The sequence below is a fragment of the Taudactylus pleione genome, unplaced genomic scaffold (assembly GCF_031769625.1).
Source record: "Taudactylus pleione unplaced genomic scaffold, aTauple2 ptg000032l, whole genome shotgun sequence".
Lineage (NCBI taxonomy): Eukaryota > Metazoa > Chordata > Amphibia > Anura > Myobatrachidae > Taudactylus > Taudactylus pleione.
In genome coordinates this window covers 47867563-48008573 of record NW_028284434.1, presented here as the reverse complement: position 1 = coordinate 48008573, position 141011 = coordinate 47867563, and the positions used below count along the sequence as shown (strand labels likewise).

Here is a 141011-nt window from a genome sequence, read left to right as displayed (position 1 = left end):
TGTTCCTATTAATGCAACCTGACATTACACAGCTGTTATTCTCCTTTTTGCACCCTAGCTGTCCTAGTAGCCATCCGCTCCTTCATGGTATCCATTCATATCAATTGGCTCTACACTTGAGAGCTTTTCTGACGTGTGGATTCATAGTTCTAACAGAGATTCGTAATACGAATAGAATATAGAATCGGTTTCGGTTCTGGACTGAGGTGCATCTAAGGACTAATGACGGTCACTATGTTCCATACAGAAGGCCTAGTTGATTTTCCTGTTCAGTATCTGTTGATACTTTAATTACACTGTCATGTAACCGACGGGTATTTTCAGGGTTGTCCTAGTGCTCTAGCCTTGCTTTTGGGAGGCTTCCCTATAGTGGTAGCTCGCTCACCCTGGCTGGCTGTGACATCCGTGATTTTTACTGCTAGGGTATCCCGATTGTTTTCATGCTGTGTTCGGGCCTACAGCGGGTTCTGACTACGTACTTCCATCATGTTGGAAGTTATCGTTCTTGGGGTTTGTTGCTGTGGGTTTTTCTTTTCAGTTGCAGGGTGGAAACCCTGTGATTAGTTGAACCTCGAAGTGTCTGGGGAAACTGTTCGGTCTTTGCTTTAACTCCTGGTGTTCTCTTTGTTCGAGAAGTCAGTAGTCAGGCTCAGCTCTGTTCTGTAGATTGGTATCTTTATACGTACATCTATATGATTTGCTTATTTCTGGAAGTGCTGGTGTTCTGCTGTCGGGAGCCGTTGCATTTTCCTGTGTTACCCTCTGGTACAGGTTTCTTGAGTTTTTTTTTTTTTTCTCATGTTACCACCTCTCCTATGGAATCTTTTTGAAACTCACTGTGAACAGGGGTCCTGTTGCTCTGTTTTCAGCTGGGATTATGGTGTTCTGAGGATCTCGTCTGCTGTTGTCCACTGAATGGTGGTTTTTCCTGTTCCATTCGACTTACTCTGTACTTTGTGGAATTTGTGTGGCGGTTTAGCGAGGAGTTTTGATTGACTCCTGTGCTCTACATCACTTGTCCTTAGCCCTTGTTTTTCACTTGGGCTTATGGTTCCTGTTTCGGTTTTCCGCAGGTTTAGCAAGTTCTCAGCGCTTCCCACCCGGGAGGTTAGCTTTGGGACGTCCCCACTGTCTTGAACTCCAGTGTCCCCTAGTGGATGAAGGAGAAAACAGGATTTTGGTACTTACCGATAAATCCCTTTCTCCGATTCCATAGGGGACACTGGACGCCCGTCCAGCGCTACGTATCTGCCGTTTTGTTAGGTCCTTATATGGTTGTGTGACTGCAGGGTTCCCTGCAATGGGTTCCTCTGTTCTCCTTCAGTCGGTCTTGTTCCGTTCTGTGGTCTTCTTCTCGTTTTTCTGTTGTCCTCCGTCTCCTCTCGGGCTCAGTTCTTAAACTGGGGCTGATGGGGCATAGAGGGGGAGGAGCCAGTCACACTTCTAAATTATTTAAAGTGCCAGGCTCTACTCTACCACCGTCTCTATACCCCACTGTCTTGAACTCCAGTGTCCCCTGTGGAATCGGAGAAAGGGATTTATCAGTAAGTACCAAAATCCTGTTTTTTTTTTTCTCGTTTTGGCCTCCTGGCTGCTCGCTAAGGTGTGGGTGACCACCCACAGCTTTTGCGAGCGGCCAGGTGATGGTTGCGACGAAATCCTTGTGGTAGGGTCTCGTCCGTTGCAAGCCCCAGACAGCTTCCTGCTCTAACAGAGCAGGGAGCTCTCCACTGACATCACTGGTGATGTCAGTGGTGCCTCCCACTAATGGGAGGCGTTCCTTCGGGAACGCCTTTGTGTAGCCACCCCCCTCCCCACCTACAAAACGGGGTGAGCTGTCGATCAACATCGACAGCCGCCCCGTTAGTAGTGAGTCCCAGAGCGAGAGAATTTCTCTCTCGCTCCGGGGCATGCGCCCGCCGTGCAATACCTCACCATCGACCCGCTTGCGAACGCTATGCGCTCGCGAGCAGGTTTGAATCAGGCACACTGTTTCTCCTGCACTTTGCGCCCATTGCTTCCAGTTGAATTGCCCCCTTACATTGTACGCTCTCACAAACCTGGCCCCTTTGTACTATTTGTGTCCATTTGTATAGGATAGTTGTTGTTTATATAATAAAGGTGTTTTTGGAAATAGATTATAATTAAAATAACATCCTTATTATATAGTTTGTTATTACTTGTCTTATAGTAGTGGAGTTGGATCTGGGTGGACTCCTGTTCTCGAAGGTGCGGTACTTCTCAAGTACTTCAACCCAAGGCCTGACAGGGTGATTCTCCGATGGGCCCCATTGCTTTAAAGCTTCACCCCTTTCAGTGGGTGGGACTTAGTGGGCCGCAGTCAGGGGGTTTGTGGCGGGAGGGGGGGGGGTGGAGGGCGGGTGCATACATATTCTCTTAACATGACAGTCCCAGTCATGGTTGGTTGCTCTGGGCAACTTCTCCACTCTTTATAAAGTTTGCTCCCTTTGCTCCTCACCTACTAATTTACTCCATCTACCTGTGTCCTTGTCAGTGGCTTCATCTCAGAAGCTTTTGATATTTGTACTGCAGGTATTCCCTATTAGTTCCTACAAGCTGTAAGGAATAATCTAAGCCGACACGTTTTGCCTGTTGATTTGACACATGAAAACATTGTGACTTTTACTGATATTTTTTTTCTCTTTTTAATTGTGGCAAGGACAGGGAAATGTATATACTAGTCATGTTCCTATATCCTGTGTGCAGACTGTGAGTAGACTTTCTGATCTGGACCTTCTAAAGCTTCGTCTGCTTTTTTTTTTTTTAGTATTTTCGTACATTTCTTGACTTTTCATGTCCCAATTCCCTGCTCAAATAGTAATTTCCTAGGCCTCATTCAAAGCTATTGTGGAAGGACGATCACATGCCATTGTAGATTGATAGGAGAGCTCTTGGAGAAGATAAAAAGATTCTAGGTAATAGAAAGCTAATAATGATACTTACACAGCGATCTCTGACTATAGCGGAATTATTGCTTTCTGTCGTTCTTTGAAGTGGAAAAAAAGCCCTACTGATTTATCAACGGGTTTTAAGCTCTATCAGCCCTTTAGCATATGTATGATGTTCAAGCAAGGAACCCTGACCAGCGTGGTGTTAAAATCCCATTAGCACTAATACAGGTTTGAGCAGGATGAATAGTTTACTGTTGAGAAGCTTGGCCAAAAATTATTAAAAATCAGAGAATTGTTTATACCGGCCATCTTTAGTTTATCTTCTGTTGGACACGGTTGTGCCTGTTTCCCAAAACCTGGTCGGCCAACACCAGGACTGGTCCTGTATACCACATTGTAAGCTTCAACAGAGGGAGAAGACATTTTATGAATATAGAAGGGGAATATGACGGGGAGATTAAAGGGTGCAATTAGACAGGGGGTTGTGAGGATAGATGGGAGAAAAGGGAGGGGGGATAGTTGGGAAGGAAGGTGAAGGGGACACACACAAAAGGGGGAGATAAAAAGAGATATGCCACCCATAATGTGGAGTCAGAGATAGACAAGCAATTGGGTGTAGGCAAAGAGAAACATAGATGATGAAACACATATAAAAGTGGAGAGAGAGACACATGGCGAGAGGGAATAAAATTGAGGAGGAAATTGAGGTTGTGCATTTGCAAAGGAATAGGCAGTGCTAAGTAAATAGCCATGCGCTGCTTCTCTAAGGCAGTGTTTCCCAAACTCATTCCTCAGGGAGCACTAACAGTTCATGTTTTCCAGGTATCCCCACAAAATCACAAGTGAAATAATTATCTCCACCTGCGGATCTTTTAAAATGTGTTGGTCAGTAACGAATACACCTGTGCACCAACTAGGAAAATTGGAATTCATGCACTGTTAAGGTGCATACACACACAACGATTTTTTGAATGATTATCGTTTAACGATATCGTTTAACGATAATCGTTTGAAAAAATCGTTCACTTTCTGAGTCAAACGATGAACGATTATTGTTCATGCGCGTTCACGTTTGTAGTTTGTAGTTCAGTCAGACTTGTCAACTCAACGATTTTCATTAAGTTAATATGCAAAAATCGTTTGTAGTTCATAAAAATCGTTCATTACATTTAGTAAATGAACAACTTTAGTAAACGATTTTAGTTAATTTTTTCAAGGGAAAAACTCATTTACTAAAATCGTTCATTAACTAAATCGTTGTGTGTGTATGCAGCTTTAGTGATCCCTGAGGAATGAGTTTGGGAAACACTGCTGTAAGACATTGTACAGACTGTGGCCCCGGGTATAGATACCAACTATATTAACTGACCAGCTGCAAACGGCCCCATGATGTCATGGACTTACCTTGAGAACCCATGCTAAGGTCTGGGGCCAATTCTAGCCTCCATTCTGGTGTTCTTAACACTTTGGTAAGATTACGCATGGGGAGGTGAGGTACAGGGATTGAGGCTAGGGCAGTGCTTCTCAAACTCTGTCCTCAGGGCTCCAAACAGTTCACGTTTTCCAGGTCACCCAGCAGGAGCACAGGTGTATTCATTACTCACTGACTCATTTTAAAAGATCCACAGGTGGAGCTAATTATCTCACTTGTGATTCTGTGAGGAGACCTGGAAAACATGCACTGTGTGGGGTCCTGCGGACCGAGTTGAGAACCTGTGGGTTAGGGCATAAGGTGTGTAGTCATCCCTCCAGTCTGTGTCAAGCCCCTTCAATTCATGTAATATCTAGATACCCTTTACGGAGTGGACCCTGACGTCCTCAACGTCATTCCTTAAGCTGCATACACACAACGATTTTTTGAATGATTATCGTTAAACGATATCGTTTAACGATAATCGTTAGAAAGTGAACAATAATTTCAGAGTCATACGAACGATTATCGTTCATGCGCGTTCACGTTTGTAGTTCAGTCAGACTTATCAACGATTTTCATTAAGGGAATATGCAAAAATCATTTGTAGTTCAAAAAAATCGTTCATTACACTTTAAAAAATCTGACAGAAAATCGTTCATAAAATCGTTGGTAACAAAATCCTTATGTGTGTACAGTGGCGTAAGTTCATCCCAGACGCCCTGAGGCAAGTTATCATTTAGTGCCCCTTTATCCCCCATATTAACAACCCTAAGTAGGGTGAATATATTGTGGATGATGGAGGAGGTGCCCCTTCAGTGCTGGCGCCCGGCGGCAGGCGCCTCCATTATCTCCCATACTTCTGCCCCTGTGTGTGTATGCAGCTGTACTATCCACATGGACATTTAGGGGGAATATAAACCTGTGGCGAGGGAACAAGTTTCTTTGTTTGGTGGCCTTTATGGGCATGGGACTGCACTTCCGCCCTCACCTAGGTCCTTACAATGAAGGTAAAATTAGCTCAACCCTTCAATCAACTGCTTTATTTGCTTGTAATGCAGCTGCCTGTGCAAGGAATGGCTATGAGGACACTTCCACAACTTCAGGTGTTGCTGGCATCTTCCTGGAGCTGCATTCCTTAATAATCCAAAAATAATTCTGCGTTTTATTATTTTCCCCCCATACAGGGGATTGAAACTGGAGTAATCTTTCCATAGTGTGCTAGAGAAAGAAACTGTCCGGACTAAGGGTTCACAAAGTTTTAATAATCTGCTGGGTGTTTCTATTTCATATATGCTAATGAGCTAACCCAGATATTTGTTTTCACAAGAGTTGGAAAATGTATGCAAGGGTTAACCTTTAACGGTCTGTGATTTACCTAAGCAAATAGTGTGACAAGCGAGTTGGTTATAAAGACACCGTTAAACATACCTCTCGCTTTACAAGCTTGTGAGAATCTGCCATTAAAACTAACAGTTGGAAGTCTGAAAACCTTTCCACACTGTGCTTGTGCAGCAGTAGAGATAGAACCTGTGTAATTCATATGTGTTCCGGCTTAATGGGAAAGTATGGTAAGCAGTGGCGTAACTAGGGTATTTGGAGCGCGGGGCAATTAAAAAAAAAAAAGGATCCCACCCCCCCAAAGTATGTGCACGTGCTGAAAAGTAGGTGTGATCACATACCACAAGGGGCGTGGTCACTGGAAAATGGAGGCGTGTCAACATGACGCACCACCGTTTCTCGTCACTCTGGGAACATTCCTTTCCATTCCATATGCACCTTAATGCCCCCAGTAGAGGTGCCCCTCTTGCAATGCCCACTGTGGTAGTGCCCCTTATACAGTGCCCCCAGTAGTAGTCCCCCCTATGCAGTTCCCCTTATATAGTGCCCCCAGTAGTAGTCCCTCATATGCAGTGCTCCCAGTAGTAGTCCACCCCAGTAGTAGTCCCCCACTATGCAGTGCCCCTTATATAGTGCCCCCAGTAGTAGTCTCCCCTATGCAGTGCCCTCTGTAGTAGTCTCCCTTATGCAGTGCCCCCAGTAGTAGTCCCCCCTATGCAGTGCCCCCCCTTTGCAGTTCCAGTGCCCCTTACACATATAGGACAATGACACCCCCCCAAAAAACCACTAACCCGAATCCCCTTTCCTCTGTCCTCTTGGCCCGCTCTGCGCTATGGGTCAAACATCATAACGTCTCTCCCATCACCCACTGCGGGAGCCGGTAGGTGGAGCTCATGAGTGAACTCCTGCCCGGCTCCTGTCGTGGGTGCAGCAGCCAATGACAGTTTTGCTCTCATTGGCTGCCAAAACAAACACACTGCCGCCGGGAAGTACAAGTGTACTACCCGGCGTGCAGTCCGCACTACACTGACTTGAAACCAGTGTTCCGGACCACGGCAGGCGACGCGGTCTGACGGAGCCCATGGCGTGTGCCCTGTTCGACCCCCCCCTAGATACGCCACTGCCTATCGGTGGTACTTGAGGATAGTGGGTGAGAACCTCTGCATTAGATGACACACAACTACCCTTCTAGCGAAGTAGTGGGCCCCCCTATGCAGTGTCCCCAGTAGCAGTCCCCCTTATATAGTGCCCCCAGTAGCAGTCCCTCCTATGCAGTGCTCCCAGTAGTAGTCCCCCCTATGCAGTGCCCCCAGCAGTTGTCCCCCCCCTATGCAGTGCCCCCAGTAGTACCACCTATGCAGTGCCCCTTGTATAGTGCCCCCAGTAATAGTCTCCCCTATGCAGTACCTCCAGTAGTAGTCTCCCCTATGCAGTGCCTCCAGTAGTAGTCTCCCCTATGCAGTGCCCCCAGTAGTAGTTCCCCCTATGCAGTGCCCCCAGTAGTGCCTCCCCCCCCCTTTGCAGTTCCAGTGCCCCTTACACCTATAGGACAATGACACACCCAAAAAACCCACTAACCCTAATCCCCTTTCCTCTGTCCTCCTGGCCTGCTCTGCGCTATGGGTCAAACATCATAACGTCTCTCCCATCACCCCCTGCGGGAGCTGGAAGGTGGAGCTCATGAGTGAACTCCTGCCCGGCTCCTGTCGTGGGTGCAGCAGCCAATGAGAGTCTCGCTCTCATTGGCTGCCAAAACAAACACACTGCCGCCAGGAAGTACAAGTGTACTACCCAGCGTGCAGTCCACACTACACTGACTTGAAACCAGTGTTCCGGACCATGGCAGGCTGTGCGGTCTGGCTGAGCCCAGGGCGTGTGCCCTGTTCGACCCCCCCCCTAGATACGCCACTGCCTATTAGTGGTACTTGAGGATAGTGGGTGGGAACCTCTGCATTAGATGACACACAACTCCCTTCTAGCAAAGCCATGACGCAGATGACAGGCCCAGGATCTGTCCACAGGTAACCAATCAGAGCGATTTGCGCTTACAGGTTTGGAGAAAATTCCAGACTGTACAAAACCACACTAGAGGAATAAATGGGATTTGCATAAGACTGTCAGAGGAATTGAGCAGCAATAACAATTATTTAAGATATTACTAAATACTGGAATATTTCTGTGGAGTAGTGAAATTTCAAAAATGCTTTTTCCACATTTTGTTATGCTACAGCCTTATTCCAAAATGGAATAAATTAATTTTTGGCCTCAAAATTCTACACACAATACTCCATAATGACCGTGTGTAAAAAGATTTTTTGAGATTTTTGCAAATTTAATAAAAAAACACTTAAGGTGCATAGACATGTAGCGATTTTTTGAACGATTTAACTATAACGACGTCGTTATCGTGCCATCGTTGAAAAAATCGTTCAGTTTCTGAGTTATAACGATGAATGATTCGGGGAGAAGGGCCCTAGTTAGGGAGGTGACCAAGAACCGATGGTCACTCTGTCAGAGCTACAGCATTCCTCTGTGGAGAGAGAACCTTCCAGAAGGACAACCATTTCTGCAGCAATCCACCAATCAGGCCAATCTGGTAGAGTGGCCAGACGGAAGCCACTCCTTAGTAAAAAGCACATGGCAGCCCATCTGGAGTTTACCAAAATGCACCTGAAGGACTCTTTGGCATCAATGCCAGGCGTTTTGTTTGGAGGAAACCAGGCACTGCTCATCTCCAGGCCAATACCATCCCTACAGTGAAGCATGGTGGTGGCAGCATTATGCTGTGGGGATGTTTTTCATCGGCAGGAACTGGGAGAATAGTCAGGATAGAGGGAAAGATGAATGCAGCAATGTACAGAGACATCCTGGATAAAAACCTGCTCCAGAGCGCTCTTGACCTCAGACTGGGGTGACTGTTCATCTTTCAGTAGGACAACGACCCTAAGCACACAGCCAAGATAACAAAGGAGTGGCTTCAGGATAACTCTGTGAATGTCCTTGAGTGGCCCAGCCAGAGCCCAGACTTGAATCCGATTGAACATCTCTGGAGAGATCTGAAAATGACTGTGCACCGACTCTTCCCATCCAACCTGATGGAGCTTGAGAGGTGCTGCAAAGAGCAATGGGCGAAACTGCCCAAAGATAGGTGTGCCAAGCTTGTGTCATCATATTCAAAAAGACTTCAGGCTGTAATTTCTGCCAAAGGTGCATGAACAAAGTATTGAGCAAAGGCTGTGAATACTTATGTACATGTGATTTCTTAGTTGGTTTTTATTTATTTATTAAATTTGCAAAAATCTCAAGAAAAACTTTTTACACGTTGTCATTATGGGGTATTGTGTGTAGAATTTTGAGGACAAAAATGAATTTATTCCATTTTGGAATACGGCTGTAACATAACAAAATGTGGCAAAAGTGAAGCGTTGTGAATACTTTCCGGATGCACTGCATGTGCCGATCCTGGAACTCGGCTGGAATTACAGGATAACTTTCCAATTTGGCCATATACATACATAGATTGGCACAATTAATAAAAGCTGCAGTTTATAAGGTGGTAGGACGAGCACACAAACTGGCAGAGAGAGCAGGCACCTTGTATACAAATTAACTGGTCTGCCCAATAATGATTCATATACCCTCAGGCCAGCTTCAGAGGTTACTGTGTATTGTATATTCAGGATAGAAACGGGTTATTCATGGTAAGTACTGTACGACAAGATTGTTGGATGCTGATGACAGAAGAGATTGTATCAGTAATTACAGTAGTACGTAACTTGCAAAATGGTTGTGATTTATGAATTAAACTGTCATGGTGAGGTCAGAAACTATTATTATTATCTCTATAAATTAAATTAGCATTTTACTTTTCTCTATAACATTTTAAATATGAATCCAAGCCTGTCACGTGCAGTACAGCCTAGATCAGGCATGTCAAACTTGTGGCCCCAGAGTGTGGGCTCACATGTATATAATATGCGGCCCACACTCCTACCACGATCAGAACACAGCTCCGATCTGGCAGTACAGGCTGGCAACGCTGGGTCTCTGAAGCGATCATAAGGCTCTGACCGCTTCAGAGGCCAGCGTTCCCAGTGATGCAGCGCGTGGGTGACGTCACCAGCGTCGCCCGTGACTGCCGCTCTGGATCTAATTAGATCCAGTCAGCGGCAGCGTCTATGCGGGACGGCGAGGACTGGAGCTGTGCCCAGCGGCCATCATGAAGAAAGGTAAGTACTGCACAGACAGGTGAGTGGGATCGTGTTCTATACTGTGAGGGGGCACAGCATAAGGAGTATTACTGGGGGCTCTACATAAAGGGCCAATACTGGGGGCATAACATAAGGGGCATTACTGGGGGCTTTGCATAAGGGGCATTAATGGGGGCACTACTAAGGACATTACTGGGGGCTCTGCATAAAGGGCACTACTAAGAACATTACTGGGGGCTCTACATAAGGGGAACTACTAGGGGCATTACTGGGGGCTCTGCATAAAGGGGCATTACTGGGGGCTCTGCATAAGGGGCACTACTAAGGACATTTCTCAGGGCACAACATAAGGGGCATTACTGGGGCACTGCATAAGGGGCACAAATTCAGGGGGCATTGCAAAAGGGGCTGTATTACAAGGTAGAATTGCATAAGGGGCACTACTGCAGGGGGCATTGCATTGGTTTTTATTAATAATAAAACTTTCAAAATTGCATATAAGACTTTTTTTTTTGCGGCCCATACACACGTAGACCTTGAATATTCGGCCGGTTGGTATTTTGAGTTTGACATGCCTGGTCTAGATGGAGAATTGTGCAACGTTTACAAATCATTGTTACAATGTAATAAATTGGCATATAAAATACTTCACTCAATATTAACTCTAAAGCAAAGGAAATGAGTCAGCAATGCCTCCAACATGCAGTGTAAAGCTGCATACACACGGTACGATCTGAACTTTCTGTAGTGCAGGACAAACGATATTGGGTGTACACACTGATAGATATCTTTCAGTGAAGTCATCCTGCCCCATCTCTGAACATGCAAATCGTGATGAAATCACCCAAGTTGGCCTGTATGTACGGACGACCATAGATATCGCAATCGTCGATGCGGGAATGCGCATCATTGGTCGTTCACTGCATAAAAAAAGAATTATCGTTCATAGATATCGTACCGTGTGTACGCACCTTAAGAGGGACTGTGCTGTACATATCTATGCTAAAATCTAGGAACATTTCCAGGAAGAGTAAAACCTGGGACTGCCCCTAGAAAATTTTGCCAATTAGCAATAATGTGTAACTTTTTCATCTTAATAGTGTAACTAAGTTGGGTACGCGATCCTGGCTGATTATGCCAGCGGTCAGAATCCCGGCAGCGTAATCCAGATGGTGGAATCCAGACGCTTATAGGTAAGTATTTTAACACCTTCCACCAAACCCACCTTTCCTGCAGCCTAAAGGTGCATACACACTGGACCATTCGCTCCATGAACGAAATCGTCCCGTGTCCCGTCAGGGGTGTGCTCAGTGTCGTTAATGACACTGAGCAGAAACAGTGAACGAAATCAAGAACGATATGTCGTTCAGTGCCGGCCACCCTCCCTCATCCCCGAACATGTTGAACCTGACATTATCGTCAGGTTGGACGGGAGGTTCGGGCGATGAACAATAACTACCAACTACAAATGGGAGCGTGCATTGGTAGTTATCGTTCATCGTTTTGGGACAGAAACTGAACGATTTTTTAGATGACTGAACAATATCGTTATCGTTCAGTTGTCCAAAAAATCGCTGCGTGTGTGCGCACCTTTATTCTAACCTCCCCTGACCCTAACCTTTCCTAGTGCCTAACCCTTACCCTAAACCTAACACTAACACACCGTAGGGATCGATTTTGATTACTGTCGAGATTCTGGCACCGGGATTCTGCCCACCGGCATTGTGTGTGTGAATTTTACTACTTTTTCTTTGTATAAGGTGCTTGTATTTTAGGTGAGGTCATCAGATCAGCTATATAAATCCAGACTGACGTGAATTACACATGGTGCATTGCAATCAGTCAGGGACGTATTATTCATAAGGCTGACTGGGCTGCAGCCTGGGTTCCCCGCAGAGAGAAGTCACAAGGCACACTCGTATTCAGCTGAGGTTTGTTTTCAGACAATGACAGGATGAGGGAGGGGAGACAGCGGACCAATAGCGTTTTCGTGGGTATAACCGCAAACAATTAGTATAACTCCGCTGTATTATGGTGGGACTGCAGCAGATGCTGCAAATGGTTAATGATAAATGGGCCCCTTTGTGTGATTGACAGATAAAGGGGTATTCCTCACTAGCTAAACCCCTATGCACCTGCCGGGAGGAATGTACATTCTCTACTAGAAGGAGTGAAGAGCAGTGACCACTTATTAAACAAGTCCCAATAGACTAAATTCTTATATATATATGATTGAGGCACCAGGATAAGGCTTTCCCATTGTTTTCATCATTTATGTGTTTTAGGGACACCCAAGCCCCTAGTCCCTACTGCTTTAGGTGCACCAGTTGGGTTTTGCTCTATTGTCCAGTACATTCAACTCCACATCAGCCGCCCCCCCACATTGTGTAAATGTGGTCTTGTTGTGAAGGGTTAAAAATTGTTTTTTAAAATTCATATTGAACTTTAACTTCACAATAATTTTAATTTTGCTTAAACAATTTTGATAGCTAATGTCAAAAGTCAGTCATGAGTGCATTGGGGTGACAGATCTAGAATAGTTAAATATATTTGTTTATTACTGTAGACCTCTTGATATTCATAATTGTATAGCATCATAAGAGTCGGGAGGGGATTACATATTATAGTTTGCATCCTGTAATCACATAGATATAGGCAACAGGTGTTTAATGGGGTCCCTGATTAAACAAAACACATTCATTGGCACTGACCACAGGGGTCTAGGAGGGTCCTTTATTACACATAATCACATAGATATTGACTACAATGTGTGTTCAATGTGGTACTTTATTACATACATTCCATAATCACACGGACATTAACTTCTAGCGCTGATTTCTATGACAGTGATGATGTTACTCATCTAAAGTTATAGAATGATACAAGATGTACAACAGCTTTGGAAATTAGGTGCTGGTACGGAATCGGTATGAGATGCCGGTTCAAATATCAACAGTGAAAGGCTGAATGGTGCAGATCCAGAAAAGAGGTGGTAAGTAGCCTAACCCTCCCCTCTCCCCTCCCCCAAACCCTAACCCTCCCTTAGTGGTGCCTAACCCTAACCTCACCAGGGTGGGGTGCCTAACCTTAACCTCTCCTGGTTGTGCCTAACCCTAACCCCCCCTTCCCGCACCGTAAACTTAACCCTCCTGGGGGGGTGCCTAACCTTAACCTCCCCCTTGGGGGTGCATAACCCTAACCCCCCTTTCCCTAGCCTAACCCTCGCCGGGGGTGCCTAATCCTAACCCCCCAATCCCTGGCTGAGCGCACATACTTACCACCGTTCGGTCCTCCAATTGTCGGGATGCCGACGCCGGTATCCTGATGTCCATCGGGCTATTGGCGTCGACATTATGCTGAGCGGCGGGATATCAACGTCGGTATTTCAACTGCTGGCATATCAACTGCTTACCGCTGGTACCACTATGAAAAAAGCCCTTTGGACTGCAGATGTTCATTGGGGTTACTTATTACACATATTCCATAATCACATAAATACTGACTACAGGCACTCAGTGGGGTCACTATTACACATAGTACCTGTAGTCAGTATTTATGTGATTATGGAATAAGTAAGGTCCCTTATTACATACATTTGATAATAGCATAGCATAATAACAAAGACTAACTACAGGTGATCAGTGGGATCTCTTATTACATAAATCCAATAATCACACTAATTCTGACTACATGTGTCCAGTGTGGTCCTTTATTAAACACATTCCATGAACACAGTAATTACTGACAACATGTTTTCAGTAGCCTGATAGCTAGTTTATAAAGCAGTGGTTCCCAAACTTATTTGAGTAACGGCGCCCTAGTTTATCAGCATTTTATTCACGGCACCCCTAGGCCAAGAGTTTCTTATTTAGAAATTCATTAAAAATATTAACTTAAGTAAATTTTGCATTACCTGTCATTCTTAGGTACAGTCATATGGTGGTGGACAGGGTTGAGCTTCTGCTTGTCCACATATTTCATGATTGGCAACCAACAGCATTGGTTCTGCCTATTACATGGACCATGAATAATTTAATTTTGTCCAGGACTATCAACCCGTTGCACCCCTGCAAATGACCCACGGCACCCAGTTTGGGAACTACTGCTATAAAGAATAAACATAATCTTGTCACTAGTATATACAGCAGACGTCCAATCTGATGGCTAGTTTATAAAAAAATACCTACAATTGGTTGTCCAGTATATGGAGTAGACCTTCAATCTGCTGCCTAGTATATAAAGCAGACCTTTAATCTACTGCCTAGTGTAAAAGCAGGCCTCCAATCTGCTGCCTAGTGTATAAAGCAGGACTCCAATCTGCTGCCTAGTGTATAAAGCAGGCCTCCAATCTGCTGCCTAGTGTATAAAGCAGGACTCCAATCTGCTGCCTAGTGTATAAAGCAGGCCTCCAATCTGCTGCCTAGTGTATAAAGCAGGCCTCCAATCTGCTGCCTAGTGTATAAAGCAGGCCTCCAATCTGCTGCCGAGTGTATAAAGCAGGCCCCCAATCTGCTGCTTAGTGTATAAAGCAGGCCTCCAATCTGCGAACTAGTGTACAGATGTGTCCTCTTGCAATTTTGCCGCTTGCGTGGCAAACGTGCGCACGCATCACGCCATGCGATTTGCCACTGCTACAAGTGCCACAGTACGCTAATGCCGCGGCTGCGTTCGCACCATGCAATCCTATGGATCACAGGTGCGAATGCAGCATGACTTGCGCCATACATGACGCAATTTGCTGCACTAGCAGCAAAGATGCAAGTGGATATATCTGTATAAAGCAGACGTCCGATCTGCCTAGTATATAAAGCAGACCTCCGATCTGCCTAGTATATAAAGCAGGCCTCCAATCTGCTTAGTACATAAAGCAGGCCTCCAATCTGCCTAGTATTATAAAGCAGACCTTTAATCTACTGCCTAGTGTAAAAGCAGGCCTCCAATCTGCTGCCTACTGTATAAAGCAGGACTCCAATCTGCTGCCTAGTGTATAAAGCAGGCCTCCAATCTGCTGCCTAGTGTATAAAGCAGACCTTTAATCTACTGCCTAGTGTAAAAGCAGGCCTCCAATTTGCTGCCGAGTGTACAAAGCAGGCCTCCAATCTGCTGCCTAGTGTATAAAGCAGACCTTTAATCTACTGCCTAGTGTAAAAGCAGGCCTCCAATCTGCTGCCTAGTGTATAAAGCAGGACTCCAATCTGCTGCCTAGTGTATAAAGCAGGACTCCAATCTGCTGCCTAGTGTATAAAGCAGGCCTCCAATCTGCTGCTTAGTGTATAAAGCAGGCCTCCAATCTGCTGCCTAGTGTATAAAGCAGGCCTCCAATCTGCGAACTAGTGTACAGATGTGTCCTCTTGCAATTTTGCCGCTTGCGTGGCAAACGTGCGCACGCATCACGCCATGCGATTTGCCACTGCTACAAGTGCCACAGTACGCTAATGCCGCGGCTGCGTTCGCACCATGCAATCCTATGGATCACAGGTGCGAATGCAGCATGACTTGCGCCATACTAGACGCAATTTGCTGCACTAGCAGCAAAGATGCAAGTGGATATATCTGTATAAAGCAGACGTCCGATCTGCCTAGTATATAAAGCAGACCTCCGATCTGCCTAGTATATAAAGCAGGCCTCCAATCTGCCTAGTATATAAAGCAGGCCTCCAATCTGCCTAGTATTATAAAGCAGACCTAGGTTCTGCCTAGTATATAAAGCAGACCTTTAATCTACTGCCTAGTGTAAAAGCAGGCCTCCAATCTGCTGCCTAGTGTATAAAGCAGGACTCCAATCTGCTGCCTAGTGTATAAAGCAGGACTCCAATCTGCTGCCTAGTGTATAAAGCAGGCCTCCAATCTGCTGCTTAGTGTATAAAGCAGGCCTCCAATCTGCTGCCGAGTGTATAAAGCAGGCCCCCAATCTGCTGCTTAGTGTATAAAGCAGGCCTCCAATCTGCTGCCTAGTGTATAAAGCAGGCCTCCAATCTGCGAACTAGTGTACAGATGTGTCCTCTTGCAATTTTGCCGCTTGTGTGGCAAACGTGCGCACGCATCACGCCATGCGATTTGCCACTGCTACAAGTGCCACAGTACGCTAATGCCGCGGCTGCGTTCGCACCATGCAATCCTATGGATCACAGGTGCGAATGCAGCATGACTTGCGCCATACATGACGCAATTTGCTGCACTAGCAGCAAATATGCAAGTGGATATATCTGTATAAAGCAGACCTCCGATCTGCCTAGTATATAAAGTAGACCTCCGATCTGCCTACTATATAAAGCAGGCCTCTGATCTGCCTAGTATATAAAGCAGGCCTCCAATCTGCCTAGTATATAAAGCAGGCCTCCAATCTGCCTAGTACATAAAGCAGGCCTCCAATCTGCCTAGTATTATAAAGCAGACCTAGGTTCTGCCTAGTATATAAAGCAGACCTCCGATCTGCCTAGTATATAAAGCAGACCTCCGATCTGCCTAGTATATAAAGCAGACCTCCGATCTGCCTAGTATATAGAGCAGGCCTCCAGTCTGCCTAGTATATAAAGCAGGCCTCCAATCCGCTGCTTTGTATATAAAGAATGGGTAATTTTTGCGGATTTTTACTTCACAAAACATGAAGGGGACATGCATATTAAGTGCTTAAAAAAAGGACACATGCTGATCACTGTTAGATCCTAACAATATAAGGCACAGAATGATCGTGATATGATAAATATTGTTTTAGGAACTCTGGGGAGCAAATGTATTAAGCTCTGAAAAGTGATACATTGGAGAGTGATAAACTACCAACCAATCAGCTCCTAACTGTCATATTACAGGCTATGTTTGAAAAATGACAGTTAGGAGCTGAGTGGTTGGTAGTTTATCATTCCAATTTATCACTTTTCAGAGCTTAGTACATTTCCCCCGTGAGTGTGTAATCTTGCCAAACAGCAACAAAGTTGCTACAAAGCGAGAAAACCCGACCATTTAAGATACTACCTGCTAGACCAGGGATGGTGAACCTCCACCCCGGGGGCCCTATAAGGCCCTCGGAATCATTTGGTCTGGCTTTCAGAGCTTTTTTTTGCTAACCTCATCTGGCTAGCAGGGTGCCTAGAATGGCACACTGCAGCCAGAATCTGAGCAGCAGTTTCTGCCTGGAACGTCCTTAGGGCACTTCAGACGGTCACATTGCTGCTCTTACAGCTCCCCAGATCATCCTGCGGTTGCTCTGGGCATTGCTGTAATCCCTGGCCGATTGTGGCCCCGCCCCATGTGACGTCATGTGGAGGGGGCGTGGTCTGCATTGGGCCTGCGAATAATGTTATATATATCAAAATGGCCCTCGGCAGAAAAAAGGTCCCCCACCCCTGTGCTAGACTAATGCGGGCCATACATATACACAGTGGTGTAACTAGGGTATTTGGAGCCCAGGGCAAATTTGAAAAGGGAGCCCCCCCGCCCCCCCGATGTGCGCGTGCCTAAGGCGCGCGCGGCGAAAAAATGGGCGTGGTCACTTAAAAATGGGGCGTGTCAACATGACACACCCCTTTATTTTCACACTGAACATTCCTATCCATATGCACCTTAACCCCAGTAGTACCCCTTATACAGTACCCCCAGTATGGAGTTGTGGTCCCTCTTATGCAGGCCCATAGTAGTGCCCCTTATACAGTATCCCCAGTAGTGGTCCCCCCAAATGCAGTGCCCCATGTAGTGTTCCCCCTTATGCAGTGCCCCCAGTAGCAGTCCCCACAATGCAGTGTGCCCAGTAGCGGTATCCCCTTATGCAGTGCCCTTTATATGGTGCCCCCAGTAGTAGTCCCCCCCCATGCAGTTTTCCCAGTAGTGGTCCCCTTATGCAGGCGCCCAGTAGTGATCCCCCCTATCCAGTGCCCCCAGTAGTGGTCCCCCGAGTGCAGTGCCTCTACTAGTAGGCCCCTTTTATAATGCCCCCAGTGGTAGTTCCCCCCCAAGTAGTAGTCCCCAGTAGAGGTTCCCACTCCCGATTAAGTGCCCCCAGTAGTAGCCCCCCCCCAGTAGAGGTCCTCCCAATAATGGTGCCCCCACCCCCAGTAGAGGTCCTCCCAGTAGTAGCCACCCCCCTCCCCCGTTCTGCAGATAGGTTAAAAAATATATATATGTATATATATATATATATATATATATAAAAACATACTTACCTGAATCCACGCTGCTGCTGCTCCGGTCCGCGACGCCGCTCCCGCTGCCGCCCGCTAGTCCTCCCGGGCTGGCGCGCTCAGCATTATGGGACAGACGTCATGACGTCAGTCCTATTACCCACTGCAGGAGCCGGACGGAAGTCCGGCTCTTGCAGTGGGTGCTACTGCAGTCAATGAGAGTCTATCTGACTCTCATTGGCTGCTGTTTAACACACGCATCGCCGCCAGCGCTGGCGGCGATGCGTGTGTTATGCACAGCCTGAGCCCGCCTCCTGGCGCCATTGGGCAAACGCTCAGGGGGAGGGAACGGGCTCAGGTGTGCAGCACAGGACCGGCGCTGGAAGCCTAGTGCCGGTCCTGCGTAAATGTGTAGCGCCGACCGCTACACTTGTGGCTAACTAGGGCGGGCCGGACCGTGGCCGGCGGTGCCCCCCCGCGCCACCGGTCCCACGGCGCCCAGGGCACGCACCCTGCCCGACCCCCCATAGTTATGCCACTGCATATACGGCCTGATTACACATTCTGCCGATGCCGATCGGCAATCAACAAGCAAATCGGCAGACATTGGTGATCTGTCAGGAAATCAGTGAAATCCAACATGTTAAAACTCTGCTCACTGATTCCGACCATTTTCGGGTTGGAATTGGGGAATTGAGATTGTCCAACATGTTGGACTTCACTTATCCCCAGATCCCAGCAGAACGGGGAGTTGCCCTGATAGCAGCTAGATGTACAGGCCCCTTAACAGAAATGAATAGGACACTCACACCCTGGATGGAATTCAAACCACAGCAATTTTCCTGTTAATATTGGGTAAGTAAAACATGTCTAGTAATATATGAAACTGTATATACACATATGAAATAATATTGATGTCTTCCAATCAAAATTAACTTGTATCGTGACTGTGTGTTGAGGCACCATAATGCCATAGAGGACCTGTTCCAGCTTGGATAGCAATTGCAAACATCAACACAGCCGAGCGATTTTTATCCCAATTTTTATACGCAGCATAGCGCATGTGTGCGATTGCACGGCGATCGAATTGCGATGACACTCGCGAGCCAGTGAATACGCAGAAATGATTGACAGCTAGCAAGTGATTGGGGGAGGTGACGGGGGGGTGGTCATAAGAATGCAGGTGTGTCTTGCCGTTTGGACACAGTTTAATGGGTGTCCATAATTTAGCCAGTGCAATCACCTCCGCAGCATAAGGGGGAAATTTACTAAAGTGAGAGTTTTTAGAAGTGGACATGTTGCCCATAGCAACCAATCAGATTCTACTTAGTAAAAACTGAAACAAAGAAAATCTAGGCGCAATAGAATATCAAGTTGTCCACTATATATACAAATAAACCCAAAGCAGCCACCCACTAACCCTTTGAAAAAACAGTCACATGACGGAGAAACTAGTTGGAGACTTTTTATTATTACCTATCTACTGCTTGACTACAACACTGTTTCCATCTGGAGGGATTGTGTTCCTGCTTTGAATATCACAGCACAGTGGACCTCACTACAAGGTGTGTGGCACTATCCTTTATGGCTCCTGTGATTTATATCTGCAGCTGGACCAGGAGCCGGATTGCTGATTGTTGCCTGGTTAGGAGACGCTAAACAGCGGACGGCTGTTACCGGACCAGTCTTACCCCCCAGGCTTCGTGTGGGAATTGTGAGCTGGGAAATTATACCAGGACTATGATCTCCATATAAGAACTGGCATGTTTTATTAGCCTACTTTGCCACACCTTGATCCTGCTGTTATAAGCTATTCACAAACAAGCTTTCTGCTATAGCTGTTTTTGGACCACAGAGGCACTATATCAAGTTCTAACCTGATTGCTGCTACAGGCTTTACGTACCATTGCTACAATTTTTTGAAGTTTAAAGTTTATTGCCGCTATAAGCCATATGCAATATTGCTATTATTCTTCACAAAATATAGAGACGTTTCATCAAGTCTTATGCATGGCCTAATGGGGCTAAGGACACTAATTACCTGCAGCTCATATCCTGTATTTAACCACTTATCTGACGAATTCTTTCTCCAAAAGACGGCTCCGAAATTGTTGCTTTATTTTATGATTGAATTAGGTCAGGAACAGCTTATTAAAAGTTATCTAACACAATTTTGTAAAAAAAAAAAAAATGCTGTATACCATAAAAATGGCAATTTTTATGGTATATACTAGTACTGATGGCCATCGATATAAACATCGATTGTGACCACAGCTACCGATGTTTCCTTAACATCGGTTGGGGGCTGCCATCTATATACGTGTATGTATATATATATATATATATATATATATATGTGTGTGTATATATATATATATACACACACATATACATATATAGATATACGCATATATATTTATATACACACACCTGTCAGCAGCCGCTGGGCTGCTGTTCTCTGGAGTAGGGAGAGAAGGACAGCGCTGTCAGCACTGCCTTCTCTGCCCTGTCAGCAGCTGACTGGTCGTATCTGATACGACCATGCCAGGCAAGTGGTTAAAAGTGGACACAATCATCTAGAACAGTGGAAGTACAATTTTTATTACCAGTGATTGGGTAGTTTTTTTAAACATTTATGCTTCATTATATGTGAGGATTGCAATAATGTTTGTATCCGTTTTATGTCTAATGTTATGCCTTGTTTTGTCTTTTTAATAAATGTATTATTTATGATTTTACGAAGCGCACCCTTAAGTGACTGAAATTGAGTTCACTTATTCTGTACAGATTCTACTTAACATTTAACTAGCACCTTCTATAAGATAATAGCTACAATCTGATTTGTTGCTATGGGCAAAATCTCCACTTCTAAAAACTCTCACTTTAATAAATGTACCTCAAGAGCTCTCTGCTTGTGCAGACTCGCAGAAATAGAGACAGATCAGACTAGCCGCAAGGGGTCGATGGTGGCCGATGTTCCCAATGTGTACGCTGGTCTGCGCGTTCGCTCACAGAAGAGAAGGCAGCAGAGGGCGTCTCTATGCACAGGTAAGGTTGTGGCTGCATCTGCATATATTAGCAGCTGTGTTCCGTCAGGATTCGCAGATGCAATTGGGATCCAAGCTGAATCAGGCCCTTTTTTATAATCATTTATTTACACTATTAAAAACACTATTCTCTTTCTATTCACTAGGGTATACATTTTAATCCCAAATTTTGTTTTAACACACAAAAAAAATAATAAGAAGGATTATTATGATAAACGACAATAAAGACATTTTATAATAGTATCAGTGTAGACCTTAAAAGTGCATCAAAATCAAAATAGTTTCTCTTTTGTTCAGCTTCATTTTAGGTTGTATTCTAACCTGTCCAAGTAGATTAATACTGACAAAATGTCCAGTACTCAGTGTTTTTTTCTCTCTCCAAAAATACGTAAATTGCTTTATTATTTAAGCTTATAACCCATGGTTAATAGTTCATGTAGGTGTCGATTAGAATAGAAATTGATTGATAGATTAATAATGGATGTTAGTTGTAATTATGAACAATCTTAAAGTTGTATTAGTCCTCGTCACTGGATATGACTTCAATGGCATCAATCTCTTGTACCCGCAGAGAGTCGTACTTGGGAGGTGGGGTGCCTGGTATCGGCATATTGATATGGTCTATATCTTCATGATGGAAGCCAGGATTGGAATATGCCTCTACCAGCTCAGATATTGTCGGTGGTGGATCCGCATAGTCAGGGCGTCGTCTCTTCTCTTTTCTCGCTTTTCTCCAGGCGAGCACTTTGAGTATGGTGATCCATATGCAGTCTATGATGATCTCTCCAAACTCAATGATGCACAGGACCGAACCGCCCATCCAAAACCCAAACTGACCTCCCAAATTTGATAGCAGCCACACCACCTGTAGAATAAGAGATAGATTTGGAGTTTGGTGTTGCAATAAACTGAAGTAGAGGACTCTCTTAGGTACTGTAGAGGAGTATGTAGCTTGGTGTATTATCCCTTGGAAATCCGTTGACAATATAATATACAGGGGCCGTATTTATGCAACAAAAAATTGCAACAATCCCTCCAAAACAGCTTTGTTCGGAGCATTGCTGCAATTTAGAGTATTGGGGCTATTTAAGGAGGAGGTACTGTGGATCCCGGGGGTCAGAATGCCGGCAGTCAGAATACCGACAGCGTCATCCTGACGGATTTTGGTAAGAATTTGACCCCAAATCTTAACCCTTACCCTAACCCACCCCTCCTGCAGCCTAACCGTAACCTTCCGCAGCCTAACCCTAGCCCTCCCTCTAGTGCCTAACCCTAGCCCTCCCTCTAGTGCCTAACCCTAACCGTCGGAGTCTGTCAGATTTGTGACTGTCGGGATGCCACTGTCGGTACTGTGACCATCTGCATTCTGACAGTCGGGATCCTGACTACATCCCGGTACTTCAACAGATATCGGATTAACGTCCGCAGCAGCAATCCTCATAGCCCTCATGTGGGGGCTGCAATAATGCCCCATTTCCCAAGCTCTGAAAAGCTTAGCTTTTTGGAGCTTGGCTCAGTTAGTGGTTAGCCACTGTTACATATAGGCCATAAAAGAGGGATCAGAAGGGCAGCGCAGGCGTAATAAGCCAGCTGAGTATGAACCGGTAAGTAAAGTTATAATAAATATACTCCATAGTAAGGGTTTTAGTAAACATTCCTTTTTTTCCTTACAGTAATATACTTTGAATACTTGGGTTTGTGAGCGTCTTCTGTATTTTAGCTAATTTATCATGTGCAAATCCACCTTTTTACCTGCCTTATTTATACATAAGTACAAGTCTACAGTCCGGCACCCTCTTCCATCAGAAGTTACTACATTTATCACCTACCGCATAAAAATAAGCACATTGGAATCAAATACAGGTGCATGATGTTTATTCGTTGGCGTTGTGTATTTTTCCTTGTTTGTACAATACCCTTAGTGGATTCAGGAATCATGGTCGTCTTAAGTATTAATAGTCTTAATATTCCAATGAGACTGACCCTTATAGTAAAACTACAAAGAAGACTGAAACCTGAATGGGTTATGTAGAGGGATGCACTATGGCAGTGTTTTGTTAGGGAGCACTAACAGTGCATGGTTTCCATTTCTCCTAGTTAGTGCATAGGTGTATTCATTCCTGGCTGACACACACAGGTGGAGCATATCCTTCCCACACTGGGTTAATACTCACATTGGTGGTGGCCGACTCTGAAATACTACGGTAATTAAATTCTTGGAAGTAGATGTTCAGCAAGATGATGCTGTTCCTGCAGATAAAGACCATCAAAAGTTATAATGTATACAAATTCCCATTTTGTTTTGTTTTTCTTATTTACAGATGTGTCCTCATACCCTATTGCCGCAGTCGCGCCAAAAACAGCCCTTCGCGGAGCACCAGGTCCCGTGCGACCCAGCTTGCGCAGAGCGTCTTTTTCGCTCAAAGGTGCGTCTTAGTCACAACGCGATGCGGCAAAACCGCTTCACGAGACTGCTCTGATTAAATCGATATGCAAAATTTGCCTGTCTGTGAGCGAGTCTGAATCTGTATACAAAATGCTACGCTGCAGCGGGCATGGCTTTTTTTCACGCCAACTTCCGTACAGATTCAGACTCAATCGCACACAGATATACATGTCTATATAAGATGCTACATTGCTCGGTGGAGCTTACTCGCGCCAGGCAATGGGCAATCACTGCTGTCCAATCAGATATAACGACACCATTTCACTGAGCGGTGAATGCACTCAAATTTTACACCCTGTAGATGTGACTGAAGCCGGAGAGGACAAGGTTAGGTTTATTAAGAAATGCTGGGGCAAAGTAAGCCACACTTTATCCTTCCAGACCACGCCCAATTCCTCTGTAGCCATATCCTCATTGGTCAAGTTCCTACCTTTTAACAGTGATGTCTGGGCTTAAGTCTCTCTCATAAGACAGAACGTGAAAGATCCAGTCCTAAAGTAAAGCAGAATTTAAAGAATATCAAAGAGTGTACACGGAAATAAACATCTGCCACGTGGAATGTATCATATGCTAGAAGACTGTTGCATGAACTTGGCTGCAAGAGGCCTTTTGCAATCACTATGAGTGGTTTTAGGCTCTTCTCCCTGTGATAAACTAAGGCCCATATTTATCAACCAGTGCTATTTTTTGTTATCACTAGTTATTAATCTTAAATGGTGCCCTAAACAATCAGCTTCTAACTGTCAAGTGTTTGAAAAACGACAGTTAGGAGCTGATTGGTTGGGGCACCATTTAAAATTCGTAACGAGTGGTAAAAAGATTATCACTCGTTGAAAAATCTGGACCTGAAAGTGCCCGACAACTTGGACATTATTCTAATCTACACAGTAGGCGGAAGATTTAATAAAGCTTGGAGAGAGATAAAATTGTAGATAAATAGCACCAACCAATCAGCTCCTAACTTTCATTTTTCAAACACAGCCTGTAAAGTGACAGTTAAGAGCTGATTGGTTGGTGCTGTTTATCTCCAATTTTATCTCTCTCCAAGCTTTAATAAATCTCCCCCTAGGTTTTTATTATAAAAAAACCTTAAAATATCAGACTTGAGATTACATAGCATATTTATTGTACTTTGTACAGCAATGCGAGCTGACCATGTAGATCAGGCCTGGCCAATCCCTGGCTCTCCAGCTGTTGTGAAACTACATGCCCTGTCACAGTTTTGCTATTATGGAATGCTCAAACTGTGGTAGGGCATGCTGGAACTTCTAGTTTCACAACAACTGGTGAGTCACAGGCTGGCCAGGACTGATGTACGGTAGATGGACCGTGCTCCAAGCATTGCTTTGTAGATACTACAGAGGCACAGCAGACCATGCAGAACACAAGCTGCAAGGTAGGTGGCTCCCACAAAATGCCACTTTATGTTTATCATTGCCTCTGCCTATTCAATGTTGTGGAAAAATAAAAGCATAGCATGCCCTAGCAGAGGTCAAGCTAGAACTTGTAGTTCCAAAATAGTCGGAAAGCCATAGGTTATACTGGTTAAAAGACTGCCACATAATACACTGAAAACTACCGGCATAAAAATGGTACCTAAATTAAATTTACAAGCTGGGAACCTGCTCGTACACTATGAGTGTCACAAACTCTCGGGCAGATAGTGGACGCAACCCGTATTCAGGGAATTGGTTAGACCTATTCCTGAGCCGCGGAGTCTAATGTGCCGGCGGTATTCACCAGGGACCCTCGCAAGAAGGTATGGACTTGGCTGCGTCCGACACACAGGTCGCGGCCCTCAGGTTAGGTTTCCCTATACAGGTGCTGGTGAGTTAGTAGGAGTGCAGGAGACTTTTAGCATAGTCGACAAGCCGGGTCAGAACCAAACAGACGAAACGGTACCAGGGAGGAGGCGTAAACGGGTCACAGGGAATAGCCGGGGTCAGAACCAGATAATCAACGCAGAAACGGGGATCAGGCAGATTCAGAGTCACGAACAAGCCGAGGTCAGAACCAATAATCAGGATATGCACAGGAACGCTGGAGTATGGTAATGGAACCTATACTTTGGCACTGAGGTGCTCCCAGGAACTTCTTTCTATAGGTCAGGGTTCAACCCAGCCCCAATCAGCAAGTCCCTAATCCTGACCTGTCTCTAATTTCTACTTGCAGTATGACGCACGCGCCCCTAGGGGCGCCGCGACTGTCTGCACACAATCAACAGAGGAAGCCCGCAGCAGGTGATGGGATCTCCCTGCCTGCCACTCACCGTAGGACACGACAGGAAGCCTGAGGGGACATCATCAGCAGCGGGCGCGGTGATCTCCCTGCCCGCTGCCCGTCAGGGAACCAGTGCTGCCGGACCCGGTAAGTGATGACCGGTGTCCGGCACACTGTGACAATGGGTTAGTACTGTGTGTTTGTGTCCTGCAGGCTAAAACTTGCCAACCAGCCCCTGTAAAATCCCTTTTACTGTGATTCTTATAGACTCATTGACAATGAACATCAAATCATTAACTAAGGACCTGCCACTTGGAGTTGTTGGCTAAGGACCTGCCGCAGGTTGTTATTGGCTAAAGACCTGCCACTAGCAGTTGTTCATTAAGGATCTGCCACTGGGAATTGTTGGCTAAGGATCTGCCACTGGGAGTTGTTAGTTAAGGACCTGCCACTGTGAGTTGTTGGCTAAGGACCTGCCACTGGGAGTTGTTAGCTAAGGACCTGCCACTGGGAGTTGTTAGTTAAGGATCTGCCACTGGGAGTTGTTAGTTAAGGACCTGCCACTGGGAGTTGTTAGCTAAAGACCTGCCACTAGCAGTTGTTCATTAAGGATCTGCCACTGGGAATTGTTGGCTAAGGACCTGCCACTGGGAGTTGTTAGCTAAGGACCTGCCACTGGGAGTTGTTGGCTAAGGACCTGCCACTGTGAGTTGTTGGCTAAGGACCTGCCACTGCGAGTTGTTGGCTAAGGACCTACCACTGCGAGTTGTTGGCTAAGGACCTGCCACTGCGAGTTGTTGGCTAAGGACCTGCCACTGTGAGTTGTTGGCTAAGGACCTGCCACTGTGAGTTGTTGGCTAAGGACCTGGCACTGGGAGTTGTTGGCTAATGACTTGGCTGGTCGATTGAAGACAACATGCTCACATTGTTGAATTGTTGCCCTTACCTCTGCTGCAACAGACGGCCAGTCAGCCATGGAGATCGTCATTCTATAGTAACTATCACTGTAATAAAATTGGAAGAAAGCTGTATGTTACTTATCCGCTCAAACTGTAACAACACACAGACCTCTTTCATGAAAGGCACAAAAACAGATATACACGTGAAATTGTGCTCTGTAAAAATTCATGCAGAACCTTCAAATTTGTTTTAAAGAACTTTTATTGATTTTTATTAAAAGATTTAAAGAATAGAAGGGGGAGGGGTGTGTGTATGTGTATGGGGCGGTACAGCATATCGCATGTCAGCAAGCGTCACAGAGTGATTAATACATTTAACACACAATGGGCCTGATGCACAGATGAACGTATGCCTGTGTGTGTGTGCCGTGAATTCTGCACATATGCGCTATACACAAGTAGGCAGAGTGCAGTAAGTGGCAGGTTTGCATGATAGGGGCATTGCCACGCACCACAGAGGTGTTGCCTGTGTTTCCAATGCGCTAATACCCCTCCCCATAACATGACCCTCTGAAGAAGAGTTCCAGAGCGTGAAACATGTTAAGGGCTACAGGCCATCATTACAGCAGGACACCCACAACTGGTCACGATGCTGCTTGTTAGACAATGTGGGCAAATCCAGACTGTCCACATTGCACTCCAATGCTGAACTTACATGTGGGATCTGGTACGCAGGCCTCTGGGTTTTTATTGCTGCATTGTTTTTTTATGTATTTATAGGCAAATTCTATATGTGTTTTATTGGCTTGTTGGAGGCTCATTATCTGTTGGCTAGTCTGAGCCTAATTAAATTAATTGTATACATCTTATCCATCTACAGTATTACGCTATAATTTTGTCCTCTTTTCTCTCCATATATATGAAACATTACAAGAGAAGTAATTTGTTGTTATTCTTTCTATTTATGGTTCACTGGCACTGGGTTTTTACACACTTCTGTTCCTATATTCCCTTACAGTTCATTACTGCTCTGCTATGCACTAATCTGGTGAGCAGAGAAATGACATGTCCAGCAGTTGAGCACACTTACTTGCATGGCTGCCTACACAGATCAATGCAGTTTTCTCTCACAGTTACAGAGTCCTTTATCTGGTAGTAGCAGGACACTTTGAATAGAGGCACAGGGAAATGGTTAGCCACTCTTCACACACATAATAAACAATATATAGGAAGCTAGTGGATACTGGCTGGTCATTGGCATGTATTGTACACATGCCTAGTTGTTCCGGGAATGTACAGGAGGCTATACAATTTGACTAGGCCAGCTTCCAGATCCTACTTCTCTTTCTTATGAAGTGATATCATGGTTACTCCTCTGCTGCTCAAGGACAGAGATCGCATCTTTGTGCAGCAGTTGCCAGGGCGTGATGACGCGTTTCGTGCCATCATGACAACCCGTATTTGCCCCTTGGACCTGCCCTGGTTGATATCCCAGAGTGAAGGTAGAAAAAGTAGGTAAGTATAATGTACTGTACTCATTTTCTGTGTGTGTGTATGAAATAGAAGTTTACCCCAGCAACAGTGGCATACTCGAGTTTTTTTTATCTTTAACAGACAGCCAAAACTTTATGTGCGTCCAACCCAACAAACATTTGATCAGTGTCAAAAAAAAAAAAATCAGTATGCGAACATCAACAGATTGCACTGACTGGGCCTCATTCACTCTGCCTATTCCCTATTAACAATGTATGGCACATTGACCTACCCCAGTCCGGGTTATCCTGGTTATTACAGTAACTGGCCCCATCCGGCAGTGGGTACAGGGACTGGGCACAATTACACAGTTTCACCATTGTTTCTTGGAAACAGGATCGCAGACAGGACTGGGAAATAGAAACATAGGTCATCTATATATAAGGTTTTACAAGCAGCATTAATAGAAACATAAGATCCTGCAAATAAAATCTGTCAATCATTCTTAGCGCTTACAGATGACTTCACAAGAGTATGTATCAGGAAGGAACATATGCCTTTCATAATGATTACTAATGCAATCCCCTTGTAGAAGTCAGTCAGCCACAGCACCTACACATTTACTGATGGCAACTAACAATTAACTATTTTGTGACTGATCTCTCACTAATGTAGCTGTGAAAACATCAGGATACTTCAAACAAAGTACTATTCCTGCAAAAATCTCTACTCCATCTGGATGGGCTAGGCTTCATAATGGAACACCAAAAACCACACTGTGGCACAGGCCACAGAAGCTGACACATACTTCCTTTTTCTGAAAATATGTGGCATAACTCTACATCTGATTATCAGGAATATATCTTTTATAAACATAAGAGTTTCTAGTAATAGATTTTATGTGGTAAAGACATAACTGTCTATAGAAACTAAACGGAAACTACAGAAATGCTAGCTAGGCTACATTTCTGTAGCTGTGTGTCTTCTAGAATGATCAGGCAGGTACTGTAGCCTGACAGCTGTTTTGGCTCACACCCTTGAGAAAGGTGGAGTTCACCAAAAAGAATGAGATGCTGTTATCCAGAGATGACTTGTGGGAGGTTATTACTACAGACAGACCAGAGGTTAACAACCAAGAATGGGATGTGAAAAATATAAGGCTATTAAATGAAAATGACTAGCTAATTCACCCAAGATATGGCACTATGGCAAAAGGCATGTGGCATGCATTACAGAAGTTGCATGAAAGATCCTGCTTAAAGAATATGCTGTTTCTACTAAGGAAACTATACCAAATTAGAGTTGGCCAATTAGAAATTGTGCAGGAGCATATAAATGGAATGCTAGAGACTGTATCACAACTCTGGTTAAATGGACAAAGACATAGGGGCAGATTCAATTAGCCACGGGATTCACCCCGCGACTAATTGCTGGCCTAAATTTCCACGGAAAAGCTATTCAATTAAATAGTATTTTTCCTGTGCCGTAAAATCGGGACTCGCACGCAGAAACACACTCCGCGTAAACTGCGGAATCAATGTGTTTTTTCATCACGCACGAGGCTGATTTGGTCGTTTTGGCACGGATTTTACCTAGCACCTACATGAGGTGCGAGGTAAAGTCTCACTGCGAGGATACACGCGCGGGGTCTCGGGGACTCCCGCACAAGGGATCCCCGCTAACTGAATAGGTCCACGCGGCAATGAGCCACGGGGTAAATCCCGTGGCTAATTTAATCTGCCCCATAGTGTAACAATGTGTTATCATATACTTGTCTGTAAGCCCCATGGCAGCTAAAGGACTCACCATCAAATTACAAATGTATTATCCTGAATGGATGAAAGGTGGTAGCAAGAGCCAAAGCTGATGAACACTTGTACCATCTCAACACCTCAAAGGAACATGGAAAACTAAGAACTCACAGACAAGGTAGTGGATTTGAGGCCTTTCTGGGGGCCTAGATCTGCCAGAGTTGCACACACACTGCTCCTTCGCAGTAGAACAGTATTAGCAGAGACTGCCTGGTGATCACAATAAATAAAACTTGATTGACAAATGGACAAAAAAACAAGGAGGATGTCTATCTAGAATTCAGCTCTTCTCTCTGCTGGAAGCAGATATCAGAAGATGAAGGTGAGGAAGCCAGACCTGGAGAAGACAGCTGACGATAAGTGACCTCTTTTCTTAGTAGTACTGTAGCTGGGTCACTTAGCGCTGCCATAGATACCTATGGCAGCTCTGATATTCTAGCCTGCTATTAGCGCTCTTTGTCGTTTGGCCCTCTTATCTCCCCTTAGTACATGGACTCCTTGGGCCCTGTTGGTTTCTACTATATTTTCGCTCTGAACCTGCATCTCTATGTAAGTCATCATCATGTCTGTCTGAAACTCTGAATCACCTGCGTTGCTGCAATCAATCACCTGCATCTCTATGATCATCACACTTGGCTGACAGATTGGCGGACCCGCCGACCGATTTGGTAAGTATGTGCCTATGCATACACACTTACCAATCAGCTGACCGATATGTCTGCCCAGAGGAACCAGTGTTGATGTCATTGTCGGCGGTTTCTGCGGGCAGCATATGGGTCGGTTGGTCATCCATACACACAGGCAGATGCGCACGATAGAATCTGATTTCACGCATCTGTCGTGCTGCACAGCCGACGTGCTATATCTGTGAATGACATCGTCCATAGATATATCGTATGTACACACTAGCTGATGGACTGAGTGATATATCACTTGTCATGCTGTACATACGATATATATCGTACAGTGCGTACCTAGCATTAGATTACCTTAGCTAGTGCCAGTTATAATGTTGATTGGCAAAATGCTGACTTTACATTCTTTGATTTCCTCTATTTTTCAGACCTCATGAAAATGCCTAAATTGTCATTGTCCCACCAGATTTTCAATCCTGCCTGGTCACATATTCAACGACAGTTGTGGAGCAACTAATAAATTCAATAAATTCATAATAATAATTATTAGGAATAAATACTGTATATAAAAGTTAGATTATAAAGAAAATATTTTTCCTTGTGATGTAGTCCTACTGATTTAACATTGTAAGCGATTGCTAGGTATAGGAAAGGCCCAGAGCGCTACAATTGTCAACAACACACGGTAGCAGAATCTGAGTTCAGCGGTAGCGTCTTAGAAGATGCAAATAGTAATAATAAAGCTAGAAAAAGACATAGAAAGAGTCTTTGTTGGGCTTTAGAAACAAGCACAAGAAATACAATTGTAGCCCCATGCCCAAGTAGTCTCAGCCTATATTACCTAGTCAAATACAAACATGATTTAATCAGACAGATCCAATCGGAGAGGCTGATTCTTAGTCGGACATCTGTGCGCTCACTTTTCCGCAAGCCCACGCCATTCTATTAACTTTCATATACAAATGCAAGAATCCGCCAAAGTGTGCAGAAAATGCGTGCGACTGAAAGCGGAAGCCTATCCCGCCCACTGAGTCTCATTCTGCAGATGCAGCCGTCATCTTAGCTGGACGCTGCACCAGCCCCGTGCTAGGTGCAAAATATCCAGAAAACAGACGTCCTATCTCCGTCCGAATGCAATGATCACGCATGGAAGTTGGATTACCCGTCCATGCACGGTTGCCTCCCCTGAAAATGCCCATAGAAAGTGTGGTCCGTCAATAGATCAATCCGTTGGCAGGAGTGGTCTCCGCCATTAGTGTAAGTCTGAGCAGTCGCCGACTTCTTTGATTACACCGAAATCCGGGTGATCCAACCATGTCTGCGGACCCATCCAGTTCAGAATCAGGGAAATTGTGTGAAGTCCATATCTTAAACTTTTCATCCAGTATGGAAAATATAAAGTGAATGAACTGGGCATGTATAAAACATGATTAAAAAAAGTAGATCTTACAGGGAGAAATAAAATAAATACATAAAATACATATATTAGATCTCATTTCCACCTTTTTACTTACGAATCACAATGAGCCTCCAGTCTAACAATGCCTTTAGTTTAGTTTATTTGATTAAATAGAAAATTATAGTGATTGCTTTTTAAATGATGGTTTTTGGAACTTATTTAGGTTTAAGACTTCTATACAGAAGGTTACCTGAGAACATATTTATTAGCCCCTTATTTATTAACATTGACTTACATAGCACTAGCATATTCTGTTGCTCTTTACAATTGGTTTAACTGTTTCATAGTCTCTAGTGACTCTCGTTGGCTAAGAATGTTTAAATTACAGGTTTTGCTTATTAAAGGTTTTGCAATATACAAATATTGGCATTAGGTGACCTTTCATGGTTAAAGTTTGGTGGCCCTTTAACATAGATTGTTCGTTGCTAGTGTTACGGCTCTTGCAGCACTATAATTTGGCTGGAATGGAAGACCGATCACAGAGTCAAATGGGCATCATCACAAATATTTGTCTGCGTGGTTTGCCAGGTCTGAACACATCATGTAACTGTTTTGGATTGCGTTAGCTTGCACCAGGATTAATGTACATTGTGTTCTTATGCAGATCCTCTGTGGCTTGACAAGAGCTTCTATGTCTTATTATTTTAATTAAGTCTTTTCAACAGATGAACGTCTATTAATCAGTTTCAATGATCTTGCTTTTTACACAGCGGAGTATTAGCCTCAATAGTTGGCAATCACAGCAACATAAAGTATTGGCATTCCTCATTAACCAGACATACAGCGTCATGTGTAAGAGGTGGGCCAGCAAAGGGGATAAATACAAAACATTGAAGCAGTTTTACAATAGCTACACATAAGATCATTTCAGCATTTAGTTTAAAAGAACCAAGCTTGGAAGTTTTCAAAGTTAATTTAAGCTGCTATAACAAATACACCGCCGCCGCCTGTGCGTTTGTTACTGTGTAGTGCAGACCGCTCTCACTATGGTCTGTCCTACACTAGCGGTGAGGGCAGCAGCGGCGGCTTTGGGCCCCTGCACCACAGCGGGCCCCTGTGCAAGCCACCGGCTCCACCGCCACTAGTTCCGCCCCTGCCTGATCGTTCCACCCGCTGCAGCTGTCGCTATCGACAGCTAGAGCCTGGCGATGCCCTTTCCCCATAGCAAGGACAGCGCTGGCCCTGCTGCGGCGGCTGCCGGCTCCAGGGCTGCACGCGGAATCTCGTGATACTTCCGAGATCCCGCTCATGCTCAGTGGAGCCAGCCGGGTCTGACACACAGTGCATCAGCACTAGGCTGATCCTCTGTGTACTCAGGCAGGGATCGCCAGAGGGGGGAGCTAACACTCCCCCGCTCCGGCCAATGAGATGTTCATATATCTCATAGGTAGTGCTTCATGCTTCGCCTCGGTAAAGAGTTAAGTGCCGCTACAATACATCCCCCCAAGATGTTTAGAACAGGTGATTTAAGATCCAGGAGATCAAGCAATGTGCTAGGATTTTTAATGAGAATAAGGTGAGCCACTTTAAAATGTAAGACCCTGCTGTTACAGATACTGCAGACCAATATAGGTTACTAGAGAAATTACTTATTAGAGAAACTAAAACATAGTGGGATATAATGGGGCTAGATAACTATCTTAAATGTGGAAGAATTCCATGAGCCTCAGGTTATCAAAAAACCCCACCATGGAACATGATAATCTCAAATTTATGAGGGAGTGGATGAATGTTCTATGGCCCTCATGAAATTATTGGTGTTTGAAAAATGAAAATTTTGAAGGAGACAGAGAAAGAGTTAGACATTCTAGATGGTCAATTTGAGACAATTATAAGAGACAGAGGATTTTTTGAAAATCAAAGGGGAAATAGAAAACTATGTGACTATAATAGAAGATAAAGTCAATGATACAAAATTAAGAAAATATACTAGGGATAAAATAGACTAATCAGAATAATCACGTTCGGACATGGCACCTTATACGAAATAAAAATAGAAATGATAATAGATCCAGATCTAATTATTTGTCCAACACTCCACAAAAAAGAGATATAAGTGAGATAAGGCAGAAGGTAACCCCAATATATAGGATGTTGGGATGAGTATACTTAAAGATGTGAGATCCCAAATAAAAGGGGCAGTATCCCCCAATATACAGCCAATAAAAACAACAAAAAACTTTTTTTTAATAAGAACAAGCATGAACGTTTAAAGCAGGTTGGGAGAGACATCAAATCCCCTAGGGAATTTTTTTTAAATAAAAGGTAGTCCATGGAATAGAGCCTCAAGGGAAACCCAAATCTAACGCCAGTAGGGGTAAAAAGAAGATGGGGAGACCACGAGGTAAATGAGCTGCCAAAAAGGGCACCAAAAATCCTGAGTCTAAAATAGTCAATGATAATACTGGTATATTTAATATTTCCAAGTTATAACTCACACCTTTGGAAAACCAAGTATTAAAAAAAAGAGTTTATCATCTTTTGCTCCACCTTGTAAGGCTAATACATTTAACTTATATATTGATTTAAATCTCTATATAAGAAAATTAACACTAAAAAGACACTTCTTAAGAGAACCTGATGCAATTATAATAATTGGGAGAATAGGACAGAAAAACAACTGAATGTTTTGGGTTTAAAACCAAAAAGTACTCTCTTTCCTTTAGAATCCAGGAGGTCCCTACATTGAGCTATTCTTACAAATGGTAAAGAAAGATCTGGAAGCTATGGATACATCTCAAGTTAATAGGCACATGAATTTATCCAAAAAAAGAGTTTGAAGCATTAAAAAAATGTAGCTTCTAACAAAAATTTGGTAGTAAAGAGTGTGGATGAGTGGGGGGGGGGTCATCGTTGTGATGGATAGGGAGTACTATATACAGGAGGCCAGAAAATTACTTAACGATACCAACTCCTATCAGAAACTTGAAAAAGATCCCACACAAATATTTTTGGGGGACCTTAATCAGTTATTACAAAAGGGTCTTGATAATAAATGCATTATAAAAGAGGAATATAACTATCTCTATAATGAACATCCTAAAACTGCCACGTTCTACCACATACCAAAATTCCATAAAGATGTATCTCCCCCCCGGCCGTCCCATAATTGCTGGAATAGGTTCTTTAACATCCAGAATTTCAGAATATGTGGACACATTGTTAAAGAAATATGTGTTACAACTAGATTCATATATACGAGATTCTACACATGTGTTGCAAATAAATAAGAATCTTGAGTGGAAAGAATATTACAAGTGGTGTATGATTGATGTACAGTCTTTATATACATCAATACTACATGAAAAAGGAATAGAGGTGATAAGGAGCACCTTAGATAAATCCCCCAGATGAATGGTGCCATGATAAATTTTATTTGTGATTGTCTAAAATTTGTGTTAAAATTTAAATATTTCACTCTTCTTGATGGATGGTTTATTCAAACGTGTGGACCTGTGATGGGCACGATTTGTGCGGCAAGGGTAGCAAATATCATGGTAGAATGGGAACAGAATACCCTTAGTATAGATATGAAGGAATATATAGTACTTTTCAAATGATTTATTGATGACATCTTGATTGTATGGAGTGGGGAGGAAGTACAGTTTGAAAAATTTATGGAAACTATTAATGTTTTTCCATTCACACAATTCAATAGTTCTGAAGGACAGATGAGGAATATTATGAAAAAGAACTGGCATATCTTGAAATTATATCCTATATTATCTTCTCATCTCGCAGATAAACCTAATATAGTATATACAAAAGCTAAAAGTATAAAATCCATGATAGCTAAGAGTTATTGGAACCTGAAATTGTGATAAAAAAAAGTCGAGTGTCACATGTATACCGGATGTTAAAGGATTTTTTCCATGTGGAGAATGCAAAATGTGTGGATATGGAGAAAAAGGAGCAAAAAGCTTTTCAGGTCCAATATCCGGCAACTCTTTTAGTATCAAGGATTATATTTATTGTAACTCCACCTTCATTGTATACATGATCACTTGTCCGTGTGGTCTTAAATACATTGGCAAGACCAAAATAACATTGAAGATCAGGATAATGGAACATGTCTGAAATATTAAAAATAATATACTGAATCATAGTATACTGTACCTCACCGTTTTGAAAATTATCATAAGAGCAATCCTGATGGCTTGAAATTCAAGGGAATTGAATGTGTGCCCAAACCGAAAAGGGGGGCTGATAGGGAAAAAGAATTGACCAAAAGAGAGACATATGGGATTACAACCCTTGATACCCAGGTCCCCAAAGGTTTTAATGAGGGATATGACATCACGACATTCATAAAATAAATAATTCCTTAAGTCATAAGTGACATCATGTCTAAATTTTCTGGGGGATATTAACATTTTATATTCTAAAAGATAAAGCTCTAAGTCCATTTAGTTTGGGTAAGAAAAATCAAATTCGGATGTATTTACATGGTCAATACATTATTTCCTTTTTCTATATTCACCCTGGTTGGATTACATATTTATAGTTAGCATTAGCTAGGAAACGTGTTGATAACAGAAGTATTGAGAGTAAAAACTGTTCTATGATGTGGTATCTCTGACTGTGTATAAAAATGGTGCCTATATATAAAAACAAAATTTTTTTCAGTAGAAGCTTCCATGTTAAGAGTTTTTTGGTCATTTTATTGTTGTATGACGGTCAAATATTCCTACCTGGATTGGGAATAAGAATAGTCCAGTTATAGAATAATGTAAATACTGTATATGCTATTGTGGACAATTGAAGCTGCCTGGTTATGTACTTGTTTTTAATTGATTTATGTATGTGAAAAAATGTTTATGCCAATACTGGATATGATATATTGACTTTGGTCCATCTAAAAATGACCTTTTGTGAATCTTGAAAGTAGGAGCTGCCATGTTCCTGTGATGTATTTATTTTTGTCAATAAGAGCTGCCATGTCTATTGTTGTTAGATTGGGCTCAGCATGGCCACATTTAGGTAGGTTACTACTAATAATGAAAATTGCTCTGTAATAAGCTTGGCTGCCCCAAGAATTGTGAACATTTTTGTGAATGTCATTGTTGGATACACAAAAAATTATGGATAATACATTATAGTATAATCTGAATAATATCATCCATTATATCCACTTGAAGGATGATAAAGTTTTTTGCATGTCATATAACCCGTGGTTAGTTCAGAACATGATATTTTCTGACTAAGTAACTAGATTATTAAATAAGGGGGAGCCATTTATGTATGGGCCTATCATTATTACTAGTAGTAACAACCCTGCTTTCAACTGCATCCAGCGATGACATAATGGTTTATGTATGGTAATTAGATATGATACACTGTGCAGCGATTGGTTACCAGTTTCTCTAAAGCCTGTTCAGAGTGTCAGTCAAGGCAGCCCTCTGACGAAGTGTGCAATGAAACGCGTTAGGGCGGGGCTTGACTGACACTGTTCCTGTGACCTAGTGGTGCTCCTGTCTGTGACGTGGACTTCTGGTGTCCCAGCATGCCGCGTCCTGTTGAGGCTGGTCAGCGGTGCGTGGAGAAGGTACCGGTATTGGCTACAGCTGGAGTTTTGCCACAGAGGTTCAGTATTAATACCATGTTGTACCCAGTCCACAGAGTTTTTATATTAGGTACAAATACTACATGCGAATACCTGGAATATATATATATACTTTTTAAGCTTTTAAAATAAAACAATTCATGCACGATATTGCGCCCCCTGCTTTGTTGTTTTTTGTGTGTGTGTGTGTATATATATATATATATATATTTTATATATATATATATATATATATATATATATATAGTTCATGCAAAGAACCAGCACATCCCTTTATAAATGCAAAATCAATCATATATATTTGGGAAGAAAATTCAGCAGCATCATGTAATTAGCAGCAACATGAAATGTATCAGAGTATAGTGAGATCCAATATAAAGGTGAGGCATAACATTGGAACAGAATACTCAGCCAAGCCAGGGTGGTCACCACAACTGTCTATACATCAACAGCTCACAGGTCTCCCATGCCCGGCAGCCCAGAAACCAGGACGCACGGACGGAAGCCCTAGCAGACCCCGGGGAGAATACTCAGACACCACTCACCTCCACTCCCAGCGACTGAACCCCTAAGCCCAAAGACACCAGCGCGGAGGTGAGTAGCGGCCGATCCCAGGCTGCATCCTGACAAGAGGGTTAGAAGGAGAAGGGGGGGGGGTTACCATATGTACCGGACCCCTGTCGGGATACTGAGCATCGGGATGCCGTTGTCGGTACATTGACATCTGGCATTTTATACCCAAGCCCTTAAAAGGTGTCAAATAGCTGATTTCTACAATTCATAATAACAATGAAAAAATGCTAGAAAGCAGGTGTGTTTTTTTTAGCAAACTAAATGCTCTAGATGAAATTTCTAAATGCTCTAGATGAAATTTCTAAATGCTCTAGATGAAATTTGGGTGCATAAAAATGCATGTAAGTAGATTTTTTTTTGTAAATTTTTTAAGCCACTTTTAAAAAGCCTAAAACACCTGTCCCATCTATAGAACACCCCCATATACCTGTCCCACATCAATTAATCCATTGTTTTGATATTAGCAGAATATCACCCCAAAAATGACATGTCATTATTGACCAAATTAGGCTAATTAAAAACGTCTAAGTGCCTAATTAGTCATTAGGGGGTTAGTCACAGGGGTTCTGAACCAAGGGCCTGATTCAGACCCATTCGCAAACAGGGTGGGCGAGCGAGAATATGCTAATCAATGCCTTCGCACGGGAGTTCGGCCGCAACAAAACTGATGCCCCCAATATTCTGCAATGCTCCTCCTATAGCTAGCAAGCGACGGAAGTTAGCGAACAAACCACTGTTTTTTTCTGGGGGTTTTTTACCCCCCTTTTTTTTATCATTTTTAAAATTTGTTAAACGACAAAAACCAAAAGAAAAAGGTAATTGCTAAAAAACATTTCCGCAAAAGTAGCAAAAAGAGTACTAGCTTCAGGATACTTTTATATACTAACAATGTTTCCATAAGCACCAACAGTTATTTGGTTAATTAAGTCAATTCGCACATCCAAACGCACCTGAGCAATTGCCCATTCAATTAGCCCTGTTATTATAACGAAGTTTGCAGACTATTAGGTGATTGCATTGTGGGCTCCGAAATAGTAACATCACTAGTTACATCGGTTACATTAGGTAATACTTCCCTATTTTTTAATAGTGAATATAGAAGCAGCTATACAACTTCAGGTGCGCTATCATATTATTAATTTAAACCAATTAACGAAAAGACTATCGGTCTTGCGGGAGACCATATCCTACCACAAGCTGGACGAGCATCCCGACCTGAGGCCTGCTCGCAGAGTGACTTATTACTACTTCCGCTCTTCGTTTTCTCTTGCAGCAGTTAATTTATGTACGCCTCGAAAACAGTGTGCGAACGCTGTGGCACGCCTGCATTTTTAGACCACCCCCCCGTCACCTCCCACAAACGGCCCATTCTGTCAATCAACTCTCGGAAGTCACTTCCTGCTTGAAGTCCGTACGAGCGAACGAATATCTGTTCGCAGAGACTCAGTCGCACATGTGCATAATGATGCATGCACAATTGCATAACATCGGCCAGGAACGAGCGAGCGGCTGCTTGCGAACGGGTCTGAATCAGGCCCCAAGTCCCGCCATTTTCCCCATAAAAATCGTGATTGTCCCAAAGCTCAGGGGCTGCGAGAAAAAAAGCTGCATTAAATCCTCTGAAAAGTTAACATGACTACATTTGTGCAGCTATTCGGATAACAAATAACTTGCGGACGGTCGCGTTATGTTGCATTTAGCCACGTTAATCACCGGAAAAATCGTGTAAACGCGGCAAACTGAATTCCCCCCTAGGTATTGACATTTTTTATGTTACTTCCATCTCAGAAGGTGTTTTGCACTTTTAGAAAACATTATGTCTTTGGTGTTTGCATGCCTTTCTGCAGCTTTTACTTTTTCATTTCCAGTTTCCTTTTGTCATTTATAAGACAGTGGGTATGTGGTCTCTGTATTAGATTAGACAATAACATCCAGGGTCCAGATTTCGGGGCAATTGAAACAAATTATTCTGCAGAAAGCCCCTTTAAAACTTTCTTTGTAGAACTGTGCGAGTTTGGGCTCACATTATCTGGCATGAAGTATGTTTAATGGATATAAAAGCCGGTGTAACCCAAGAGATTAAACGTGATTTGCTGGATGGGTACAAAAAGACAGAAAAAGACTTTCAGCAGCTGTTTAGGGACATAAAAAAAAAAAATTGGGCCGCCCAGGATGTTCTTTACTGGTTTAGCTTTGTACTATCCAACCAGCCGTGAATGCCAGGTGCACTGAGCGCTGAACTGTTTGTGTATTCCTCATGTAACATTACAGTATTGCTCTAATGTAGAACAGATTACGTAACAAGATAATATGTTCCTCTAATTAAAGGGAATCTACTATATAAAAGCGAAAATTTGTCCTTCTGTCTTTCTATACAAATCCACAGTTTACAAGCCAAGATCGTGAAATTTTAAATACGAGCGTATTAAAACATGGCGGAGGCAACTAAAAACATTTTTAAATCAAAATTACTGTTCATTTTTAATTAATTAAAAAAAAACACAATTTTTGCATAGCATTCGCTCTCTACAGGTCAGGTACGGAATTAGAAAAGGATTTAGCTTATCTCTACTATCTACATGCCACAGTTTACAAGCCAAGATCTCTCATGGTTCTACACCTAAAACACCAAAGAAGTATAAAAGCATTGTCCTGTTTGGTTTATTGTTATATGCAGATTTGGACACCATTCTTCTTGGGCCATCTGCAAGGTTAATAATAAAAATATTAAAATGTTATTTTTGTTTCATTTCATAATTTGATTTTATAACATGCATTTTGCTACATACTAAGGAATTATGGAATTGTATTCTGTAGCATATAATCTAAGTCTCTGAGCATCATTTATTATGGCTCACGTGTGGAGTTTACAGTACCTTTTAAATGCTGTATGAATTTATAACCACTATTGATATTAAGCCAGCCAGTGGTGTAACTACTGCCCCCGTAGACCCCGCGGTGGCTTGGGGGCGCAGAGGCTTGTGGGGCAAAGTGGCTTGGGGGCTGCAGATGCCATGCGGACTAGCCATACGTATTGGAATCTGCTGAAAACGGGCCTCCAAAAATGGCCGCCTAGGAGGAGACAGATGCTAGAGGTCCTACTGAACCTCTAGCATCTGTTAGGCAAGTGCATAGCGCCGGGAACGCTGGCGCTGCCGGGAGATGATGCAGATAGCTGCATCTTCTCCCGTAAAATCCCTGGCAATGAGCATAGAATCCCTGGCAACGAGCATAGAACCCCTGGCAATGAGTGTGAAACCCCTGGCAATGAGCATAGATCCCCTGGCAATGAGCGTGAAACCCCTTGCAACGAGTGTGAAACCCCTGGCAACGAGCGTAAAACCCCTGGCAACGAGCGTAAAACCCCTTGTAACGAGTGTGAAACCCCTGGCAACGAGCGTGAAACCCCTGGCAACAAGCATGAATCTCCTGGCAATGAGCAGGAATCCCCTGGCAACGAGCATAAAACCCCTGACAACGAGCATGAGACCCCTGACAACGGGCAGGGAATTTTAAAGTATTTAGAAGCCTTACTGTGGGGCAAATATGTAAGTGGCACTTTGGTAATGGTTAGGTCTAGACTACACAGCTCCAAGGGACCAGTGACGTCACACCCACGTGACCGGTCATCAAAAGGGGGGGGGGGGGCAAGGATGATAATGGGGGTCCAAAACTGTTCCCTCGCGGGCTCGCTATGCTTGCCGTGTTTCGGGCACAGTTGCTCGCTGCGCTCGCCACAAAAATGTATTCCCGCTCCATGCCCACATGGATGGTAACACAGGAGCGATCTGGCCCTCCTGCAGCAGTCACATGACTGCAACGTCACAGAGGTCCTTTCTCCACATAGGATCTAGCAGCAACCCTTTGTGGGGGTAATAGGCATTACAGTGTGTGGCATAATGTGTAAGGGGCATTACGGTGTGTGGCATAATGTGTAAGGGGCTTTACTATAACGAGGAAAAATGGCAAATACTGTAAACTGTCTATGGGGGTGGGGGCACATTTTTTACTTTTGCACTGGGAGCCAAATTGCGCATCAACGGCCCTGTATTCATTTTACCAAAATGCCATGGGGGCGGAGGGAGGCATCAGAAACTATTTGGCAGGGGGGAGCAAAATGTATAGTTACGCCACTGAAGCCAGGGTTATTAGGAGTCTGAATATGGTAAAATTGTTATCTGCAATCATGAGGAGAGATCCATCTGATTTAGAATCATGCCCATAAAGATGGCAACTATACTGGGATGCAAAAACGCAGCTCTGCAGCACAAATTTTTAATTATACTTGCTCATGCATGAGCTTACACAACTAGATGGTGTCAACAGTGGCGACCAAACTTTTTGTTCCACCTCCTTGGTTGCCGGACCGCACTATGGAATGCACAGAGGCTACTTCTGGTTCATTCTTTTGTCAGCCCCTGAAGGGTAAAACCGATTGGATGAATCTTATACACCGTGGAGACCCTGAATGCCGGAAACAGCTGCACAAGGAACTGGAAGTAGTTGCTGTGCATTTCATAGTGCGATCCAGCAACCAGGAAGTACACAGTCATCCTGGTATCAGAGCAACAGAAGCTCTTGGCCGTGTTTACACTGTACATCCGACAAATTTTGAATGCTTCTATCTCCGAAGTTTGCTTTACACCGTTAAAGGTCCTACTTCCTTCAAAGATCTTAGGACTGTGGATGGGGAAGTTTGTCACACTTTTCGTGAGGCCTGCCTAAGGAGAGACTTGTTGGAGGATGATGTGTAAACAAACATTCCTAAAATCCCATAAATAATACTGCGCTTTAAAAGAAAATACAATTTGTGTGACAATAAACACATTTAAAATGAAATATAATAAAGGTATCTTAAAACTTGTGTCGGTACCTGGATTGAATACGAACTGTTATATTCTGCATATAGATTTGCCACAGGAATATCAGAGCCATCTAATGTGCAGGTGGAGTATGGTTCATTTAAGTGCTGGGTTTGGTCCTGTAAACATGATGGCAATAGGTAAGCAGTGACATGATTGAGCCGTCATATTTATAAGTTAAGGAACTGGAGAGTTGAGAATAGCTCCCAATCTTGTCATAGAAACTAACTAAAATATTTTGACTGCATATAGGATATATATATAATATAATTGGCATTAGATATTAAAATCCGTATAAACTAAGATACCGTATGTTCACAAAATGTTAGGAAATTTTACATCATATTCTATGATACATTCCTCAAACTTAATGGGTGCAACATTAAAGTGCTGTCAGATTTCTTGGGACTTTTGTGTTATTTGATAACTAATTTTTCTTTTTTGGGTTTTACTTAACTGGTCTAGCTTGTGTAAAAGTTAAACCGCGCTGTACTAAAGCAACTTCATTACAGTTTAATAATCTGGGAATTAAAATACATGGAATAGTTATTGGATAAATCAATGTTCAAGCCGAATAATAATAATGTAAGTATTATAAATAACAATAAATTAAATAATGGGCAGGAAGTGGGGCATAACTACAGTACTAGAGTGAATATTCTTTTTGCCAGGGTTATAAAATTGTAACCTTACCCCTTATAACCCTTAAACTCTGGCTGGTGAACTAGCTCAATGGGAAACTTCTTGACATACGCCTTCATATGCTTGTAAATAAATGCAAAATCACACGAACCACACCCCCCCTTCACTCCCCAGGAGGTTGAGAACTTAACAGTGAAAACATAAGATAACATCCACTTTTAAGTACGGGACATTCTTAAAATAACAGCCATAAACATGTTTTAAAAACTATTATGAGGCTGTCTCATTGTGGATTCACCCAGTTTTAACCAAACCAGGAGCTGGCTGGCATCCCATCAGATAGCATTGTTCTCTGTGTACTTTCTCACCGACATACCACAAGAACAGCGACAGAGGTCTCGGTGCCAGGCATGGCATAAATCCCCAGATCCTTCAGGAATGGAAAGCTTCTCTGTTGGTGCAAAAGAAGTCTGGCAGCACCTGTAGTCTGGAGAAAGGGAATGTACTCCTCCTGATCGATGTCAAGAACCATTCTCAGCCCTATGGAGAAACACAGGAGACATTCACCTTATATCTACAAAGCACATACAGCTTCTATAGGGTGAAGGTCACAGTACAGCTAGGACAGATCACTTATCCTTTTGTAGCTAAAGTTGTAAGGCTGATAAACTTGATGGTCACCTGAATTCTATAGTAAGTTGTCTAAGAGTCAGTGGAACCTTTTAGGAAGGCAGAGAACATTTCCAACTACTGACTATGACTATAACTATGTTTAACTAAATATCCATGAAATAAAGGCAGCAATTATTATTTTATTTTTTTTATGCAATGGTCATCTGGCTACTGATGTCTTCCAAAGGGCAGCTTCCATGGGGAATTGACCAATTCTCCTCAAGACTTAAGGTGGGTACACATTAGACGATATGTCGCCCGATCCAGAGGATCAGGCCGATATATCGTCCACATCGGCAAGTGCGTACCCACTATGGGCCTGATTCAGAGCCGGACGCTCTGACCAGAGCGCTCGCTCTGAATCAGGGCCCTCCTACCTAAACTTGGAGCGGCCTCTTGGACGCTCGCATAGCTGTGGGTTACCACCCACAGCTTATGCGAGCGTCCATGATGATGGTCGCGATGGTCAAGACCATCGCGAACATCGGGCTTGCGACGAGACCCTGCGGTAGGGTCTCGCTGCCGAGAGCCCTGGAGTGATTTTGGCTCTATCAGAGCCAAAATCACTCCCACTGACATCACTAGTGATGTCAGTGGGGCCAGACCCAGACGGTAGGCGTTCCCATGGGAACGCCTCTGTCTGGCAGCCACGCCCCCGGCACGCCCACCAAAGGGGGCGTGCTGTCACTCACCATCGACAGCACGCCCCCTTTGGTGCGAGACCCCAAGCAACAGCTACCCCGTCGCTCGCCGGGCCTCGCGCATGCGCATGACGGAGCTCCCTCCGTCGTGCGCATGCGCATTTGGGTACCATCGACCCGCTTGCGAGCGACCTGCGCTCGCGAGCGGGTCTGAATGAGACCCTATGTGCGCTCCCGCAGGGTCGTTCATCGCATCGACAGATCGAGCCTACATGCTGCTTAATCTGTCAATTTGATGAACGACCCCATTCTTGTGGATGCGCTGGTGAACGACATATCGTGCGGTCGTTCACCAGCTCGTGCAATGTCAAACGACTGCACAATATGCCGTTCATCGCACCGTGCATCGACCAGATACACACGGTGTAACGTGTACCCAGCTTTTGTAGATTGCCGATAGTGCCTTCCCTAGAACCTCTCCCAGGAGCGAGATTAAGTTAGCCCTTAGGATCTTATTCTAACGAACTTGCAGCTCCCATCCACTATAACCAATCCATGGTTAGGAGACACTTCTAAAGGAGAGACGAGACTTGAGTCAATGACATATAGATTAGGGTACAGAGAGGGGGCAGATGAACCTTACTTTATTCTGGGGTTTCTCCCCTGATGCGTTCTATGGTCTATGATATGTATATTGGCTAATAGGCTCGATCTGTCGATGCAATGAGGACATCACATTATAGGGACTTTAGTGTTGGGAGCAAAACAAAAAGTAAAAAATTTGCAAATTTGTATCTTGGCAAAAACATGTTGTACTGCAAATGGGGCAGATTCACATAAGCAGAGAGGTGAGAGGAGCATGTACTAGCTAACCTGTAAATTGCTGTTCTCCATTTGTGGGCTACATGCAAAAGCAGCCAGTATTTAACCTGCATGCAAAAAAATAAATAAAATTAAATAATATATTTACCCCCCCCCTCTGCATTGCAGTATGCTTTGTCCAGGTGCAAATTGCTCTTTTTTTATTGCTTTGCTCCCAATGCTGAATCAGCCCCAATAGTATTTAGAGACAAAGTAAAACATATACCGTACTGTATAACAGTCTTAGATAGATTGTAAGCTTGCAAGCAGGGCCCTCTGACCTCTATGTCTGTCTGTTATTACCCTGTTTTGTTCTATAAATGTTTTCAATTGGAAAGCGCAACGGAATATGCTGCGCTATAATATGAGATATGGTAAGAACTTACCCTTGTTATCTCTATTTCTACGAAGTCCATAGGGTTCCACAGGATACCTTGGGGGGTATAGGTGTGACGTCAGTCGCAGGGCACCAAAGAGTTAAGCTTTCAGCCTCCCAGGATGCACTAGGTCCCCCTCCTATACCCCGCCCCCGGGCCAAGGCACCTCAGTTAGTTACCAAGCCATAGGCCGGAGGAGGAGAAGGAAGAGAGAGAACAAAGATCTGGACACATACAAGAATCACATTCTCACCAGAGGGAGATGGAAAACCGGTGACCAGAGCAAAGCCCATCTGCAGCACAGGTGCGACAGGGCGGGAGTCCTGTGGAACCCTATGGACTTCGTAGAAATAGAGATAACAAGGGTAAGTTCTTACCATATCTCATATTTTCTACTTCAGGGTCCATAGGGTATCCACAGGATACCTTGGGGATGTCCCAAAGCAGTATCCTTTAAGGGTGGGGATGCTCCTGTGCAGAAAGGAGAATCCGCCGCCCGAAGGAAGCATCCTGAGAGGCGAAGGTGTCAAACCTGTAATACCTCACGAAGGTATGGACAGAAGACCACGTAGCAGCCTTGCAGATCTGAACTGCCGAGGCACCACGTCGAGCTGCCCACGAAGGACCCACAGACCTAGTGGAATGAGCCTTCAGAGAAGGAGGGACTGGTAGGCCTTCATGAAGATAAGCTTCAGAAATAGCCATACGGATCCAGGCTGCCAAAGTTTGCTTTGAAGCAGGCCAACCCTTTTTACGGAAGCCATAGAGGACAAACAAAGCGTCCGACTTCCTAAACGAAGAAGTGCGGTCAACATAAGTCCTTAAGGCCCGCACAACATCCAAAGAGGCCTCACCCACGGAAAGACCCGGTGAGTTAAAGGCCGGAACAACTATTTCCTCGTTAACATGAAACTGGGAAACAACTTTGGGAAGAAACTCGGGCCGAGTGCGGAGCACTGCCCTGTTCCCATGAAAAACCAAGAAAGGGGGTCTACAAGAAAGAGCCCCTAACTCAGAAACACGTCTGGCCGAAGCAATGGCCAGAAGGAAAACAGTCTTAGCTGTTAGCCATTTAATATCCACTGAGCCCAGTGGTTCAAACGGCGGTCCTTGGAGAGCCCTCAGGACCACAGCCAAATCCCAAGGTGCCACAGGTGGAACAAAGGGCGGCTGAATACGGAGAACACCTTGCATAAAGGTGCGCACATCCGGGATTGTAGCAATCCTACGGTGAAACCAGACAGATAGGGCCGAAACCTGTACCTTCAAAGAAGCAAGGCGAAGCCCATGATCTAGTCCCGCTTGCAGGAAGGCGAGAATCCGAGACAGACGAAACTCCCGCGGTGCATAACCTCTGGGTCGACACCACCGGAAGAACGTATGCCACACGCGATGGTATATCCTCGCGGAAGACGGTTTCCGAGCTCGTAACATGGTACGTACCACAGAGCTGGAAAACCCCCGGGACCTCAGCATGGCCGTCTCAATAGCCACGCCGTCAAAGACAGCCGAGTCAGGTCCGGGTGAAGGCAAGGACCCTGAGACAGAAGGTCCGGTCGTAGCGGCAACCGCAGAGGACTGTCCACGGACAGACCCTGAAGGTCTGAGAACCAGTGCCGTCTGGGCTACACGGGAGCTATCAACAGGAGCGTCCCTCCTTCCTGTTTGAATTTCCGGATTACCCGTGGAAGAAGGGAGACCGGAGGGAACAGGTATGCGAACCGGAACGTCCACCGGACGGACAGAGCATCCACCAGAGACGCCCCTTCGTCTCTTGTGCGAGACCCGTACACCGGCAACTTGTTGTTGTGCCGGGACGCCATGAGGTCGATTTCTGGAAGACCCCACCTGTCCACCAGTAGTTGAAAAACGTCCGGGTGCAGGGACCATTCCTCTGGATGAACGTCCTGGCGACTTAGAAAGTCCGCCTCCCAATTTAGCACTCCCGGGATGAAGACCGCTGATATGGGCGGAAGATTGCGCTCCGCCCAAACCAGGATCCGAGAGACCTCTACGAGAGCCGCCCGACTGCGAGTTCCTCCTTGCCTGTTTATGTAGGCCACGGTGGTAGCGTTGTCCGACTGGACCTGCACCGGGTGACCCTGGAGAAACCGCTGTGCCTGCAGGAGAGCATTGAAGACCGCACGGAGTTCCAAGATATTTATTGGAAGCTCCGCTTCTGTCGGCGTCAACCTGCCCTGGAACAAGTGTGGACCCGAAACTGCTCCCCAGCCCCAAAGACTGGCGTCCGTTGTCAACAGGACCCAATTTGGAACCCAGAACGGACGTCCCTTGTTGAGGTGGGTCGTCTTTAACCACCACGCAAGGGACAGGCGAACCTCCGGGGTGAGCACAATCGTCTGGAACTTCAGAGACTGAGGCAGCCCGTTCCACTTGGACAGGATCAGGTGCTGCAGAGGTCTGGAGTGAAACTGGGCGTATTCCACCATGTCGAACACCGACACCATGGAGCCCAGTAACCTCATCGCCGAGTGTAAGGACACCCGGCGGCTGTACAGACAACTGCGCACCCTTGACTGTAAAGCAGAGATCTTGTCCTCCGTCACGAAGATCCTTTGCTGTCCCGAGTCCAATAAGGCTCCAAGATGCAGAATCCTCCGAGACGGGATTAGAGTGGACTTCTGCCAGTTGATTAGCCAGCCGTGCCCTTGCAGCAGTGGAATGGTCAGGTCCAAGTGGTGTAACAGGAGCTCTGGAGATCCTGCCACCAATAACAGGTCATCCAAGTACGGCAACATGCGGACTCCTTGCAGCCGCAGAGAAGCCGCCATGACCGCCATCACCTTGGTGAAAACACGTGGTGCTGTCGCCAGGCCAAAAGGTAACGCCCGAAACTGGAAGTGGTCGCTGCGGATTGCAAACCGAAGGAACTCTTGATGGCGCAAAAGAATAGGGACATGCAGGTAAGCGTCCTGTATGTCCAATGACACCATGTAGTCCCCAGGTTCCAGCGCCAGAATGATGGACCGTAGGGTCTCCATCCGAAACTTCGGGACCCGCAAAGACTTGTTGAGTGCTTTGAGGTTGAGAATCGGACGATATGACCCATTGGGTTTCTGTACCAAAAATAGATTTGAATAGAAACCCTGGCCCCTCTGGGAGAATGGAACAGGCACTATAACTCCAGCCTGGAGCATAGTGTGCAATACCTTCCGCAGCTCCGTAGCCTTGTTCCGGTCTGATGGTAGACCCGTGGTGAAGAATCGAGCCGGGGGTCTGTGCCGGAAGGAGAGGGCGTACCCGTGGGAGACCACCTCCAGAACCCAAGTGTCTGTCGTAGTGAACGACCAACACCGGGAGAACTGCAGCAGGCGGCCTCCCACCCCCAAGGGGAGACCCGGACCGTCAGGCCGCAGGCTTGTCATCTGGCTTGGGGGCCGGACGTCTGGTACTCCATGCCTGTTTCCGGGGCTTGACCGATTTCTTAGGGCCAGCCTGTCGAGGAAACGACTGTGGTTTGGGCCTGCCCTGGGCCCTAGATGACCGAAAGGACAATGGTCCAGAACCAGAAGGAGCAGCGGCCGACGGGAGACAAGCAGATTTGGCTGCCGCCAGCGTGGCCACAATCTTATCCAGATCCGGACCGAAGAGAACTTCTCCAGTAAACGGCAACGCTTCCAGACCTTTCTTGGAATCTGCGTCCGCCTTCCAGGATCGCAGCCACAAGGTGCGACGAGCAGCTACCGCTGCTGAAGAAATTCTAGACACCAGAGTACTAATGTCTAGAGCCGCCTCGTTGATGTAGGTGGCCGAATCACGGAGATTGCCAATCAACTCCGCCTGTTCGGCCGGACAGTCGGATTCAAAAGAAGCCTCTAATGAATCCGCCCAGCGCTCCATCGCTCTGGCAACCCAGCAAATGGCCATAGCCGGCCGTGCTGCCCCCCCTGCAAGGGAATAAGCGGACTTCAGGCAGATTTCTACCTTGCGGTCCGTAGCATCCTTAAGGGAGGACATGGATGGCATCGGCAATGTGGCACTACGGACAAGACGGGTCACGTGAGAATCCACCTGTGGAGGGGATTCCCACTTAGCAAAATAATTATCCGCGAACGGATAAGCCACCGCCAGGCGTCTCTGCGGCTGGTATCTTTTGCCAGGTTGTTTCCACGCCTCCTCTAAATGGTCCACCAACTGACCCGAAAGAGGAAAGACTGTGGCATCGCCCTTCACATCTTTGAAAAAGGCATACTTAGATTTAGCCGCTGGGGGAACTTCGTCCTCAATCACCAAGGCTGTGCGGACCGCCCGAATAAGTCCAGGAAGATATACTTTGGACTTAGCATCAGCGTCCTTAGTATGGAGAGGTTCCTGATCGTAAGGATCCAGAATCTCCCCATCATCAGACGTCCCTTCGTCATCCTCATAAGGAGCGGACAGAGACGCCACCGGCCTTTTATGAGGCCGCATCACAGACTCCCCTTGCAACACATCCGACAAGTGCTGTACAGAACTCGTCAGGGAGTTAACCCACGCTGGCTCCTGAGAACCCGGGAGCGGGGAAATAGGGAGACTGTGGGGTACCACCAATTGTCGTGGGAACCCCTGCATGGGTGACGACACCACAGACTGCTGGGACAAACCCATCGGAGTAAACGCGGGCTGCGGAGCTAACTGGCCCACTAAAGCTGTTAACGCCTGAGCGAAACAAGCCCAGGGCGGCTCCTGTACCGGTGCTGTAACCGTAATAGGCCGCGCCATGGACAAACACTGACGGCAAAGGCCCTCCGCGCTACCCTCCCCCTCCGCTAACGGTACTTTGCACGTGGTACACTGTAGCCGGAGGGGAAAATCACTTTCAGACATGATGGCACCACGTATGTGACCTCTCTCACCAATTAAGTATTAATAGGCGAGAGACCACCCTGCAGCACCGCACCGCAAGGGCTTTAGCAGACAGAACAGGGACAGTAATAAAGCTGACAGTTTAGAGAAGAAAAGTTACAGGCAGCGCTAGCACAGTCACATACAATGCAGAGAAATAACAATTCCTGCACTAACAGCGCTGATCACTCAACTACACAGACACAGGGCCTGGTAGGACACAGCGCTGCATACACAGACCTGAGCCACAGCGGAGGAGAGGTATGCGGGGGGACCCAGACCACGATGCTTCCTTCCAGACTTCCAGCAGCGTTCACCATGCGTTGCAGAGAAGATGGCCGCCGAGGAGCAGAGAGAAGCTGGCCTGGGGGAGGAGCGCTGACACAGGACCAGTCAGCACAGTGCAAAGAGGGCTGTGTGCAGCGGGGGAGGCGCCGGCTGTGAGACAGGGAAGGCGCGCTCCCCTGGCATGCATTTAACCCCTGGGACGCCGCAGCGCTACCGCTCTGCTGCGGTCCGCTGTCCCAGGGGGTAGTGGAAGCGCAGGATGGTCGCCTGGCTCCACGCTGCAGCCAGTCCCCAGGGAGCCCCCTGCCTGGGGACTTAGGAGCATGTGATCAGCGGGGACCCACCGCGGGACCCCGCTGCTTACCTCTGTCCCCCTTGAATCCGGCCATGGTCCGGAGCATCTGGGGTCACCGCTAGCTGTGACCCCAGACGCCCACCAGCATCCCCGGATCAGTACCGGCGTTCTGGTACCGGTGGGGTGTAGGGAAGACAGCATGGACGTCAGGACTGACTGTCCATGCTGTTCATCCAGATGTGCAGCCACAGCTGCATGAAGAAAAAGCTTCAGGGGCTCTTCTAGCCCCCACTCCAACAGGTGCACCCGACTCCGGCCGGGCACCAAACTAAACTGGGGTGCCTTGGCCCGGGGGCGGGGTATAGGAGGGGGACCTAGTGCATCCTGGGAGGCTGAAAGCTTAACTCTTTGGTGCCCTGCGACTGACGTCACACCTATACCCCCCAAGGTATCCTGTGGATACCCTATGGACCCTGAAGTAGAAATAAGAGACTTAATAAATAAATAAATAGATCAGAATAGATTTGGCTATGACAGGTAAACACATTTAAACACAAGAACCACGTTTACTAGACATCTGGGTGCTTCTGGACAACAAAGCAGGCAAGCATGTAATTCTAATTATTTTCCACTTTTGGTCTGCGAGGCCTCAGCGGAAGAGAAAAACAGGCTAACTGTGGCTTTTCAGCTGTTGTGGAACTAGAAGATCTAGCATTCCCTGAGTGCCTATATCTTATACAGAACCTGCATTGCCACAATCTCCATTATATCCTATGTACATACAAAACAAAAAAAAAAATCTGCACCATGGGGCTCACATCACTGATCTTGCTGTTGCGTGTGAAGGATCAACATTCCTGAGTCAAAGGTGCAAGTTGGAACCTTGTTTCGGCTGCATTACATAAGCAGCTCCCCTTCTGGCATGGCTCATTTCTGCAGAGGAACGGAAGCGGGCTTGCTGGACATTTTAAGCTAAGCATAATCACTGCAGTTATTTCATTATATATTAGTCAGCTCAGTGATACAGACTGACATAAATTCTATAGATATCATCCCTCCCAAACCTTGCGGATCCTGTGGGAATGTCATGCCGTAAGCGTACATGGATTCAGAGGAGAGAGGGGGTAAGGGTCACATCATCCTCTCTCAGTGACCAAAATCCAAAATGTTAAGAGGTATATTATAGTGGGTATGTAGTATCAATCTTGCATTAGTGTTGTAATTTTGAGTCTGGAAAGCTGCTACTACAATCTCATTGGTTGCTATGGACAACACCTTCTCTTTTCCCTTTTAGAATTTAATCTTCCCCACAGAGAAATCTGCTTATGTATAACATGAGTTACCATCTGGCTTCCCCACAAATGCTAGTTGTGCAAGAGATTAGAATTTTTATATCCTCATCCTTGCTCCCTAAACTTTTCCACCAACTTCTTGGGAAACTTATAAAGGTTCCAGCACCAATTTCATTCATGTGACCTTATATTGAACTTTAGCAACGTTCCCCCACAACACCCTGAAGTTCCTTGTTATGTGCAGTCGTTGTCCTCTCGAACGAGACACCTGCTTGAACATGATGAATAAAAAGATATCAGCTAGCAATACGCAGAATTATCGGCTGAGCACAGTCTGTGTGCGCTATATTTTTTCTCTATAGTCATTAGGGGTGCCGCCTGTCCCAGATTTTACTTCTCTGGCTGCTAATAATAGGACCCGGTGCTAATGTTATTGATAGGGTGGAGCCCAGACAGAGAACAGAAGACCAATTTATTTTCCTAGAAACGTTGGTAATCTCGAGAGCCAACAATGCACAAAAGACCCTGATCACACTGCAGCGAGACACTACAAGGGGAGAAGGGGGAGCCTCTTATTTATTATCTGACCCCGATTCTGGTTCTGACCCTTGCCTTGAACTCTGGTTACTCTCTGCTCCCAGCACTAATTCTTGATTTGATCTCTAGTTACTCTTTGGATCTCTGCCTGCCCTGACCTCTTTGAATCTAGACTACTCTGCACCGCTACCGGCCCATACCCTGAAATTAGACACTGAACTCCCTTGAGGCAGCCAGACTACAGCGCTGATGCTGGGCTTGGCCTCTGTGAGCACCTGCGTTTCCTGCTCTCATCTCTGCATCACTTTATTAGTGTCTCCTATATACCTAGTGCCAGGGTAGATTCTGCAATAATCCATTATTACTACGTGCCTAAGATTGTGGGGAACCCAAGTTGCAGTGGGGACCTACTGCTCTAAGGTAATGAGGGCTGATAAAGGCGACGACCACAGAAGGCCTGGTCCTAAGGGGTTCATCCACTCTAAAATGATTGTAAAAGATGCACTTGTGTAAAACGTGGAGAAAAAATGTTTTTGAATATTTTTACATATTATAACATTAAATAATCTTTGCACAAACCAATGTGCACCTGAATCAGATTCATGTTTCGTTTGCCAAACAAACTCAATATTTAGAGCAAGAAAACAGTTTGGTTTCTTGCCCTAGAAGATGCATCAGATATATACTTAAGGGTAATTAATTTATAATTATAATAACAATAAGAGACTTCTCACTGTGTAAACTACAAATAAAAACAGCACGCTCCAAAATGGGTATAAACCTGCTTTAATCCATTATCTGGGGTGGTACCAAAATGTTTATCTTTTCCATTTTTGAAATTTTTGGAGGGGTAATTGTTGAGGTTCTGATATCGCAACTGGAGAAAAATAAACTCTAAAAGCACTTTATAAAGATCTAGCCTTCTGTGTATGTCATATGAGATGCTGTTTGTTAAGTTACAAAACAGTGAGGACATTGATATTGTTCTGGGCACTGGTTCTGGATGCAGGCAGCGGGAGAGAGATAAAACTTTGTTTTATGGACAGCTATTTCTGGATCCCGTTCAGTCAACATATTCTATTTCCAAATCTTAATAAATTTAGAAAGTCCTGATAGTAACATATCAGATACAGAAACATCAAGCTGAAAAAAGGTAAAATAAAATATTGGTTGTTGTACAGGCACTGAATTAGAGCATAGACCATAGACAGAACACTTAGGATGGAGACCAGTGCTCTCATGCCCCCCTATGACAGTCTACGTAACTTTATCATTATTATCTATATTGTGTGAATATGTATCCTCAGCACTGGACATTTCAATGGAAACTATTTACAACTAACGCCATTGCACACTGCAAACCATTTCATAACCTATGTATTATATTATTGTCAGGACAAACTAACAACTTAAAGTTAAGTTTGCCCACATCACATGGTCATTGCACAAACCGGGAATTGGTAACCTCTATGTACTGCACAGCGCTGCCTCATCTAAGGTCAATACTGCTGGACCCAGAATAAAATAGGTACTAGGTCATCATTTTATTACTCCAGAACACAAAAGATAAAATATGTACTAGTACAATCTGTAATAAGCACTACAAAATAACCCACAGGTGACTGTGACTCAATGGAAGACTGGAATAGTTTATAGTCTATATTTGTTTTTCAGCAGAAAAGGATTTTACAGATGACTGTTAGGGCTATTGAGGAACTATAAAGTGGTTAATTAAAATTAATCATACAGTTATACACCTAGCAGAATAAGCAATGCAATCTTAATCTTTACTTTTTACATGGCTTTGATGCTGAGCGCACTACGCTTTAGATTTCATAATGTCGTCTCTACAGCAGAGACTAGCAGTATGTGTGGTTCTCCAGCTTTTACTGGAGCAAATCCCAATGGCAGCAAATGCTGCCACTTGTGGTTCCATAAGAGAGCCACAGGTTAACTAAAGTTTGGTCTAAAACATATAGGAACTAGTGATATGTAGAACAACATCATCAGTTGTATTGAGTAAGACAAGTTAATTTTCATTTAGATTAGCACTTGGGGCTTCCATTACCCAAAACATAAAAATTGGGTCCCCTCTTTGGGGACCACAAGCAGTAGAGTTACATGATCGTATTAACTAAAAACATGAATAATCTAACCAATGAATGCATTACGTGTCCTCAAATTATATTACTTTTTAATTAAAGGTTTCTTGTGGCAAAAAAGAAAACTGAAAAAAACAGGTCACACAGAAGCACTTGATGCGTTAGACACAAATAGTATTAGAATGAACACAAACAATCACAAATAAATTAGCGCCAATGAAGATAATATAGTATTTGTAACACAGTAAAAGGTCAACTTAAACACAGGATGGTCTACGTTTCACTACCAGCAATGTAACCACACGGGTTCCTCATAGCCAACACATCCCTCCCAACTGGCTCAAATTGACGGAACTGTTCTGCTGGTTGGTACTTTTGTCACAGGAAGCTAGGTGTGCATCCATTTAAAGCTATTTTACAGGAGGGGAGTAGGGCTGTGGGCGGCCAAGTACTTTGGAAGTTCTGGGTATATGAATGCAGTGCTAGAAATAAAAAAGCAAACAAAAAATAAATAAAATTCTTCTCTTATTGCATAAAATCAAAATTCAGGGTTCCAAAAGGGGTATTTTTATGGTTGTCCACAGGTCTACCCCCTATCCAACAGCAAGTTTAAACAGAGGGCCTGATTCTGAGTTGTAAGCACCTACAGACGATTTTACGTATAGCCGTGGGCGTCTGCTTACTACCTTATGCAAATGCTAGAATTTGCCCGTCTATGCCGATTATCCATGCATGCGGAAGACTGGCCTGCCCCCTGTATTTCCAACTGCAGTCATCATTAGTCTCAGGACTTGCTGGGTGCAAAAGATCCATCAGAAGCAGGAGGAGTCCCATCTCCATCTGCACGCTACGAATGAGCACAGAGGTTGGTTGACACGCCCACGACACTCCCGTGAGACGAATCAGTAACATCCATTCGCATTGGTCGCCGCCCATTTCACAGAAACAGTGGGCCTGATTCAGAGCCGGACGCTATTTGCGGACGCTCGTTCTTAAAAAAGGGGCCGGATATTTAAATTGAGCGCTTGTTCTTTGTGGTGTGTTGATGCCTCTATGTCTGAGCGAACGTCCGAAAAATGCGCTCGCTATTTTGTAAAGACGCCCCTTTGCCGTTCGCATCACACTTCATCTCCGTTATTTATCAGATTAATCGGGAACATCGAAAGGCATCTGAAATGCTCGCAGTGCTTGTGGTAGGATTTACTTCCCACTATCACTGCGAGCAGTTCAGGCTAAAAGACAACCAAGTGACGTGGTCGATGACGCTCCTTTACTAATTATGCACTCCCATTAAATGCCCTTTTGACTGTTTGGCGCGCCTGCGTTCGGATCTCCACTCCCCCGTTTTCAAGCACCTTCCCCTGTTACCACCCACAAACGGTACATTCTGTCAATCAAATTAGCAGCCCCTCGCTGTTTTATGAGCGCACGATTTCCGACCGCAATGACTGGTTTGCGCATGCGCATTGCAAACCATACGCATGCGCAGTTGTGCGAACATCACTCAGAGCGAACGAGCGTCCGCTTACGAGCGGCTCTGAATCAGGTCCAGTGTCTGTCAACCTATGGATCAATCCGCCCACGTGTGTATGTATGGTGCTTTGCACGTACAGTAGGCACGGGGACTACAAATTGGGTGCATCCTGTTAGAAAGCTGCCCTTGTTTACATTTTGCCACCAGAGCATGCATTATCTGCAGGTACGCCACCATAGAGCATAGACCTAGGGTCTGCAAATTCTTTATGCATCTTCTAAAAAGTCTTCAAACAGCTTCTGTCATATTATTGTCCCAAACTAGACACCTCGTATTTTAGCTATGGGGCTTTTCCCCTCAACTGATATCAATTCCCTTAGGCTCTGGTGCGCCCATATAGGTCACCCAGGGATATAAATACATAAATGTTAAGGATTTTTCTTTATGAATCCAGAACCGTAAGTATGACCTATATTTCCAACAGGTTGAAAATATTAAAAATAATTAATTTTTTTGTTATATCAAAAATTACATTGTTGAAAAAGAAAACTTGAAACACATACAGCAAACGTATACCGCAAATTTTAAACCAAAAATTACAATAAATGTCATTTGGCCTCTGGCCCTGATTCAGAGCCGGACACTCTGACAGAGCACTCACTCTGAATCAGGGCCGTCCCTCTTAATTTTTAGAGCGGCCTCCTGGCCGCTCGTATAGCTGTGGGTGACCACCCACAGCTATAGCGAGCGGCCAAAAAGATGGTCGTAATGGTCAAGACCATCGCGACCATCGGGCTTGCGACGAGACCCTTGTGGTAGGGTCTCGTTGCCGCAAGCCCTGGGGTGCTTTCGGCTCTATCAGAGCCGAAGGCACTCCCACTGACATCACTTGTGATGTCAGTGGGGCTGGCCCCAGACGGTAGGCATTCCCATAGGAACGCCTCCGTCTGGGCAGCCACGCCCCCTAAAATGTATAAAACATAAACAAACACTCCCTCAACTTTCATCTGTAAACCCCTTTTTCCTTCTGCCGCTTCTTTTCTTCTGCATCCGTCTTCTAGGCCACCCAGTGGCACTCGGCCCAGTGTCTCTAACATAGATCCTGCTCCTGTCTATGACTAGTTGGCACCAGGGGCAGAACTATGGGAGACTATGAAGGCGCCTGCTGCCGTGCTCCAGCTCTGAAGGGGCACCTCCTTCATTGTCCACAATATATTCACCCCACTTAGGGCTGTAACTATGTACCCGGAGTATACCATCACGGCCGCCCCCAATACATGGCACCCCTTCCCGGCACCTGAGAAGCCACCATACACTAGTGGAGAGCTCCATGTCAGACCATCAGCTGCCGCCTTCATCTATCTATAGCCTGTCCACAAATTTCTACATTACAGTATCAGCGGCTGTGATGGGGGCACCAAATTATAACTTGCCTCCGGGCGTCTGGGATGAACTTACGGCACTGGTTGGCACTGTCAGTAAGTTGGAGGAAAACAGTGGCTAATTTATGCGTGCCCCTGTAACGGCGTTGAAATGCACTGGCACGCCTGTGTTTCTCCAACCACCCCTTGTCACCACCCCCAAACGGTACTTCCTGTCAATCAGTCTGCGATGGGTCTGGGAAATCACTGCGATCACAGTCCCGATTGCAGTAACTGGTTTGCGCACTGCAAGGCATGCGCAGAAGGCGAGTGGGTGCGTGCATTTTTGCACTTGCGATTCTTGCTGAATCAGACCCGGAGTCATTGGTTACACAGTTAAGTTTATATTTCCTATAGCAAACTCTGATTGGCAGTAAAAGCCGCTTCTGCTTCGCCTGTTATTGTTGGAAAGCTAACGCAATGTTTACCAAGAATTGTCCTTTTTGAAGAGGGTGAACGAAAAGTCAACCCCTTCAGCAGTGCCAGCAGAGACACATTCTGCATCTTGAAGGAGCGCCGCGGGGGTGGGGTTGCGGGTGGTGGTGGAGGGAGGGTGGGGTGTTGTGGTTTTCTGAAAAATACAGGGAGAAGTGTGCGGACATGTCAGTACATCCATGTGATATTTCCTAAATTCGCAATGCGAATTTAGTCGGAAATATCACAATACAACTGCATTTTAATGTGGAGTGTAGTAAATAGGGACCTAAGTCTCGCGTGAACATGCACTGCAGCTTATTCACAAACTACCAAAACTACATAGAGGATGAGAAGAAATCAACTCTTTTCTCTGCTGGAGGCAGATAACGGTACCTTCTAGTGACAATATCAGTGCTGGAGAAGACAGGTGACAGTAAGGGGTCTATTTACTAAGCAGTGTTAGGAGACAAAGTGAAATGATATAAATTACCAGCTCCTAACTGCCATGTCACAGGCCGTGTTTGAAAAATGACAGTTGGGAGCTGATTGGCTGGTACTTTATCTCTTTCACTTTGTCTCCTAGAACTGCTTAATAAATAGACCCCTCAGTGTCTACTCTCCTTAGTTACATCTGGGTCACTTAGCACTGCCATAGGTGCTTGCTATTATCGTTAGCAGGCAGAGACAGAAATCCCTTTAGTACATATCTAGAAGCGATATGTACAGGGATTTTATCTGTGTTTTCCGTTTTGCCAACTTGTCACCCCTTAGTATATGGACCCGATAATCCTGTGTCATCATACATCCAGTATATAGCCCTAACTCCTGCATGTAGCCCTTCACTCCAGCTGTGCTCTAATAACCAAGCCCCTATAGGGCACTGTTATGGCACATAACATTGTCAAATTAGATGCTACCTTCAGTTTCTTTTATATGTGAAGATAACTATTAACTGATATTATCTTACAAGTAGTGTTGCACCCTGCACCATTGTTTTGCTGATAGGCTAAAGGTGCGTGTCCACCAGCCGAGAAAAATGAGCGATTGAACAATTATGACATCATTATCGTTCAATCGTACAGTAAAATTCCGGCAATAACCAGCAATGCGCATTCCCGCTGGTCGTTGTCGGCATTTGTCATCGCCTGAACATATAGGCCAAGCTGCCGATAGCGACAGGTTGTGCATGTACGGGGATGGGGGAGGGTGCCTGCACTGAACGCCATATTGTTCAGTGTGGGCACAATATTCACTGCACAGGATGGAGAACGATTGCACCAGTGGCATATCTATAATGGGTGCAGTGTGTGCGGGGCAGGGGGGCCCCCGGGTCCAGGGGGGCCCCGCACGGCACACCCTGCAACCATATTATTTTAAACTCCCCTTTCCGTGGTCCCGCGTCGGGTGTTAGCGCTGCTCAGAACACTGGAAAATGGCTGCCGCTACCATTCTTCCGACGTTCTGTGCATGCACAGTAGACTCCGAGCACACTCTAATGTCCGGAGTCTACTAATGCTCCGGTGGCTGGCCAGCCGCTTCAGTCGGCTGCCGGCCACCTGGGAGAGAGGATGGGGCCCCGCACGGGGAGTGCACACGGGCCCTCTCTACTCTTAAGACGCCCCTGGATTGCACGATTACAATATTGTAATCGTACAGCCGTTCCATTCTCGTGTAGTGGATACACACCTTAACCTTGCCAAGCAATGAGATCCACAAACCAGCTGACCAGGTCACATGGTCCCAAACCAAGGGGGAGATGGAGAAGTGAACCAGTAAAGAAGTTGCCCGTAGCAACTAATCAGCAGCCATCTATCTATCATTTTATAGACTGTACTTGATGATTGCTATCTTAAAGCTGATTTGTTGCTATGGTCAAATTCTCCACTCTTTCAATTGCTTAATACATCCCTCCCAAATGTAACACATCTTTATACTTTATCTGTTTTTAGCTCAGCGGACCCGATTCAAAGTGGTACGCAGGCTGGCATTACAGCCACTTAGTTGTAAGTAGAGATGAGATTGTGACGTGTACTCCGAACCGTCCGTCACTGCTCACAGCGCAGTATCCTCCCCATTCAGGCAAGAGGAAGTCATCTAATATAAATGTACCTGTGAGTCCAGGCTCACAGCAGGATTACTAACAAGTATACGCTGTGTCTTTTGATTATTGTTCAATCATTCATCCGTCTGATACATGCCAATTCTTTCATGTCAGAAGCACTCGCCTACCAAAATCAGCTCCAGGATTAGCAGACTCCATCAGCTCCTGATGTTCCTGGCCCCAGTTGAAGATGTAACAGTTTCCATAGTCCTGGTCATAAATGTGGGTGAAATTCCTGCAATAAACAAAGTTCTCAATTACTCGACGGGGCTGAGAATATTTTTGCCACCAGCTAGATGTTGATCTAGTACAGTGGTTCTCAAACTCGGGTCTCAGGACCCCACACGGGTCACTTTTTGCAGCTCACCCAGCAGGTTCACAGGTGTATTCATTACTCACTGACACATTTTAAAAGATCTACAGGTGCAGCTAACTATTTCACTAGTTATTAGGTGAGGACACCTGCAAAACATGCACTGTTTGGGGTCCTGACGACCGAGTTTGAGAACCTGTGATCTAGTAAATATTCACCCCCATCGGAGCTGAACCTGGCGTTTCCCTTGGCTAACAGCCATGTAAGGTTGAAATGAAGCCATTTGGACCAGCTATAGCAACAATCTTATATGATTGATGTACTGTGCTAGAATATAACCAGGTTATTTTTAAACTACTCCCTGTTACAAGACTGATCAATACGCCAGGTGCAGCACTGGCCAGGTTGAATGTCTCCCCCTACACATAACACTGTGGTGCTAAAACTTGGGGTGTACGTCCCCCCATGTCATTGATATTAGAAGTATAGAGAGATCAGGAGAAAGATCATGCTGGTATTCTAGGGGCCTATTTACTAAGCAGTGTTAGGAGACAGAATGAAAAGTGATAAGAAAGTGATAAGGTACCACCCAATCAGCGCCCAACTGTCATCTCACAGGCTGTGTTTGAAAAATGACAGTTGGGAGCTGATTGGCTGGCACCTTATCACTTTTCACTCTGTCTCCTAACACTGCTTAGTAAATAGACCCCTAAAAATGGTCCTGACTGCTGTTAGTATAACATTGAATATTTTCATTAATGAAAAAGTTTTAATTGGGATGGAACTCCCCCCGACTGCATTGTAATTTGTATTGAGATTGGCCAAGGGACTCAAGAACAGGGCGTTCCCTATTTGAAGAGGGTACTCTTTGTACAAGCTCCCCAGCTAGGTACGCCCCACCAATACAATGCCCCCCTGTCTATAAATATCACAGTGTGGCCTGGAGCTTCTTCATCCTTTAGTATATCCATGTGATTTTATGTGTGTACATAAAAAATGCTCTAGAACATGCGACCATAACCAGCGCTACTCTCCGTCCCAGGGCTTCAGACCAATGGGGAGCTCTGAGAGTGGAGACGAAGTACAGGGCAGGTAGTTCTTCATGAGATAACATTGGGTTTTTGCATTATGATCTGGGCTCGATGCAGATCTGCGCGTCATCTCCCGCAACAGCGTTTGCGTCTTTGTGCTAGTGCTGCAACCTAGTGTCAGCCTACTGAGATGCCCACTAGCTGCAGCGCTATTCTGTCACGGCGGGTACAAAGACGTACCCGCCATCGGTCGGCAGGTGCAATTTTGCCACCTGTACATGGCGTCCTGTGTCAGTGCAACTACATCTTTAGGAGCAGTCGCTGACCGTGACACGCCCACGTCTGGCTAGCCGCCCCTGTTACCTCCCAGGAACGCCTACTGAAATCCTGGCCTCGTGTGTCCAGAACTGTCTGCGTCTACCGGCAGTAAGTATTGGGACGCATGCGGAGATTGAAAACATTGTCTGCTTGCGCCTGACACTGCCTCTGAGTCAGGCTCTCCATGTGCCTCTTACTGGCCTGGAGTTCAAAGGACAACTTATGTAGTTGTTGGGTGTACATGACCCATAGAGTTTACATTACATTTCTGTACTTGTATTCTACCCTGTATTTATATTTTTACGACAGATTCCCTTTATTCAGGGAATACAAGTCTGGCTATAGCCAGTCTCAGCAGGTAGGGCTGCTTCTGTATACTCATGTGCTATTGGGAGAGCTTTACATTTTGTTTCCTGAAAGTTTTCTATCCAGACGAAGCCACAATTATGCTCATACAGTGACAGCAGTTTAAAACAAAAATAGATGAAGGGATCTTCCTAAGGAACAAATGTTACACAACGCCTACATGCAGTGCTGACAACTATTCTCAGGGTTAAAGTAACATATAGAATTGTGCTGCCTATCAATTCACTTGGAACCAGTGACGTCACTCCCTGCCGCATAACTTAGTGATAGCCGCAGTTCCGTGATAATTGGTTGCCACAAGCAAAACCTTACTTGGCAACCCTTTCCCATCATCCTTCCTCATTTTGTGCTAACTGTCTTTTAATATTATTTATTTATCCTGGACATGGATTTGGAGTTGTACATAAGTGAAATTGTGTGAACTAAAGTTGCATCTCCGTGTAAAATGTAAGGACTGCACATGTGCACAACATGTGTCTGTAATTAGACCCACGCCTATCTTTCGCTTCCAGCACCCTGCACTTGTGGCGGAACATCGACCAAGTGTAGTTATTTGTAAGAAACGGTTCTTATTTTGAGTTACACAAATATGAAAGCTTTGAGATGTGAACGCTGGACCTTAATAAACTCGGCGCCAGTTTTGGAGTCGATCATGTTGATTGTCGCTTTACTGCTCCCATGTAGCTTGGATATCATCTCATTAAGCTCTAAATTAGGCCCCATTACATAGACTATTGGAATACACAGTTGGTCTGTGTTGGGTACCAGGTACTGTATGTAAAGGGAGTCAGCAAAGCAAGCAATACGGTTTTGGGAGAAGTATGCTACACCGATTGACCCTTAGGGGTAAATGTGCTAAGATGGGAGCTCTATTTAAGAAGTGATGTTGCCCATAGCAACCAATCAGATTCTACTTCTCACTTATCTAACACCTTCTAGAAGGTAATACCTGGAATCTGATTGGTTGCTATGGGCAACATCACTTCTTAATAGAACTCCCATCTTAGTAAATGTACTCCTTAGAGTTAGCTTTTGCTATAATTTCTAATGAAAAGTTGGAGGGGTTGCCCATAGCAACCAGAATGTAGCTCTCATTTCTCTATTGCATTCTAGAAAATGATAGACAGAATCTGATTGGTTGCTATGTGCAACATCACCACTTGTCTGTTTTAAAAGCCTTAGTATGTGCAACACTGACTATAACCATATTTCACCCATTAGTGAGTGGAGTGAGTAGTCCATTCATGTCACATCCTTGTTTTTCCTGCATACCATTACCAGGACCAAAACAAGAGGTGTGCGACAAGTGCTGTCGCTCAGGGCACAAGGCCACTGCCCCAATTGCAGTAGTTTACAGCTTACAGAGCGCCTTTGGGAGGTCCCTTGTGACATAAAAAGGTGCCTGTTCTAAGGACATGACCATCTTTGTGCTCCCCCAATGCTTGTTGTGTGGTGTCATGACATCACGTGCATTAGGGGTGAGGACAGGGTGACTCTGAGCCACATTAATATTCTATAAAAATTTCCATTTGAGGCATGCATTGAAAACATTTTGAACCTCATTTATAAAGCCCATTGGAAGCCCTGCACCAAATGCTTAGATTTTACAAACGGTGCATAGTATCAACATGTCTACTCTACGCTCAGGAGGAGCCTTGGCAAACTAGAAGCGTGCCTAGGTTTGCAGAAAGGCAGAAAAATCCATACAGGATCACTATGCAAAAGTGTCTAGCGCACTACTGTCCTCTTCCACCAAAACTAAACTAAAGCTCAATTATTCTCAAAGCATCTAAAGAAAGGGAAAGGTTATGCTGGCTCCTCTTGCTGCTGTATCAGGTAATCACCAGGATATCAAAGTATGCTAGGCACCAAAGCAAGCCGGGTTCCTGAAAAGAATCGGTCTGAAATCAATAAAGTTGCTATAGGGAACGATGGTAATGGTGTACATGAGATGACCGCAATAGGCCTTTTATACTGTATGTCAAGTATCAGAATCAGCAGGTAAAGTTAATTTATGGAATTGTACCATATGCAATTTGCCCCTATATGTTTGGATTTGCAGACCAAGATGGAGGGGAAACTTTTGCATCTTCTGATTGGTGGAACTGAGCTTTGCAAATCTTAGGTAACTTTGGGGCTAATTCAGCTTAGGACGGAAATGCAAAGCTGCCCACAGGCAGCTTTGCAATTCCATCTTGCTAATAGGCAATGCAGCAGTAGGTGTATGGAGGTTGTGATGGTGGACAGGGCCACAAGGACAGGGTGGACAGCTGAGTAAGCTTCAACTTACACAGGCTGACCGGCAGGGGCGGACTGGGCCGCCGGGAGACCGGGCCACTTCCCGCTGGGGGCCTCCTCTCTGGTCAGCATCCACTGTCACCAGACTGACAGCGGGCCGGAGCTGTCAGTCTCATAGCCTCAGTCTGGTGTCTGGGCCGGCCTGTACAGTGCAGCGCCGCTGCCTCTATGACCAAAGTGCATGGCCCCGCCCCCTACCTTTCCTCCCTGGGCCTGGGGCTTATCATTCACAGAGTTTAGCAGAAGTGCTCAGGGACCCGCTGGCCGCTCCTCCTCCATGCGGGTAGACGGCTGTGAGCATGTGCCTTCACTGACTTAAGCAAATGCCAGCACAGAGCAGCACACATATATCAGGGCTGGCTGCCTGACATTGCTTCACATTGGCTGGCCTCTCCCAAGAGACCAGCCAGCCTAGTACTGGGCTCAACGTGGGCTGCACATATCAGCCTTCAACTTCCGGCTGACCTGCTCCTCGTCTGAGTCACTGCATGTGCCGTACCCCCTCACAACACTGCCCTGGCTCACTGCTCCCTTTGTACAGGAGGGAAAAAAAAGCAGGTACTATGGGGCAGTGGCACTGTGTATACTGGGGGCTAATATGGGGGCACTTTATGTACTGGGGGTTAATATATAGGAGCTGTGTGTACTGGAGGGTGTAATATGGTTGTGCTGTGTGTACTGGGGGTTAATATATGGGTGCTGTGTGTACTGGGGGGTAATATAGATGTGCTGTGTTCACTGTGGGTTAATGTGGGGGTACTGTGGGTTAATATATAGGTGCTGTGAGTACTGGGGGTTAATATATAGGTGCTGTGAGTACTGGGGGTTAATATATCGGTGCTGTGTGTACTGGGGGGGTAACATATAGGTGCTGTGTTCACTGTGGGTTAATATGGGGTGCTGTGTGTACTGGAGGTAATATATAGGTGCTGTGAGTACTGGGGGTTAATATATGGGTTCTGTGTGTACTGGGGGGGTAATATGTATGTACTTTGAGTACTGGGGGTTAATATGGGGTGCTGTGTGTACTGGGGGGGTAATATGGATGTGCTGTGAGTACTGGGGGTTAATATGGGGGTGCTATTGGGCAGTGGCACTGTGTATACTGGGGGCTAATATGGGGGCATTTTATGTACTGGGGGTTACTATATAGGTGCTGTGTGTACTGGGGGGGTAATATGGTTGTGCTGTGTGTACTGGGGGCAGGTAATATGGAGGTGTTCTGTGTACTGTGGCCTAATATGGAGGTGCTCTGTGTACTTGGGGCTAATATTGGGGCACTGTGTACTGGGGGTTAACATATAGGTGCTGTGTGTACTGGGGGGGGTAATATGGTTGTGCTGTGTGTACTGGGGGGTAATATGGATGTGCTCTGTCTACTGAGGGATAATATGGAGGTGTTCTGTGTACTGGGGGGTACTATGGGCCACTATGTACTGGGGGGGGTAATATGAGGGCACTGTGTGTACTGAGGGCTATTATGGAGGTGCTCTGTGTACTGGGGGTAATATGGGGCACTGTGTGTAGTGAGGGATATTATGGTGGAGGTCACTGTGTATACTGAAAGGTATATCATGGGGTTGTTGTGTATACTGAGTGGTATTATGGAGGTGCTGTGTGTCATACTAAGGGGTAATATGGAAGCACTGTGTACACTGCAGCGTAATTAGAGGGTGATGTGTATAATTAAAAGATGAGGCTATAAGAGGGCAAAATTAGAGGGTTTTAGGCAACCCTATTATTCACAGTCCGGGGTACTGATCTGATCAGGGACGTAACCATAATGGGGCCCGGGGGCATAAAATGAATAACTGCTGAGGAAATTAGGGCATGATTCAGAGGTGGATACAATGCTGATGTTTTGTGCGGCTGAGTAAATAGTTTTGGACTGAGCATGCGTCAGTCGTAGTGCAGAGAAGCCAACTTACCGGCCGAGGCTGCAGTAAGGACATGGACATAGAGTGATTGACAGGGAGCGTAGGTTATAGGGGGTAGCAAGTAAAAGAAAATGCGGGCATGTTGTGAACATTTATGATAGTATATACTTGTCTGCTCATATGTCTGACTTGCACTGCCCATGCATCGTAATGGTGTTCGTACAGAGTTGCAGCGCATATTCAGATGCATGTACGAAGAAGTGTATTACAGATGTGGGGGACGTTCCTGGGCGGTTACCGCGCTTGGCTAATCGGACACAGATGTAGGGTAGTATGGGAGTGTTATTGGAGTGACACAGGCTTGTTGATGATTGTGGTTGTGTATAGAGACGCTGAGTGTATAGAGACACTGAGGCCGTACATAGACGGATGATCTGCACCCAGCATAGGGCTCGTGAAAGTTTCAATGGTGTGACCTATGGAGGCATGTAAAGATGCACAAAGCACGATTGTAGCGTCTGTACACACTGACAGTGAGCGTCTTAGTACTTCAAATTCAGACACATGGACACTAGGGAAGAGCTTTGGAGCAGCATTAGCATAAAGTCTCAGACGCAACTGCAGCAAAAGATGTGAGGAAAGCTGCAACTGCCACTGACTTATGCTGCCCATCCACTACACGATGCGCGGACGACGGCACGATTACAACGCCATCGTCTCCCGCGGGGTGAAGTGCATACACTGAACGTTCAGATGTTCAGTGTATGCAGATCAATCATCCCCGAACATGGCAACCTGACGCCGGTCGTCAGGTTGCCCATCATGTCCGGGCGATGACTGATGTTAAAAATGACCAGCGGGCGCACGCAACACTGGTTGTTTTTAACATTTTACTGCCCGATCTGCGGGCGATTACCAAGTGATGGAGCGATAACGACCGTCGCTAGGTTTAATCGCCTAGTGGATGGGCAGCATAAGAGTTGGGTCCCATGAGGAAAGATCCCGTCCCCTACACAGACCCTCCCCCATTAGGGCTGCTTCAAGAAATTTCCCAGGCTGGTTTCCCATCCCAATCCGTCCCTGCTGACCGGCAATCTGCAATCAGCATTGAACATACGTGCAATGCTCAATCATCCCCTTTGTTAGAAGCGTACAGTACGTGTGCACTCTGTTTAAAATGTCTCTCCTCTTATCTCTAGTATCTATACCTGTAGCTGCAGGCCTCTCCTCCAAACATGCAAGTGAGGATCATGTCTTCTGCCCTGTATCCCATTTCAATCTTCTCATTTAAAGATATTTTGGAGAAGATGCTTGAGAACTGCAGGAGGTACCATTCACGTATGGCTTGTATCCCACTGGTAAAATTGCGGTAGACACATTCTGTCAGGTTATTGGTACACTGTGGAGTAGACAAGGTCAAGACAATACTTAATATTACATATTTAATATAGAGTTGCACTTTTCAGAGACCAAAGAACAAACGTCACCCATCCCCCCAACACTTATGTTGTATGTGTACATGTATACATTACCTATTGCAATCATGCTGGGTATACACAGCGGACAATGACGCGACTGGGGATAGATCAAACTTTAGACAAGCAGCGCATCAAAATTTTAAAAGCAAAACAGAGTATTTAAGCTCAACCAACTCCTGCATGTCCATTCAGAAATGCAAATAAATATCAGCCCAGTATAGAGAGGTCAGGCTCCTGTGTTTGTGTGATGCTGCGGCAGTGTAGGGTACTATATGATGCTAATGGACGATTAAGCAGGGCTAATGCCAAGATTTATGCGGCTTCAAGTTCGAAGACTGATCTTCTGTCCCTGGCTGCAACGATCATCATTTATTTTGGCACGTGCACCAGCCCCATGCTTGGTGCCAGAAATCCCTCAGAAACAGGCTTCCCTTCTATGTACGCCCGGCCCAGAATAGCACAAAACTCTGGTTACAAACCCAGAAAACTGACATGACACTCTTGCAAGACAGTTCCGTGCAATCACATTGTCGCTACCCAGTTCCCGCCCCAAAGCGCCTGTATTTCACGCAAAACGAGATCCGGTCTACTCAGAGATACACAAAAATAGGTAAATGTGCTTCTTCGTGTGCAATAAAAGACATGTCCGACTCATGCCCCATAGTGCAGAAGGAGTGTGGTGTAAAACATATAAAACAAAGGTGGGATTGGCAAGACCACATTGAGAGGCCTGCTGGCACATCCGGGGAAAGTCTGTATGACCTGGGTAACCTGCTCTGTAATGTGTTTTACTCTATGACACAGTAACGCTCTATAAAAATAGCTGGCTTAATAACTGGCTGGAACCTGCCGGAGATGTGGTCTGATTGCTAGAGAATGGATACACTGTATCATTATGCTCAGTGTCCCAATGTTTGCTTCATTGGCTGCTTTTAAAAGTACAAAGACGGGATTTTACAAGGTTTGTGCTGCACTGATGACACTGGCACGCAGTGGCATGCACCCGTGCCACGTGTAATAAAACTGTGGATTGTAACATGGATGTGGTATATAGGGACCGTGAGAAAGAATACCTGGTGCAGTCATATTGTGTAAGGGGAAGGTACATTGATCAATCTACCTGTGACTACCTACCTCATAAAGTTTATAGATCTGTTTAGTAAACACTGTTTCATGCATTCTTGGTGATACAAAATGTTACACATATAGTAGACACACACTATTTATATATTCTATAGACAGAAAACCTTACGGTTTCACATGTCCCATTAAGGCTTCTTAGACATGATCTGGAATTTCACAAAACCTTCTGAATTTCTGCCACTAAAACTTCAAAAAGCAATGAAATTACGATCATTAATGGACGTGTTCCTTGCGTAATACAGATATGGTATGCCATGAAACCATGTGGTTAACTGCAGATTCAGCACTCTCACAGAGTAAGATTGCCATCATCCACAAAATGGTGGAGCTGCTAATTCACAGAATTGTGTGCTCATTGGAATACACACATGCAGTCTATGCAACTGAGGTCTTCACCTAGTGGGCGGCAGCCTGGGCAGCCAGGGCTTTGTCGTCTTCACCTGGCGGTTGCCAACCCGCCAGGGCTTCGGCGTCTTTGTCTAGCGGGCAACAGCCTGTGTCAGTTTTTTTTCTTGACCTCCACCCACTAGGACTTCTGGCGTCTTCGCCTGGTGGGCACCAACCCGACAGGGCTTTGGTGTCTTTGTCTGGCGGGCACCAACCCGCCAGGGCTTCTGGTGTCTTCGCCTGGGGAGTGCCAGCCAATTAGCTCTTTTGCACAGCTGCCACCTCCCCCGGACTTCTGTTGTCCTCTTCACCTAGTGGGCGGCAACCTGTGTCAGCTCTTTTGCATAGCCGTCGCCCACTAGGACTTCCAGCGTCTTCTTTCTTCAGGAGGTCTTCTTTGCTCCCTCCCGGCTGTCGGACTACCACACCGCCTCCTCACGCTGGCTTATATAAGCCACCCGAGGAGGCAAAGCGATGTCGTGAGCTGTGATTGGCTCGCGGCGGCCATCTTTGAAATGGGCACCACTGCCGTACTCTGCAGAATGACTGGCAGGGACTGGATCCTCTCGGATCCAGGCCTGCTGTCGACACCCGCACAGACGCCGTGTCCCGCCGCGCTCCCGCCACCGCCGATAACAGCTCATGGTGGCCATCTTTGAATTTGCCAGGTCCCGCCGCTGCCGGGTCCCGCAGGTCGCACCATCACTGCCGCAGCTGTAGCCCGCACAGATGTCGCCGCTGCCTGCTCCACCACGCCCGCTGATGCCCGCTTGACCCCTGCCATTGCCGTTGCCATTGTTGGTCCACTGCTAAAGGTCGCAAAAGGCAGCCATCTTGGTGCACCCAGGTGAAGCCACAGTGAGTATACCTGCTGAAGGCTCCTACTGAGACTGCGCAACAAATTGAAACTGCCTATCTATATAATGGTGGATTTGTGAGGTGGTAGTTTAAAAACTGTAACTTTCTCAATTACCTAAACCCCAAAAGGCCCTATTCTGGAACAATAGCTAACTAATAAAACAAACCCCAAGTCTAAATTCACCCCCTACCTTGAGTTATGCCTTCCCAAATATTCCCCATAGAGAACAGCAGAAAAGTGGTCCTAACTTAGAGTGTCAGAAAAAAACTGATAGTTGGAACTTTAGATTACTCCCAAATCCTAGTTTTTTATGTTTTTGCCCTGAAATTTAGCATGCAGCACCATGCGACAGTTCTACCCGCCTCCTCAGCTGACTGTCTTTCCAAGGGCATCATTACAGGTGCTCCACAAATTAGTCCCGCTACAGCCTTAAGGGCTGGAATACTTGGCTAGCTGCGGCCGTATAGCAGCCTTGAGGGCTGGTAAGCCTCGACTAGTTGTGACCCGTGGGCTGTAGAACAAGATACGGCCTTTGGGCTGTGATGCAGCCTTGTGGGGTGTTAAGCCTTGGCAAGTTGTGGCCTGTGGGCCATAGAACATGATGCAGCCTTTGGGCCTTGAAGCAGCCTTGTAGGCTGGTTGTCACTGATGTGTGACTTGTGCCGCCGGGTTGACATAAGCGGCAGTACGCTTGATTGCATACTCTGGATGCTGGAGTGCGGCCTGTGCCGCCGGGTTGACACAAGCGGAAGCACTCTGGATTGCGTACTATGGATGCTGGAGTGTGGTCTGTGTCGCCGGGTTGATACAAGTGGCAGTACAGCTCCTGCTGGACTCCGGATGCCGGATCAATGCCTTTTGTTCCTGATGTCCCATGTCCCTGTGTCATGCAGTGCACCGTCCGTGTGTTGCTGGGAGATCACTCCACGCTGCTAATCGCTAACAGCCAATCTTGCACAATATGTAGATTCCTATCTTCAGGACATAGTTAAGAGTCAACCAGCTTACATAAGGGATACCATGTACATTATCCGACAGCTACAGTCGATTACATGGCAACCCGATTTCTTGCTCATAACATGCGACGTTAACTCGCTATACACCATAATAGAACACAAACAAGGACTATCCTGTACAGAATACTTTTTACAGAAAGACAATAACCAACCAGCAGAACAGATTAACTTTCTAGTATCATCCATTAGATTCATTTTACATCACAACTGCATCTGTTTTGGAGACACATTCTTCCGACAGACAACAGGGACCGCCATGGGATCGAGGGTGGCTCAGAGTTATGCCAACCTATTCATGTGCAAATGGGAGGAGGACTGCATATGGAGTGGGCATGACTCGGGGCCTAACTTGATCCCATGGCGGAGGTACATAGATGATATACTATGCATATGGAAGGGGACATCAGAATCATCACTAGAGTATTTGAGATACATATCAATAAATGATAAGAATCTAGAATTCAGCTCCAACATTAGTCAACAAAAGGTAAACTTCTTAGGTTTAGAAATTTATATTGAGAACGAATCCATACAGACCAGGACATACAGGAAAGATGTAGACGTGAACAGCTACATTCTGGCCACAAGTGCACATCACATAATATGGTTAGACAACATTCCAAAAGGGCAATTTAAACGAATCAATAGGAATTGTTCCAAACAAGAAGAATACGTAGAACAAGGTGAAATCACGAAACAGCAATTTTCTGACAAATTGTATAACAGAAAACTTATCCATTCAGCGTTTAAAGAAATTGAAAATCTTGACAGAACCACCCTATTAAGACAGCAGAAAGACCAAACAAAAATAGGGGTTCAAGAGACATACTTTATCACACAATTCAATAACCATTCTTCTGACATCAAAAAAGTTATATCCAGACACTGGAATATTGTACTTCAAGACAATGACTTACAAGCCATACTCCCAAAAAAACCTAACAGTGATTTTTAGGAAGGCCCCAGATATTAAACAAAAATTAGTCAAAAACCACATTGAGCCTTCACCCCAGCCCCAGACCTTACTACCCTGTAAGACACATCAGAAAGGTTTTCACTATTGTGGCAGATGTACCGGCTACAGGACAACACATAGATCATCCAGAAAACTCACGATTTTGACATCAACCACAACCAATGAAACATATAGACTGAAACAAGACCTGACTTGTGACTCAAAAGGAGTCATTTACTTACTGAGATGTAGTTGAGGAAAGGAATATGTAGGGAGGACCACAAGGGCTCTCAAAACAGGGATTTATGAACACATCCGTAATATAAAAATAGGATACACAAATCACAGTGTTTCAAACCATTTTAAGGAATATCACAACTCTGACCCCACCACCCTGGAATTTATGGCACTCAAACAACCAAAGCTAATTGGAGAGGAAGGGATCACATTTGTACAATAAACAGAGCAGAAATTATATGGAGTTTTTGGCTTAAAACCATGACTCCCTCTGGATTGAATATAGACTTCAATCAAGGTGTCCTGTGTCGATGCTGGATTAGTGGCTGAGACGGAATCAGCGTAGAAATTGGCGTGCGTGACGTCATCTTACGAATGGAAGCTAGACTCCATCTTAGAAACAAGAATCTGCAAGACGCCATTTTGCGACCAGTGCCATTTTAAGTTACAACTCACGAGCTAAGTACAGATAGCAATGTTTTTGATAATCTACCAAAAACAACTAGAAATGCAGCCCCTGAGAAAAGTAAATAGAATAGACAATGCACCAGGATACTGTGAGTGTTTTACATACAAATTGGGAATCCCTGTATGTAGGCAAGTATAGTTGTGGCAATTGTAATATAACCCAGGCATTGATCTACACAATTGAATTTGTCTGAATCCTAAACAGGTTTTAGTCCCACACCCAGACAGAATGGCCCCCGGCTTCACAGCTGGGGGTAACACATTTGCATTACAGTTTAAAACTGTAAATAAAGAATGAGATGTGTGTGTGTGTATATATATATATATATATATGTGTGTGTATAAATATATGTATACACATATATATATGTGTATGGAATCTCATGCATGAACACCGCACATTACGCACAGTTGCGCTGCCAACATGACGCTCAGTAGCGAATGCATAATATCCTGCATGCGAACGCTGTTTATTAGCTGCATGCATGCACATCTGCCCCAAATCAGATAAACCTAACTAGCGTCTTTACATCAAACCCCACATACTCACACATTACACATTACATATTCACATACAAGGTTCCATAAGCTTTAAGGTATAAGATTCAAGTATTTACATTTACTATAATTGCTATGAAATAAAGATTATTTTGTAACTAAGGTTTTATACGTGATAAGTAAGTCATGTTTGGTATTGTACTGAAGCGTACTCTCTCAACAGTATTCCGGTAACATCGATGTAGAGATCGCAACAGGCATTCTCAACTTATGGACCGCAGAGATTTCAAGCAACAAAATGTACATTATATGACCAACTGTTATGATTTGCATGAGGTGGGAAACCAGAGACCACCAGTTGTTAGAGGCTGGACTGTGTCTATTTGAACCAACCTGTTAGATGCCTTGTAACATATGCCCTCTCCTTTGTGTTGTCTATTTCTGGAGGGTATAAATATGTGTGCTCTGACCCTGGCTTTCGAGTCTTCGTGCTGAATGCTGATTGATGAGGGGTTTCTTGCTGATGCCTACATCTGGTCCAGAGCGCAGCGTATGTATAACTGTACTTGGGTCTGTATAATTCCTTTGTGCTAAATTGTACTTATAACTAGCGTGTAACTGACTGTACTTTTGCTTGAATAATACTTTGTGCTTTGGAACCACAGGTTCTAGGTCTGGAGTCTTTATTTACTGTATAATTGCATACGCAAAATAGCCTCATCCTTAGAGGTTTACAGGCAGGATATCAGAAGGTATAGGCAGGGGTGTATAGAGGTTCAAAGGCAGTATCCTTACCTGACATAACTCCACTTAACACCATCCTTTTCCCCGTAAAGTCTGTAAAATCAGGGATTTAATCTGAGAGTTATGCTATCACTCCCTAAACAGGTTATCAGGTCAAACAACGCACATACATCCTTCTTACTTCACCTGCACACATACTACAAGAACACCACTTAGTAGAATAAGACTTCCAGATTCTGACCAATCAAATGTTAATAGGGGACACACCCATCCCCCTCCCCCCCACCTGGATGGTTCTTTTTCCACATAAAACACCGGAACCTTCAGTACCACTGTATCCTTGACAAAGGCCTCCGAGAGGGCTGAAACGCGTTGGTCATCCTGAGCATATCCAATCCAACATCTTCCATCACCACGCAACATCTAATCTCCAGAAGTCTCCTCCGTAACCTGACCGAGTGGAGCCACTGCCGAGGACGCTGAGCCTTGAGACCGCGGGACCCGGAAGTCTCGCATCCTAACAGCGTATAGCAATCTCCCAGCAGCGCACGGACGGTGCACTGCATCACACAGGGACATAGGACATTGGGAATAAAAGGCACTGATTCGGCATCCGGAGTCCACCAGGAGGTGGACGAAAGGGACACTGAGGGCGAGTCTAGTGCACCTGGGGGATACGGGACGCCGCCCCACCAGACATGACCCACACACCTCGCGTATCACCATACAGTATTGACTGAGCCACATAAACTACACCTATTTTACTTTTTTTCATCCCACATTCATTATTTTATCCCATGCGCATACAGAACGATTTTTGATCACCTCAAGTTTATATTATATATACTACCTTTAATGTGCGCCTGTGCACATGAAACCGGAGCACTGTGACTCCATTCTAAGAAGTTTAATAAAGGACACATTATTCTTCATAACACCCATCCACGTCTATTATTGCTAATATAAGCTTATCTGCATCAGTATCATAGCCAACAACTATATATTAAGAACAAGAAAAGCCTTTACTTGAAGTAAGGTGCCAACATTTAGGTGAACTGGGCTAGCAAGAACAAGAAAAGCCTTTACTTGTGGTAAGATGCAGAAGCTTTCTTAAAACAGAACGCAATGAAAAATGTATTCAACTTTATATAGCAGCTGGAAAGCTAAAAGAAAAGAAAAACTATATAAACATCATCAACTAGCAGCTTCAGCTGACAGACACTCTAGTAAAAAACTGAATGTAGCACAGAACTTACAGCACAGAATATGAAAAATCTCTGACAGATCTCCGCTGTAATGTCCTGTTGGAAAGTTTAGCCATTATCATAGTAAATCTCCACAGTACAAGCTGATTAAATAACCATGATTGTATGACAAAGGTGGGAAACTTTCCAACATCCTCATTGCAATGGATCTCACCAAATAAGCAAAAGAAAACCCTGATAAAACAAATATTTTTTTGGGATTGAAGTACTTCGGACTGAATGATATACATTTAAAGGAAATAGAGGCATCTGAATAAATGAACAACTTGCTAATACACTATGTAGATAAAACTGATTGGACAGTGATAACAAATAGATCAACAAGATTTTATTGACGTCAGTACTTTGTAGGTCCACCACGTGCAGCAATTACTGCAGACACCCTTCTTGGCAAACTGTCCACAAGTTACAGGACAACAGCAGGCGGTATGTTTTGCCGTTCCGCCTTACTGTAAGTACAGTGACCAACTGTGACACTGAAGAAGGTCGTGTCAGCCTAGAACACACCCGTCACTCCAATTCATCCCAGAGGTTCTCAGTGGGGTTCAGATCTGGACTCTGAGCTGGCCAGTCCCTCCGGGTTACCAAGTTTTCTGTATACCAGTCGATCATCGCCCTGGGAACATGACAGGTGGCATTGTAGTCCTGATAAAAACATTAGTTGTTTCCATAGAAATACAAGTGCTGGGTCCGTCCCTAACGAGGTCGGTACATCGTCTAGTGTGAACCGGCCTTCACAGCAGCTACTTACAGGAAATATTTAGGGCTCTATTTATTACAATCCGCATTTGTAATGCAGATTGTAGTGTGATATTACCGACTGAATTACCATTGCGAATTCAGACAATATCACAGGGATTTACTACAAATCCCTTGCAGGGACAGAGATTGCGATAAAGCTCTGTCCCTGCGAATCCCATCCACACTAGTCACGGTATTTTAAAAAAAAAATACAGTGAGTAGTGCCCCGCGCATGCGCCGACCGGCCGCCGCTGCTACCCCCCTCTCGCTAAGCCCCTGTCATTAAGCCCCGCCCCCGCAATCATGGACCCCCCGTGACCCCCCCTCTCCCTTAATTACACTTACCTGCATGATCCGGGCTCCGGTGATGTCTTCCATGTCCTCCGGTCAGGTGATATCCCATACTGCACTGGGACCCGATCACCTGATGACCGGGCCGCAGTGCATCATGGGAGACCAGCTGACCGGAGGGGAGACATCACCGGAGCCCCAACCACCGGTCGCTGGAGTCAGGTAAGTTAATTATTGTTTTACACTGTATCAGCGTGTGGTCTGTTTAGACCACACAGCTGATCACTGGGTCCGGGCTCTGCTCTCCCCGTTAGAGCACGGCAGGAGTCCGGTAACCATGGGAGACCCTGGATAATGCCACCTCCAGGTGGCGTTATTATCACAGGGCTTACCCCGGTATTTTTTTACAATTTATTTTTAGTAACTTCGGTCGGATCACATTTCCCATTACAATTATGGGAAATGCGATCTGCTTACTAAAAATAAGTGATACTTAGTGGTTGGAGTAGAATTTTACGAATAGTACGAATAGTTTTACGAATAGTAACTTTAGGTGAAACGGGTGTGAAAACACCCTTTTTCACTTTATTTTAGTAAAAATAATGTTAATAAATAGAGCCCTTAGAATCTCTTACTGACTAAAAATGCACAGTTTACGGCAAGTGTATTGTGTTAAGAAAAAGAAGTTTTAGGTTATTGCCCCGTTAGTGAAAATTTCAGCCGTACACTTGTGCTTCCCATCCGGACCAAATGTTGCCAGCCCTCTGCTGATACTCATTAATGCTATGGGAACAGATACATTAAATGATTGAATAATGAAACTTACCAGTTGAATAGCTACTTTGTACCTCTCAGCATAAGTTGTATGGTTGCCCGAGGTGGCATTTGTCGAAGTATAATCTGTGCTGCTATCAAAGATGTTATAGACGATTGGATTGTCAGGGTCGTTTTCATCAATGAGAACTAGGGGCATATTGTTCCACAGCCTGGGGTCATAGGTCACATTCAGGAAGGTATTATTCCAAGGTGATTCAATGGAGTCCGCTTGGCTATATACCTGAATCTGATCCAAGGCTCTGTCAACTAGCTCATCCAAATCCTTCAAGAGAGGCTTCACACGGGAGTATCTGCAATAGAAATATGCGGAGATAGGGAAAAATGGTTTCTCCAAAATCTTAGGGAAATCATTGCCAGACTGGCTCCACCGATTGGCAAGTCCTAACTAAATGTGAGTGTTCAAGTACCAAAAAAAGGGTTGTTCACTGGTGTTGGGATGTTCTGCTTTTCCCAGCAGCTAAGAAAAATAGGGGTAGACAAACCCTTACAACATAATGGAATAATACATAAATAGCGCTATGATGAAAGATGGTGCACATATATGTTTAAATAAAATACAACTTAAATAAATACACTTGTTAAAAATGTCATAAAAACACTTCTAAAATGAGCATTGCTCATTTGAGATGCCATGTTGCATCAGCTGTGTGTGTTAGAAGCACCAGAGCAGAGAGCACCCCAGGCAGGAAAGGGAACCTGCACGGGGTGTGACAGGTGCAGGGTGCTAGATTGAACACGATTTATGTTCTTTTTGTGCCATATTGAACGCAGCTCACTGCTGATCAACTATCCATGATCAATATGGGGCACTATGAATGTACCTGGATTTTATGATCATATTGCACATATAAGGGACAAAGTTACTGCCCTCAGACAGGGCATACTAGATTGAAAACATTCCAAGGTTGGACCTAGGACACTAAGGGGCCTATTTACTAAGCTGTGATAGGAGATAAAGTGAACGGTGATAAGGTACCAGCCAATCAGCTCCTAACTGCAATGTTACAGGCTGTGTTTGAAAAATGACAGTTTGGTGCTGATTGGCTGGCACCTTATCACCATTTACTTTATCTCCTAATACAGCTTAGTAAATGGGCCCCTAAATGATTGACACTATGTTGATATTTCCAGAAAAAACAAAGTTACTGCATCTAGGTCCAAATACCACAAAGGGCTCATCACTAACAATATTTTTTCTTTAATAGTCATATTTTGAATCAATGACTATAGGTGACCCTTACTTAAAACACTGCCAGGATGTCTGCACTTATTAAAAGCTATTACTGTCCAGTAGATGGCCACACAGTATTTACACTCTCACTGTCATACTCACTTATAGGGGTTGGCATTGCAGATGGTTACAGCTGGGAACACCATGCTGTTGAAGCCTATGGAGAGAGACACACTGACACCATACGAGAGGTAGGTTTGTATGACAACACCCCACTGCCAGAATACAAGAGCTGCAAAAAACAGGGTCAAAAGGAACCACATGACTCTCTTCTTCGGCCCTTCGGCGACAATACGTTTTGGACCATGTGTGTTGGTGTTATTACAGAACCAGACCAGCAGCTCCTTGTAAGTGTAACCGGGACCCTTCTGTATCCGATGCAGCGCCCTTGTGAAATACTGCTTGAGTCTCTTCATCTTCACCTGCAAGAAATACAAGCATTGCACTCATCCACCAATGTATCCACATTGATATTTTTTATATATTATCAACACAAGAACTAAATTAAATGACTGCCACACCTGTTACCTCTTCATTCAACTGAAAAAACTTGGAACTTGAATTGATTTGAGACATGTATTAGTTTACTGATATGACACCGTATAATGTACACTGGGCCTGATTCAGAGCCGGACGCTCTGGCAATCAAATAGGCTTAGCAGGTTTTAAGAATGTGTTGAATGCTACAAATCTACAAGACCTTAGACATATGTTTTTGAGCAAAAATAGCTTTATATAATACCTTTACTGTTTTTATTTGTATAAAAGGTCAGGATAATCTCTTGACAATATGGACCTGATTCAGACCCGCTCGCTAGCAAGCGATCGCTTGTCGCTGGCGATGTTTGCTAATGTGCACATGTGTGTACTTCGCAGTGCGCGTGCGCAAACTAGTACGACCGATCGAGATGTGCTTGCTCACTCTGCAAAGACAGCCCAGTGGAATGAGTGACAGGAGAGGCCGTTTGTGGGTGGTAACAGGGGAAGACCACTGGAAACGGGGGAGTGGAGTTGCGAACGCAGGCGTGCCTGAGCATCTTAACGCCGTTTCAGAAGCGTGCATGATTAACCGGCATCGTCATAGTACAAGTCACCTGGTTGAATTATACACTGAAGTGTTCGCAGTGCTTGCGGTAGGTTCCAGTCAACCGCAAGCGCTGCAGTCAGTTCCGATGGACCCCGATGTACCGATGATTGCATACACTTCCAGGAGATGACGTGCGCAAGTGGCTGGTGGGCATCTGCAGACACAAAGTGATTGCTCGCCAAGACATAGTGGGCGTGCTTATGCCTTGCCCTGCGAACAAGTGATAGTACATCAGGCATCTCCGGGTCATCACCTCCAATGTCCTTTGGTGTAAAGAGCCAATCCCTCCTGGTCCTCTTAGCCGCCAACGCGTTTCGATTTGGACTTACTCTTTGTCAAGGCATACTGAGAACATTAATATCATGGAGGGATTGGCTCTTTACACCAAAGGACATCGGAGGTGATGACCCGAAGACGCCTGATGTACTACCACTAATATCTTTTTTGTCTATCTTGATTTTAAGTGGACTACAAGATCTGGTGAGAGACCAACCAGTCCCTGTTGTGTGTTACTTAATTGTATTGTATTTTTAATATTTTATATGTTTATATATGTTGAATTAAAAAATTGACCTACACTATATGGAGTTTCTTTTCCATTTATATATGGAGTGATAATCTGCAACAAAGGGACAGATTACTACAGCTGGGAGACCAAAAATGGTTTTTACACAAGTGATATTTGTCTAACACATATGTAGACAACATCATCTGGTAGGAAGCCAAATTCTTTTATTCTGTGTTAAGAAGCTGTGACAATATCACCCTATGGGGTCTATTCATTAGAACTAAAAATTCTCTGGAGATAGTTAGGTTTAGAACTTGCATGGAGTTCTACCTAATTACCGGGGGAATTCATCATTCCTTCTCTCCATAACTATCTATTCATCTATCCATTTTTGCGATGACAGCTTTTCGGGAAATAGATACTTTTCCCTCTCTACACTGCATTACCGCAGCTGTAAACAGTGCTGCGCATACGCCGTTCCGTTCACAAAAGCGGCACATGCACAGCACAGATTACACCAGCTATACGTCACCTCACAGTGGCGGATAGTAACACCATCAAATTCCAAAAATACATAATTTTCGGAATTTGATGAATAGCCTAATTTCTACATCCCCATACTAATGTACTAATGTACGGGGAGTGTGGAAATTAACGCAGGGGAACTTAACCAGGAGATATCAGCGATATATCCTGTGTTAAGTTTGTTAATGAATACTAAAATAACGGTAATTTATGGAAATTTTCCTTAAAACCGTTATTTTAGTGTTGATGAATAGGCCCCTATGTTAGGGTTATGTACTTTTTTCATTTTGGGTAAAACAACATATATCCAAAAGAAGAAACCAGAAAAATAACAGACCAATACTGTATCATCTAGCGCCTGAGGATTTATTTGGCGATATATTTACTTATTTCTATTTTTGGAAGACGGTGTTTTCTTAGGTAACATCACTATATCACGTTTCCCTGGGCTACTTGCTTGCGCACTTTTGTTCTTGTCTTATCATATTTTGTGTCATATTTCAAAAATGGCACCTAGTGCCTACAAGTCCTTTTTAAAATGGCTCCACGCCACGAGGATTAACCCCTTCCGTGCTGCAGCGGTCATTTTAGCCACCTGTGGTCGAGCGGCGGCCACACTTGCGCACTAATATAACGCGGATTATCCGGGAAGGTAGTCTCATTCGCTTTCCAGTCATAAAGGTGTGAGCAAAAACGAGTCAGGCTTTCCTTCCGTAAACGGTCTCAATATGCGCAGTTGCGCATAGTTCCAAAGGAACCTTGCAATTTATTGTATTCCCCCCCCATAACCTTAATATGGCTATATTCCTTCCTTAGGATACTGTACCCGTCTCTCGGGTTACAGCTGAATTCTCAGAATCGTACATTTCCTAAACTCATAAACATCGTGTTATGACACTTAGGCTGATCCACAACCTCTTTACTGTACAAACCATTTGTTCTTGATTTACCAGTTTTAAAAAAAATTGGAAGCACTAACATGCTCCTATTCAGGCAGGAGAGAAAACCTGACACCTCAACGGCAATAAATTGCAATAAATTGTAAAAACAAGTCTTGTGCTTTGTTGACAAAACTTGCAGATAAGTGAACACGACCATAGTGGGGACATTTCCCACAGTAGCAAATGTTATGTTGTCAAAACATTTACACAATATACAGACGTTTTAAAGGCAGTAATTTTCCCTCAGATAAGAAACAAATAAAATGGAACTCATTCTTTCCATATGTAATAAAGACGGAGGCATTCACTAAAACACAGGATTAATCTGAGAGTTAATATATACATATCACGCACATCTAATAAACAAAAAACAAAACAAAAACAGGTAGCTCTAAAATAAACACAATAAGTAATGATTTGCCACAATTAAAAAAAAAAACCTGATGCATTTATCTGATTTTTTTTCAACTTTCTATTTGTCTGCAAAATACAAAATCTGATGATGTATCACATAAGTGATGAAGACTTTTGAAGTGCGGTATTATGGGGGTGGGGTCGTCAGACCTCTTAAGCTGGATACACACTCACCAATTGTCCGCCCGATATGTCAAGACTGATGTAACAACTGGGCGGGCATTTAAGTTTGGCCGCCCAGTTGAGCTGTGTCCCCGCAGCATGTGTACGGGCAATCGACAAGTCGCCTGTACACGCCAACAGATGCACAGATATATCTGCAGCAGGGGTGTATCTAGGGGCTCGAGCACCCCCCTCATATTTTCAGAATATCAAAAAACTTAAAATAGACAAGAACATGCATGTGCACATGACAGAGCTGCATGCACACGTGTGCACACCTATACAAAGCTACGCACACTTTTTGCACATAACATTTACCTGGCACACTCCGACAGGGGTCACACACGTGTAAGTGTCCACACAAGCAGCACATGACATACACATCCATACACATCCATACAGGCTGCTGCAACAGGAGGACACAAATCATAGACTGACCGGTGACAGACAGTCACCTCTCTCCCTCTCTACACTGCACCGTCTGCTCCTCGCTCACCGTCAGCCAGTGGTGTCTGTGGGGTCTATTTACTAAGCAGTGTTAGGAGACAGAGTGAAAAGTGATAAGAAAGTAATAAGGTGCCAGCCAATCAGCTCCCAACTGTCATTTTTCAAACCAAGCTTGTGAGATGACAGTTGGGTGCTGATTGGCTGGCACCTTATCACTTTCTTATCACTTTTCACTCTGTCTCCTAACACTGCTTAGTAAATAGACCCCTGTGTGAGGGAATAAGGGGTGATGCTGAGCTCTGGCCGTTTGCTAATATGTGCAGCAGTGAGAATTGGAACTACAGACCAAGCCTGGACCTCATTTACAAGGAGATGCCTCCTGGGGTGCTAAGAGGGCTGCCTTGGAGTACAAGGGAGGAGTAACCATGCCCCCAAAATAGCGTGGTCATGCTCCTTTGGTGCTACAAATGATCCCCGATGGGACTTAGCCACACCCCCATACATGGCCATGCCCCCTAGTACCAGGACAGTTCAGAGCTCTTGATGACTCTGGACGGTATGTAAACTAGAAGTGTGCCTAGAGTGGAGCTGTAGGAATGTAAAGAGACAACCTTCTACCTCCCCTTTCATTCCAATAAACGTTTACAATTTATTCCCAGAATACTGCTCAGGTGATAATCATTATGCTTTAGAATCATCCGATGAAGTAGATATCAGGGCCAGGAATTATTTACACATGACACCACCTGTGTATATTAAGCTTTCCTTTTACATTGGGAAAATTTACTTTTAGACCGAAATGCAACAGTAAGGTGCAAAATGCGTCATGTTAAAAGTACAGGACAATTTATCTCTATCAGCTTAATTACGAAGCAAAGTGTAACATTACAAACAATCGTAAAAACGGAAAGAAGATACTTGACCTAGTAAACTGAATTATGGACCCTGAAGGTGCTGCAGGTTGCACATAATTACAAATGTTCGGGCCATTTGCCAAGAATAAGATCCACCAAATTGCACCGTTTCACAGAAAAAGGATTTAAAAGGAACTTGCCCTTATAGAATTTACTTAATGTAACAGTGAAGATCACAGACCCACAGGTATGGGTTTAATAACTAGTAGCAGAGAAAGAAATAGACCTATACAGTATAGGAAAGAAAGCGCTATATAATAATAATATTGGATGACAGCTCATACAGATATGGCAGGAGCAGAATTGTTACCTTCACCATTTTGGTGTTGCAGATTTACAGGCATACCATCAGGGTCGGCAAAAAGTCAGTGGCGCCCACCTCATGTGCCCCCCACCTCATGTGCTGTGACCTGCTCTTTGTTTCTTGACTTAGCAGGTGGGTACTAAGAAGGAGGGAGCAGGAGATCCTCTATTCCTGTCAGTCTGTGAGGGTGGCGCAGAACTGTAACATCAAAGCCCAGTGCCATGCTCCCAGTGCCATGTAGAGTCGGCAGCTGGCAGGATAGAAGCTGCCAGATGACCCAAGTCTATGTCAGGGCTAATGCTCAGTGTGGGGCACTATTGGGACATAACAAGACTGAATGAGTGGCATTATTTCACTCACAAAGGAGCTAATAGTTGAACGCATCAGTTTTGCATTCTTTTTAGGTGTTTACGCACTGCGCAACTACAAGCAATGCACAACGCGGGGCCGGATTCAGACTTGGGCGCAAACTCAATGATTTGCATACAAGTCTGATGGCGGACGGACTGCGCATGCACATGACACGATCTGCGCATATGAAGAACGGGTCTTGAATTCAGACCGAACTCTTGCACCAAAGATAGTGTGCACTTGCACCAGCCCTGATAATGACGATGAAACCAGTGGGGTGGGTGCAATCATAGGGGCCTATTCATCATAACTTAAAATTTGATGGAGGTAATTAGGTTTAGAATTTGCATGGAGTTCTACCTAATTACAGGAGGAATTCATCATTCCTCCTCCCTACAACTATCTATTGCGAAAAGCTGTCATTTTTGCGATGACAGCATTTTCGGGAAATAGATAGTTTTCCCTGCCCGCTCTAACTTACCGCAGCTGGAATCTGTGGTGCGCATGTGCTGTTACATTCGTAAACCCAGCGCATGTGCAGCACTACCTACAGCTGCGGTCATTTTGTATGTGTCCCCAACACCCCCTCCGCATACCTCCCCCCTATGCCACACTTACCTGCCTGCTGCAGCTGCCTCCGGCTCCGATGTCTGCTCGGACACTGTATTCTCCCAGCACACCACAATACAATTTACAAAAAAAAACAAAAACGTTTTGTTGTTTTTCCTAAACTTTATTGTGTTCTGCTGTGTCCAAGCAGACACCGCAGCCAGAGGAGGGACCAAAGTGCCGGAGGAAGACGCCGGGGTACCGGCACTTGCTGACACAGGTAAGTGTCACCTGTTATTCGCCACCTCACATTGGCGAATAGTGACTCCATCAAATTCCGAAAATACATAATTTTCGGAATTTGATGAATAGCATAATTTCCATATCTCCATACTAATATATGGGGAGTGTAGAAATTAACGCAGGGGGACTTAGCCAGGAGATATCAGTGATATCTCCTTTGTTAAGTGTCTTTATGAATACTAAAATAACGGTAATTAAGGAAAATGCCCTTAAAAACATTGTTTTAGTGTTGATGAATAGGGCCCATATAGAGGTGTCCAATTCAGCATACAGGCAAATATTTGCATTTAGCTCCATACACGCAATATGAGCGTAATAGCGGCCGAATTGTAGTCAACTTTGCATCTACCCATTAGTGTTTTCTTCCGCCCCTAAACCTTGGCATCTCTAGGTTTACCTAATGGTAGCACTGACCCTGCGTACCATTTGGAATCACATCTGCACTTAAAATATTACCAAAAAAGTTCACGAAATAATTCAAGGAGTAGAAGTAATCACTGATATACTGGTTGATGAAAACAAGGGCCTAACATTATGCTAGCATGCATACATGGTGAAGAGCAAATTCAATGTAATCCTGCTAAACTACACATAAGGTTATAGGAGGTGTCATACTCTATTTTGGGCGCCTAATAAGAAACATTACAGATTAATGTAAAAGATACTGTACTTGCTGCCTCTCTGTGACTGCCAAGGAGACTCCGTGAAATAGTTGTGATCACCCTGACTCCCTGAAGAGTTCAGCAGTCTCCCTGAGGCCAGGCAGGGTCTGCAGAATACAGTGATGACGTCATCACTTTCTGCCTACCATGGAGGAAACACTGGGGAGAAGAATAAAGATGTACGCTACAAGAAAAAGGCCATTGCTCTCCAGCACAACAAAGTAGCAGATGCAGTAAAAAAAAAAAAAAATAGCAGATGCCCACACGGGGTCTATTCATCATCACTTAAGTTATACAAAAGCAGGTGAAAAATAAAATTTTCACCTACTTTTGTATAATTTAAGTGTCAGACCCATTCATCATTCATGTAACGCAGGAGATATTACAGATATTTCCTGGTTACAAATGTGCATCGATAATTTCCATAGTGAACATACTGAAGTATCGGGGTGTAGAAACTATTAAATTAAACAAGTTCAGAATATGCTATTTTTTGGAACTTGACTGAGAAACTGTACGCCACCCTGAGATGACGTACAGCCCCCGATAATCTTCACTGGCTGCTATCTACACGGGGAGGCCCCGGAGTGGGGGTGGGGGACGGGAGAGGGTGAATGACAGCGGGGAATAGAGAGGGGGAGCGCAGATGCAGTGAGGATATCCTTATGGACACCCGCGTTGGGGGCGGATCACCGGGGGCCCCTGGGGGGGGGCGGGGGGAGGAGGAATTCCTTATGGATCCCTCAACTGCATGGAGAAAGTATCACTTTTCCAAAAAGCTGACTCTGCAAAAAGAGCAGCTTTCCAGAAGTGATACTTTTGTTAGGGAGGCATGATGAATGCCTCCAAAAGATTTTTTAAACTCTCAGCTAGTTTAAAACATAATTATCACTTGTGATAATGTCATGATGAATAGGCCCCTAACAAACCTGAGGTAAATGCATTAAACTTCTAAAAACAGTGGAGAAAGTGGACAAGTTACTCATAGCAACCAATCAGCTTCTACCTATAATTTATCAAGTACATTGTATAAAATGATAGGCAGATGCTTATTGGTTGCTATGGGGGTCATTCCATGTCAAGTGGACCAATTTTGAAGATCATCCCCACCTGCTGATTGTGCACTGCGGAGTTGGTGACAGTTGCACCCACCACTTTGAGGCCATACTCTTGCTACTATCATGGCCAGATTATAGGGAGGGTGACAGGGGTGGTCATCCCGGGGCCCCCACACATAGGGGGCCCCCCACATTGTCCCCATCCCCAATCCCCAAGATGAACTGTTTGTGTTTTGTTTTTTCTTTCTTCTGAGCGGCGGCCTGCGAATAAGCCCCGCCCCCTGCATTTGGCTCCGCCCCCTTCTGCTGTTGCTAGTTAATATGCCTTTCCCTGCCTCTGAAGCAGTAAGTAATGGATATATGTATATGTATACTGTGTCTGTATGTATATATATATGGGCCCCCACACGTTTGTTGCCCAGGGGCCCCCACAGACCTTAATCCGGCCCTGGCTACTATTGCATGATATCAACTAACTATATAGGGGTCTATTTACTAAGCAGTGTCAGGAGACAGAGTGAAAAGTGATAAGGTGCCAGCCAATCAGCTCCCAACTGTCATCTCACAGGCTGTGTTTGAAAAATGACAGTTGGGAGCTGATTGGCTGGCACCTTATCACTGAAGGTGGCCATACACGGCACGATATAGGTGCTATATAATGCCGTGTATGGGCACGATATCGTATCTGATATCGCGCTGCGCGCTCCCGTGGGATCGTATGTCGCATCCCCAGGTCTTCCTGCAAAACCATCTGACCTGGGATGCGATGTACGATCCCATTCAAATGGTGGAGAGGGGAGCTGGCATATCGTGCGGTCTGCGGGGACCGCACGAATGCCGGAAGTGACAGCACGATCCGTCTGCTGACGGATCGGCAGTCGCACTACACGGTGCATTGCACCGTGTATGGCCAGCATGACATCACTTTTCACTCTGTCTCCTAACACTGCTTAGTAAATAGACCCCATAGTCTGAGATATATGCCAACCTTTATCTAGAATTTTATATTTTATCCACTCCACATGGAATGACCCATGGGCAACTTCATCACAGGGGTATCCAACATGCGACCTGCTGATCACACATGGATAGTGCCAGGGAGGGAGCCTACCAAACCCTCTCCAGCTAACGTCATCTGGATTTGGCATTTGCTACCAGTGTCAAGCCCTCGAAGTGCTTTGCATTCCAAAGCTTTGTAAATTCTGCAATAAGCAGCCCCCATAGGTCTATATTTGCGGGTACCCCAGCAAATGCTTGTTTGTGGAGGATATCCTGCAGATAATCCATGATAAATAGGCCCCTTAGTGATATAAAAAAAGGTGCTGTGGTTAAAATGTAAGAAATTGATTAACTACGTACCATTTACTCCGGAATGGGCAATATTAGGGATTATTAATCCAGATCTTAGAATAACAAAAACATGGATCAAACTCTTGCTAGCACTTAGTGCTGCAGGGAGGAAGATATTTTACAGAGGTGGATTGCTGCAGACCCCCCCCAAATATCTTTGTTTCTCAATAACCTTAATTTCCTATTTAAGATGGATTGGATAGAAATGCTTTTGCTTAGGGATATGAGAGCAGAAAAATTATTTATGACCTGGGAGTCTTACGTAAACACCCTGCAATTACCAGTAAGATTACCAGTCCACCACAGTATTAAAAATTCAACGTGCTATTTAGCAGACTAGCAGCGCAGGACCAACCAATTTTATTAGATTAATTAGTGGGGTGCTGGTGGGTTTTTCATCTGGGGATCAGTGTTGATACTTTATTTTTGTTAATGGAATCGCGGCCAAGATCATTATTATTTAATTGTTATTAATATTTACGATTGTATATATTCAGTTTATAATTCACCGATATTGTGTTTGTTTTCTGTAAAACAATGTGAAGCATTGTATTCAAAATATATTGTTATTTTTGACAAGTGCCTTTTCAAATTATACTGAAGATATTTCAGTGGTTATGAACTTTTTTTGAAAAATGTTTCACTGTATTTCAATAAAAATTGTTTAAAAAAAAAAAAATTTAAGAACTTCAAATATCGGTAGAGACGCGGCTTACTGAAGACAAGCCTGTGTGTCACTTGTCATGTCACCTAGGCAGATTACGTAGGCACAGATTGAGAAAACAATGTCTATATTAGTGAGATGTGAGAAATCCCATCATTACATTTCTGTAAAGACACTGGCTGTAATAGTCTACAGCACATATGGTAAAACCCCCTGGAGGCAGCTCCTCCCCGCCCGCAAAGGGTGATGTTGAGATAACAAAAATACAATTTATCACGGCTGTACAAGCCAGGTACAGACATCCCAATTATTTAGGACATTCTCACCTAGAACGGACAAACAGGAAGAACCAGATCCAGAGGTGTAATTCAGGATATTCCAGTGATTAAAGCCAAAAATAAATTCATTGGGCATAAATGGAGAAAGAAGTGCTTAAGAAACATTTATGGTTTGGCCTGGAAAGGAAATCAAAGAGCATTCTATAATCTAGGATTATTGGATTTCCACACACACACACATATATACCGTGTATATATATATATATATATATATATATATACACACACACACACACACACTTACCTTGCAGCAGCTGTGGGTGGTAGTCCTGATGGGACCTAGCAGGCTGGCACCATGTCATTAGGCCCCTCCCCCTGAGCGCCAAAATGCAGCGATTCATGGGTCAATCGGGATGGGGCAGAGCCAAATGATGTGATTCTAATGGAATCACATCATATGGGCTCTGCCTCCTCCCGATTGACCTGCGAATTGTGGCATTTTGTCATGAGGGGGCGGGGCTTAAGAAGATGGTGCCTGCTCTCCAGTTTGTCTGGGGGGGGTTTCTGGGTACTCAGAAACCCCCCTTGCATTCGCTAGTGAAAGCAACACCTATAAGCATGGCATTAAAGTGGGCATGTACTGCTGTACCTGAGAGGCATGCCATAAAATAGATTTACATCCAAATGTAAATGAGCCTCAAAGCAGTTAGTAAGATCTACTTGTTGATGAATACACACTAATACTTTCCAGAAAATGCATGTAGCCATATGGATCATTGGACCTGATTCAGACTCGCTCGCTAGGATGTGTTCGCTCGTAGCCGGCTGATTTTTGCATTGTGCGCATACGTACACATCGCAGTGCGCGTGCGCGAACCAGTGCCAAAGCTCGGGAGGGCGTTCGCTCGCTGTGCATAGACAGCCCAGCAGAGTGAGTGACAGGAGAAGCCGTTTGTGGGTGGTGACAGGGGCAGCCCACTAGAAACGGGGGAGTGGAGGTGCGAACGCAGGTGTGCCTGAGCATCTTAACGCCTTTTCAGAGGCGTGCATAATTAACAGACAGCTTCATAGTACACGTCACCTGGTTGTATTTCACACTGAAGTGCTCACAGTGCTTGCGGTAGGGTATAGTCAACCACAAGCGCTGCAATCGCTTCTGATGGGCTCGATGTATTGATGGTTGCATACACTTCCTGGAGATGACGTGCGCAAGTGGGCGTCTTAAGACAGGCTGGTGGGCGTCTGCATACACAGGGCGATCGCACGCCGAGACATAGTGGGCGTGCTTATGCCTTGCAGTGCGATCGTCTGCCGTGCCGTCACTTAGCCGAATTTGCATATGCATTGAGCGAGCGTATGCATCTAGCGCATGGTTCTGAATTGAGCCCATTGTGCCTTATAACCAATGCAGGGAAATGATACTAATAATCCCATTTGATTGCATAGATTTCTGTTATTTAAATATATATATATATATATATATATATATATATATAAAACAGCTTCATAGGGGGGGTAAGGTACAATCAGAGAGATTGCTAGAATCTTCAGGGAGTCAGGGAGATTGCTACTATGTCAGGGAGTCTCCCTGACAATCAGGGAGAGTTGGCAAGTATGCTCCAATTAATTAGGGCAATTCAGCGTTTTGCAAACGATTGTACCAAACAAATATATTAGCAATGTAGGAGGGTTCACCGATTGTCGATTCCAAAAAGTGATCGGAATCTCTAAGGTGGAGATTTAATAAAGCTTGGAGAGAGATAAAATTGGAGATAAATAGCACCAACCAATCAGCTCCTGTCACTTTACCGACTGTGTTTGCAAAATGACAGTTATGAACTAATTGGTTGGTGCTATTATCTCCAATTTTATCTCTCTTCAAGCTGTATTAAATCTCCCCCTAAATCAGATTGTCCAACATTTTCAGGGATCAATCGGGGCTATAGACCAGAGACCTTGAGCTGATTTGCCGTCTGTTACTAGTAAAATAATGATGAGCCTTTCAAGATTGTGCAGATCTGTGATTTGCTGAAAATGATCTGCAAATCACTGAAAAATATCTGTAATGTATGGGCGCATATTGGTGGATTGGGGGATCTTTAAACCGGGAAGAAAATCACAGAAACTGTGAATAGTTTTTTTGAGATTGCTGATGTGTGGGCTACTTTAGCAGGGTAAATGGGTACAACTGAAAATATCCTCCACTCATTAAAAGAAGAGATAAGCTTTCAGGTTTCCCTGAGTGTTCTCAAGATGTAATTATACAGCTGTCAGTTTTTCCTCTGTTCCTGGGATGATCAGTCTGTGCTCACAACTCTCCAGCTGCCTCTGAATATTCCTAATTCTTACCCTGTAAAAGATGACTTGGGCATCAAAATTGGCTGAAGTTATTGTTTAGGTGCCTGCACTGCTGTTTTTGCACATGCTGCTGTACCCAACTTTGTGGACTTTTGGAATACCCAGGGTTGCTATAATATCCCTTTAATCAGGAACACATATGAATTGCACATGTTCTGTGGCTGGCTGATCTAAATATTATCTGTCCAATCAGCCAAGTAGTTGATTGGTAGAATGAAAATCTGGTAAGGTATGAAAGCAAATGACAATTAGCAATTTGCTCCCAAATGCCGGAAAATGGACAAAAACTGTTGTTTGAACAAATTGTTTAGCTGAAACATTTAACAAACTTGTCTAACGACCATTTTTATCTGTTTTCTGGCATTTAGGAGCAAATTGCTGATCATCATTTACTTCCATACGTTACCAGATTTTCATTCCAACCAATCAACTAGTTGGCTGGTTGGACAGATAATCTTTAGATGTGTGGCCAGCTTTAAACTCTGATTTTCATCTGGTTTTAATCAGCCACAATTCATATGTGTTCCTGATTAAGGGATATTAGCAACCCTAGGAATAGCAGACTTTGGGCCTGATTCATTACGGATCGCAACTACGAATGCAATAGAGATTACGCACGCAGTCTCACTGCAATAGTATGCTAATCCTCTGCGATCACTATGCCATCACAGCACTACATAGGGATGCCCACCTTACCTTACACACATCCATAATATTTAGCAAGACTGGGAAACCATCGGTAACATCGAGTACCATCGCAGCCTCGCGCACACTTGCACAAGCTCTGACCATACTCAGGAATTGCTAACCTCATCACACGCAGTGAGGCCTCAGGCTGCGTAGGGCATCGCAGTGGATAATTTGTGCACGCCCCTGCAACGGCGTTCCAACGCACTGACATGTCTGCATTTTGCCGACCCCCCGTCACCACCACCAAACGGCACTTCCTGTCAATCACTCTTCGATGGGTCTGCATAGCCTCTGCAATCGCAGTCCCGTTCGCAGAGGAGTGTTCGCGCACGTGCACTGCATTACATATGCATGCGCAGTACGCAACAATCGCCCGATTGCATGCGTAATCGCAGTTGCGATCCTTGCTGAATCAGGCCCTTTGGGATCTATTCACTAATCCTTGGAGAGAGATAAAGTAACAACCAATCAGTTCCTGTCATTTTTCAAACACGGGGGGCAGTGGCGTAAATTCATCCCAGACGCCCGTAGGCAAGTTATAATTGGGTGCCCCCCGTCATAGCCTCTGACACAGTGATGTAGCATTTTACATGCAGATACACCCGCAGTTGCACACAGAATATAGGCATGCAGATACACCCGCAGTTGCACACAGAATATAGGCATGCAGATACACCCGCAGTTGCACACAGAATATAGGCATGCAGATACACACACAGTTGCACACAGAATATAGGTATGCAGATACACCCGCAGTTGCACACAGAATATAGGCATGCAGATACACCCGCAGTTGCACACAGAATATAGGTATGCAGATACACATGCAGATACACAGAATATAGGCATGCAGAAGCTGCTGGTGCATCCTATTCGCAGCACTGTGTGAATGAGACGCATTTGAAGGGAAAAATTCACACGAAAAGATGCTTGGCGCTACCGAGTCAAGGCGGGTATCCACTAGGCGATTTTGACAGGCGATTGCATGATAACGACGTCGTTATAGTGCAATCGCCGGAAATCGGGCATGTAAATGCCAAAAATGACCAGCGATGCGTGTGCCCACTGGTCGTCTTTGCCATCTATCATCGCCCGTACATGCTGGTCAACCTGACGATCCCAGAGGGGAGGATGGATGTGCCTGGACTGAACGAGTAAATGTCCAGTCTAGGTACATCACTAGACATACAAACAACAGCAAGATTGCAATGTCGCATTCATGCTCTCCTTTGTATGTCTATAAGTGGATACGCGGCATCACTCGGAGCTCATGCATTATAGATGTATGTGGACACATCGGTATGCATTAGTCACAGATAAGATAGTGACCAGTATGGTGCAATTAGCATGAGGCTCAGAGTCCTCCTGATGTAGGTGAAAGCCACCTGATATGGGGTGGGGAGCCCTACTGATACCCCTAATGGAGGGGAAAACCACCTGATATGGTGGCTTTGAGGACTGAGTTTAAGTCAAGATACTGTAAGACTGCCACTGTGGTGGGACTACAAATCCCACAATGTCCAGTCTACTGCCGACTGCATCACATTCCAGGAAGTTGCTCCACCAAAGATCTGCCCCCCAGACTCAGTCGCTGGTGCCCCAGGCCCCTGCCTTTCATGTCCCCTTACCCGCAGTTCTGTTTGATGCATCCTTGTTGACATCCAGCTCCTGGATGAAGATCTGCAGCATACATGCCGACAATCTGGCTGCCTCTTCCGGGAGGAGACGGCCAGCTCGACACAGCGGTGGGGGGAGGGGGGCATGATGCAATTTCAAGGGCAGGACAGGGGCGTGGCCATGCGATCACCTCATCGCGGCCCCGCCCCCGCTACTCAATGCAAAGATTACCGGCATTGTGTAGCGAGTGGCAGGGCCACGATGACGTGATTCAGCACGGATCGTGTCATAAGCTCCCCCGAAGCAGCCACTTCAACAAGCTGGGAACGGACTAGCGTGCACTGCTGAATCAGGCCCACAGTCTGGTGAGAGTTAGGAGCTGATTGGTTGGTACTTTATCACTCTCCAAGGCTTAGTGACTAGATCCCGTTGGCTTGTTTTTGAACTCTGTGTTTAGTGTACATAACAGCTACTTCAGCCCTGTTACCTGCATTACCTGTGCATTCTAGCAGCCAAACACTGAGACCCTTCCTCTGAGCTTTTTATACAGCACATTTGTTTTGATGTATTTCGGCTGTGTGGCATGTGCAGAAGGACGCCAGAGGGACTTCTTGGTCATAGCTGTCCTTTGCGTTTTTCTTCATGCATACTGGCGTAATTAACGCCGGCATGCATGCGAAGAGTGGCAGGTGCTGAATGGCTGGATATCATCCAATTTGCCCACACCCATTCAGGTGCGCCAGAACGGGGAGTGGGGAGTGGGGCAAGGGTGGCAAACATTTGAGAGGGTCTCCAGTCTCATGTAGGACAGAGGAGTGGCGGCCCGCCAGGTTAAAAGGCCGCACATTACACCTCCTCCTCCGTGCAGTGGCCGTGCAGCCTATTCTTATAATGTACAGCCCCTGCCTCCTGCTCCCCTGTGGTGCCGCCTGCTCCTCCCTGGTGGTCCTGCCCTCCTCTTCTTCCGTGGTGCTGACCTCCTCCTCTTCCCCTGTGCTCCCGCACCCGTCTCCCCCCCCGCTCTGGTGACTCCTCCCCCAGTTCTCACAAGGCGGCACCACGGTCTTGGCAGAGACCTGGTTTCCAGCGGTTGTTAAAACATTGGTTACTTCAAAAGGACATAGAAGACCAGGAGCATCACTGTGACAACAGTTCAGATAGAAGATGATCAGACCAGGCAACAGGTACTGGGGGGGGGGGGGGGGCCTCATTATTTGTTTGGAGGGGTTAATACTGTAATAGTGTTAAGCTGAAAGGGTTATTACTTTTATTGTAGTTAATTAAGCTTAAGGAGTTGTTTTAATTATACTGAGGGAAGTAAAGGATTAATGAATATGAATTAAATTAATTGATGTGAGGTATACACCTGACCAACCCGTTGGCCAGCCAACCAATACACTCACCAATCGGCCGCTCAATATGTCTGACCAAACATAACTGGGCGGGCATTTAATTTTGCCTGCCTGCCCAGTCGTGATGTCATTGTAGGCGGTTCCGGCGGCCATCATAACATGTCGATCAATCGCCCGTACACACCGGCAAATGCGCACAATATATCTGCAAGATATATCGCATCTGCCATGTGGTACAGCCAACACGATATATCTGTGAACAACGTCATTCACAGTTATATATTGTGTATACACACAGCCGGATGCACTGAGCAATATATTGTTTGTAGGGTTTTCGAGCGATGTTTGAAGAAGGATCATTTAATGTGCGGAATTAACAAAAATGCACTTTATTGTGTTGTGGTCTCACAACTGCACATGGGGGGCGATTCAATTGCTTGAGGAGCTAATGCGGCGGCCGCCTTTTTCGTGTTAAGCAGCTCCAGTTACAGCGTGCTTGGCACTCGTGCCCAAAATCCTACTTTACGCAGGTGCCAGCAGAAATTCTCAATAAGTGAAACCTCAGGGCTGGTCGCCCAAAACAACTGAATTAGCTCCCGGACACTTTAGACAGGAGCTAATTCTTTCAAAACACTAGGTTGTTTGGCGGTATTACAAATATAACTCTGTATTGTACGGTGATCTTGCAAATACACGTTGGGGCAGATTTAATTAGCCACGGTGTTTAAGATGAGGCTAAAAGGGGTTTAAGGCCCGAAGCTGTAATATTTGTTTCTGTATTAATGCACCACGAATAGGAGCCATCCAGCTCCAGCTGTTTCATTCCCTTTAGTAGTACCTATCCTCATTGTAATCCACAAACCTATACACTAAAATATACTTTAACGAAACTACAGAAAAACATATCATCATTATTGCTGTACCAATAATAATAATAATAATAATAATAATAATAGAGTGATATAATAAAAAGACACATGCACATAAATCAACAGCAAATAACTCTAGATCATTAATGCAGTAAGTATATATTATTTTTATCTATCTGTCTGTCTGTCTATCTATCAGCACACAAACACACAGAAAGGAAGAGAGCTGATCCACAAACTCATTGCTCCATACATAGCTCATCTAAACATCGTGGAAACGCGGTACCTGTGTGCAGCTCCAGCGTCAGTGCCGGTGGGTACACGGGGTGCAGCACAGTGCCCGGGCCGGTGGGTACAGGGGGTGCAGCACAGCGCCCGGTATGGTGGGTACAGGGGATGCACAGCTGCACCAGAATGTATGAGATAGGGCAGGTGGACAGCAGACCAGGCGGGTGCGGGCAGGGCAGGCTCGGTCCGATGGGAAGGCTGAATGTAGAGCAGCAGTACTTCGGTTCAGGCTTCCTGGCTAGGGCAGTGGTTGGGACACCGGCAGGTGTACGATGCAGAGAGACCCGCCCACTCCCGATGTACTATCTCACTCCTCAGTCTGCCATTCTATCCTGTGTCTATCACTCTCCTTCCACCATTACTGACAGTACAGTCATTTATTATATTTATGTGACTAATGAATTAAAAGGTAGTATGTCAGGTAATCGTGTGTCTGTACATGCTAATCTATTGTGTTTTAATATTCATTTCTCTCTTGTGTCATCTTCCTCGCCATATTGTACCTTCTCATTCACAGCACCCTCTTCCCCAAGACTCCACTCCCTTACTATGATCCTGATTAAGACCCGCACGCAAATGCTGATGTCTACGCAGATTGAGCGATTGTTAGCCATTGTGCATGTGTGAAAGCTGCACTGCGCATTTGCTGCTGATTTAATTACGATTATGCTCGCACAGAGTATTCACCGCAAAGTGAGTAACGTAGTCAGAGTTTGGGGTAGGTAACTGGGGGTGGCTGGGCAAACGCAGGCGTGTTGGGACCATTTAAACTCTGTTTCATGGTCGTGTATATAAACTAGCCATTGCGATCTACTTTGCAGCATGAGCGCTCTCAGCGTGTCAGGAGAGACATAGGGTTCAATCCCATTAGGTGCGAGGTGCGAGTTGCGATTTTCACTTCAAATTCTCATAGCAAATTAATTTTGCAATCCAATTAGCAACTCGCACTGATAGTCAGACTCATGGGGTCATTCAGACCTGCTCGTGAGCGCAGGACGCTCGCAAGCGGGTCGATGTTACCCCAATGCACATGCGCACGACGGAGGGAGCTCCGTCGTGCGCATGCGCGAGACCAGGACAGCGACATCCAAGCTGTTGCTCCGGGTCTCGCACCAAAGGGGGCGTGCTGTCGATGGTGACTGACAACACGCACCCTTTGGTGGGCGTGCCGGGGGCGTGGCTGCCAGACGGAGGCGTTCCCATGGGAACGCCTACCGTCTGGGTCTGGCCCCACTGACATCACTAGTGTCACTAGAGCCAAAATCACTCCCACTGACATCACTAGTGATGTCAGTGGGAGTGATTTTGGCTCTGATAGAGCCAAAATCACTCCAGGGCTTGCGGTCACCGAGACCCTACCGCAGGGTCTCGTCGCAAGCCTGATGGTCGCGATGGTCTTGACCATCGCGACCATCTTTTTGGCCGCTCGCATATGCTGTGGGTGGTCACCCACAGCTATGCGAGCGGCCAGGAGGCCGCTCCATTTCTAGGTAGGAGGGCACTGATTCAGAGCGAGCGCTCTGGTCAGAGCGTCCGGCTCTGAATCAGGCCCTGAATTCGCAACTTTCCACTCGCACCTCCCTGAGAGATGGAAAGGAAAATCTTTATTTTAAGGTTAAAATCTGGGGACACTGTGCTGAACCTCTCGGACACCCCCCCGATGACTAATTAGGCATTTGGAAGTTTTAATTAGCTTATTTAGTCCAATAATTACATGTAATTTTTTTTTTGGGGGGGGGGGGAGGGGGAGGGGAAATGTCCTCAAATTACTCCAAAATCAACTTTTTGTTAGCTTAGGCACCTCAAATTTAATTATAATAATTTTTTAGTTGAAAAATAATTGTTTTTATAATTGTTTTTCAAATGTTCAAGGTGCCCTCAAAGTACCCCAAAATCACCCTTTTTCCTAGTTTTTTTTGCATCTTTCGTTTAATTCTTTTGAGATTATACGAAAAAAGTTTTTTTTTTATCATTTTCTTGCATTTAAACAAAAACACACAAATCAGCCATTTGACACCATTTCAAAACCTACAGTAACTTTCTAATGGCAACAAACAGCCGTCTATACAGTCTTGCTAACTAAATTATCCATTTGGGGGGGTCCAGGATGGTCTCCCCACATTTTCATGCATTTCTCGTAAATCTCATTTGGCAGTCAATTCGCAACCCCTCCGCTGCGAGTAGTGCGAAAAGGCATTTTTAATTGGAATGGAGAATTCTCAGGAGCGCGCTTCGCGACAAATTGTGCGAGTTTTAAGAAACAAACTCGCTACACACAATTTGAAACTAATTGGATCGAGCCCACAGTGTTTGCGGCAGGTCAGGCTCACCCAGAAGCTGCATGGCTGTTTGATCTGAGTCTGTGTTCCCGATGTTATACTGTTACAGGTCCACGGACAGGGATCTGGTCTATAGATCGACAGTAAAAAGGTGGACAATGTCTAGATAGACACCAGATGTTAGACAGTCAATAGGTCGACAGTGACAAAAGGTCGACACACTAAAGGTCGACATGTAAGAAGGTCAATTGGTACAAATGATTGACATGTAAGAAGGTCGATGGGTACAAAAGGTCGACACAAAAATGGTCGCCACTTTGTTGTTGTTTTTTTAGGGTTAGGCACTTACCACGATGGACATGGTTAGGCACTTACCCCGATGGTTACGGTTAGGCACCAGGTGGGAGGGTTAAGGTGAAGAGTAGAGCTATAAAAAAAAAATGGGTCGACCATTTTTTTGCGTCAACCTTTTGACCCTGTCAACCATTTGTACTTGTTGACCTTCTTACATGTCGATTTTTAGTATGTCGACCCTTTGTCCCTGTCGACCTATTCACTGTCTAGCATCTGGTGTCTATCTAGACTTTGTCCACCTTTTCACTGTTTATCTTTCAATCCATAGCCCTCGGACGGATATGAGAAGGCAGCAGTGGGTGTCTCTATGCATAGATGAGCTTTGGAGACATTAGCATTTTTCTGCTATTTCGATCTGTGAGAGATCGCAGCTGCGATGGCATTGCCGGGTGGATCTGAATTAGGCTGTATGTCCCACCATAGCCTACACAATCAACTACAGGCTCTTCCTCCTCCATCAAACTTTAAGCGGTTTGTTTAAAAAGTTTTGCAGCAGTTTACATTTTTTCCTGCTTTTATTTATACAATTTCTAATTGCTGGGACAGACCAAGCGGTAAAGCCCTGCCCCGATGAAAAGATCCTAAGTGCTCAGACATGTCTTCCACAATGGCGAAAGAAGTCTTTAACAGCATAACGCACTGCGGCCCTGTCTCACCCCTGTAACATCAGACACCAATCCGAGAGGTTTGTCTCTACATGCGCGACTGGTGCATTATGGGAGAAAGCAGGAGGAGATAATTCTCTTCCCTGCTTTTCTCTCGAGTGCCGTCTGGTAGGTACAGGTAACACCATCTTCAGGTGGTGGTTTTTTTTTTACATTAGTTTCACTTATGTGCAGGGATTTACTTATTAGTTTCATTAGTGCACGGACACCATGTAGGCTATGAGACCAGCACTTCTACACAAAGCGAAACAGCCAAGATCTGATTGTTTTTCCACTGTTTCTGCTTTTTTTTTATTGTATATACTGTATAGTAAGCAACTTTTTTCCTCCTAAAAAACAAGAGAAAGGGGCTTTGGGCCCGATTCAGACCTGCTCGCTAGGCTGCTTTCGCTCGTAACTGCCGATGTTTCGCAATGTGCGCATGCGTATGCATCGCAGTGCGCATGTGCAAACTAGTCCATGCGATCGGGAAGCGTTCGCTCGCTGAGCATAGCCAGCTCGCTGGAATGAGTGACAGGATGAGTCGTTTATGGGAGGTGACAGGGGATGGTCAATGAAAACGGAGGTGTGGTGGTGCGAACACAGGCGTGTCTGAGCGTCTTAACGCCATTTAAGAGGCGTGCATAATTAAGACGCAGCATCATAGTACACGTCACATGGCTGAATTTCACACTGAAGCACTCACAGTGCTTGCGGTAGGGTATGAGCAACCACAAGTACTCGATGTTACCGATGGTTACATACACTTCCTGGAGATGACGTGCATAAGTGAGCGTCTTAAGACAGGCTAGTGGGCGTCTGCATACACATCGCGATCGCACGCCAAGACATAGTGGATGTGCTAATGCCTTGCTGTGTGATCGTGGGATTTGCATATTTTGCAAGCGGGTCTGAATCGGGCGCCCTTTATTCCTTTTATACATAGAACCTTCTGTCACTTAATTATTGGACTATTTTTTAAACTACATATGCGGCCAATTGCTAGAAATCAGGCAGATGATTGCCGCATTATTTAAGTACCGTGGCCATTTATTAAGAGGGCACTACTAGATATATCGCTGATATGGTCCCTCTGTTTTGTTAGTAAAAGCAGGTGACAGCTTTTTGGAGCTTGGCCCTGGTAGATTACATTACATTTAGATGGCGCTAGCTATTATAGCCTATACTCACATACTGTAAGTGTTGCCTAATGGCACAATAGTTAAGCTGACCTGAACCAAACAGAAAAGTGATATTGTTACCAAACTCTCACCATTGTGGGTATAGGCGTGCACAGAAGCCGGCACAGGGTATGCCGATTCGGCACTTCCCTTTCCGCCGGGACTTGGACTACCTCGTCCCTCCTTGCCACCGGGACATAGACTACTCACCGTGGTGGCCAGGTGATCCTGGTGAGTAGTGTATTTGAGGGAGGGGGAATGGGGTAGTAGTCCATGACCTGGCGGAGGAGGAAGTGCCAAAGCGGAACCCCCAGTGCCAGCTTCAGCATATACCTACAGTTTTGGGTAGCCTATCAGGCAAAGCTGGACCAATACAGTGAGCATTAACTGTCCGCCCATTCTTTGCAAAAGAGAATCGGCTCTAAGAGAGGGATTGTAATGGGGGTTTCCTTGACAACCGAGGCTATGGCCAGAATAGAAATTTGTTGGAAAGGATGTATGTGCATACTGCAGAGTTATATAGGCATACACCAGCGGATGACTGAAACTATGAACAGCCCAGTTACTTAACCAGTGTTGTTTTATTGAGATAGCAGGTACAGCTGTATTCACTGTTACATATACACTGGTAATGGTACAGAGCTTGAGCGGAGCAGGGATCCAGCCTGTGAGTGTATGCTGCAAACGGATAGCGGTGAAGGGATCTGGAGTAACTTTATAGCAAGTAATTAACCTGATCTCTCATAGGAGCTAAGTATGAGACTTCTGTCTCCCACCATGTCACTCTACACAGTAAAGACTACATGGCCTTTGCACATGCTCAGTAGTGGTCACATTGGCCATCTTGGAACAGGGCATGAAGCCTCTCTGGAGGGACAGGAAGACTGGAGTCCGTGCAGTGGAGGGACAGAAGACTGGAGTCTGTGCAGTGGCACACTCCTCTTTCAACACCAAAATTAAGTTACTGTGCAAAGTCCCGGCACCTGTCACCAAGTGCCAGCTGCTACTACAGTGAGAACTGCTGTAATTTTTAACACTAGCCAGAGTTGTATTTTCAGATGGATGACTTACATAAGGATAGGGCTGATGCCCACTGATAATGGCCATGAAACTAGGTGTGTGGATCAAGGCAGTGCAGTCCCTTAAATGCGTAGAACTGGCATACAGGTGAATATCTACATTTTTTTTTTTTACCCATGCATGTAATTATGGCCAATTTGCATTCAAAATTGGATCCAATATGTTTGTGTTGTAAACATTTTGCCAATAACGAGCCACATGCTGCTAATGATTATATTTGAATAATGGAAGTGTTGATATTATGTGTTTAAAAAATCATAATAAACTACAAAGAAAGATTACCACCATTTCTATTTGTGCTGTCATTAAACTTATTACAGTTATCGGATCCTTCAGACACCTATTTGAATCCTGTAATATCTGCATCTGGTAGCATGTTGGTTGGTTTATATTGAGGTTTGAAATGGAAAGGAAACTGTCTATGTAAAACAGTGGTCAGGGAATAATGGTAAATTGCCCCACATGTGGTAAAAATGAAATTCCTGGGGTCAATGGGCAGCTGGGCATGCATATGAATCATTCTATAATATAGAATGATTCATATGCATGCCCGGCTGTGCCGCAGGGAGGCTCTAAGCCGGACGCCCGCTGAGATATTATTACCAGCGGGCGCCTGGCTCCGTCCCTGCAGCACCGCGTTAGCCGGAGGCTGGAGTTCTCTTCTGAACTCCAGCTTCTACCTCTCTCCATGCGCACTATGGGAGAGAAGTCATGATGTCTCTCCCATAGTGCCGAGGAGCAGCCGGGCGGACAGGATGGCGGCAGATGCAGAAGCGTGAATTAAGGTAAATGTTTTTTTTTTGTACAAGATGCACTACAGGGGCATTATATGGGGGCACTACTGAGGGGCACTATATGGGGGCACTACTGCAGGGGCATTATATGGGGGCACTACTACAGGGGCATTATATGGGGGCACTACTGTAGGGGCATTATATTGGGGCGCTGCTACAGGGGCACTATATGGGGGCACTACTACAGGGGCATTATATGGGGGCACTACTATATGATTTCCTTCCTTTCAAATCAAGGGGGTAATGTCGGCGTATCTAAATATATTTTGGGGTAAAAAGTAAAAAAGTTCCCTGACCGCTGATGTAAAAGCATGTAGTGTGACGTTAGTAATAGCGTAGTGTCATGGTAAAAGCATATTAGTGTGATGTAGTAGTTAGCATTACTGCCTCTCAACATTGAGGTTATGAGTTCAGTTCTCAGTCATATCCCATTTATGTGGAGTTTGTTTGTACTCTCCATGTTTGCGTGGGTTTCCTCTGGGTACTCCAATTTCCTTCCACACTCCAAAAAAAAAAACATACCAGTAGGTTAATTGGATACATACAAAATGAATACTAGTATGTGTGACTACTCTTTATTATTCGTTTGCTGTAGACCCCTCCTTGGGATTTTCTACCTCTGTATTGCAATACTCCTACTCATGGCTGTAACTACCATAGGTGCAAGGGGTGGGGCTACTATGGGGCCCAGAGCTGAGGGCGGCCCATCTTCCTTGACAAAGTTACATGTGTTATATACATTTTTCACCATTGGGTGGTACATAGGGGCTCTTACAAACTTTTGCTATGGGGCCTTCATATACCTAGTTACACCCCTGCTCCTACCCTTCAGCGGCTGCTGTCAATAACAATAGGTGAGTGCAGCAACAGTTCCCGAAATGCACAGAGGTCTAGGACAAGGAGAGGCAGATTAATTCACTATTATAAATAAGGACTGGTACTAGAAATTTGAAGGGATTTACTTCGATGCTGTATATAGATCACTTAGCTGTGGGCAGTCAGCACATATGTCCACTGATGTGTCTGTTGGATGTCACTGGCCTATCCCAGCCACTTTCCTCTTTGATCTGTGCTCTGGCATGAGGTTCTCCTGCTCAGGAGCAGGGCCACAGACATTTCTTCTTGACCCTGGTACTGGGAGAGGGCACGGCCAACTTGGGGATGTGTGGCCAGACCACCTTCTTTAAAAAAAAAAAAAAAAAAAACCACTATGTTCGTGGCCGCGCGTGCCGCACAGGGGGGCGATGAGGGCAGATATGGGATGGGGGAGCGAATGCAGCCTATGCTGGGCTGGGGAGAGCGGCTGCAGCAGCAGCAGTCTTTTCTGTCTACCTGCCTGAAGTGCCGCATCCTCCACCAACAAGTTCGGGCCCGGGGAAAGAGTACCCGCCCCACCTCCTCCCTGCTCTAGAGATGTCCATGTCAAACTCCCACAGAGGCCACAATCTACCACACTCTTTTCTTTCCTGGGGCTGGACCAGGACCACCAAGACTTAAGGTGGGCGTCCTTGCCCCATCATCTCAGCCATGCCATCTTAACGTATGTGCACACTGGGCAGCTGCACAATTGTAGGGTCCTTTAAGCAGGGACTGTCTGGGCCGGGGGGCATCTACATGGAGTGTTGCGACCGGTCGCTCCATGCATAGGGCAGCTGACTGAGAGGCAGGCAGAAAAAGATGCTCCCCGGCCACTCTGACTGTGAATTAGTATTCAGTATTCTCTACCTGCCTCCCAGCCTCAGCCACAGAGACAAAATAAGAGGGGGGTAGGGGCAAAAGGGGCCCCCATACTATAATCACAGCTGCAGTGCAGAGCAGGATCTGCACTGAGAACTGGAGAAGAGAGGTGGAAGGTGGAGTCAGTAATCCTCGCTTTACAAGTTGTTTTGAAACATTGATTTTGTTGAAAGTACCAAGAAATCTAAAGGTTTAATTGAACTGAGCATTTAAAATTTCATTCCCATGAATAGTTGGGGAGGGGTCCCAAGTGCATTGCTTTGCCCAGGGCCTACAACAGCCCTGATCACAGCATGGTGGTGGGCATGGTTACACTGCGGCTAATTTGTATCTGCCACTGTTCACCATGGGGGAGATGTACTAAGATCTGGAAAGTGATAAGTTGGAGAGTGATAGACTACCAGCCACTCAGCTCCTACCTGTCATGTTACAGGCTGTGTTTGAAAAATGACAGTTGGGAGCTGAGTGGTTGGTGGTTTATCACTCTCCAACTTATCACTTTCCAGAGCTTAGTACATCTGCTCTGATGCCCCTGGGTTTGACAAGGCCACCCGCTTATCGGCATCTCTCTGGAAGAACAGCACTGCCTTGGCACCAGCCGTCTTGAAGCTGGTAGAGTAGGATGGACACTGAAACCCATGTAGCCCTGCGCACTCCTCTTCATGTGACAGCGACACATCCTGCTCATTCCTATAGCCAGAATCTCCACTCTGTATGCAGGAATGTTGGCGGAGTCCATTTTTTTTGTGTTATGCGATCACTGCTTAACAAAGACATCTTTTTACAAATTAAGAAGGCGCCAGGTGCACCATGTTTAAAGTTAGGGGGCGCTAAGCCACTGCTGGCCAGCACACATTCTTAGTCCTGTATACTCCACACGGAGCATGAGACACAAGCGCCAAATCCTGAGCTTGCTTTGCTGTATCTTAAGCCACTTGGATTCTCTTAACGATTGGTAATGCAGTTATTATGTTTGTGCCAACAGTTATGGAACATGTAATTACTATTATCAAGTGGCTGTGGAATGTAATGATCGTACATAGAATATTGCTCAATGTCCATTGAATGAGTGACACAAAATGACTCAGCTCCTGTTATGTTTTTATTTTTTTTTAATCAGATATATAGATTAAGCCAGTTTTTTCCTAGCATGGAACCACCTTTGTTATCTCTCCATAGATGCAATGGATAATAATCTACTTATTCTAACATCACATGGATGCCCATTCTCTAGGTTCTCGTTGCAGGAAAGTTCCCTCCAGCAGTACACTGGAAACAATTGACAAATTTTAAAATTCATGGGTAGAGTAGCGTTATGTTCAGCATTGCCTTAATGTTGGACAGCATGGTGGCACAGTAGGTAGCATTGATGCCTCATAGCATTATAGTCATGTTTTTAATTCACAACCAGGGAACTACCAGTTCTTTCAGTGTTCTCCTTTTTCTTCCAGCATATCAAAAATGTATCAGTAGGTTAGTGAGCTGCTTATTGAAGCAATATGTTAGGGAATTAAGACGGTAAGTGCCAATGGGGCAAGGCTTGTTAGTGCCAATGGGGTTTTACAGACCTGTGTAATATATTGTGTATATGATTGTGGATAGTCATAAGCTAAGAATCACAGTCAGTACAAACACAGGTATGAATTCCATGTTTGTGAGCAAGCAAACAGCTGGAGACTCAGCATAAGACGTCAAGGTCGTAGGAAATATTATTCACTTTTATTTATTGTACACCCCAAGGTATCCGCAGTGCTGTACAGTGATGAGAACACAATGACACAAATATTACATAAATACATATGTAACAACCCCGAATCTATATACAGATAACTATATGTGAAGGATGTACTCACAGGTTCAGAGTTACTAGTTAGGAAAGGATGAGGGAAGGTTACTTTTGTTCAGATACTCATTTTTCAGCCAATGTTTGTATAAATGTCTTCCCCCACACCACAGCAGAGATACAGGTCTCCCAAACCCCAGGCACAATAATAGACAATATTTTAACTTTGAAAGTTTATATTTTACTGTTATTTTATTTAATAATGACCTGGCAAGATTTTATTTAAAGTGGGTCAATAATAACTTCTGATGTGTAGGCCATGGCTGTGGACGACATAGTGCATAGCAGATATAACTGGAAACACACCCTGAAAATGGCCAGAACACACCTCCATTTTAGCTGACACTCCCCATTACCTCCCCCAAAAGGTTGCTTCCTGTCAATCACTAGCAATGAATCCTTACTGCAACCATAATCAGAATTTTATCGGTGCACATGTGCATTAGGGCTGTCACATGCTCAGACCACTGATAATTGCTCAATTGTGTGAACATTGGAATAGCGCACCACGCTGAATCAGGCCCATTGGCTGGACTCAGTTTGATGACCCGGATGTGGCTAGAGAGTACAGGCCTGATTCAGGATGGAATTGCAGAGCCGCACACAAGCAGCTTTGCAATTCCGTCCATCTTAATACAAATGCAGAAGGAGGTGTCAGACAACTCCTTGCTGCATTTGAGAGCACAATCGCAACCATAGCGACCGATGGTCGCATTGATTGCTCCTTTGGTAAGGCTGTGGTAGCTGAAGCTTCCCGCAGCCTGCCAGCTTCCCGGCACTGGTCACTTCAGAGGTAAGGAATCTGCATCTGCTGACGCAGACCCTATCCTCGTCCCTGCTGGAAACCGGTGACCCCCCAAGTCCCCGCTCCACCCCGAAACACTGCAGCATGTCAATCTGATACGGCTTCTGGGGGTTTGCGAGTGTAATCACAGGACCCGTTCTGCACATGCACAGAATTGGTCCTGCGCAGGCGCAGACCCCTAACCACCGGAGATGTACGTTAATAATCACATGAACATGCATCTCTGACATGACTATGTGTGAAATATGCAGTTTCCTGATGTGTTCTCCCATGCACACCATACCACCCAGCCCGGGCAGAAACCTAAAATGGAACCCCTGTACAGAACAGATGGGGTGCATCTGTCAGAACTTGATATGCGGTGGTTAGGTGAGGGCTTACTACAGAGCTTAGGGCGGTAGGAGGCTAGTTGGTGGTGGGGTCATGGGTAGGTCTAGCTGTGGCGTGAAACGCAATTGCAAACTTAATATAATCAAGGTACATTGTCAATGACGTGATGGGAGGATGATATGTCCTCCGGAGCCATGTAGTGATTCGGCACACTACCTGGAACGGTTTGCCTCATGACGGGTAGAACACACGTATGTCAGTGTATGACACCTGTGCCAGGGTGGACAGCAGTGCTACTAGTAGCATCATGGCCCTCTTTGTTGGATGATCGAGCATGAAGGCTCCTCTGAAGCTGACCATCGTGGGGCACTAGGTCCAAACTCGGACCATCACCCTGCTAGTGAGGGAGGAGTGATTGAGGTCTTGGTTTCACAGTCAGTAGGATTGGAGAAACCAGTCCATTTGAATTGGGTGGGCTTGGATGGGCCCATCTGTGGATGGGGTGGGAGTACCCACCCAAATGACCGAATTGAATAGTGTGTTTGCAATTGCTTTTCCTGGGCCACCAACTTTATGGAAATGATAAATAAATTGGATCTTCTTCCTCCAGCTATGGTGTCTTGTGTCTTTATTCAATGGGGTTCAGAGGTGCTCATATGGAATGCTATAAAGATACTACCAGGAAGTAGAAAGAAGGGAAGCCCTCATACCTAAGCAGCTTACATGGAAGCAGCGTCTGCAATCCGGACGCGATGTAGATATGCAATGGGGTATTGGGGAATAAATTGGGGCTACATTGATGAATAGCCTTTTGTCGCAGGGAAGACGTGTTTTGCTGAAGGAGCAGAGGGGGCTGGGGCATGACCCAGACCGTACAGGGTTAAAGTTACTCACAAGAGAGAGGAGGTCCAATCCAGGAGGAGGAGAAATGGGAGGCAATAAATGAAAGGCATCAAAAGGCAATGTGTCGGAATGTGATTTCTCTTTTTAAGGAAATCCTTAGGGGGTTGCCCCTCAGGTGAACAGTCCGGAGGCCAACCAGGCCTGGTACTGCCGAAGACCACAGAGCAGGTATGGACAGAACCCCCTAGACCACCTGCAGTCGGACACAAGGCCCATGGGCATCAACAGGCACTAGGCCTGTCTCCATGCAGTCATGCACTAGGCCCGAGGGGACACAAGGGGGCATTAGGCCCCAAAGGACTGTTGATACATTTGGTTAGGCAGGCCAGAGGCAGCCTAGGTCTGTGAGAGGGCATTAGGCCCTGCACCAGGGGCAATAGGCCCTAGGCAGAAAGGGGCACTAGCCCCCCCACAAACATATAAGGGCACTAGGTCTGAGGCTAAGCGACATTAGGGCCTGGGTAGGCGGGAGGTCGGCACAGCCAAAAGAGGGACATCAAATAAAATAATGGGGTGGTAGACCGTGTATAGCAGTATATACTGCTTGCTGTGTTCTTTTACATATTCTTGGTTGGCCATGTGACCTGTATATAGATGTACCCATTCACTGTGTGTTGTGCCTTGTATATACATATAGTCTTGGTTTGCTATGTCATATCTACTCAGGTACTGTGTGCTGTGCTTTATATCTATGGGTTTCTGTGTATTATATTTACGCATTGTGGATATGGCAGGTAGCAAGTCAGGGCCTCCGGCGCGCAGAGCAGCTAGTCAGGGGTGAGCATACCACGGAGCAAGGAGTTGTTGTGCTTTGTTATAGAGCATGATCAGGACCAACCGTCCCAAAAAAAGAGGACAAGGGTGTCTTGGTGAGTGGAATTCATGTTGTCTGTAGTCTGTGTTATATGTCGTCCCTACCCCTCTCCCTTCAGGCGTTTCCATCCGGGTTGCATCCTTGTGCTTGGTACGTGGGTGTAACCAGTCTGAGGCCAAAAGTTACCTCAATGATGACCAACTACTGATCCCAGTGGAGGTCATCCGGTTTTAGCTGTGTTTACTACCAAAGGTCCTTCTCCACTGTCCTCATCCATCCCGGATCCCAGCACCGTCCACCAGGAGAGTGATGACGGCCTGAAGTTGTGAGCGAGTGGCAGAGGTATGTGCCCAAGGACACCTGCACGGCACCTGGCTTTTAGCACCACCCTGTGTTAGCATATACTGATGTACTAATTCTAGCCCGGTCACAACTCACCAGTGCCTCCCAGTTACTACATATTAGTCCCAGCCTGGTGGTTAATAGCTATAGCTGTTGATCCCCATTTGATCCCCTAGGGTTTACGCCTGCTAAAAATTACTTAGTGCCTACTCTCCTTGATTTTGCTCGTACTCTATGCAAAGCAACTTCGTCAAGCCACTTAGCTTTCTACACGTAGCCTCCAATCCAGCTCCTGCCACATACTCCAGTCCGGGAACAGGAAAACTCACAGACATGACAGCTTCAGTGTGGGGCATATCTTTCTGAGGCGGATTTAATTACTGTACTCTAAACCAGTAGCAAGAGTTAATGTCTTTGTCACAGAGTTATTTTCTTTCTGCTAGGGGCACTAGGCAAGGTTGTGCATTCTCGTCCCTCCTGTACGTAATGGCAATTGAACCCCTAGCATGTGCTATAGGGGCTGTTGATTCTGTCTGAGGCCTAGTTGACTCCACTAGAGTGGAGAAGATATCTCTATGCATTGGCAATATGTTATTATTTCTGGCAGTCTCAGTATGCCTACACTCCTGTCCATAGTTACTCAATTTGGCTCCTTTACTGGTATCAGAATTTATTGATATAAGTACAGTATTTTTCCACTTAGAACTGACTCTGGGCCTGATTCAGTAAAGATCGCTATTACGATTGCAGCAGTGATTACGCACGCAGGCTCACTCTGAAAATATGCTAATGATTGCAATCGCAATGATGTGGCAGCCTAACAAAAGGACGCTCACTTTACCTTACACACATGCGTAATACTTAGCAAGTCTGCGCAACAATAGGTAACATCGAGTACCATCGCAACCTCACACACACTTGCACAAGCTCTGACCTTACTCAGGAATTGCTAACCTCATCGCACACAGGGCCTGATCCAGACCCGTTCGCAAGCGCTATGCGCTCGCAAGCGGGTCGATGGCCGGGCAGTGCGCACGTGTGGCATGCGCACAGTGCATGCGCGAGCCCCGGAGCGAGCAAGAATTCTCTCGCTCCGGGACTCGCAGCAAAACGGGATGGCTGTCGATGTTAATCGACAGCTCGCCCCGCTTTGTAGGCGGGGAGGGGGGGAATGTCTGCCATTTGAGGGCGGCCCTACTGACATCACCAGTGATGTCAGTAGTGAGCTTCCGGCTCTATTAGAGCCGGAAGCCCACTGGGGCTTGTGGCAGACGAAACCCTACCACAAGGGTCTCGTCGCAAGCCCGATGGTTGAGACCATCACGACCATCACCTGGCCGCTCGCATAAGCTGTGGGTGGTCTCAAAAAAAAAAAAAGCGGCCGCCCTGATTCAGAGCGGTCTCTCACTTTTCTGAATCAGGGCCACAGTGAGTACACAAGCTGCGTATGGCATCACAGTGGCTAATTTGTGCTCACCCCTGTAATGGCGTTCAAACAAACTGGCACGCCTGCGTTTCACTGACCACCAATCAATCCCCAGTATTTTTACCCACCCAGTTTTTTCATCAAGTAAATAGGTACATCTCTTCACTGGTGTGGGGTGAGACAAAAGCCCATAATGCTATCAAGATGATATGTAGGATGAGGAAAGAGAGGGGTATGGTATTGCCTGACTTACGATTTTATTATCTGGCATCTAAACTGGCACACTTGAGAGATTGTTTTTTACCTGAGTATGACGGACTGCTCCAGACGTGTTGATTGCTCAAGTGGGTCTTTGTCATACTCCCCTGCAGTTTCTCTTGATCTCTGGATTGCTCCGTGGTCGCCCTCCCATTATTAATGCAGGTTTGAAAAGTGTGACTTGCTTCCTAGCCTTCACCTGTTGATCCCCTCATTGACCCTACTCTGGGATAATCCTAATTTTCATTAACTGCTAAATTTGGAGGGTGGACATCTCTGCTAAATTTGGAGGATGGACGTTCTAGCCAGAGCTAGAACAGGACTCTATGCCTATTTGAAACGCCCCAGCCCCCTAAACTTGTTATTTAATGCAGTCACACCTAGGGGGTGGGGCCGATGGCTCTAGTTAGTAGCGCACTGCCCGGAGCATCTTTAGGGCGCTGAAGGCAGCTCCACAGGCTGGAGGGTGCCTGCCCGGGGCGTCCCTTAGATGCTCCAGGTGGCTCTACAACAATACTGGCTGCAGGGTGTTTGAACATCTCCAGTTGACTTGTCAGTTGCCTGCTTCCTTGCATCTACTCCTACTTATTGGATAAGGAGGCTGGAAACTCATTACTCAGTCTTTGTACCAAATGGGAAATTGATTTGGGGATATTGGATGATGAAGACTGGGCTATTGCTTTAGAGCCTTTAGAGCCTTCTGGAAAGGCAACTGCATCAGTAAGGTTCCAACAACATTTAGGTTATAAATGAATATAGAGGGCGCTGTATTGAGTTGCTGTCCCAAGCAGCTGCTAGGTAGAGATAGTTAGTCTCTATAGAAAATACTAAAAGATAAACAATTGCAGCGTTAGAGAATCGTGAATACCTGACAGATTTACCCTGTTTTATTGGCACCTGGTACCTGACATTTGGCACTTGGCATCTATGCACCAGCATGCTGTGAGTTTGGGAACAGTACTTGGATTTGGGACATTGTTTGGATCATCAGCGACTGACTCAATTTCTCATTGCAAAGGATTGCTTCCATCTCTGTATTGGAGTATACCTCAGTGTGGGACCATCGCTAATTCAGGACAATCTTGAGATTTACTTCAGCCGGTAATTCCATCGCCATTCCCATGTGGGACACTTATTTATTGTCCGCTCACTAATAGTGCTTGGACTCTAAATTTTATTAATTCTGGTGCATCAGGGTCTTTTTATATAACCATGCCTTTTTAACTCTACATCATCATATGTTGGTTCAAACCAGACCATTTGTTTAATTTTAACTAATTTTATGAAGTTTTGACAGTTGTGTATAGGCTAATAAACTGTATTCACGATTCTCTAGCGCTGCAATTGTTTGTCTTCTAGTATTTCCAACAACATTTAGACTAGCCAAATTGGGGAGGAGGATGGGCTTACCCCTGGCATCTCCTTTGGACCTGTCCTGAAATCTCACGTTTTTAGTCTGCAGTTATTGACTGCATGATGAGAATAGCAGTGCGTATCCCCACATTTGACCCTAGTTTGTGTATCTTTGGGGTTGGCATGGACCCTCTACCCCCCAATTATATGTTAATAATTTATGTGTGCAGGCTAAGGTTCCCATGGATGGCCCCAAGACCTCCTCCTTTCACAGAGTTGGTGACTTCAGTTACCCTAACTGCTGGCCATGAATGGTTCATGTATAACAGTAGAAAGTGTGTACGAGAAAATATGGCCAAGATGGCATGAGTCATAGTTTCCTTTAGTCCAAAAATCCTCTAGTTAAAACAACACCTTTACTACCTGGGTATAGGGTAGTGTGGTGTTGAGCTGTATTATTGCTCTCAAAGAGGGGTTAGTGTGGTGTGGGGGTGTCTTACCATCGATGGTTTTATTCTAACGATTTCAATCATTGATGTTTTATCATTGATTGACTATCGATGTTTAGTAGTGGGACTGCTAATATTGGGGGCATCTTAAGAGAGGAGAGTGTGCACACTCAGTATGGGCCCCCTCCTCTCTGGCAGCGCAGAAGATTCTGGCTTGGTGCCAGAAACTACTGCACATGTGTGGGGCTCCAAGAAAATGGCGCCTGCGCATTATTCCCGGGGACATCAGTACTCCGCATGTGTGAGTCACTGGAAAATGGCCACCACCATTTTCCCAGTGATTTTTGCTGCTGTGCAGCAAATGGGAACGTCTCCGTCTGGGCAGCCACGCCCCCGGCATGCCCACCAAAGGGGGCGTGCTGTCACTCACCATCGACAGCACGCCCCCTTTGTAGCGAGACCCGGAGCGACGGCTTGCCCGTCGCTATCCGGGTCTCGCACATGCGCTTGACGGAGCCGCCTCCGTCGTGCGCATGCGCACTGGGCCAACATCGACCCGCTTGCGAGCGCTCAGCGCTCGCGAGCGGGTCTGAATTAGGCCTTATGATCCCTATGGCTACATGCATCCTCTGAAAAGTATTAGTGTGTTTTCATCAACAAATAGATCTTACTAACTGCTTTTGGGCTCATTTACATTTGGATGTAAAGCAATTATATGACACGCCTCTCAGATGTAGCAGTACAAGCCCACTTTAAGGCGCACTCATAGGTTTTGCTTTCACAATCTCCCTGAAATGTTCGAACTGCTCGTTCAGTGTAGGCTCATCACAGACTGATAAACGACTGCACGATTACAATGTCGTAATCGTGCAGTTGTTTTCAGCTTGTCTAGTGGATGGGCACCTTTAAGGGTTCAGGATTATTGTTGAAAAGAAAAATTATACATTCAGACCTTATACAGATTACAGAGACTCCTAAAATCACCATGAAAAAAATTATTTCCTTCCCTTGATAGCCAAAATTTTGATATTATTGGTCTTCAAATTTGCAAAATGTACTTTATGTACAGTAACCTTTTTAAAGTTAATCATCTCACTGCTCACCAGCCTTGATCTCCTGTTTGCCCAGCTTTGGACTTGCCATCATTCAAACTGACAGTGGACTGGCGGCTCCCTCCTCCCTGTGGACAAGCATCAGTGAAGGGTGTGGCAGTTAGCTGAGGTTCTTGCCACACACAGAACATACAAGCAGGGCCGTTTCTAGGGGCAGGCAATCGCATGGGGCGCGCCGCCTCCGACCCCTGCTGCAGAAACAGCCTGTGACCTGCCAGGCGCCCACTGAGATTCAGTTACCAGCGGGTGCCCGGCGGAGCAGAGCAGCCGGAGACGGAGGCTCCAGCTTCCGGCCCCCCCAGTGTGCACTATGGGAGGACGTCATGACGTCTTTCCCGTAGTGCAGAGGAGCAGCCGAGCAGAGCGGACGCCGGAGGGGGCCTGATGGTAAGTATTGCTGTTTTTTTTGTGCAGGACAATACTAGGGGAGGGGGGCACGTCTACTGGGGGAGGCACTACCACCGGGGGCACCAGGGCACTACTAGGGTCATTACTCTGGGGTCACTTCTGCTGGGGGAGCCACCACTACTGGGGGCACCTGGGCACAGCTACTAGGGACATTACCAGGGGGGCACTTCTACTGGGGGAGACACCACTACTTGGGGCACCCGGGCACTACTACTAGGAACATTACAAGGGGGGCACTTCTACTGGGGTAGACACTACTACTGGGGGCACCCGGGCACTACTACTAGGGACGTTATAAGGGGGGCACTTCTACTGGGGGAGGCACTACCACTAGGAACATTACTCTGGGGGCACTTCTGCTGGGGGAGCCACCACTACTGGGGGCACCTGGGCACAGCTACTAGGGACATTACCAGGGGGGCACTTCTACTGGGGGAGACACCACTACTGGGGGCACCCAGGCACTACTACTAGGAACATTACAAGGGGGGCACTTCTACTGGGGTAGACACTACTACTGGGTCACCCGGGCACTACTATTAGGGACATTATAAGGGGGGCACTTCTACTGGGGGAGGCACTACCACTGGGAGCACCCGGGCACTACTACTAGGGACATTACTCGGGGGGCACTTCTACTGGGGACATTGCTTAGGAGGCACCACTACTGGGGGCATTACTCAGGGCCCAGGGGCACTACTACTGGGGGCACTACTACTTGGGGCACTACTACAAAGGGAACATTACTATTGGGGGCACTAATACAGAGGCATTAATACTGAGGAATTTATACAGGGGACACTACTACAGGGGGCATTACTATTGGGGGAAATACAACTGGGGACACTATTACTGGGGCACTACAACAGGGACCATTACTATTGGGGGCATTACTGATGGGGGCGTGACTACAGGGGACATGACTACAGGGGGCACTACTAATGGGGGCATGGCATAAGGGGCACCACTCCTGGGGGCACTACTACTTGATGCACTGCATAAAGGGCACCACTACTGTGGACTCTGCATAAGTTGCACAACCACTGTGGGCACTGCATAAGGGGCATAAATACAGAGGGCACTGCATAAGGGGCATAAATACACGGGACACTGTATATGAGGACAACTACAGGGGGCACTGCATAATGGGCACTTTTGCCTGAGAGCCAGTGGGGGGGGGGGAGCCTAAGATCTGTCGGGATGGAATGGTAAGGGAGGGGGCTGGAATGAAGTGTGTATTATGTGGATCTTGTTTTTTCAATGTGTTTCATGTGGTTCTGGATTTAATAATGTATTTGAGGTGGATGTGGTTTTAAAACGTAGTTTATGTGCCTCTGGCTTTTCCAATATATTTTATGTGGAAGTGGTTTGTTACAGTGTATTATATGTGGATCTGGCTTGTATTTTCAATGTTTTGGGCTCGCCCCCGTGACTAAAAACGGGTGTGATACAAAGTCATACTTCTGTAAATGTCACACCAAAGGCATGCACACAGACATGCGGCGTGGGCTTGTGACAGCTAGGCCACACCCCATTCTTTGAGCGCGCGCCTCCGGCGCACACATGCTGTCTGTCTTTTATTTAGCTACATATATTTTTCAGCGCTTTGCCTCTGACAGGTTTGCCACCCCTGTACTCAGTAGTCACCGTGGCTGTCATTCTGTGGTCTTTCGAGATCACGCTCCCTTACTGTGATACCACACCCCCTCACGATGAGGCCACGCCCACTTCACAATATTACTGCTTCTTTGGGGGGGGGGCGCATTTTGACTGCTCGCACTGGGAGCCTCTGACCCTAGAAACTGCCCTGCATACAAGCAGGCTTGCTATTTATACCAGCTGTTATCTGCCATCCACGGCTGCTCTGCCACTCCTGCGGCTGAAGCGCTGTAAGGTCGGGCACAGTGAGACCTGGCCTGGGACCATCAGTGCTGCACACTATGGGCCTGATTCAGAGCCGGATGCAATTAGCGCTCGCTCGTCCAGAAAATAGGGGTGGCTATTCAAATGAACTGTTCGCTCTTTGCGGTCTGTTCACGCCTCTAGGTCTGAACGAGCGAACAAAACTTGCGGTCATTTTTTGGATAAATACGCCCCCTGGCCGCTCGCATCCTACGTCATGTCCGCTATTTATTAGATTAATCGAGTACATTGACCAGGGTATGAGCTGCTCGCTATTCTTGTGGTTGGCTTTTGCTACCACAATCTTGCGAGCAGTTCTGGCTAGAAAATAACCCAGTGACGTGGTCAATGACGCTACTCTTTTAATTATGCACACCCATAAAATGCCCGTTTTGACCTTTATTTATTTATTTATTTATTAACAGTTTCTTATATAGCGCAGCATATTCCGTTGCGCTTTACAATTGTCAACATTGATAGAACAAAACTGGGTAATAACAGACAGATATATAGGTAGAAAGGCCCTGCTCGCAAGCTTACAACCTTTAAGCACGCCTGTGTTCGGATCTCCACTCCCCGTTTTCAAGCACCTTCCCCTGTTACCACCCACATACGCCTCCTCCTGTCACTCAAATTAGCAGGCATTCGCTATTTTGCGAGCACAAATTTCGACCGCACTGACTGGTTCGCGCATGCGTATAACGATCCGTACGCATGCGCAGTTGGGCAAACATCGCTCGGAGCGAACGAGCGGCCGCTTACGAGCGGTTCTGAATCAGGCCCTATTTACTCACTACAAGTGTTATATGAGCAGCCGTATATGCAGGTACTATACTTTTCATTTGAATACAGCCCGGCATCAGAGTCTGTCCACAGGGGAATATTATATATGTCCCCAGTGGAGAATCATACTAACTAATCTCAGGAGTTGCTCTGGTTTTCTACTATTCAAGTGATATCCTATTCCTACTGATCCAGCATATTCATTGCTCTGTGGAGAATATCTATGGAGATCTGACAGGTTATCTTCTGGTAAGCAGTGGTCATTATGAGTGCATAAGCCATACACCTTATAGGATACATTGTATCTACATTGGTTTGTGAATTTGTTACTAACGTATTATCCATTATTGGCAGCAGTATTGGGAATGCACTACTGATATTAATATTCTTATATTGTATGTGTATTTGAAATAAATGTTTTTTTATATACAGTCAGAAGAAGCCTGTATTTAATTGGTCTATCAAGCACCATCACTTAATATATATTTTTCTCACCATTGCAGCACAGTTTTCTTTCTTCCTTTCAAGATAGAGGTGATGTGGCACAGTTGCACAGTATTTAGCATTGCTGCCTCACACCACTGAATTCGTGGGTTCAATTCCAACCAGAGCCCTATTTGTGGAGTTCATAAGCATTACCAGGGCCGTTTCAAGAGAGGAGGAGGTCCATGTGCAGTCTCTGTCCCACTAGAGTGTGCCCGGAGTCCACAGCGCATGCGCAGGTCACCAGGAAAATGGTGCCGCGGCCATTTTCCCAGTGTTCTCCCTACTGCGTATGCGTAAAACGCCAGAAAAATGGGCGCGGTGGTAATTTTCCAGGCAATTTTTACAGTGCGATAGCGGTGCTGACGTGGGACCCCGGAGGTAAGTATTAAAAATATGGGTGCAGGTTGTGCGGTGTGGACCCCCCTGGACCCATTTATTATAGAAACACCCCCGAGCATTACCCATAATTGCATGTATTTCCTATGGGTGCTCCGGTTTCCTCACACCATAACATACTGGTCAGTTAATTAACTACTGGAAAACATGAAACCTAGTTCAGGGTTATTCAACATGTGGCCTTCCAGCTGCTGTGGAACTACACATCCCAGCATGCCCTGCCAGTTTTAGCATGCCCCAATAGAAAAAACTTTGGTAGGGCATGCTAAAATTTGTAGTTCCACAGCAGCTGGAGGGCCGAATGTTGAATATCTCTGCCCTAGTGTTTGTGATTGGGAATTTAAAAGGAACTGATGTGGGATATATTATATTCTCTGTATAGTGCTGCATAATGTTATTGGTGCTATATACAGTAAATAAACAATAATAACCAGTGGTGTAACTACCGAGGGTGCAAGGGGTGCAGCTGCTATGGGGCACAGGCTGCCACCAAGGCCCGCCGCTCCCCCTGCACCCAATCACGCACAGATTGGACACCGGTATACAGCCTGAGGGCCTGATTCAGAGTTGGGAATAGAGTGAGATATCTCTCTCAACTGTGAACCTGAACAAACCATATTGCAATGCAAGGGGTGTAAATACATAATTTTTTTTTCATGTGGGGTAAATGCTGGCTGATTTTGCATGTAGCCCACAAATACTGCACAGCTTTATTATTACACTGCACTTTAGATGTCAGTTTGGAAACACTCCTCCCAAATGTAAATCTCTCTGCACTTTTTAAATCTGCCCCACCTGCAGTGCAGCATGGTTTCACCAAGATTATAAATTGAGATGGTTAGGCACCACCGGGGGGAGGTTAGGGTTGGGCATCACCAAAGGAGGGTTATGGTTAGGGGGGAGAGGGGGAGGGTTAGGGTACTTACCGGCCCCTGTAGGGATTCTACATGATCAGGATTCTGGCGTCGGTATTTGAACCGCCGACATCTCATGCACCGGCATATCATACCCATTCTGTAATGAGGGATGTAGAGGAGCATAGAGGGGTGTAGAGCAGTATAGAGGAAGGTAAGGGAGCATAAATTGGTGTAGAGCAGTAAAGCAGTATACTGGGTATGTTTGCTTTGTTCATGTGGAGGTCCAATGTGTTTTTTTTCATGTGGGGGCAAATGTTTTTTTTTTAACCTCTCGGTGCCAATGGGTAGGGAAAGGGCCTTTTTAAGATTTTGCTATGGGGCCCACAAAGTTCTGGTTATGCCCCTGATAATAACAATTCAAAATGGTTTTAATTACTTGGGATTGCAAGCAATGCAATCAGCAATGCTCAACAATGGCCTTAATGCAAAACTGGAAAAGTATATCTTGGACAGTAACAAGTTCTGTTCCTGGTATACATTGTCTGCACCTGATTTCTTATTAATCCAGAAGTTAAATATACAAGAGATACACTATATGGACAAAAGTATTTGGCAACACCTATTAATTATGAATTGAGGTATTTCAATTAGACCCGTTGCCACAGGTGTATAAAATCAGGCACCTAGCCATGCAGTCTCCATTTGCAAACATTTGTTATACAAAATGGGTCATTCTGAAGAGCTCAGTGACTTCAAGCGTGGCACTGTGATAGGATGCGTGGTACTGTGATAGGATGCGTGGCACTGTGATAGGATGCGTGGTACTGTGATAGGATGCGTGGTACTGTGATAGGATGCGTGGTACTGTGATAGGAAGCGTGGTACTGTGATAGGATGCGTGGTACTGTGATAGGATGCCACCTTTGCAATAAGACAGTTTGTTAAGTTTCATCCCTACTGGGTATTCCACGGTCAACCGTAAGTGACATTATTAGAAGTAGAAGCGTTTAGGAACAACAGCAACTCAGCCTCGAAGCGGAAGACCACGTAAAATCACAGAGTGGGGTCAACGACTGCTAAGGTGCACGGTGCATAATAGTCACCAACGTTCTGCTGATTCCATAGCTGAAGAGTTCCAACCATCCACTGGCAATAATGTAAGCACAAAAACTGGTTTCCATGGCCGAGCAGTTGCATGCAAGCCTCACATCACCAAGAACAATCCCAAGCGTCGGATGGAGTGGTGTAAAGCACACTGAAACTGGACTCTGGAGCAGTGGAAACGTGTTCTGTCGAGTGACGAATCACAATTCTCTGTTTGGCAGTCAGATGGGCGAGTCTGGGTTTGGCGGAAACACTCCAAAATCTAATGGAAGCTGTTATAGCTGCAAAAAGGGGAGCAACTCCATATTAAAGTATATGTATCTGAATACAATGTCATTACAGTCACTGTTAGTGTAATGGTCAGGCGTCCAAATACTTTTGTCCATATAGTGTATCTCCACCACCAATCAATCACACATAACTTTTCTCATCAATGTGAGGTATTCCACAATCTTATTCCATTCAATCTTATACACAGTTATCTAGCGCTGCTGTTTTATTTACAGTATATTATTCATTGTTTTTGGACACTGACTCACTCCATTAGCAGTGGTAAGATATCTTTCTGTAGTTTTATTTTTTATCAACTGTTTAAAAGTTCTTCTACATCAAGGTGTCGTCTTTTTATCCATCTTGAGTACATGTAGTGTCCTACACTACTGATGAAATGTTTTAGAACACCCCCATTTTTCCAGTTTTTATTGAAATGTAAGCAATTTTAGTCCAGTGAGTAACCTGAAATGGTACAAAAAGTAAGCGCCGTTAACTGCTACAGGTTAAAAAAAAAGGTTTAGGTTAGCAAACAATGAAAAATAATTTACAGTAAATATCAGAGTCATAAACAAAGGCCATTTCCAGGAAACAAGTAATGGGTTAAGAACTTACAGCTATTCTGCAGCAATGGAAGTAATTACATTAAGCTATTACATTTTCCTCTTTAGTTATAAAGGCGACTGCTTTGATGAGTCAAAAATTTTGAATAAATATTGTTAAACAAAATGATTATATGAGTTCTTTTTGATCTCAAATTGTTTATTGTTCTATGCTTTAAATTTAGAGTATGTGCAGACATTAAACAGCGTAATTTTCAATAATTTTTTTTTAATAGAATAATGAAGCGCTGTCTGTAAAATACGTTAATATTGCACAGATTTATTCACATATAAAAAACAAATTACTACCAGATCCACCTGGTGATGCCAGTAGAACCATAAAAACTTAAAACCTTTAAATGAAAACAAAATTATTACAGATGTACAGCTATAAAGCAGTCTTAATGAATGAGGTGTTCCTAAAATATATATGTATATATCCTTGTGGTTGTTGTCAAAAGTATCAAGCAAATATAGACACAATCTAAAATAAGTCCATATCAGTTCCAAACGCTGTTTAACAGCAGAGAGTAATTTAAACAAAATTGTAACTTAGTAACATGAATGGTTACATAAAAGGTTACTCCAATGTCTGATTCAGTGGGAATATGCTCTTGTATTCCGTCCTCCCCAGTATGGTAGAAGGAGCACAATTATTTCCTCAGGAAGTAAGAGGTGTGTCTGAGGAAGCCGCTGATCTGTGTGAAGGCGGAGAAATGCGTTGAAGTGGATACGGTCGATAAGCCGGTGTGTGTTAATAAATCTGTGCAATAATAAGCTATTTTACAGACAGTGCTTCATTATTCTATAAAAATATTTTTGTGGAATTATTGGTAGGTAAGGTATAACCTATCCTGAGTTTGAAAGCGTCAGTCTGAAGTTTTAATTCAGCTGTGCATACATTCAGTGCCAGATTGCATCCTCTTTTGTTGTTCTTAAATTTCAATAAATCTGAAAAAATGGGGGAGTTCTAAAACTTTTAAAGAATAGTGTATGTCTGTACAGAGTGTAATAGAAATGTATTATGGTAATTTCCTGAGGTCAGATCATGTTGGGGATGTAGAGTCCTATGTCTGTATAGAGTGTAATAGAATTGTATTATAGTCATTTCCTGAGGTCAGATCATGCTTGGTGTGTAGTGTCCTATGTCTGTATAGATTGTAATAGAAATGTATTATGGTCATTTCCTGAGGTCAGATCATGTTGGGGATGTAGTGTCCTATGTCTGTACAGAGTGTAATAGAATTGTATTATAGTCATTTCTTGAGGTCAGATCATGTTGGGGATGTAGTGTCCTATGTCTGTATAGAGTGTAATAGATGTGTATTATGGTCATTTCCTGAGGTCAGATCATGTTGGGGGTGTAGTGTCCTATATCTGTACAGAGTGTAATAGATGTGTATTATGGTCATTTCCTGAGGTCAGATCATGTTGGGGGTGTAGTGTCCTATGTCTGTACAGACCGTAATAGAAATGTATTATGGTCATTTCCTGAGGTCAGATAATGTTGGGGGTGTAGTGTCCTATGTCTGCATAGAGTGTATTAGAATTGTATTATGGTCATTTCCAGAGGTCAGATCATGCTGGGTGTTTAGTGTCCAATGTCTGTATAGATTGTAATAGAAATGTATTATGGTAATTTCCTGAGGTCAGATCATGTTAGGGATGTAGAGTCCTATGTCTGTATAGGGTGTAATAGATGTGTATTATGGTCATTTCCTGAGGTCAGATCATGTTTGGGTGTGTAGTGTCCTATGTCTGTATAGATTGTAATAGAAATGTATTATGGTCATTTCCTGAGGTCAGATCATGTTGGGGATGTAGTGTCCTATGTCTGTACAGAGTGTAATAGAATTGTATTATAGTCATTTCCTGAGGTCAGATCATGTTGGGGATGTAGTGTCCTATGTCTGTATAGAGTGTAATAGATGTGTATTATGGTCATTTCCTGAGGTCAGATCATGTTGGGGGTGTAGTGTCCTATGTCTGTACAGAGTGTAATAGAAATGTACTATGGTCATTTCCTGAGGTCAGATCATGTTGGGGATGTAGTGTCCTATATCTGTACAGAGTGTAATAGATGTGTATTATGGTCATTTCCTGAGGTCAGATCATGTTGGGGATGTAGTGTCCTATGTCTGTACAGAGCATAATAGAAATGTATTATGGTCATTTCCTGAGGTCAGATCATGTTGGGGGTGTAGTGTCCTATGTCTGCATAGAGTGTAATAGAATTGTATTATGGTCATTTCCAGTGGTCAGATCATGTTGGGTGTTTAGTGTCCTATGTCTGTATAGATTGTAATAGAAATGTATTATGGTCATTTCCTGAGGTCAGATCATGTTGGGGGTGTAGTGTCCTATGTCTGTACAGAGCGTAATAGAAATGTATTATGGTCATTTCCTGAGGTCAGATCATGTTGGGGATGTAGTGTCCTATGTCTGTATAGAGTGTAATAGAATTGTATTATGGTCATTTCCAGAGGTCAGATCATGCTGGGTGTTTAGTGTCCAATGTCTGTATAGATCGTAATAGAAATGTATTATGGTCATTTCCTGAGGTCAGATCATGTTGGGGGTGTAGTGTCCTATGTCTGTATAGAGTGTAATAGAATTGTATTATGGTCATTTCCAGAGGCCAGATCATGCTGGGTGTGTAGTGTCCTATGTCTGTATAGATTGTAATAGAAATGTATTATGGTCATTGACAGAGGTCAGATCATGTTGGGTGTGTAGTGTCCTATGTCTGTATAGAGTGTAATAGAATTATGATAACGTACAGTGGTCAGGTTATGTTGGTGGTGTAGGCTTCTGTCTACATAGAGTATAAAATAATTGTATTATGAGTATGTCCAGTGGACAAGTCATGTTGAGAGGAACTGTTCTGTACCTGTACAAAGTGTAATATAATTATAATATGATTTGTCCAGTAGTCAGGTTTAGGTAGATGTATTGTTTTTTTTGTATTTTAAGAGTATAATGGGATTACAATTTGTATTAGAATGATATTAATGATTAACATTGGGTTGTTGGAGTGTACTATACATCTAAAGAGTGTTCATTGGTTAAACATAAATTCCTCTGCTGAGCCCTGTTTAAGGCTGTCCTAGACTTTGCTTCCTATTACTGCAATATGTGGTAAATATATGGTATATACAGCCCCAATACAATAAATAAAATAAAATAACTTTAAAAATAAGATTTCTACCCCAAACAATCAATTTTAGATTAAGGAAAACACAGCTATGAGAACAAAAAGAAGGAAAAATCACTGCATGCTAAGAGGCAAATAAAGAGGAAAAAAATAAACCCAGTGTCATAAGATAAAAAAAGTATTTTTAAATTCATGTACATTCCATTACTCATCTGAGATGTGATATTCTCCATACTTTTTAAATATATATATATATAGATATATAGATATAGATATATATATATAGATGAACATAAATATAACATAAATTTATCACTGATAAAATTCTTCTTAAAATATATTGTAATCATGATATATCTCAGCATAAGTTCATTCATACAAACTAAAGGCACACATCCACTAGACAATTAAATTGAGCGATTAACGATAATGATATTGTTATCATTAATTGTTTGCAAAACGTTTGCAAATCGCTCACTAAAATGTCTAAAACAACCAGCGCTGCGCGCTGCCGCTGGTCGTTTAGACATCTATCATAGGGCAAAAATGTTGTACAACCTGACGATAACGTCAGGTTCATCATGTTAGGAAATGATTGATGTGCCTACACTGAATGACTGCTCGTTCAGTGTAGGCACATCACACACTGACAAACAACTGCACGATTACAATGTCATAATTGGGCAGTCTTTTTAATGCCTTTAAGTGGATGTGTGCCTTTAGAAGCTGAAGCCAACTTTTTTCCCCAGTTATATTACAAATACCATCCTTGAAAACCTCCAAAAACGTGGAACACAATATGAAAACCATTCCAGATAAACCAAAAATTACAAATAATCTGTCAAAAGATGAGCAATATGCACTTTAACGAGTATAAGATAAGAAGAAAATTCTAAAACCAGCATATAAAGGAGTTGAATTTTTTTTTTCAAAAGAAGGCCTTCTGAAAGAAAGCTCAAGATTACTGTAAGTAAATAGCACATATAATCATCTCCCCAGGGCCCACACCACTTAATATTCATCTACATTATTGGAACACCTTAAAATATGAATTTCTTTACACAAAACACCAATGAATAGCTGTTTTTATTATCTTTCAAACCTACATAAAGACATACAGTACATAATCCACCTGGTATCCCTATTGTACAGTAATATGGTTACACCTACAGTACTCTTTCTCAGTATATTGACCAACTTTTAGTAAATGTAGTTACCCCCCAAAAAAAGTTATTGAGAGACCCAACAGACTAGAAATACACATAATTTAAATCTGGACTCTATAGCTAATACCATAAATTAAAATGTTGTTTTTTTAAAGCTAGAATAATTTGTCTTGATTTGCACTTTACACACTCAAGCCACATAAAATCGGTTCTTTGCAAGTACAAAATTTACCTCTGTGTATCTTAATACACAGAGATATATTTTGTTAACATATAAGAAATCTAAAGAATAGGTTCTTTAAAACATAACACAACACAGTAGTAATAGTGGGAATACAATAAAATCAAGCATGAACAAACACTGACATGTCCACTAGATGGATGAAACCCCTAAGGAATGGTGAACTTCAAAATAGAAAATTATCTACAAAAAGTAAAAAAAATATTGTAATCTCCAAATTTTTTTTACTGCAAGCATAATGCACATAAAAATATGGATGTAAAAAAACATTGCACATGTTTCTTGGGATGCATATCAACCCATCATGTTCCACCAGACCAGTAAAATAAATTGGATCTGATAAACAAAATATAAATATTTTTAACACTTATTAAATTAACTGTTATGCAAGGGATTTTACATGTACTGATGTGCTTGTGGGGCCTCCAAAATGTGAATGAAAAAAAAGAAAATTGAAGAAAAAAAGAATTGATCATTCTCAAAATATAAACACCCAAAGTGTTGTATACCAATATTTAAAGGCACACAACAATGACCATGAGTCTTAAATTATTTGGCATTGAGAAATTATGGAAGATATGGAGAGGGGAGTCTGTAAGGACTTCAAGACTGGAATCCAAATGGATTTTCGCACTTCAAATTCTTGCTCTGACAAGATTCAATTTAGATTTTTACCTGGATTCCTTTTTATCAATTTGCTATTTGTTTATTGCTACATTTATAAAATTTTATTTTGAATATAAATGAATTTTAATGAAAATTATTCTTCCTCTGTGGTTTGCTGAATAAAAAACGTATTCATTATATAAAATAGCTTTTAATTTTAAATACATTTTTTATTGCATCAGTTTAGATCAAATGGGTAAATTATTAATAGCTGGACAATTTTTAAGGCCCTGCTCTGCCCAGGTATTAAATAATTTAATTCATTTTGCATTATGTGCATCTTGGGGACAAATCTGTCTGTGTATTCCATATTATTTATTTTCATTCTCTTAGTATTTAATTTTTTTTATTAAAGAATAGGAACAATTTTTGTTTATTTAAGAATGGGGATATTATTTAGGAATCAGGAAATTGTTTGTTCTTAATTTATTTGTTTGAGAATGCTGTTAGTTATTTAATTAATAATAAGAGCTTTATAGTCCAGTGTACAGTATGTATTTAAAAATACACCTTAATGTTAAGTATTGAAACATATAGACCCAGAGTGGTATTTGATCAAACGATTAAAAGATAATTCACTCTCCTGGTGCCTTGCTTCTTGTTTGCATTTTGTCTATCCTCTTTCACCCTGCATTTACGCTAATGCTTTGACTACCTTGATGATACTGGCTAGTTTCCTTTCGGATTATTGGGGGTAACAGAGGCACCAGTTTGCATATTGTTTTTTGTTCTTGTTTATTTTATTTTGTTTTAGGAATAATTATGGCATCTTCACATCTTCACACCTTTATGCTTATGTATTTATTTTTTTATTTGTGGGTAAATATAATATAATAACTGGCTGGATTTTGCTATGTATACATAGTACTTTATTGTAACCCACAATGTTTGCTCAATATGTCAATAACTAAATAAATATATAATTCCAGGTTGGTCCACACTCACGTCTTCAACTGAAACTGCTGGGGTAGCTACCCAAATGGGGGTCTGGAGTCAGAATGCCCATGCATACAAATTTTTTTTAAATTGGGTGCACTCACCAGTCTTCAAAAAAAAATCACCTTTATTAAATCACAGCATGACAGGGTTACAGCATATCTACGTTTCGGTCCCAACCATGGACCTTTCTCAAGATACACATCCAAGTGAGGCTGACTTTTATAAATACCAAGTGTCCACCTCAAGAACTTCCCATGCTAATTAATAACACCCCCCAATTAAGAACCTATATCCAACTAATGTTGGATGAAAAGATCAGTCCCCTGAATCCCCAGAAGAGTAGGTGGATCTCTTGCATCCCACCCACCTCCTACTGAAGTGGGCAGGATGGGGAGATAATACCGGGAATTGCGGGTCCGTATTGAGGGGGCAGAGCTAAAATGACACAATTTGTATAATTTAAGCCCCACCTCCCGGAGAGGAGCAACTAAAAGTCAGCAAGTATAAAAGTAGTGTGGGTGCGGTACTCTGGTCCAAATAAGCTACTCCAGCAGAGCAGTCTGCTATCAATGTTTCAGTTTATAACTGTCTTCAATATCAATTCTGAGTTATAAACTGAAATGCTGTTTGCAGGCTGCACTGTATGAGTGGTTTATTTGGATCAGAGTGCTGCACCCACATTGCTGCTATTTGTGCCGGACTTACCAATATTTTATATAGATATTAGAGATGTGCGCTGATCCCCATGTTTTTGTTTTGGATCTGGAGTTCATCTTTGTGTTTTTGTTTATTTTCTGCAAAACCACCCTCAAGTGTTTTGGTTTTGGATCTGGATTTTTTTTTTTAAATGATAAAAAGATTTTAAAAACAGCTAAAATCATGTAATTTTTGCAATCCAAAACTAAAGTAAGTAATTGGACCAGACAGGGTTGTCCCCTTTCTCCTTTGCTCTATGCGTTTAGCATTGAACTTTTGGCGGCTAAGATACGGAACAACCCTGACATTAGGTATTTGATGTATTGCTGACCCTTTCCTCCCCTGTGACCTCACTTCCTCACTTGGATGTCCAGGTAGCCCTGTATGGTAAATATTCAGGATATAAAGTCAACGGATCAAAGTCGGAGGCACTGGCGTTTCACCACTCTCCCTCAGTTTACAAATTAGTGGAACTTAATTTTAATTACCTTTGGTGTCCAAAATCCCTTCAATATCTTGGTATTTAGATAACTAAGTTGTACAACCAATTATATGCTGCTAACTTTACTCCTCTTCTGCAATCCGTAAAAATGGATTTGTCTAGGTGGGCTCCCCTTTGTATCTCCTGGATTGGTCACATAAACTCTATCAAAATGAATATTTTACCCAGGCTGCTCTACTTGTTTCAAACAATTACTGTCCCGACAATATTCCTGCGTACCATACAATCGATTTGTGACATCTTTATTTGGCAGGAAAAAAAGCCTCGTAATCAAAGATACTGCTTAGCTAAGTCTTCCATTAATGCATGTCTAGGCCTCCCCAGATATTTTTTTGCTGCACAGCTAAGCTATTTTATGTCTTGGCATGTTGAACAAGCACAAAAGAAATGGGTAGATATTGAAAGCAATTTGATTGGGGACCAAAGAGTGGGTGTTCTTCCATGTCTCCTTCCACATTTCTGTCCTGCCTCGGCACATTTAGTTCCCTGTGTTAAAGCTACCATGGACATTTGGGATAAATTGAACAAATGTCTAGCATTAGCTCCATATCCGTCCCCACTTACACCTTTATGGAGATATCCCCATTTTTCTTTGGGTTGTGTGGATCCATACATGTGCCCCTGGGTTGCTGCAGGTATTACTAGAGAGTTTTACATATTGCCGGGGATTTCGCCCCTCTGACTTTTGAGGAATTATGCGAGAAAAATGGGTTGCAGACTAGACATCATTTTGCATACTTACAAATTACTGGTTTTATTAATTCCCTCATGTACATTTAGGGGACTTCTCCGTGTTGAACGTCTCTGTACCAATGACCCTGTGTGTAAGGGGGCAATTTAAATTCTGTATTCCCTGTTGGTACAGTAGCTTAATTTTTAGAGCAGAAAGAACCATTTGAGCTGGCATGGGAGACTGATTTAGGTGGAAGACTAGATGATGAGGAGTGGCCGGATATTTGGCAACAGGTTGCTAAAGCTTCTATTAATACAAATCTCAAGGAAAACTCCTTCAAGCTTTATACTAGATGGTTTATGGTCCCTGAGAAGCTCCACTCTATTTACCCATCAACTTCAGATCTATGTTGGCGTCAATGTGGACAAAAGGGTTCGTACTTTCATACTTGGTGGAACTGTCCAGTGATTTCTATATATTAGAATGAAGTTTTGTCATTGATAGGCAGATTAACAATGTACCTCATAAGGACCCGCCGCATGTTTTATTATGCAAACCGTATATCGGAACTTCTAATGGTGCATGCACACGTTCAGACTATGTAGGATGATATAAACTATAACGATATCGTTATCGTTATATCATTCATATCGTCCATTTTTTGGCCCCTTCCAACTCCCAAACGACGGACGATGCACGGGCATGGATGGTCGATAACGACTATCGCCCGTGCATGCAGTCCAACCTGGTTGATATCGACCAGGTTACTATAGGGACCCGAGATCGTTGATCGCGGGTCGTTTAGTCGTTTGGGGGTTGGTGGCGTGCTGGATGATCGATATCGATCATGCAGCACATGCAGGACAATCAGACGAAATTGTTATCGTTGTCTGATCTGACTATGTGTATGCACCATAAGCCATATAATAAACTATGTGACCATATATTTTACGCTAAGAATAATAATTTAATGCGCTGAGAATACCTTTGTCGGGATATAGATATTTTCTATGTCCCGACAAAAGTATTCTCAGTGCAGTAAATGATTATTATTTGCATATTTATGTGAGGTTGGCAAATTCCTCTTTTCATACTGCTGCGAAAATATCTGTTAACCCCAAGTATTTAGCGCCGTGTAATTTCCTTGTTATATATTTTACGCTGCTAAACTTTTGATTGCCACTAACTGGAAGCAGTCTGCCGTGCCTTCTATTACTGCTCTCATTAATAAAGTCTGGTATATCGCTTCTATGGAGTATATTGCTGCTCTGTTACAGAATAAAGTCTCCAAGTTCCATGAAGTGGGGACTCCTTGGTATTCTCACTATGGGCCTGATTCAGACCCAGTCGCAAGCGCTGAGCGCTTGCAACCAGGTCGATGGTGGCCCAGAGCGCATGACGGAGCCGGCTCCATCGTGCGCATGCGCGAGACCCGGACAGCGATGAGCAATCCGTCGCTCCGGGTCTCGTACCAAAGGGGGCGTGCTGTCGATGTTGAGTGACAGCACGCCCCCTTTGGTGGGCGGGCCATGGGGTGGCTGCCCAGACGGAGGCATTCCCATGAGAACGCCTACTGTCTGGGGCGGCTCCACTGAGATCACAAGTGATCACAAGTGATGTCAGTGGCTCTGTTTGAGCCGAAAGCTCTCTGGGGCTTGCAGCCACGAAACCCGACTACAAGGGTCTCGTCGCAAGCCAGATGGTCGCGATGGTCTTGACCATCGCGACCATCATCATGGCTGCTCGCTATAGCTGTGGGTGGTCACCCACAGCTATGAGAGCGGCCAGGAGGCCGTTCTAAAAAAAAATAAGACCGTCCCTGATTCAGAGCGAGCGCTCTGTCAGAGCGTCTGGCTCTGAATCAGGGCCTACAGCAGAACCCTACCAGGCCTGGATTACATTTTATAACAGTGATTAGGTTTTGTTTATGGTTTCCGTATGGCCCAGGAGGTCATGTTACTTTTTACTTATTCTTAGGGGCACATTCATTTGTGTGCAAGAATAGCAAAAAACCTGCACCTGCGTGGTTTTTCCTGCAGGTGCGGGTTTTTTGCTATTCTAATAGGTGCGTGGTTTTTAAAAAAATACAATTAGCTTAATTAGTCCTTAATTACTCACCTTCCGAAGCGCTGTCTTCTGCATTTCTTCTGCATCCAGTGTCGGGAGCCGCTTCTTCTGCAGCAGGGTGAGTATGTCAGTGTGTGTGGTGTATGTAAGTGTGTATGAGTGAGTGAGTGTGTGTGTATGAGTGTGTGTGTGTGTGACCCCCGGTGCGGTGTGTATGGCCCCCCCGGAATGTACACCCTAGCTCCTCCCATCAGCCCCAGGGACTCCCAGCAGCCCCCTCTCCAGTAAGAAGAGAGAGGGGAAGCCACTGGGAACCGCGGAGACCCCCTGCCAGGTAGGTGTTTTGGTTTTTTTTTGCATTTTACGCAGCGCAGGATTTTCAGAGCTGAAAACCGCGCGACCACTATCTTTTTAATTGAATACCGCGGGTAGCGGAAGCGCGCATACCCGTGGTATTCTGGAATTGGACACGAGGTACGCGAGGTTTTTAACTCGCTAAACCTCACACCCAATTGTATATGCCCCTTAGTGTCTTTGCGTCCCCGCCTCCTGGCCCACCCCCCCACAATTTTTTTTTCAGTCTCTTTTGTACCATTTAGTGTATTGTACCCAATGAATTTTATATTACAGATTACGATCATTATGATGGGACATTTCCCAGTCATTAACTTTGCTAATACCAAGTACTAGTCGAAGTTATTCTCAATAGTACCCATGACCTTGGTACTTTAGAAAAAAAGTTTACATATCAATGCACAAAAATACAACAATTAAAAATTTACTCATCTCAAACAGAGTGAGACTGATATTAAATTAGGTTATAATTAACATCCAACTATAAGTCATCTATTCAATTTGGAGCGAAAAGTCAGTTGCCGGACTTTTCGCCGTCATCGGAGGTTTTCCTGTCGAAAAGTTAACGAGCTCGTCCCCGCTTTTCCCTGTATTCAATTCCTAATCAGCGAAAATGGGACCCGGTGAAAACAAAATTGTAGAAAAGTCCTGTCATTTTTGGGGAAATCAGCCTGACACCCCCCAAAAGATGCTCTGACGTGGGGGTTCACTATGGATACCCCCGAATAGCCCTGCTAAAGGTAAGTGGGGTCTTTAAACGGTCTCAACAGCTGCTGTTTAGCGTCTTTAAAAAGTGCTGAAGAATAGCATGTAGCAAGTTTTATTTTGAGAAATGACTAGTCCCACCAAATTTGGGATATTTGAAAATGGGTGCAAGCATATTTTAAAGTGGCTAATGTGATTTCTTTTAAAAATGTGAAAAATCCACCTGCCGCAACCACCTGCAATAAAAAAAACACCTGGTGCATATTTGGGGACCCCCCCTGAGTCTATTTCACTAGTTTAGAAGTTTGTCCCCCCCTTTTTTTTTTTCGCCCCCAAAATGAAAGTACTTTTTTTGGGGTGTCCTGTGTGTTTTTTTAAAGAATTTTTTGATGCAGTTAGCATCAATGGGGGTGTACAAAGGGTGCAGAGTGGTTTCCGTAAATCTGCACCCCAAAACCACAATTCTGCACTTTTTTCTGCCGGGTATTCATAGGCAAAACTTTTTCGCCTATTACATTGCATTGTGTTTTCGCACCGGTGAAAAGACTCTACAATTGAATACAGGGATAAGTGAAATCGTCGAAAATGACGTCACCGGCGAAAACGTTTTGCAGAGAATGGCTTTTCGCTCCAAATTGAATATGGCCCTATACCAGTATCCTTTTTCATGAACAGCATTTGGGAGAATCATGATCTCTCTCTCTCTCTCTCTCTCTCTCTCTCTCTCTCTCTCTCTCTCTCTCTCTCTCTCTCTCTATATATATCACATGTATCATATACTGATAAGGGGATCTGACAAGCAGTTACAATATATTAGTACAAAACAACTCATGTTGAATAGAAGATGATGATTAGCCAAACACTTCAAAAACAGCAAGTATCATTTAAAAACTACCCCTGAATTAAAATGTGCCTTTCGTCACTCTATACTGTAACTACATCATAGTAACCGAGGATCACATTTCTGGCATATGAAGATTCTAATAGAGAGTATAATCATACATTATGCAGTAAGCATTGCTAATGACATTGTTTCAATATTAGCCTAGACCACATAACCTGATACATAAAAACTCTAATGTATCAATGATTTCGTACAAATTAACCACATTCAAAGCCATAGTGGTACCCCCGCCATTAACAATATAAGGCAGAGATTAGTGCAACAAAGGGGTCATTTCAAATCCCACGTTTAATCCCTTTGGCGCCAGTGTACTTAGGGTAAGGATCCAAAAGGTCTCACGCTTCAAAAGGGCTCTCTCTCTCTATAACCTCCTCTCCTATCAACCCCAACCAATTAAATTTCCTTGAACCTTAAACCTGTGGGATTACTATTATGGAACTGTTGGAAATGACGCAAGTTTTAACACTCTTTTAGTTTTAACAGGTGTATTTTGAGCTCAGTCCTCCTCAACCACTGTTCAGCCACCCTCACTGATTCAGCACCTACTCACTGCAGAGCTCAGCCCCTCATACACTGTTCAGCCCCCCTCACTGCAGTGCTCAGCACCTCTCACTGATTCAGCACCTACTCACTGCAGTGCTCAGCCCCTCTCACTGATTCAGCACCTACTCACTGCAGAGCTCAGCCCCTCATACACTGTTCAGCCCCCCTCACTGCAGTGCTCAGCACCTCTCACTGATTCAGCACCTACTCACTGCAGTGCTCAGCCCCTCTCACTGATTCAGCACCTACTCACTGCAGTGCTCAGCCCCTCATACACTGTTCAGCCCCCCTCACTGCAGTGCTCAGCACCTCTCACTGATTCAGCACTTACTCACTGCAGAGCTCAGCCCCTCATACACTGTTCAGCCCCCCTCACTGCAGTGCTCAGCACCTCTCACTGATTCAGCACCTACTCACTGCAGTGCTCAGCCCCTCTCACTGATTCAGCACCTACTCACTGCAGTGCTCAGCCCCTCATACACTGTTCAGCCCCCCTCACTGCAGTACTCAGCCCCTCTCACTGATTCAGCACCTACTCACTGCAGTGCTCAGCCCCTCTCACTGATTCAGCACCTACTCACTGCAGTGCTCAGCCCCTCTCAGCCACTGTTCAGCCCCCCTCACTGCAGTGCTCAGCACCTGCTTAGCTACTAATACTGTATATCCCCCTCACTGACTCAGAACCTGCTCGTTGCATTGCTCAGCCCTCCTCAGCCACTGTTCCGTCCCCCTCACTGCCTCAGCACCTGCTCATTGTAGTGCTCAGCCCCCCACCTCAGTGGCAGCACCCTCACTCACACTTGTGCTCACTGCAGTGCTGCTCAGTCCCCCTCAGCCCAAGTCGTGGTCCATCCATCACCATTATTCACCCGCTCACTTCAATTTATTCCATCTATCACCACATGCTTAATTTATTCCATCACCTTAATTCACCTGCTCAATTGCCCTAGGCTCAGCAGCATAGCACCACTACTGGAGCCAGATAATCTACTCTTCAAGAAAGGTTCCCTCACGGCCCTCACCCACAGGTCGCACAGCAGCCACCTGCCAGAATTGGATTCAGCAGCACCACGCACTGCCACTGCGATAGTATGTGTCACAGTGTCAGTGATGGATGACTCACTCACTGAGTCACTGACACTGTGCGTGGGCAGAGACTGTCATGGCATGTGGCTGTCACGTGCCTACTCGCAGTCTTTAGGGGGGGTCACGCCTGAGCAGCCCAGCTCAGCCCAGGGTTAGGTCTAAAACGAGGCAATGTAAAGGACTTCTGACATCACAACCACATGACCCGCGGCAAAATGGGCAAGGTACAGAATGGGGGCCAAAAGTGTCCCCTCGCGGGCTCGCTTTGCTCACCATGCTTCAGGCATGGTGGCTTGTTATGTTCACCACAGATTTATATTTCCCCTCTATGCCCATGTGGATATTAACACTAGTTGTGGACCGGCCTTGCCATAGCCGTCACATGGTTGTGACATCAGAGGTCCTTTCTCCAACTTGCATCTAGCCACAACTCTCAACCCAGGCCAGCCAGACTACTGAAGTACATTTTAGTAAGCGGGGAATCGGCAGCGGCCGCACTGCGCTCACATGGTATGGTGCCCTTTTGCGGCTGCTCAGCAGGAATTGTCCTGGAGCCAGCAGGTAAGTATTTAGTCACAGTGACCTCCGTCATACAAAATGATTCAGAGATGAATGTGGATCACACCGCAGCTGCATCTTTGGATGCCCACTGCCGGCTTTTGTGATCCTGATGCTGCGACCTAAGATACAACATCGGTTCATCTACGCGAACATTTGTCATTTGAGTAACCCTCAGGTCACTCAGGATGACCGGTGTTTTCACGCTGCCAGGGCCAGTGAAGCTGCATCAGAAGATGCAGCCTCTGGCCTCAGCATGCCTACCAAATGGGGTTGACTTTCTCAGTTTTTCAGAACATTCCCCCTTGCCACCCCCTCCTTGCCCCCAAATGGCTACAGACTGTAACTCACTTGGCGTCTGCAGCCACACTGCGTCAAACGATGCAGGACCCAAACTGCACATGCGTGATACAGGTCCTGCACATGCACGGTACGGATCCTGCACATGCGCGGTATGGGGTCCTGCACATGCGCGGTATGGGGTCCTGTAAACAAACATCGTAGATGTACATAAACCATTGCATACAACTCTGAATTAGGCCCTAAGCCCCAAATCAACTATGGGCACAGATTACTCTTAAGGGTTCAATCACACTTCAGTGCACCGTGGCTTTGCTGTCTAACCATGCTGATCATATAACTACCTATAACATATATTCTAAACAGCGGGGGCATGGCTGGCCACCCTTCCCAAAAATGGGGGAGTGTCGCCCCCATTTTCCGTGAGGGACCAAGCCAGGGGTCTGCATCGGTGGACCCGGTCAGGCTGTGGTAAGCTTCAGCTTCCACAGCCTGGCCAAAGGAGCAACCATCGTGACCGATGGTTGAGATGGTGATCCCAGGCTGTGACCTCGGTCGCAGCGCTGGGATGGCTGATGCAGCAAGGAGGTGCTGTTTCCTACAGACACCTTCTGCTGACTCGGCATGTTAGATGGTCGGTATTGCGCAGCCTCTTGTGTGCAGCTCTGCAATTCCGTCCGTCTCTGAATCAGGTCCTGTGCATGCAGATGCTGGCATTTGCAAAGCCCCAGGTGGGCGTCTCAATACATGTCTCTGCGTCTGCGACATTTGCATATTTTGGCACAGCAGCTGTGTATGGGATCGCAGTTGCAATGGCATTAAAGTACATTTCTGAATCAGACCCAGAGTCGTGCACATACAGTATTAGTCACAGGTACTGGGCGGGCTCCTCTCCCATACCAAGAGTGTACATAGGATATCCAGCTCATCCGACACAAGCCAGTTTGAGGTGGATACTGTACTGTAGGCAAAGCTGTTCATTTATATTTAGCTAGTACTATGATTATATTGGGCAGAATGTGCTAAAGAACGCAGACTCTGACATCTGATACTGTAAGTGCTGGAGAGCACATCTCGGCCCAGACTATTTTATTTTGCATAGTTAATGCAAAATAAAATTGCACAGCTATGCGAGCAGCCAGGAGGCCGTTCTTAAAAAAAAAAAATACCGGCCCTGATTCAGAGCGAGCGCTCTGTCAGAGCGTCCGGCTCTGAATCAGGGCCTATGTACTAAGCTGTGGACGGAGATAAAGTACCAGCCAATCAGCTCCTAACTGTAATTTTTCAAACACAGCCTGTGATGTGACAGGAGCTAATTGGCTGGTACTTTATCTTTATCTAAATTGGGCTTGTTTAGCATTGATTACTATTGACCTTTGTAATCCATTGATCAAAGCCACCGATCACCGGTGGCTTTAAAACACTGACAGATAATATATGTACCCCTTAGTGTCCCATTTCTTAGTGATTTCACTAGTCCTGACTCCCAAGTGAATTTATAGAGTGAATGTCGACTATGGACCTCATTAAGAGATATACAGTAAGTAAACCCAATGTATCCATACATCTCTGATGTTTTCTTAGATCTGCAAATGTACAGAGTACTACAGACCTGGGCTGCGATGTCACTCACAGTGCCCCAAACGTTGCAGCATGCAGTGGCTGTATGATCTGCACATATCACCAGAGCTGTAACTAGACTTTTTGGTGCCCTGTGCCAGAGAGAGCATTGGCTCCCCCCCCATTTTTTAAATAGGGACATTAGATAGTACACCTGAAAAAGAGCCATGGCCTCATGAGGAAGGGCCAGGGAAGAGATAGGGGGGGCCAGGAGATGCTGAGGATAAAGGAAGAGGAAGCTACAAGTGAGAATGATAATAAACAGGAAAATTGACAGGCCCAAACATCGCCCCCTGCCCTGCGATGCCCTGTGCCATGGCACTAGTCACACTACCCTAGTTACGACCCTGCTTATCACTGAATCAGGCCCTGTAGCCACAGCTCAGGAAATGCTTCAGATCTCCATTCCCACATTGGAGACTGCAAAAAATTATCTTGCAACACCTTGATCTTCAGTGACCTCAAAAGTCAGGTACTGAGCTCCTCTCCCATACCAAAAGTGTACATAGGATTTACAGCTCATCCGTCACAAGCCAGTTTGAGGTGGATACTGTAGGCAAAGCTGATCATTTATATTTAGCTAGTGCTAATTATATTGGGCAGAATGTTCCAAAGAACACAGACTCTGACAACTGATACTGTAAGAGCTGGAGAGCACACCTCGGCCCAGACTATATTATTTTGCATAGTTAATGCCTTGATATGATGGATGCCCTGTCATTTTGTTATTTGACAGGTGTACTAGAATAGAAAGTATGGTGGTCGCTCACATCAGCTTAATGATATTGCCCAGGTGCTTGTAAAGGGCGGGGTTTACACTGAACCAGAGAGCAAAAAGGGATATTCCCTCCAGCACACTGCAGCAATATTGGCAAAAATACTTGAAACCTACATGATAATAGAAATTCAGAGGTATTAGTTGCGTACATTTGCAAATATATGATTAAGCACCGGGCCAGCGTCAAAGCTCCTGTATACCGACGTCCCTAACATTATTGCTGCAGTGTGCTGGAGGGAATATCCCTTTTTTTTCTCAGGTTTACTAGAATGGAGTAACAACTTAATTGCAAAATTGAATATCAACCATGCTGAGGCTTGGGGGCATTGCGTGCTAACACGCAGGACTCGCTCTGCACATGTGCAGACCCACAATCATCGCATATGTACCTAAACCATCGGGTTTACATAGATATCTGAAACAGGTCCAAAGCTTTCAAAGACTTATGGGTCAATTTACTAAGCCTTGGACGGAGATAAAGTACCAAGTAACCAGCTCCTAACTGTCATTTTTTAAACACAGCCTGATTGGCTGGTACTTTATCTTCGTTCACTTTATAGCCATCCAAAGCTTAGTAAATAAACCCCAAAGTTTAAGACCCTTTCATTGCCCCTGGGGGGGGGGGGGGGGTGACAGAGAGAGAGAGTGAGAGAGAGAGAGAGAGAGAGAGAGGGACAAGGAATGAATTAAATGAGTACAGTAAACAGGAGAATGTACAACTTATCAGTGCAGTATAGCTGCAATATACCTATTATTAAATATATTTATTTTATCCTCCTCTAATAATCACTGTAGTACATAACATGAAATTATGCTCTTGGAAACTATTACAATTTATTGTATAATCTAATTACAGACATCTGATTCTCATTGTCTTAATCATAACTTATTCATACTTGTGAAACCCCTTATCCAGATGGGATGTACTGTAGTTAGAGCTGCTTTCATAGCAGAACATAAGTTGTGTAAGTAAATGCACTTTTATGCATTTTCCAACACTTTACTGAGCTAAGAAGTTGGAAGTGGGTTAGCTGTGGTTTACTTCATGGTTTGAGGTAACCCACAAGACGGTTTAAGAGAGGGGGGACCCGTGTGCTGTCTCCGTGCGGGCCCCCCCTTTCTCACTGGCGCATGTCCCCAGTAGACTCTGGCACTATACAAGAGTCTACTGTGCAAGCTCCAATCTCCCAGAAAATGGTGGGGGTTCCATTTTCCCAGTGATTTTTGTAGTGCCCATACACAGGTCTTCAGAAACATGGCACCTGCACTGTGCACCGATGGAGAGGTAAGTATAGTGAATGCCTACAGGGTATAGGTGTATATATAATGGGTGTAGGGTGTGCAGTGCACACCGGCCCCTGCACTGATATTACTTTTTTATTTGTATCGGCAGCAGGTCCCTCCTCCACAGCGCTCCATATTCCCAGTGACATGTTCAGGAAGATGGCGCCATGCAGTGAAAGCAAAGACTCTGGCTCTGTGCCAGACCCTTTGCTCTCTTGTGGGCACGCGCAATCTTCCCGAAGATCACTGGACGATGGCGCCATGGAGGAGAAGGGACCTGATTGTCGGTACCAGTTGTAGGGCTCTGGGGGGATGACATTGCTCAGAGGAGGTGGCCCACTGCTCACGATCCCCAGTGCAGTGTGGACCCGCCCCCCCAGACCCATTATAGATATGGCCATGTGGCTGAAACACAGTACTTACTCAGGGCCAGGAGACAGAAAATAGTTGACCAGGGGCCTGATTCAGAGCCGGTCGCTATTTGCGCTTGCTCGTCAAGAAAATAGGGGTGGCTATTCAAATGAACCGTTCGCTGTTTGCGGTCTGTTCACGCCTCTAGGTCTGAACGAGCGAACAAAACTTGCGGTCGTTTTTTGGGAAACTACGCCCCCTGGCCGCTCGCATCCTACGTCATGTCCGCTATTTATTAGACTAATCGAGTACATCGAACAGGGTATGAGCTGCTCGCTATTCTTGTGGTTGGTTTTTGCTACCACAATTTTGCGAGCAGTTCAACCCAGTGACGTTGTCAATGACGCTGATGTTTTAATTATGCAGACCCATAAAACGCCCGTTTTGACCTTTAAGCACGCCTGCGATCGGATCTTCACTCCCCGTTTTCAAGCACCTTCTCCTGTTACCACCCACATACGCCTCATTCTGTCACTCAAAATAGCAGGCATTCGCTATTTTGCGAGCACACGATTTTTGGCCGCACTGACTGGTTCGCGCATGCGTATTACGATCCATACGCATGCGTAGTTGGGCAAACATCGCTCAGAGCAAACGAGCAGCCACTTGCGTCCGGCTCTGAATCAGGCCCCATATTCTAATGGCAGTGGAGGCTGACGCTAATGGAAGTGGACAGTGGCGGAACTAGAGAGTGGTGGGCCCAGGTGCAAGAATATGCTTTGCCCCCCCCCCTGACCATTCCTGGCACCCCGCACCACAACATTTTTTCACCACCCCTCACTCCCCCCCCCAGTAATTAGATCCAGTGTCTGTCCACCTGCCTAGACTTGTTTTTACACCACCCCTCACTGCCCCCCCAGTCATTA

General features: G+C 44.8%; 1 protein-coding gene across 2 annotated transcripts; it reads right to left on the bottom strand.

The window, feature by feature from the left end:
- Window positions 1-21163: 21163 nt before the first annotated feature.
- On the bottom strand, window positions 21164-97265 carry SCNN1B (sodium channel epithelial 1 subunit beta). Of its 2 annotated transcripts, none has more exons than XM_088451899.1 (13): window positions 96985-97265; window positions 79398-79717; window positions 78054-78354; window positions 68354-68544; window positions 61071-61177; window positions 43996-44159; window positions 42989-43096; window positions 28367-28484; window positions 27692-27767; window positions 26649-26706; window positions 23913-23974; window positions 23211-23286; window positions 21164-21901 (listed from the first exon to the last, which is right to left on the bottom strand). In XM_088451899.1, the coding sequence occupies exons 2-13, from the start codon at window positions 79709-79711 to the stop codon at window positions 21554-21556; spliced, it is 1923 nt and encodes a 640-aa protein (XP_088308025.1). In that variant the 5' UTR covers window positions 79712-79717; window positions 96985-97265; the 3' UTR covers window positions 21164-21553. The 2 variants fall into 2 exon arrangements, with proteins under 2 accessions (XP_088308025.1, XP_088308026.1); XM_088451900.1 differs by lacking the exon at window positions 96985-97265 and adding an exon at window positions 92162-92250.
- Between the last annotated feature and the right edge of the window lie 43746 nt (window positions 97266-141011).

Coding starts and splice junctions, on each gene's coding strand:
- SCNN1B (XM_088451899.1), bottom strand. CDS start 79,711: ATGAAGAGACTCAAGCAGTATTTCACAAGGGCGCTGCATCGGATACAG. Junction 78,355..79,397: donor TGCAATGCCAACCCCTATAA/GTGAGTATGACA, acceptor TTTCTATTGCAG/ATACTCCCGTGTGAAGCCTC. Junction 23,287..23,912: donor CCAGACATCACTGTTAAAAG/GTAGGAACTTGA, acceptor CTTTATCTGCAG/GAACAGCATCATCTTGCTGA.